Here is a 124,460-nt window from a genome sequence, read left to right as displayed (position 1 = left end):
ACACAAGGCCAATAAGGTTAATGTAAGAGGCACCTAATGAGGTGTGTTTAGCTGTTCTGTGAAGGGGGTCTCCTACGTGTGCTTTAGTCTAGGCGGGAGTCCAAAGAGCCTCCTGATAAAAATAATCTTCCCCTACTCCTGTGTCTCATAGGCTACATCTACACGTGCCCCAAACTTCGAAATGGCCATGCAAATGGCCATTTCAAAGTTTACTAATGAAGCGCTGAAATGCATATTCAGCGCTTCATTAGCATGCGGGCGGCAGCCGCGCTTCGAAATTGACGCTCCTTGCCGCTGCGCGGCGCGTCCAGACGTGGCTCCTTTTCGAAAGGACGCCGCCTACTTCGAAGTCATGGGCTCATGGGAATAAGGGGACTTCGAAGTAGGCAGCGTCGTTTCGAAAAGGAGCCCTGTCTGGACGCGCCGCGCGGCGGCAAGGAGCATCAATTTCGAAGCGCGGCTGCCGCCCGCATGCTAATGAAGCGCTGAATATGCATTTCAGCGCTTCATTAGTAAACTTCGAAATGGCCATTTGCATGGCCATTTCGAAGTTTGGGGCACGTGTAGACACGGCCATAGAGCTCTGAAAGTCAAGTTCCTGGCATTAGCAAGTTTTTCTGCAATGAGCCCTTTCATTTGGAACAGTTTAGCACAGTCCTACTTTTCTGTATTCCCACAAAAGTTGTGCTACAAAGATGTCTGCAAGAGAGACCTCAGAGAGGTAGACATCGAGCTGGACAACTGGGAAGAACTAGCAGACGACCGCAGCAGATGGAGGCAGGGGTTATACAAGGGCCTTCAGAAGGGCAAGATGAGGATCAGACAGCTAGCAGAGGAGAAGCGAGTGCACGGAAGGCACACTAAAGACTTGCCAGACACCCACCACATCTGCAAGAGATGCAGCAAGGACTGTCACACTCGTGTGGGTGTTCACAGTCACGGTAGAAGCTGTAAATGAAGTCCTCAATTGACACTATAAAGGGCGTGATCCATAGTCTATGCAGACTGAAGGATGCCTACTATACTATACTATACTACTATGTTAACAACTATCAACTATCTCTGCATTTCATATAAACATAGCTGGTGTTGGGTCACAAATTGATTACAGCTAACAAAATACCACTCCACCTGTTGAATATCTTACAAACCCAAGGAAAGTAGGAGAAAACTTCACATAGACACACCCACAGAGTCTCCCCACTTTCAACTAGCTGTAAGGGACGAGTTCCTTCAGATCATGCTTATGCTTTCACCAATCTCCATGTCATATATTAATTTAGATTCCAGTGCAGAAGTTCTGCATTACCCCCTTTGGCATAAGAGAGAGACTCTGTTTCTTCCTGTATCTGGTATGATGGCAGTAGACTGTGCTTCCCACTGTAACTCCTGGCTCCTCTGTGTTGTTTTTGTTTTAGTTGTTAAATCAGGAACACAGAACTCCTTTCTGGAAGGAAAAAATACTTTCCAATGATTAGTTTTACCATATGTTCTGTTTTCCTATTTACTAACAGAATTTCTTTCATAATCCTCAGTTTACCTGTTTAGAGACCCCTTGTTACTCATCTGTTAAGTCAAATGACAGTGAATTAAAAGAATCTTTAAGTGGGTCGCTATTTCATCCATTACAAAATCCATCTGTAATAATAAGCACTTATCAATTCCCAAGTTTTGTTTGTACTTTAGATACTTCTTAGTTTGAGTGGTCTTTTTTCTTGGATTCCTGGGTTCCCACACAATTGGAGGCATCAGCAGTAATGAGGTACAGTTTACTATTCAAAATATCATGATATTCCTGAATACAGATCACTCACAGGTTCAGAGGCAGATACCACTCTGGGCCTTAGAATTCAAACACTCTTTGTTAATATAAAGATTGTGATGGAATAGTTATGCAAATTAATTTAATATACAAGCAAAAGAGGACTAAAAGGTGATTATTTACTAAAACTTCCCAGTTTTCACTGGAGTGAGGCACCGCCACAGCACCGTTTCCTTCACAATCTTTTCAGGGAATTCCAAGAATTTAACAACTGTGATAAGGGAATAGGTGTAGGTAGGACGTAGATGGTCCCACATTAGGCATAGGTGAGTCCAAAGGAGCATGTTAATAGTTCACCAGTTCCACAAAGTATCCAGAAAAGGTAGTTGTAGCGATCCTGCCAGTGAGCAAGGAGGCTGCTGGGGTTATTAGCCTACAGCACAGGATCACCACACAGCCCTGATCTTCCAGGGGTCCATAAGGTTTCTCGGTAGTCTCTGCCTCCTTACCCATGGAATACAAACCTCATTCCCCAATACAGTGATCAAGGATGAACTCTGCAAATGGATCCTCATGGAGGTTTCCTGCCTTTTATCCCTTTCTGTGAATTTCACTGCCAGCGGGAGTGATGCGACCTGAAAAAAATTGAGCTTACACATTGCTATACATTCAAGTTGCTCCTCTCTGAGGCCAGGATGCACAGCCAGTTAGAGAATGGGAAGCATTCTACTTTGCAAAGGGAAGGAAGACCCATATATCAGCATATAGGAATTTGCCATCCAAGTCCCTTCAGTTATGCTACATTTACACGACTGATTTGCATGTTATGCTGCATCCCATTTCTGTAGTGCTGCAAGTGACTTTGTAGAAGAGGATGCAGAGAAAACTCCTCAAGAAACAAGATTTTTCCTCTCTCCCCTTGATCCCCCCACTCACCTCATGGGAGGTTACTTAGGCTTCTTTTCCTTGTTTAACTTCCTTCTGCATTCAAGTGAAATGGTGCAGTATTCTTCACATCAACTTCTGCAGGTATTTCAATACTTATGCCCATGTTCCCTTATATCAAGTGCCCAGCCAGAGAAAACTAGACACTATACTTGCCCTTTCCATCTATTTTTGTCTTAAAAGTTGCCATTTAAGTCAATTTCAGATCTTAGAGCAATCATCAGTGTAGAAAACTTAAAATTAACTAAAACTTATTTCCAAATTCCTTTACCTGCTTGACCCTTTGGCAACTAATATTTGTCATATGTCTCTATGATCAAACTTCCTGCTTTACCTGCCTGCATAACAATCTTATATAGTACTAAAAAAGTCATTTCCTCACTGTGAATGTTCAAAGGTTTTCAACTTTATTTAGTTAGTAAATAAAGATACCATAATGGACTTTTCAGAACGTGGGCTATATCTGTGACAATTATTGAGGAAATAGGAATTTGAAGAGCCCATGCCTCGCATTCTATTTGGTTGCCTGTGGTAACCCTGTAAACATCAGTGAAATGTCAGATCTATAATGATGATATTGGAATTTCAAGGGAAAGCATCTTCATTTAGCTGAGACTAGATCAATCATGAATTCAACTAATCTGTCATTACCACTTTTACACTGTGGTATATTTTGGCTATTCAGGGACAACTATCCACACAGGTAATCCTGTTGAAATCAATAGGCACTACTTCTTCTTTGAGTGCTGTCCCTGTGGGTGCTCAATGGTAGGTGTGGGGCTTCCTCAGCACCACAGCATAGAGACTTTTCCATAGCATTATTGAATGGGTATGCACATGTGCTGTCCCAGTGCACACTATTCATGCTACTAGGTAGCACGTGCAGCCCCACTGTCTCCTCAGTTGCTTCTTTACTACCCTTGGCTACACACAAGGCACAGTCTCTCTCCTCTCCCCTCAGAACTGTAGATAGGATTTAGGTTCTTGTTTCTTATATTTATGTAGGGAATGTGGCAGAAGGAACGCAGTGCTGCTGAAGGCTGGGAGGAGTGTGTCTCCCAGTGATCATTTGCATGAGAATGCAAAGGTGTGCATGTGTGATACCTTTTCAGGCAAAGCCTAATGGGTAGCAAGTAAGCCATGAGATTTGGTCTATTGTAAACATGTAGTTGTAAAATCACAATTTAAGCTGACCCTTAATGCGGGAGTTGTGAGAGCTCAACAATGCTCTGGGTTGTTGAGGGGGACAGGGCAGTCACCTTAGCTGTGTAAGACGTTGATTACACAGGGCTCCCTGGTTTAAAGCATTGTGAAAAAAGAGGGAAGGGACACTGGTTGAGCCAGCTTGCTGAGTACCGTGGCCCTGCCTATGCCTTGACCATAAAGCTATAAGCCTGGCTTGATTAACTCTCCCCACCTGTTCAAAGATAGAGCTGGATACTAGGGTGTTTGTGAAACCCCATATGAAAGATACTAGGAGCTGAAATCACAGAGTGGCAGCTGAGGCCATGCAGAGCTGAAATCACAGGGTTCTGCCTTAGAGCAGTCCCAAGCAGTTGGGTTGGGAGTGACGATAGTGGGTAGGAGCGACAGTGACCAGTGGGCAGCCAGTAGGAGCAGCGGTGGATGATGGTGACTGGCAGGCTGTGGCAGGTGGCTGGTGGCAGCAAGGGGAGGCTGCAGACAAGTGGACAGCTAGTACTGCCCTGGTGATGTATCTGTGGGCTTTGGGTTTGGGACTGCACTGCAGAAGGTACACCCTGTAACTGTGTGTGGGGTAAAGGGCCAAGAGCCCCAGCAAGAGACTGGGTTCTACTGCATATGGGGATGGTATCTGGGTGAAGGGGGTTTGTCTCTTCTTTGCTTAGATATACTGCATCTGTCACCGTAACCTTGGGGTAGGTTATGGTCATTAAACAAGCCATTTCTATCTCAGACTCTGTGCTTGCGAGCCAGGGGGGAGAACCACCTTACAGGCACCCAGTACGGGGGTGAAATTGTCCCAGGCCACTGGGTGGGGGCTCGAGCCAGTTGGTTGTATCGTTGACAGGAAAACCCCACAAGAGTTGAACCCGGCCCTTCTGGCAGGCATCTGGCATTAATAGAAGGGTTACATAAGTTGTTTATGGGTAGTTACTACAATTATATCTAGAGAAAAAAAAGGAAAAGAAAGGAGGAGAAGCAGGGACTTCTCTCCCATCGTCAGTTTCATTTTTCCCCTAGTCAGTTTCCTGATTTGCTGGTTTGAAAAAAAAAGAAAAATGGAAGAAAGAAACAGACTGAAAATACAAGAGCTGTAAGCTAAACAGTACTGAGGAAGAACATGGCACTTGTAAGAGTCAAAAAATGTTTGAAATGCTAGGACCCCAGGCCTGCTTCTGATGGGCACTCTGAATGCATCCATTGCCTTGGAGAGGCACGCATCCCAGCGCTCTGACTGTAAAAGCCTAACAACCAGAGCAAGATTGAAAATGCTCCTCTTTGATAAAGCTCTGCGGCCGCATTCAGAGCCACTCTCTGTAGGAAACATCCCTTCTGTCAGGAACAACAAAAGAAGTCTTGAGGCATCTCATAGACTAACAAATATTTTGGAGCATAAGCTTTAATGGGCAAAGACCCGCTTCATCAGATGCATGAGTTGGGGGGTTTTCAAACCAACCCTCACCCACTCATGCATCTGATGAAGCAGGTCTTTGTCCACAAAAGCTTATGCTCCAAAATGTCTGTTAGTCTATAAGGTGCCATAAGACTTCTTGTTGTTCTTGAAGCTACAGACTAACACGGCTACCTCTCTGATACTTGTCATCTTCTGTCAGGGATGCTCCATCCTTGCTGCTGGGGACTCAGTCCCAGTCAAAACCATCCCCCATATGCTCCTTACCTAGAGTGAACATGGGGGACAAGCCAGGCATTCAAGCTAAGCCCAAGCCCATTGCTTTCTCAAAATATAAATGCCGCTCTGTTTAAAAGCAGCTTCAATGCACATGGCTCTGGCTTCTCCTGAAGCAGCACCACAGCCGTTAACAGCATTAGCAGACTCAGTGGGAGCTGCCATGCCACCCATGCAGCAGGCACCAGTAGAGTCACAACTGGTACCAGTGCCTGAATGTTTGTTGCTGCATTCCCTCCCAGCACTGGGAGAACAGACGCTTACTGCTCAGCAGAAGCAAACAGGCTTCCTCCAGGGAACCATAGCCCTAGCTCTTTAGTCAATTCACCACGGGGGCATTACACCATATCCCCCAGCCCTTCCTTCCACAGACACAATGTGGATAAATTTGTATTTACTGCACATCACCGAGGTACTGCCATTCACCTCCTTATTATGAATCTGCACAATACAGGGACCTACAGACAGATGGTCAATTTCATAAAGCCTTTTTGTCACCACAGTTGTTTGAGCTGAAAGTTTTGTTCTCCTTTATTTTTTTTAAATTTTAGGCTTAACAATGTAGCAGTGGAAGGTAGCATATTAACGCATGTAATATTTCATTGATTTTATTGATTATGTTCTTTAATTGAATATATGTCTCTTTGTTTTAGAGTTTAGTGAGTTTAGTAGGTAAAGAGACAGAGTTTTGGTATTATGTCTACGTTAGTAAGATTACAGGGTAATGTTCAAGGCTGAAGCCTTAATTGTTTGATTTACAATGCCTTGCACTCCGCTTTTCTCTGAGAGTCCTTATAAGAATTGTCTACGTGTGAAAATGGTATGTCTGTGTTGAGATAAAGGTGCAAAGGTTATCCCCAGAGTCAGATGGCCAAGAAAGGAGGGGCAAAGCGTGGGTGAGACAGACTTCACGATGTCAAAGAAGGACAATCAGTGTGCACCCCGGTCAAGAAGTGATTGGATTGGCAGACTGATGACTTGAAAGCATAAAGCAGGCACCCCTAAAGACAATCGATTACAGGATGAGCCTTTCGGAGATGTTTTGAGAATGATTGGTATTGAAAAGATAACACACCGGTCACAGACTGAGACAGCAAACCTCAATGGAGAAAAGGATTATAAAAGCAGGGTGCTTTGCCCTGGGACTTTGGGTTCGTCTTGCCTCCAACTCCAGGAGAGCATCGGATCATGACTGACAAGTCCCTGCTCCCCCTCTGTGATCAATCTAGCTGGCCACTAGATTGATCCAGGCTCTGGATTGGTAACTATAACATTGTTTGGCGGGACTATGTGCATGGTGTGTGTATGTGTGTGTGACTGAAAAGCATATGCTACTGTTATATTCTCAATAAATGCAGCACACTGCCTTTTCCCCTATAAAAGATCTTGTGTGCTTCATTTAAAGCATAACACATTCTGCTAGACTGAACAGATATTTTGATTGTAGAAGCACCTTTTCTTCATGTGAATTGTCCCTGAGTGCTAACCAAGCAGCACACTGCCCTTATGACCATCATTATTACTCTCACAAATTGTGTTATTCCAGGTCCCAATTACAACCATCACCTTGCCGCTATATCAGTCCCACTAAAGGCCATTCACAAACACACTCCAATGTTCAACAACATCAGTCATCTCCTGTTTTACCAATCTCTGTCCACAGTATGAGAGGGAGGGAAAGGTGTGCTACACACCTGTTGGATGATACTGAATTACAGTTTCCCCTGGATTTGCCACCAGCTGATTCAACCACCTTCCACAGGGACGCTCTTCCACCCTTTTGCCAGGCTTCTCCTGATGATCTGAAGCAGTACCAGGAGCGTGGCAATCAATCAAGAGATCATATTGACAGAAATACCTGAGAAACAACACACACTTTTAAAGAATTTACAACCCCCACTACTGCTAGAGTCACCCTACCCCTACATGAGGTTATATTTGAGGCAGTGGATGACGTCTGGAAAAACCCTGCCACAGCCACACCCACCAACAAGCGGGTAGGGAGAAAATACTTTGTTTTATTTCAGAACCCACAACCTAACTCCTTAATTATAGACACTGCCAATCATAGAGAAGACTTCATTATACACAAACACTCTTGATGATAAGGAGCACAAGTGCCTAGAATTATTGAGTAGGAAGGTATACTCATCTGCTATCCTCCAAGTGCATAAGCCAACTACTCAGCTCTGCTAGACAATCATGATTTTGATAATTATTCTATGCTCTCTGAATTAATGCCTTACCTGCCAGAGGGCAAACGATCCATCCTGAAATCTATAGTTCAGGAAGGCAACAATGCAACAAAAACATCATTGTGTACCTGGGGGATGTAATCTTCCCTGTTCCAGAAAAGAAGACGCACCACATACCAATGGTACAAAGATTAATCATTTATGAGACATTTCTACAAACCATATCAGTACAGTGCCAACAAACTAATAAGAGTGCAGAAACACAAAGCTCCAAGCATCTGCTCTGCCTTTCCACCGGCCTTGAAGCAGCAGGTTTGAAGTTTGGATTGTGGGCTCATCGAAGCTCCCAAACTTACCAGTGCACAGCGATCAGATATTTCACCACTGCCTATTTCCCTTTGACCATGAGTGGACGTGGATACCACGGACAGATGGGTGTTAGGCATACACTGTCCCTCTACTCTCCATCCCCCCAAAATCCCCACCTTCACCCGTCCCTCTTCAGGGACCCCTCTCACGAGAGCTTACCGTGGCTCAAAGTGCTACACCTCTTGCAAATTGGAGCCATAGAAGAAGTTCCAAAACAGTACCAGTGGAAGGGGTTTTACTCAAACTACTTTCTAACACAGAAGAAATCAGGGCGCTGGAGACCCATCCTAGACCTACAGCAATTGAACAAATACATTTGCAAGCAGTGATTCAAGATATCCTGCTATAATTCCTGCACTGGACAAGGGATACTGATTTGCAGCCCTCACCCACCAAGATGCTTATTTCCGTATCGCTATTCACCCTGCTCACAGACGGTTTCTGCACTTCTCTCTCGGAGCACAGCACTACGAATATAGAGTCCTGCCATTTGGGCTTTCAACTGCCCCCAAGGTATTCACCAAGGTTCTGGCCCCAGTAGCTGTGCACCTCAGATGGGAAGACATTACCATATTCCCATATCTCGATGACTGCCTCCTTCGAGGACCAGCTCAAGACGTTATCAGAGCCAGGATCCAGTCCATGAAACATCTTCTACAACCTCTGGGATTCCTGATAAACATAGTCAAGTCAACTTTGGAACCCACTACATGCATCGAATACACAGGAGCATGGCTCAATTCCACAAATGCTCAAGCTTATCTTCCTGTACAGTAAACCCTTGAGTCACGCAGGAGGTTGCATTCCTGCAACCCCTGTGTAACTCAAATTTTCAAGCAAGTTGAAGCAAGATGGGAACCTGGGCTTGCAGGAGCCAGGAAACTGACCAGGCCACAAGAGCTGCGTCTACACGTGCACGCTACTTCGAAGTAGCGGCACCAACTTCGACGTTAGGCGGCGAGACGTCGAAGTCGCTAACCTCATGAGGAGATAGGAATAGCGCCCTACTTCGACGTTCAACGTCGAAGTAGGGACCGTGTAGACGATCCGCGTCCCGCAACGTCGAAATTGCTGGGTCCTCCATGGTGGCCATCAGCTGGGGGGTTGAGAGATGCTCTCTCTCCAGCCCCTGCGGGGCTCTATGGTCACCGTGGGCAGCAGCCCTTAGCCCAGGGCTTCTGGCTGCTTCTGCGGCAGCTGGGGATCTATGCTGCAGGCACAGGGTCTGCAACCAGTTGTCAGCTCTGTGGATCTTGTGTTGTTTAGTGCAACTGTGTCTGGGAGGGGCCCTTTAAGGGAGCAGCTGGCTGTTGAGTCCGCCCTGTGACCCTGTCTGCAGCTGTGCCTGGCATCCCTATTTCGATGTGTGCTGCTTTGACGTGTAGACGTTCCCTCGCTGCGCCTATTTCGATGTTGGGCTGAGCAACGTCGAAGTTGAACATCGACGTTGCCGGCCCTGGAGGATGTGTAGACGTTATTCATCGAAATAGACTATTTCGATGTTGGCTGCACGTGTAGACGTAGCCAAGATCTGGTCAGTTTCCTGGCTCCCAAAGTAGTGGGGAGCTGGAGACCAGGGAGCAGCCTGGTTTCCATCTCCCTGCTGCTTGCAGGACCTGGGAGTTTCCTGGCTGGCTTCTGGTTCCCCTCCCTTTGCAGAGCTGGGAAACTGACTAGGGCAGCAGCCCTGGTTAGTTTCCTGTCTCTAGCCAGTGGAGGGGAGCTGGGAACCAGGGGCAGCCTGGTTCCCGGCTCCCCTCCACTCCTTGGAGCTAGGAGACTGGACATGGCTGCCGCCTGGTTCCTGGCTACCCACCACTCCAGCAGGAAACCGTTCCTGTCAGGGGCGCAGCCAAGAGTTAGGGACATAAGCCCACTTTCCCTGCTTGTGTCAGGGATGGCAGCCTGACTCTTGGCTGCTGCCCCTGACAGGAGCAGCCGCTGCCCCTTACAGGATCATGAAATCACTCTTGTAATGGGTGGCAGTTGTGTTAACCCGAGACGTGCAACTTGGTTGCACATATCTTGAGGGTTTACTGTACAGCGCCACAAGGCTATAAAGGACTTGATATCAGAGCTTACCATCAGCCCCACAGTTCCTATGCTTTCATGCGTTCACCTCCGCAGCCACCACATATGTTGTCCGCAATGCTCAGCTACATTTCTGCTGACTGCAGCATTGGCTGGCATCAGTGTATGTCCCAGGCAGATGTCATCACAGGTGAGTATTGGTACCTCGAAAGGTAACTGATTCCTTATGCTGGCGGACCCAAGAACTGAATGCTCTGGTGGGGGTCCTGTTCCCAGTCCCGTTCCAACCAACCTATTAAGTTAGAACTGATGCATCACTTCTTGGGGAGCACATTGCCAACAACATCATGTTCAGGGTCAGTGGTCCAGAGATGAGCAGAGTTTGCATTTCCACCTCTTAGAACTATGTACTGTTTTCAGTGTCTGCAAACATTTTGTACCACTCATCCAAAACAAGACCATCCAGATCCTCACAAACAACATCACAACGCTGTTCTATATCAATTGACAGGGAGGAACCCGATCACGGTCCCTCTGTGCAAGGACCATAAAGCTGTGGAATTGCTGTATTAGTCACAACATCGTCCTCATGACATCGTACCTGCCAGGCATGAGCAACACACTTGCAGATGCTATTGTGTAAATAATGCTCATATATGGTATATTTCCCCAGAATTGAAAATTAAACAGTGTCATATGCTGGAGAAAAATGTGACATGATCATTGTTTCAAAAATTGTGGACAATATGCAGCAATTTAAGGAGCATTATTTAAGAGAGTGAAAAGTGTCTACTTAAACAAATAGTCAGTTTCTCTGAAAAATTCTTTGAATGGGGATGAGCCGTATATGGCAATCTCAGAGCAGTGAGTTTAAGAAAGACTAAGACGTAAGACAGAGAAAAAATAGGGAGGAGGAAGGGGAAACCATATTTCCAGTATGGGCTCTTACTAAACATTTGTAAATAGGCAGGAATAAGATAGTTAAAAGGTGGTTTGAGAGAGGGCTCTCCACTTTACAAAGAGAAACCTCACATAAATGCACATACAGAAGCAAAGTCTGATGTTTGTACTTAGTTTTATATTGTCTGCACTTAGCCAGTTCTCTTATTCAATTGTACAGCTAACTATTCAGTAAGGCTGTGTTAAGCTCTATGTATGATTGGTGCGAGCTAGAGGTTTCCAGGAGCCTGAGCACACATCTACACTGGGACTTTGTGCAGTTAATAATTTTTCAAAGCAACTTGCTTCTTCAGTGCAGGTTTAGTTGTTTTTAAAGAAAATCAGCCTGTGCATGCTCAAGGGTCCTTTATAGAGAATGATGTCCTGTAAGGCTTTATGACAACGTCACTGAGTCACAGAGGATAAAGCAACACCAACCAGCCAATACAACCATCCCTTTCTGGTCTCTGAAGCAGCACAGGCTGCACCGTTTGGACTTCAGCCTGTGCAGGAGGTAAGGGGCAGGATGGAGTTCCTTGGAACCACTCAGACAGCCACCTATTGTGGCCCCAAGAAGAGCTACTTATTCCCTGAACCAGTCTCCACCAGCACTACTCAGGACAGTTACCAGTCTTACTACCTACCAGGTTACCGCTACCTCAACTCATGGCGGCCCAGCCTGTTTTACAGAGTGTCTGCAGTTCCCACCCACTCTGATGAGCAGGGGAATATGCAACTCCCTGCCCCTTTACGGCCACCCACTATACTGCCCTCAGTGCGATCTGCCTTATATGCTCGCTACTCCCCCCACGACTGGTATAGGGCAAACACAGTTCACTTCAAAGGCTCAGAATCCTGCCAACACTGGGCTGGCCGTCTGAATGCTGATTCCTTGCGGCTGATGCAAGATAAAGACCAGCTGACCCAGCAAACACAGGACAAGAGTGGAAGGAGCCTAGGACAGAGATTGTCTGACATTGATTTTTGGAGGTCGGAGCTGACCTATGAGCTAGAGCATCTACTGACAGAAACTCATGCCCTAGAAGCATCCAAGAAACGCCTGGAGTGTGCTGCTGATGAGGCACAAAGGCCACTGAAGGTGAGTTAGAGATAGCTACTGCTCTCTAAAGTACTATAGGGCCAGGCAAATAAATGGAGATCTAGCTTAATATGTAATGCGTTGGTATGTCAAAGCCTAGCTCTTATTTTACAAAACCACAGCTTAGAGATTGCATTTTGAAGTTCAGATGTCTTAGTGCAAGTTAGTTTCAATAGAAACGTTGCAATACCCTGGATTTACTTTGCTGTTTGGGAATGGATGTTAGCAAAAACTGAAAACGTAAGTCTAGAGTTATAATTTATAAAAACTTGTGGAATATTATGTATGAAAGTTATTTCTATCAAAGAAACTTGGATAAAAGTACAAACGAAAAATCAAAATTCAGGCTCATGGCTTCAGGTCCAGATCTAATGTATTTCAGCTTCTGATTTCAGTGGAAGTTAGGAGCCTAAACATTTTAACAATCTAAGACTTAGTCACCCACATTAGAACATAAGAACATAAGAATGGCCATACTGGGTCAGACCAAAGGTCCATCCAGCCCAGCATCCCATCTGCCACCGGTGGCCAATGCCAGGTGCCCCAGAGAAGGAGAACAGAAGACAATGATCAAGTGATTTATCTCCTGCCATCCGTCTCCTGCCCTTGTACTGAAGGCTAGGGCACCATACTTTATCCCTGGCTAATAGCCATTTATGGACCTAACCTGCAAAAATTTATCGAGCTCGTTTTTAAACCCTAATAGACTCCTGGCCTTCACAGCCTCCTCCGGCAAGGAGTTCCACAGGTTGACTGTGCGCTGTGTGAAGAAAAATTTCCTTTGATTAGTTTTGAACCTACTACCCATCAATTTCATTTGGTGTCCCCTAGTTCTTGTATTATGGGAAAAGGTAAATAATTTTTCTATATTCACTTTCTCCACACCATTCATGATTTTATATACCTCTATCATATTGCCCCTCAATCGCCTCTTTTCCAAACTGAAAAGTCCCAGTCTCTCTAGCCTCTCCCCAGATGGGACCCATTCCAAGCCCCTAATCATCTTAGTCGCCCTTTTCTGAACCTTTTCTAATGCCAATATATCTTTTTTGAGGTGAGGAGACCACATCTGCACACAGTACTCAAGATGTGGGCGTACCATAGTTTTATATAGGGGAAGTATGATATCTTTTGTCTTATTATCGATCCCTTTTTTAATAATTCCTAACATCCTATTTGCTTTACTAACTGCTGCTGCACACTGCGTGGATGTCTTCAGAGAACTATTCAGTTAGCTTCACTAGCTTGACAAAGACTGTCCGTACACTATGCAATATTGCTTAACAAAACTCTTCCCATGAACAGAAGGTTAATACTATTTCATTTGTTAGTTGTTTAAGAGAAGTGAACGCTGCATGTATAGTAGAGATGAGCCTGGAAATTGTTTAGACCCTAATCTCATCTTCCTATTTAGCTGTCCTGCATATGTACAGATCATTCTTTTTGTAGTAAATAGGTTTGACCTGAAGGTTTCATATGGCCCAGTGTAGAAGAAATTGTAGATGCAATGCTTGGATTCAGATTCTAGTTACTCCAAATCTCAGACATGTTGATGTATAGCGATTCGTTCTGGTCCATCAAGTCATTATGCAGCTGATAGCTAGGCAAAATTATGACTGCAGTTTGCCCTTAGAAATTAAGCACCAACGGGGATAAGTATGAATCACAATCATGCATCCATTATATGCAATGCAATTACCCCCAAGTATGAAGTACAATTCTGTTCCATCTTTATTAGGCCATTGTTGCCAATCTCTTCATCAGTCCCTTGACCACTAAATTGAAGTTCCTGTGCATAGAGCAATACTGAATTCAATATAAATTTTACTCTGGCTTGCTTGCAGGTAGCCTTGGAATGCTTATATAATCGTGAGAAACGTATGGGGATTGACTTAGTACATGATGATGTGGAAAAGAACCTCATACAAGTAAGTAAAAACCCTGGAGACCTGAGAGTTGGGCTGGACATGGGGGGGGGGGTTCATGGGCTATAACAGCAAAGAAAAAATAGGGAATAGGCAGAGCTGGGAGGCAAAAGGAAATCAGTATCTTAGATGCCTATATACAAATGCAAGAAATGTGGGTAATAATTAGGAAGAACTTGAAGTCCTAATAAATAAACACAACCATGACACAACTGGTATTACAGAGACTTGGTAGGATAATACACATGGTTGGAATATTGGTGTAGAAGGTTACAACTTACTCAAAAAGGAAAGCCAGGGTAAACAGGGATGGGGTATTGCCTTATATATTAAAAATGTATACACTTGGACTGAGGTGGAGATGGATACAGGAGACAAAGATGTTGAGAGTCTCTGGGTTAGGTTAAAAGGAGTAAAAAACAAGGGTCATAATAGGGGTCTACTACAGACCACCTAGCTAGGTAGAAGAGATTCATGAGGCTTTTTCTAAACAACTAATAAAAACATACAAAACACAGGTGATGGGGGACTTCAACTATCCTGACGTGTGTTAGGAAACAAGCACAGTAAGGCACAGACTATCCAGAAAGTTCTTGGACTGATTGGATGACAATTTTTTATTTCAGAAGGTGAAAAAATCTACTGGAGGGGAAGCAGTTCTAGATCTGATTTTGACAAATAAGGAGGAACTTGTTGAGAATTTGAAAATGGATGGTAGCTTGGGAGAAAGTGACCATGAAATCATAGAGCTCATGATTCTAAGAAATAGTGAAAGAGAGGACAGCAAAATAGAGACAGGGATTTCAGGAAAGCAAATTTTGGTAAACTCAGAGAACTCGTAGGTAAGGTCCCATGGGAAGCAAGACTGAGAGAAGAAACAACTGAAGAAAGTTGGCAGTTTTTTAAAGGGACATTATTAAGAACCCAAAAGCAAGCTATACTATAGCACAGGAAAGAGAGGAAGTACGGTAAAGTACAGTAAAAGACTACCATGAGATCTTGCAGGATCTCCAAATCAAAAAGGAGTCATATAAAAAGTAGAAATTAGAGCAAAGGGGAAACATTCCCTCAAGGCTGGAGTGCAGTGGGAAAGCATCTGACCAATGTGTTTGAGCAGCCAGACACTCCTGCTATCAAGGTGGCCCATAGGGAGGCCCTGAGGAACCAGTCTGACAATGAGGAACACTGAGATTATTTTGGAACTTTTTGTTATGTGGGCTTGGATGGGTGACACTCTTCTCCTTGTCCCCCTGGCTCTCTGCTACACTGAAAGTTGACAAAAATAAAAGGCAGCACACCCTCAAGACTAGAGAGTTCAGAATTGCAACCTACACCATGTTTCAAATAGTAACAGATTTGTTAGAGTTTGTGTTTTTGAAGCCACTTGTACTTCAGCCTTGCTGTGATTACACCTTTGAAAGAAAGCTATAATAGTATTCCTGAACAGTTTTCCCCCTGAAACAAGATTTTTCTGAAGCTTGACTCCAGGGTAACATAATTTTTTTTTCTGCTGGGAATGAGAGTGAAAAATTAGGGAGTGTACGTTAATGGTCTAAAGCTCAGGACTGACTTGTCCCCAGAGTGCTTAAGTCAAGCAGAATTGGCTGCTATGGGTGGCCCTATCTACAGATGTGCTTAATATTATATAAAAGCCTTTAATGTTGGTTGTGTCAGTGTTAAAATACAGCTTTGTAGCCCAGAGGAAGAGGTAATCAGAAGTTAAATGCTCCCTCTTTTGACTGGTGAACAGTAATATCATATCTAAGGCTGAAAGGACATTTGTCACTTCCTAATGGCAGTTAGATGTGATGTGTATGTATCTATTCTTCACAATATTTAAGTTTACCTTAATTTGCTTCAATGTATGTAAATTAATCATAGCATTGACAGTTGGACATTTAATTATAGGAGGTTGATCTGTTCAAATCTTGTCAAGAAAGAATGAGAAAACTAGCAGAAAGAATTGATCAGCAGTTGGGGTAAGTGTTTGCTTTTAAACCCCACGTAAAAGAAAAGAGAACCAAATCCCATATTCACAGTATTTTATAAGCACCAAAATGTAATAAGGTACTGAAGCGAACTGGCTAACTTTTCTCTGGCTATTTGCTGAAAAACACAGTTTTGAGTCAACCACAACTGTTTGTGAATTGAAGTTGAATTAGGTGAGTAGCTTTGGTGAAAGGGAAAAATAAACCCCAATTTTCTCCAAAAGCTGAAATATTTCATTTCAAAGTTCAGTTCAGTAATTTTAGATGTTTCTAGTTATATTTAACTAACAAACCAAATAGGCAATAAAACAAAACAATGCATTTTGTTTCAAACAAAACACTTTGTAAGTTTTTTTGTTTTTGTTTTTATTTCTGAAACTAAACCAAACTTTTTTTTGTGGATTTGAAATACATTTTTGAGTTTGGGTTTGACTATCAAATAGAAAAATCAGTTGTTTGTCCTGTTTTAGTGCTAAGTACCCTCAACTCCCAACTCCCATTCTTAATCAGAGTGGAATGCTTAGCATCTTGCAAGATCAAGCCCTACTATCTGAAATAAAAGACCTTTGATATTAGAGGATCTATCATCAGTTCTGTGTGGTGTGCATTAGTTTTCAGAATTCTGAAAACTGGTATAATAATTCCAACTCCTGTATCATATACAGTAGCTGCATGTGAGGAGAAATGTGTTTTGAATCTAAATCATGTGTTTTTAAGACCTACGTTTCCTGGATGTGATAAGTCAGTATTTACAAGAGCAGTGATCTTTAATTGCACAGTAAAGCAGAATCAGAGACCAGCGGGTCTCATACTGTGGCTTGGGACCCCAAAGTGGCCACAGCCCCATTTTAAGGAGGACACTACAGCTACATCTACACGTGTATGCTACATCGAAACAGCTTATTTCGATGTAGCGAAATCGAAATAAGCTATTTCAATGAATAGCATCTACACATCCTGCAGGGCTGGTGCCGTCGATGTTAAACGTCGACGTTGGGCAGCACCACATCGAAGTAGACACTGCGGGGGAGCGTCTACACACCAAAGTGGCCCACATCAAAATAAGGGTGCCAGGAACAGCTGCAGACAGGGTCACAGGTTGGACTAGCACTTCCTGGGCAACAGCAAGCCACTCCCTTAAAGGGCCTCTCCCAGACACACTTGCACTAAACAGCACAAGATCCACAGAGCCGACAACTGGTTGCAGACCCTGTGCATGCAGCATGGATCCCCAGCTGCAGCAATGGCAGCCAGAAGCCCTGGGCTAAGGGCTGCTGCACACGGTGACCATAGAGCCCTGCAGGGGCTGGTGAGAGCATCTCTCAACCCCTCAGCTGATGGCCACCATGGCGGACCCCGCTATTTCGATGTTGCGGGACACGGATCGTCTACACGTGCCCTACTTCGATGTTCAATGTCCTGATGGGGATAGCGACTTCGACGTCCCGCCGCCTTATGTCGATTTCAACTGTGAAATAGCGCTCGCCAGGTGTAGACGTGGTGGGTGCTATTTCAAAGTTGGTGTGGCTACTTCGAAGTGGCCGGCACGTGTAGACGTGGCTTACAACTGACTTATGCTTTCTGGGACTTTGGCTTTGGATGGTTCAGGCTTCAGCCCCTTCCCCCTGCCCCTGGAGTCGTGTAATAATTTTTGTTGTTAGAAGGAGGTTGCTGTGCAGTGAAGTTTGAGAACCCCTGAACCAGAGAGATTTTTGGCCTATACAAGTATCAACACTTGTAGCAGTGGGGCTGTATATTGTGCTCACTACAGCTGTGGTAGGTTGAAGGGGAAATAGACAGACATTTGAAAATACAGCAAACCCTCAAGTTAACGGACTTTGATTTAATGGATTTCAAAAATAACAGACGCTGTCTGACAAGCCCACCACCCCAAATAAATGCTAGCGACTCACAAGAGCTGCTGGAGCTGGAACCACCAGAGCTGCCCCAGCTGGGGCCACCGTGGCCGGAGGAGCCTCCTCCAGCTGGGTGGGTACCCAGACCAGACAGCTGGCAGGCATCCTGCCAGCCAGGGCCCTGAGCAGAGGCATGCCCACTCCAGGGAAATTTATTTTCCACGGGAGTGCCCAGCCTTGGTGGGTGATAAGCTGCTCATGGCAGGAGAGCCCAGAGGCTCTGCTTTGTAAACAGTACAAAGAGCCTGCTGCCCAGCTCTCTCTCCCAAGCCCTCTGCATTCCTCCCAGGTGTTGAATGGAGCGAGCGCTCCCTAGTGCACTTTGCAAGGTGTCTCCAGTCCCTCAGATTTGGATTTAACAGACATTCAGCATTAACGGACACCCTTCCTCACCATTAGCCTGTTAAATTGAGGGTTTACTGTATAGCAAGTTTCAATGGAAGACCTCATGCGTAAAATGCAATTTTACACTGGGATTTTCAAAGACATGTAAGGGAATTAGGCTTCCAATTCCTATTGGAGGTGAGACCTCTGAAAATCCAGTCTTAAGGGAAACTTAAAGGAAAAATTGAATCTAAAAAGAGTGAAATGTGCAGAAATCCTGGTAAAGGACTGATCTTACTTCCTTGCTTACAGCTATGTGAAATGAACGTACAGGTATATGAGACCAACCAAGGATTAACTATTCAATTATTTACTAACAAGTGTAGGGAAGAAAACAGACATCCCACTAGGGCTTAGTTATGAAAGAGGCATGAATGCATTTTGTATGTTAGGAGGTCGTTATACAGAGCAAATAGCGTCAGGCCTGGAGGGCATGGATGGTAGATATGCATTGAGCTGAAAGTCTGAAGAAGAATGTTACTCAGTTTTCACATCCATGTTCAGCCTGAAATCCTTTGTTAATTAAAAGGAAAAGAGTAATTCTTATGACTAATTAAATGATGCAAACATGGCTCATGTGCCACACTCAGGCCCAATGACACGACATGGGAGCAGGCAAAGCAGCCAATTGCCCAGAGGTCCAGTTATTCAGAATGGCCCAGGGATCCTAACAGCTGCTGCTGCCCATAAATCACCGCCAGAATGCCACACAGTACATGCCGGGTCACGCTGTGGGCTGTGGGTGTGAAGTGTGGTGCACTTCAGGTAGCATTGAGGACTAGCTGCTTCCAGCCCCACCCGTTATGACCAAGGCCACGCCCCTTCTGGAATCACAGAGCCTCCCCTCTTTACCCCTACCTGGGTAAGCAAAGCTATATAAACACATCGATTTTATAATTAACACTCCTGTCAATGGCACAATTATGTGTGTTGAGTTGAGGAGCAGGTCTGCCACTCGCTGCAACACCTACAATGATTTTATGTTTAATACCGGTCAAATAAAAGCAAAGCTTATGTTTTGGTGGCATAAATTCTGCTCACGTCTATTGGCCGTGAGTTTTAATAGTAACAGAGAGGTAGCCGTGTTAGTCTGTACTCCAACAACATTTCTGCTGCTTTGTTTTGTGATTTTTAAGTTAGCTTCACTACAATTTTGCGACCAAATATGGAAGATTTCTTCAGTTGACAAGTATTGATAGAAGACATATTGCTCAGTTTAAATGCCAACATACTAGAAACTGCTGACTACTGAGAAAAATAGGGTCTTGATCTTTCTGTATCCATCTTGCCCACTGAAGTGAAAGGACTAAATGTTCCCCTCTGTGGAAGAAGTAAAAGGAAGAGAAATTATTCCAAAAGAAAGCAGAGACGGAGCCATGTATTTCCTTGTGGGCAGGCTGAACAGTAACATTAGAAAGGCTGGGCATGGCTTTCTACCCACCCCAAACTTGACTGGCTTTACGTCAATCTGACTTCAAAATCTGCAGGGTTGGGAGAGCTGAACTCTGTACTGGTCTTTCCATTCTGCCTCCCATCCACAGCAAAACAGTTCGCTCAGGCATTCCCGTTGCATGTCTCCTACTTTTTCCTCTCCAAGACAGGAAGATAGAAGCTACAAAAGCTAATTTGTCATGCCAGCTATGGGTCATTGGTACAGGTGCATGATGCATAAAATAGCCAATTTTTATGTCCAGATGGGAATAACAGAGGTAAAATGGTGGTGGTAGTGGGGGTGGGGAAAGAGGAGAAGGTCCTTCATAGATCTGGTTAAAAGATGATAAAGAGTGTAGGAATAAATGGTCATTTTAACCATGGAGATAGGTAAATAGAGGGATCTCTCAGGAGTCTGTATTGGGACCATTGCTCTTCAACATATTTATAAATGATCTGGAAAAAGTGGTGAACAGTGAGGTAGCAAAGTTTGCAAATGATACAAAATGACTGGAGCATGGCCGGGGAAGGGTAAAAGTTGTTCAGGAAGGACAAGCAGGGGAGAAGAGGAGAAGTAGTTGTGCTGTATATAAGAGAACAGTATGGTTGCTCAGAGCTCCAGCATATGGAGGGAGAAATGCCGGTTGAGAGTCTTTGGGTTAAGCTTAGAGGCGGAAGCAACAGAGGTGATATTGTAGCTGGTATCTGCTATAGACCACCAGATCAGATGGATGAGGTAGACAAGGTTTTCTTCAGACAATTAAGAGAAGTGTCCATATCACAAACCCAGGTTCTCATGCAGGACTTTAATCACCCTGACATCTGCTGGAAGACCAATACAGCAGCACAAAGACAATCCAGGAAGTTTTTGGAGAATGTTGGGGATAACTTCCTGGTACCAGTGCTGAAGGAAATGACCAGTGGCCATTCACAGTTTGACCTACTGTTCATTAACAGGGAGGAAAAATAAGGACAGATAGAAGTGGGTGGCAACCTGGGCTGCAGCAATCATGAGATGCTAGATTTCAGGATCCTGACAAAAGGAAGAATGGTGACTAGTAAAATTCAGACCCTGGATTTCAGGAGAGCAGACTTTGACTCCCTCAGAGATCTGATGGGTAGGATCCCCTGGGAAGCTAATATGCTTGGGAAAGGAGTCCAGGAGGACTGGCAATATTTTAAAGAAACCTTATTGAAGTCACAGGAACAAACTGTCCCAAAGTGCAGTAAGAAAAACAAATATGGTAGGCAACCAGCTTGGCTTACTAGAGAAATCCTTGTTGAACTTACACTCTAAAAGTACACATGTGTAACCCTTCTGTTAACGCCAGATGCCTGCCAGAAGGGCGGGGTTCAACTCTTGTGGGGTTTTCCTATCAAGGGTACAACCAACCGGCTCGAGCCCCCACCCAGTGGCCTGGGACAATTTCATCCCCGTGCTGGGTGCCTGTAAGGCGGTTCTCCCCCCCTTGCAAGCACAGAGTCTGAGATAGAAATGGCTTGTTTAATGACCATAACCTACCCCAAGGTTACAGCAACAGATGCAGTATATCTCAGCAAAGAAGAGACAAACCCCCTTCACCCAGATACCATCCCCATATGCAGTAGAACCCAGTCTCTTGCTGGGGCTCTTGGCCCTTTTCCACACACAGTTACAGGGTGTACCCTCTGCGGTGCAGTCCCAAACTCAAAGCCCGCAGATACATCACCAGGGCAATACTAGCTGTCCACTTGTCTGTAGCCTCCCCTTGCTGTCACCAGCCATCTGCCAGTCACCATTGTCCACCGCTGCTCCTACCAGCTGCCTGCCGTTGTCTACCCCTGCCTCCGCCACCAACTGCTCCTACCGGCCTCCCGCCATTCACCACCACTCCTACCAGCCATCGCCGCCGCTCCTATCAGCTGCCTGCTGGTCCTGCTGTTGTCCACCAGTCCTAACCCCACTGCTTGGGACTGCCCTAAGGCAGAACCCAGTGATTTCAGCTCTGTGTGGTCTCAGCTGCCACTCTGTGATTTCAGCTCTTGATATCTCTAGTGTGGGGTTTCACAAACACCCTAGTAGCCAGCTCTATCTTTTAACAGGTGGGGAGGGTTAATCTAGCCAGGCTTATGGCTATATGACAAGGCATAGGCAGAGCCAAGGCACACAGCAAGCTGTCTTAACTAAAACCCCTCCCCTTCTTCCTCACAATGCTTTAAACCAGGGAGCCCTGTGTAATCAATGTCTTACACAGCTAAGGCGACTGCCCTGTCCCCCACAACAACCCAGAGCATTGGTGAGATCTCACAACTCCCACATTAAGTGTCAGCTTAAATTGTTTATTTTACAACTACATGTTTACAATAGACCAAATCTCATGGCTTACTTGCTACCCATTAGGCTTCGCCTGAAAAGGTATCACACCTGCAGCCCTTTGCATTCTCATGCAGATGACCTCTGGGAGACTCATTCCTCCCAGCCTTCAGCAGCACTGCATTCCTTCTGCCACATTCCCTACACATGTAAGAAGTGAAAACTTGGATGGATTACCAAGGAGGAGTATAAATATATTGCTCGGGAGTGGAGGGGGCACCAAATTAAATTAATGGGTAGCAGGTTTAAAACTAATAAAAGAAAGTTCTTTTCCACACTGTTAGCCGATGGCCAAGGATGTTTGGTGAGGTGCCAGCTATGCCTGTTTTATACCATATGACTTTAACTGCTAGGACTCACTGTCCCTTCACGGTGGGCAGCCCGGACTAGGCTGATGGATGCCCCAAGGTCCTAAACACCCATGACTTTAACTTCTAGAGCTCAGAGCCCATTTGCAGTGGGCAGTCAACACTGACTGACAGGTGCCCCAATGGCAGCACTAAGAGCCTTTCCACACCTGTGACTTTAACCACTAGGACTCACTGTCCCTTTGCGGTGGGCAGTCAGGATTGACTGACAGGTGCCCCAAGAGTTTGCCCCGTGGAGGCGGCACAACTCAACGCTAGGCTGTTAGTACTCTCACCTAATGGCTGGGCTTTATAGCCAAAACGGTTGAGGTTCTTTAATTGTGTTGGCTGCTTTACAGTAACCCAGGGAAACAAGTCAGGCTTATGCACAAACGGTTACCAACATTTATTAAACTAGATCCTAATCATGTGGTTACAAAATTGCTAGTGCCTACTTATTTAAATGTATAGATGTTACACACACAAACAAGTTACAAAACTGAAGCCACGATCCCAAAGAAAGAAAACAAAGTATAGAGCTCTATTTCAAAATATGTGTACACTAAAGATAGGAGATCAGGTGTGGGCGCTTCTTACCCTCCTTGCATCTCTCGATTCCAGCGGTGCCAAGCCAGGATCGGTCACTCAATTCCGCAGAAAGACGAATAAGGGACAAGGCTTAGGGACCCTTTTAGCTGCAGAAGCCTTGGGAGGCTGTCACTTATCCGACCAGCAGATAGATAGTGAAAAGCACTCAAAAATCATGGTGCTGTAGGTCCCATACTTATACCTCTGTACTCCTTTATTCTCTTTCTCCTTTCTTATGCCAAATTGGGGCTGGTCTGTCTGGGTGACGCCAGATCTCGCAAGAGTAGTTTACACTTGCAAGGGAGAGAAACAATAAGTTTCGATTACTGGACATTACTTTTATTAGGGTAAATATCTTTCCCGTCTGGAATGTAAGTGTGTGTGCATCATCTCATCAGTAGGGGCTAAGAGCCATGTCTGTCACAGCTCCTCTGCCTGCTGTGAGCCTAATCGTTGTATATGTTCCCAGAGGCACATTGTAGCAGCACACCTGTGCTTTCTCGCAGCTTCAAAGGCTGTGCTGGAATTTACGTTAAGTGCCCTGTTGTTTTGGCTCCCTTGTTTTCCCAGCAATGCTGGTCTGAGAGGGGGCTGGCTGTCTGGCTACGCACACAGCACACAGTCAGCCTGTGGAACTCCTTGCCAGAGGAGGCTGTGAAGGCTAGGACTACAAGAGAGTTCAAAGAAGAGCTAGATAAATTCATGGAGGTTAGGTCCATAAAAGGCTATTAGCCGGGAGTAGGAATGGTGTGCCTGGCCTCTGTTTGTCAGAGGCTGGAGATGGATGGCAGGACACAAGTCACTTGATCATCGTCTTTGGTCCACACCCTCTAGGGCACCTGGCACTGGCCACTGTCAGCAGACGGGATGCTGGTCTAGATGGACCTATGGTCTGACCCAGTAATGAACAGTCTTATGTTCTTATGGCAGTAATCAGGAAGGCAAAAGCACAATTGGAACTGCAGCTAGCAAGGAATATGAAGGTTTCTATAGGCATGTTAACAATAAGAGGGTGACGAGGGAGGGCATGGAGTCCTTACTAGATGAGGGAGGTAACCTTATGACAGATGATATGGGAAAAGCTGAAGTACTCAATGCTTTTTTGCCTCTGTCTTCCCATACAAGGTTAGCTCCAGATTACTGCACTAGGCAGTGCTGAGGAAGGAGGTGGGCAGCCCTTGGTGGGGAAAGAAAAGGTTAAGAACTATTTAGAAAACCTAGATGTACACAAATCCATGGGTTTGGATTTAATGTATCCAAAGGTACTGAGGGAATTGACAAATGTCATTTCAGAGCCTTTGGCTATTATCTTTGAAAACTTGTGGAGATCAGAAGAGGTCCCAAAGATGGAAAAAGGCAAATATAGTACCCATCTCTAAAAAAGAAAAGAACAAGAAGCCAGGGACCATAGACTCATCTCAGTCCCCAGAAAAATCATGGAGGACATCTTCAAGGAATCCATTTTGAAGCATTTGGAAGAGGGGAAAGTGATCGGGAATAGTCAACGAAGAGCAAGTCATGCCTGACCAATCTGATTAGCTTCTATTGGCTACGTCTACACTAGCCAAAAGCTTCTAAATGGCCATGCAAATGGCCATTTGGAAGTTTACTAATGAAGCACTGAAATACATATTCAGCGCCTCATTAGCATGCGGGTGGCTGCGGCACTGCAAAATTGACACGGGTCACTGCCACGCGGCTCGTCCAGACGGGGCTCCTTTTCGAAAGGACCCCAGCTACTTCGAAGTCCCCTTTTTCCTATCTGCTCATAGGAATAAGGGGATTTCGAAGTAGCCGGGGTCCTTTTGAAAAGGAGCCCCATCTGGACAAGCCACGCGGGAGCGAGCTGCGTCAATTTCGAAGTGCTGCGGCCGCCCGCATGCTAATGAGGCGCTGAATATGTATTTCAGCACTTCATTAGTAAACTTCAAAATGGCTGTTTGCATGGCAATTTCAAAGTTTTTGGCTAGTGTAGATATGGCCATTGTGATAAAACTGGCTTTATGGATATGGCAAAGTTAATGGATATAACATACCTTGAGTTTTGCAAAGCTTTTGACAGAGTCTCATACAACATTCTTGCCTGCAAGTTAAGGAAGTATGAATTGGATAAATGGACTGTGAGGTGGATAGACAGTTGGGCCCAACAAGTAGTGATCAATGTCTGGATGTCTGGTTGGTGGTCATTTTCAAGTGGAGTGCCCCAAAGATTTGTTCTAGGGCCAGTATTGTTCAACATCAGTATCAATGATTTAGATGAGGGAATGGATTGCACCCTCAGCAAATTTGCAGATGACACTAAGCTGGGGGGACAGGGAGGTACATTGGAAGGTAGGGATAGGGGTCAGAGTGATGTAGATAAGTTGGTGGATTGGGCCCAAAAAATCTAATGAGGTTCAACAAGGACAAGTGCAGAGTCTTGCATTTGGATGGAAGAATCCCAAGTATTGCTACAGGTTGGGGACCAACGGGCAAAGCAGCAGTTCTGCAGAAAAGGACCTCGGGATTATAAGGGATGAGAAGTTGGGCATGAGCCAACAGTGTGCTCTGGTAGCCAAGAAAGCTAATGGTATACTGGGGTGAGTTAGTAAGAGCATTGCTAGGAGATCTAGGGATGTGATTATTCCCCTTATTTGTCACTGGTGAGGCTGCATCCAGAGTTTTGTGTCCAATTCTGGCCCCCCCCTGTAACAGAAAAGATATAGACATACCGGACAGCATCTAGCGGACTTCAATAAAAATGATTGTAAGCGACCAGGGAGCTTTGTGACCGGGTGCTTGCGAACAGGGTGAGTACTAACAGGAGGGAGTTTTGAGAGGCTCTCCTGGAGGAGGAGAAGGAAGGAGCAAACTAAAGCACCTTGGGATAAGTGGCTGCTTGTGTTTTGGGGTTCTGGGCTTGAGTGTGTTTGTTTGTTTGGAGTTTGGAGTGCTGAGCTGAGTGTTTGTTTGAAAGGCCGTGTGCTCAGGCAGGCACTTGGAAGCTGTGAGTCTTGATTAGGTTTGAATCGAAACACCGTGTGCTGATTGGCTGAGCTGTAGGCAGAGGGAGGAGCTATCAGGGAGGCCGAGCACTTAAACCCCGCCAGTGAGCAACCAGGGAGCTTTGCGACCGGGTGCTTGCGAACCAGGTGAGTGCTAACAGGAGGGAGTTTTGAGAGGGGAGTTTAGAGGGAGAGCTTGGATGGAGCCAGTGGCTTCTATTGCCCTTAAACTTAAATCCTTTATAACAACCTCTATCTGAAACATTTAAACCCTCATATATAATTAGAGTAGGAAATGGAGGCAGAAGCCCAGCAGCAGAGTGGGGGCTATCCTGTTTATTGTGTTGAGTGCAATATGTATGACTACCTACCCTGTGGGCGGGTGGAGTATGTGTGCGCTCGATGCAAGGAGCTCCTGGCCCTCAGATACCGAGCATGTGCTTTGGAGGCCAGGGTGGCTGAACTGGAGGAGCTAAGGAAGGCAGAGGTGTTTGTTGATGAGACTTTCCGGGACATAGTAGGGCTGTCCCACCTCCAATCTGACAGTCCTGATGCTGTTACGGAGGATGAAAGGCTCAGGGAAGGAGAGCAGTCAATGGGAGCAGAGGGAAACCATCCCATAGTTGGGACCCTCCTTCCAGAGGGTGCTATTGTATCCTCTCGCGCCGAGGATACTTCTCCGGGGGAGGGAGCGCCAGCTGTTAGGAAGAAGCAGGTTTTAGTAGTGGGGGATTCGATCATTAGAAATATAGATAGTTGGGTTTGTGATGACCGGGAGAACCGTATGGTGATTTGCCTGCCTGGTGAGAAGGTTGCAGATCTCTCGAGGCATCTAGACAGACTTATGGGCAGTGCTGGGGAGGAGCTGGAGGTCGTGGTACATGTCGGTACCAATGACATAGGGAAGGGTAGAAGAGATGTTCTGGAGGCCAAATTTAGGTTACTAGGAAAGAGACTGAAATCCAGAACATCTATGGTGGCATTCTCTGAAATGCTTCCAGTTCCACGCGCTGAGGCCAGATAGACAGGCAGCACTTCAGAGACTCAATGCGTGGATGAGACGATGGTGTAGGGAAGAGGGGTTTAGATTTATTAGGAACTGGGGACACTTTTGGGGTAGGGGGAGCCTATACAGGAATGATGGGCTCCACCTAAATCAAGGTGGATCCAGACTGCTGGCATTAAACATTAAAAAGGTCGTAGAGCAGTTTTTAAACTAAGAGGTGGGGGAAAGCCGATTGGTGCGGGGGAGCACCTGGATCGGATGGAGACTTCTCTTACACGAGGCTCCATAGATAGGGATTCCCTAGAAGTTAGTCAGATAGGGAATGTGGGAAATAATATATGGGCAAGATCAGATGTGAAACAATCGCATATAAAAAAATCCAACGCGTCTGTGAAAGGCGGACATATAAATAGTGGTAGTTTTTTAAAAGTGCTTTTACACAAATGCTAGGAGTCTGTCTAATAAACTGGGTGAACTGGAGTACCTCATATCAAAGGAGGAAGTTGACATAATAGGCATCACAGAAACATGGTGGAATGAGGACAATCAGTGGGACACTATCATACCGGGATATAAATTATATCGGAAAGACAGAACAGGTCGTGCGGGTGGCGGAGTGGTACTATATGTGAAGGATAATATAGAATCAAATGAAGCAAAAATCCTAAAGGAATCAAAATGTTCCATAGAATCATTATGGATAACAATTCATTCCTCTAATATGAATATGGCATTAGGAATATATTACCGACCACCTAACCAGGACAGTGATAGTGATGCTGAAATGTTAAGGGAGATTAGAGAAGCTATCAAAATAAAAAATACAGTAATAATAAGAGATTTCAATTATCCCCATATTGATTGGGTACATGTCACCTCAGGACGGGATTCAGAGATTAAATTTCTTGATGCCTTAAATGACTTCTTGGAGCAGCTAGTACAGCAACCCACAAGGGGAGAGTCAATTCTCGATCTAGTCCTGACTGGAACGCAGGATCTGGTCCAAGAGGCAACTGTTACTGGACTGCTTGGAAATAGTGACCACAATATAAAAACTTTTAATATTCCTGTGTTGGGAAGAACACCGCAGCAGTCAAACACTACGGCATTTAATTTCAAAAAGGGGAATTACACTAAAATGAGGAAGCTAGTTAAACAGAAACTAAAAGGTAGAGTAACTAAACTAAAATCCCTGGAAGCTGCATGGAAACTGTTTAAAGACACCATACTAGAGGCCCAACTTAAATGTATACCCCAAATAAAAAAACACAGTAAGAGACCTAACAAAGAACCACCGTGGCTTAACAGCCATGTTAAAAAGGCAGTGAGAGAGAAAAGGGCAGCTTTTAAAAAGTGGAAGTCAAATCCTAGTGAGGAAAATAGAAAGGAACACAAACACTCCCAAATTAAGTGTCATAGGCTGCGTCTACACGTGCACGCTTCTTCAAAGTAGCGGCACCAACTTCGAAATAGCGCCCGTCACGTCTACACGCGTCGGGCGCTATTTTGAAGTTAACTTCGACGTTAGGCGGCGAGACTTCGAAGTCGCTAACCTCATGAGGAGATAGGAATAGCGCCCTACTTCGACGTTCAACGTCGAAGTAGGGACCGTGTAGACGATCCGCGTCCTGCAACGTCGAAATTGCTGGGTCCTCCATGGTGGCCATCAGCTTGGGGGTTGAGAGATGCTCTCTCTCCAGCCCCTGCGGGGCTCTATGGTCACCGTGGGCAGCAGCCCTTAGCCCAGGGCTTCTGGCTGCTTCTGCGGCAGCTGGGGATCTATGCTGCAGGCACAGGGTCTGCAACCAGTTGTCAGCTCTGTGTATCTTGTGTTGTTTAGTGCAACTGTGTCTGGGAGGGGCCCTTTAAGGGAGCGGCTGGCTGTTGAGTCCGCCCTGTGACCCTGTCTGCAGCTGTGCCTGGCATCCCTATTTCGATGTGTGCTACTTTGACGTGTAGACGTTCCCTCGCTGTGCCTATTTCGATGTTGGGCTGAGCAACGTCGAAGTTGAACATCGACGTTGCCGGCCCTGGAGGACGTGTAGACGTTATTCATCGAAATAGACTATTTCGATGTCGAAACATCGAAATAAGCGATTTCGATGTTGGCTGCACGTGTAGACGTAGCCATAATGTGGTAAGAAAAGCCAAAAAAGATTTTGAGGAACAGCTAGCCAAAAATTCAAAAAATGATAGTAAAATGTTTTTTAAATACATTAGAAGCAGGAAGCCTGCTAAAAAAGCAGTGGGGCCCTTGGACGATAAAGATATAAAAGGAGTGATCAAGGAAGACAGTGCCATTGTGGAGCGATTAAATGATTTCTTTGCTTCAGTCTTCACGGCTGAGGATGTTACAGAGGTTCCTAAATCTGAGCCAGCCTTTTTAGGTGACAAATCTGAGGAACTCTCCCAGATTGAAGTGACATTAGAGGAGGTTTTGGAGTTAATTGATAAGCTGAATACTAACAAGTCTCCAGGACCAGACGGTATTCACCCAAGGGTTCTGAAAGAACTCAAATGTGAAATTGCGGAGTTATTAACAGTGGTTTGTAACCTATCCTTTAAATCCGCTTCGGTACCCAATGACTGGAAGACGGCCAATATAACGCCAATATTTAAAAAAGGCTCTAGAGGAGACCCTGGCAATTATAGACCGATAAGTCTAACATCAGTACCAGGCAAATTAGTAGAAACAATAGTAAAGAATAAAATTGCAAGGCACGTAGAAGAGCACAAATTGTTGGGCAAAAGTCAGCATGGTTTCTGCAGAGGGAAGTCGCGTCTAACTAATCTATTAGAATTCTTTGAAGGGGTTAATAAACATGCGGACAAGGGGCACCCAGTGGACATAATATACCTAGATTTTCAGAAAGCCTTTGACACGGTCCCACACCAAAGGCTTTTATGTAAATTAGGTGGTCACGGGATAGGAGGAAAGATCCTTTCATGGATCGGGCATTGGTTAAAAGACAGAAAACAAAGGGTTGGAATCAATGGTAAATTTTCACAATGGAGGGGGGTAACTAGTGGTGTTCCCCAGGGGTCAGTCCTGGGACCGATCCTGCTCAACTTGTTCATCAATGATCTAGAAAATGAGGTAAGCAGTGAGGTGGCAAAGTTTGCAGATGACACTAAGTTGTTCAGGACAGTCAAAACCAAAAGGGATTGTGAAGAACTACAAAAAGATCTCGGCAAACTGAGTGATTGGGCAGCAAAATGGCAAATGAAATTTAATGTGGGTAAGTGTAAGGTAATGCACATTGGAAAAAATAACCCAAATTACACGTACAAATTTAGCTACGACAGATCAGGAAAGGGATCTTGGAGTTATAGTGGATAGTTCTCTGAAGACATCCACGCAGTGTGCAGCGGCAGTTAGTACAGCAAATAGGATGTTAGGAATTATTAAAAAAGGGATAGATAATCGCCGTGTCTACACGTGCACGCTACTTCGAAGTAGCGGCACTAACTTCGAAATAGCGCCCGTCACGGCTACACGTGTTGGGCACTATTTCGATGTTAACATCGACGTTAAGCGGCGAGACGTCGAAGCCGCTAACCCCATGAGGGGATAGGAATAGCGCCCTACTTCAACGTTCAACGTTGAAGTAGGGACCGTGTAGTCGTTGCGTGTCCCGCAACATCGAAATTGCAGGGTCCTCCATGGTGGCCATCAGCTGAGGAGTTGAGAGACGCTCTCTCTCCAGCCCCTGTGGGGCTCTGTGGTCACCGTGTGCAGCAGCCCTTAGCCCAGGGCTTCTGGCTGCTGCTGCTGCAGCTGGGGATCCATGCTGCATGCACGGGGTCTGCAACCAGTTGTTGGCTCTGTGGATCTTATGTTGTTTAGTGCAACTGTGTCTGGGAGGGGCTCTTTAAGGGAGCGGCTTGCTGTTGAGTCCGCCCTGTGACCCTGTCTGCAGCTGTTCCTGGCACCCTTATTTCGATGTGTGCTACTGTGGCGTGTAGACGTTCCCTCGCAGCGCCTATTTCGATGTGGTGCTGCGCAACGTCGATGTTGAACGTCGACGTTGCCGGCCCTGGAGGATGTGTAGACGTTATTCATCGAAATAGCCTATTTCGATGTAGCGTTCACGTGTAGACGTAGCCAATAAGACAAAAGATATCATACTTCCCCTATATAAAACTATGATACGCCCACATCTTGAGTACTGTGTGCAGATGTGGTCTCTTCACTTCAAAAAAGATATATTGGCATTAGAAAAGGTTCAGAAAAGGCGACTAAGATGATTAGGGGCTTGGAACGGGTCCCATGTGGGGAGAGGCTAGAGAGACTGGGACTTTTCAGTCTGGAAAAGAGGCGATTGAGGGGCGATATGATAGAGGTATATAAAATCATGAATGGTGTGGAGAAAGTGAATATAGAAAAATTATTTACCTTTTCCCATGATACAAGAACTAGGGGACACCAAATGAAATTGATGGGTAGTAGGTTCAAAACTAATAAAAGGAAATTTTTCTTCACACAGCGCACAGCCAACCTGTGGAACTCCTTGCCGGAGGAGGCTGTGAAGGCCAGGAGTCTATTAGGGTTTAAAAAAGAGCTCGATAAATTTTTGCAGGTTAGGTCCATAAATGGCTATTAGCCAGGGGTAAAGTATGGTGCCCTAGCCTTCAGTACAAGGGCAGGAGATGGATGGCAGGAGATAAATCACTTGATCGTTGTCTTCTGTTCTCCTTCTCTGGGGCACCTGGCATTGGCCACTGTCAGCAGACGGGATGCTGGGCTGGATGGACCTTTGGTCTGACCCAGTATGGCCATTCTTATGTTCTGATGTTCTTATGATTAGGGGGCTGGAGCACATGATTTATGAGGAGAGGCTGAAGGATTTGGGCTTCACTAAGCCTACTGAAGAGAGAGAGAGGATATGATATTAGCCTTCAACTAACTGAAGCAGGGTTCCAAAGAGGATGTCGAGCAGCTATTCTGTGTGTTGACAGATAATGGAACAAAGAGCAGTGGTCTCAAGTTGCAGTGGGGGAGGTCTAGGTTAAATATTAGAAAAAACTATTTTACGAGGAGGGTGGTGAAACACTGGATTGGGTTACCTAGGAAGATGGTAGAATCTCTTTCCCTATAGGTCTTTAAGTCCTGGGCTGAAAAAGCCCGAGCTGAGATTGGTCTTGCTTTCATCAGTGGGTTGAAGTCAATGACTTCTTGAGGTCTCTTCCAGCCCTGTGATTCTATGAGTCTATGACATGATAACAGCTTTCAAGTACCTAAAAGGTCATCACAAAGAGGAGAAAGAAAAATTATTCTCCTTGATCTCTGTTGATAGAAAAGAAGCAATGGGCTTACATTGCAGCAAGGGAGGTTCCTAACTTCCTAACTGTTGGGGTGGTTAAGCACTGAAATAAATTGTCTAGGGAGGCTCTGGAATCTTCATCACTGGAGGTATTTAAGAGTAGGTTAGACAAACATCTGTGAGGAGTTATCTAGATGATGCTCGGCCCTGCCACGAGTGCAGGGAAATGGACTCAATGACCTCTCAAGGTCCCTTGGAGTTCTAGTAGACTATTATTCTGTGAATAATATGATAGAGGTCTATAAAATCATGAATGATGTGGGAAAAGTGAATGAGGAAGTGTTATTTAGTCCTTCATATAACACAAGAGCCAGGGTTGACACAATGAAATTCATAGGCAGCAGATCAGAAACAAACACAAGAAAGCACTTCACACAATCCACAGTCAATTTGTGGAGCTCGTTGCCAAGAGATGTTTGAAGGTGAAAGGTTTAACTGGGTTCAAGGAAGTAAATTCATGGAGGATAGATAGGCCCATCAGTGACTATTAGCCAGGATGGTTCATGACACAACTACTTGCTCTTTCTGGGTGTCCCTAAGCTCCTGAGTCCCAGCTTCTGGAAGTCAATGGCAGGGGATGGATCAGTTGAAAATGGTCCTGTTCTGTTCATTCCCAGTGTAGCATCTGGCACTGGCCATTATTGGAAGATAGGATACTGGGTTAGATACGCCATTGGTCTGATCCAGTGTGGCCATTCTTGTGGGGGAAAGAATGTACCATATCCACCACTTCTCTAGCATGCTGTCTACCCGAATTGTTAGTGCAATAATCTCCTGCTGTCCTTGCCACCTGCAGAGGCCAATAGGCTCTGGTGGGCAGAAGTCAGGCTATACAGGACTGAAGTGAAAGGAAGCTGTCTATCTGTAAGCAGTGCCAAAGTAAATGTGCTGATTGAAGATGGATTATATTTTAAAGTAAGAACTTGCTCTTTGCAGCATCAACAGAGATGCACAGCACGCACTAGAGAGGGATCTTTCTGACAAAAACTCAGCACGTTTTATTGATGAGAAGTGTTATAACTTGAGGAACACATCGGACAGCATCAGCTTTTACCATGGAGTGGAAAAAATAGATGGAACGTAAGTAGGAATAATTATAATGCTCTTTATACCTTGGGTGCTATCACCCCATGTCCTGTGCATGACTTACTGTGTATCAGTGTCTCTTCTTTCAGAAATGATATAGAAAGGAAAAGAAGTGGCTTTTTCCTCAAGCTTTTACTTTTTTTCTTGGTAGTCCCTCAGTTATTCCCTACCTTTTACCTATTCCTGGACAGGAGGGAGGTGCAGGAACAGGTTAAAGGTGGGTTGTGGGGGTCGGAGGGAGGGTGCAGGAGTGGATTGGGGCTGAGGATCGGGTGGGAGGTAAGGTGCAAAGTGGGCTGGGGGTAGTGGTAGAGGGGGATTTAGGGACAAGCTGAGAGTGTGGGTTAGGGTGGGAGGGAGGGTACAGGAGTAAGGTGAGCATGGGGGGTCTGTGTGGGAGGCAGAGAAGGTGCAGGAACATGCTGAGGCCGGCGGCTGGGCAAGAGTGGAGGTGTAGGAGCAGGGTGGGGAGGAGGGGTCTGGGCACAATGAGGGGGCAGGAGCAGGATGAGGTGCTGGGTGGGAGAGAGGGTACTGGAACAGGTTGAGACTGGGGGTCTGCAGGAGGGCATTCAAGAGCAGAGTGGGGGTCTAGGTGGGGGAGCTGGGTAAGAAGGAGGTGCAGGAGCAGGGTAGGGGTAAGGGTCTGGGCAGGAGAAAGAGTGCAGGAGTGGACTGAGGCACCTGGGCAGTGGTGGGCAATTATCTCCACGCACCACTACTGATTCCTCTTCCTGGCTGGGGGAAAAGGAGTGTGCAGAAGCACTCCTTGGGGAGGCTTCTCTTCCACTGCTCCCAAGCAGTGCCTTTGCTGTGCTGATTCCCCGGAATTCCAGCCAATCAGAGGGGTAGGGATAGCCTTAGCTGGGAGAGGAGGAGGAGGAGGAGTGGAGGCATGTAGAGCTGCTTCCTGCCCTGGCCAGGCAGAGTCCATGGGCTGGATTTGGTCCCATCTTGCCTGCGTATGGCCCACAAGGCTTGGGCCTCTACAACCCCACCTGCTACAGGCTGGATGTTGGGGAGGGGAGCTGCAGCGTCTGGGACCGGATCGAGGCAAGCCACAGTCTGGATCCAGACCAAAAGTCTGTTGCTCCCCACCCCAGTCTGCAAACTGGAGTAGTTCAGTGTAGACGCTACCTACACCAAAGGGAGGGTTTCTCCCCAGGTGTAATTAATGCAATTCTGGAGAAGTGGTAGTTTGGTTGATGGAAGAATTGTTCTGAGACTCTAGCACCATCTGCACTGAGAGTTAAGTTGGTTTAACCATACCACTCCAGGTGCAGGGGGAAGGACTTTTCACACCCTGAGTGAAATTGCTGCGTCAGCCTAGCTTTTCTGAGTGTTGATCATGCTAGAACTGGATCCAGCTCCCTCTGCAGTTCATCAACAGCCTTCATTCATCCAGCAGAGGGGAAATTAAATACTTACCAAAAATCAGCCGTACCTGCTAGAGCAGGGCTCCCAAACTTCTCGAAATCATGCCTCCCTTTTGATTTTTAAGAAACCCTTATCCCCCAACCTCTGCTTTACCATCACCCAACCCCCCTTTCACAAAAAATTCAATTAATAATTTAAAATAAACATTGATAGAAAAATGTTAATTAAAATTAAAAATAAGCACAAATAGTTTTTTTTGGCCCTTGCAGGTGCCTGTTGCAACCCCAGCTGGCCAGCTGCCTGAGCCCCATGCTAGCTGCCCATGCTAGCCACCTGCTTGCCTGAGACCTACACTGCCAGAGACCCGAGCCCCACGCTGCCGGGATCAGCCACCCACTCCAGCCATGGGCCAGCCACCCAAGCTGTCTGCCCAAGCTTCACACTGCCAGGGCCAGACGCCCACCCACCAGCCCAAGTCCCTTGCTGCTGGAGCTAGCTGCTCAAGCCCTGTGTTGCTAAGGCCAGCCACACACCTGCCAGCCTGAGCCACCCGAGCCCCGCAATTCTGGGGCCAGCCACCCACCTGCCAGCCTCAGCTGCCTGAGCCCTGCAACGTCAGAGCCAGCTGCCCAAGCCCTGCAAGTCCCACAAGCCAGCCAGCCGCCCAAGCCCCGCAAGCTCCACGAACTACCCACCCCAGCCTTTCCACTCTCACAAAGCCAGGCAGCACCTGCTCCCCACTCTTACTCTATCTCCACCCCCCTCTCTTGAACCAAGCACCCTCAGTACCCTACCAAACCCCATCCTCCTCCCCCTCAACCCACACTCACCTTTGCATGTGGGTCTTCACTGGCTGCCTGCTTTTTATAGCAGCTGTGCCGGGTCATCCATGTAAAATGGCAGGGGCTGAGAGCTGGAAGCAAATGCTGGCTCTTTCTCTTGGTGGGGGGAACGATCGGGGAGGCTGGGTCACCTCGTGCCCCTCCTGGAATGTCTTCATGCCTCCCCAGGGCAGCACGCCTTGCCGTTTGGGAAACCATGCACTAGAGTTTGCTGGCAAGGACCTTTTGAAACCAGACCTGTCTGTGTAGTGTAAACCTGCCCTTAGACATAATCAAGAGAACTGCACCAGCATCTTCCTCAAAAACTACAGGAATAAAATAACTTCCGGCAATAGAGGGCAGTGTTCACTGTGCTAAAGGCATGTTAGCTGCGTGGTAGCCATCACTTTGCAATGCAGCATTATTTGTCATGGTACATCTACTTCGTACTGGTGAACAACAGGCAGCACCCAGCCTGCTGCAGCCAGGCAGAGCCCTTGGGCTGGATCTAGTCCCATCTTGCCTGACTCCAGCCTGCAGCCTTTGCTCTGAACCATCTGTGTGCACTCCCTCCTTTTTCATGTAGAAATAGGAGAAATGGCATTAGTAGTGCTACATCTGCTGATGTCGGCTTATCGGGGCTGAAACAAGGTGGTGAGAAAATCTCTTTTACTGGATCAACATCCATGGGTGAGAGAGGGCGTATTTACTTACATAGTGCTTTTCATAAGGGATCATGCTTACTTTTGAAATGCAGGCAACTCTGGGGTGGAATGTGGAAATCATTCCACTGGCTCTCACCATACTACACACATTGGGAACTGGAGGCGAATAAGAGTATCTTAGTAACTGAGGTAAAAACAGTGCAACATGTAAGTGTTATACTCTTGTGAGCGTATGGCCATTTTTTTCTTACACCCACCCACATTACCCACAGTAATGCCTTTTCCATTAACATGTGATCAAAATCACACCAGGTTCTAGCATATCTGTTTCATTCATGAGCATAGCAGGAGTGCTCTACCTGGACCATTCAGCACAGTCCCCCAGATAAATTACAGGCTGGGGAAATAGTGGTATGAACCAAGTAAGTGATTCAGTCAAGAACGAGGCTTTCAACGAACATTGTTTTTAATTCTGTCAGAACACAAAAAAAGGAGGAAGTGCACCCGGATGATCCAGGTCAGTACCTGTAGACAGACTTGGCTGAGACCAGCATGATTTTGACCTTTTTAAGCATGGTGATTTATGCATAATATTGTGATATCATATGGCATGACTGAAGCTTTTCAGAGCAACCGTCTAAATAAAAGTGCCGCATTTGGGTGATCTAGTTTTCAAGAACAAGAGTTGCCAAGTTCCCAGGCTTAGGAAAGTCATTATTTCAAGTGTGAGAGAAACCCCAAAGAAAACCATAAAATAGCCACTGAAAAGGCAAAAATTGACAGGATTATCTTTTCTTCCCCACAGCTATTAACATTAGCCCTAGTTGTCAGCTAAACCATGTTTTTCTTTTCTAGCAATAGTGACTAGTTCTTCAAGAGGTTAGATTCAAACCTATCTTTAGAGAGAGGGCTGGAGGAAGTTAGATCTGAACTGAGACAGGAGCTTGACTTGGCAGTTCAGTTTAGTCATTACAGTCTTTGTTCATTTATTTAGAAAATGTCAGTGTATTTGTTTTGACAGAGATAAGATCTCCACAGTGCATTCAAAATGTACTAAACTAACGCAAAGGAAGGCAGTGGTGTGGCCTTTATAACACTGTCACATCCAGGCTAACTTTTATCATTATACCTTTTGATATCTGTAGTTCCACTGTTACTGAGCAGTTAGCAAGATGAGTTGCAATTCTACAGCAGTGTTAGTGGTCCAACTTTCCAGCTTTTCTGCCTTGTCAGTACCTTATTTTCCTTTTTCAGTTTTCTTTAATTAAAGTTAAAATAACAGTTTGCATCTGTAAATGGTCAGAGAAACTCAGTTGGAACTACATTCCTTTGGTATATTCGGTTCTGATGATACACAAACACTTTGTGAATTTGTCAATTTAATCATAATTTCATTTCATAAGAAAACCTGGGGGAAAAAGTTCCACTTCTAACAATGTTGAAATGTCACATGTTCACCATCACAGAATGAAACATTTCAGTCTTATTTTAAAATATTTTACTTTGTATTTTAAAATTTAGTATTGTATTATAATTAATACAAAATAAAAATGAATGAAATATTTCATTTCTTTTGAAATGATGTTTTGATCAGCCTGAAGCTAGTTTTTGTGCAGAATTTTCCTGCATGGTGAATTTTGAAATTTTTCTCAAATCCTTTCTGAAAGAGAACTTTCATCCTCCACACAGCTCTATTTGCAGCACACATAGCTTGCAAAGGGCTTAGACTGTAAATTTAAATTCATATCCACACAGACTTGGAGTTTGGTGTTGTCTAAATCTGAGATAACTGTGCCATGAAGCCACTGAGAACTCCATGCCAGTGCCAAGCCTGGATGAAGGAGGAGGGTTGGTCAGATGTGTGTCGATGCGCAGACCGTCAAACAACAATACGAATGAAATCTGATGCCAGTACAACCAAATGTTAAAAGATGCTGGCTCGGACATTGCCTGGATAAACAAACCAATTGAGCGATTGGGGCTGGGTCCATAAGTTGGTTACTGAAAGAAAATTACACCTAACACATATTTTCTCCGTTGGAACATCTGAACACTGTGGGCAACTGGAAATTAGAGCTGCTTCGAAAGGAAATGGAGAGATATCGATGTGATATACTTGGACTGGCAGAGATTCATTGGATGGGATCAGGAGAGATATGCGGTTGCAAAGTCATTTGGTCAGGAAATGAAACGAAGCATGAAGCAGGAGTTGGATTCCTTCTTAGCAGAACAGCTAGAAGAGCATTATTAGGTTACAAACCGGTGAGTACAAGAATGATGGTTGTGTGATTCGAAGCAAAACCGTTTAACATCTCAGTCATTCAGGTGTATGCACCCACGTCGGACCGTACGGAGGAAGAGATTGAGCTATTTTATAAAGACTTGACAAAGACGGTGGAGGAGATACCGAAGAAAGATGTGTTGATCATCGAAGGACATTGGAATGAGCAGGTTGGAACAGATACTGAAGGTTGGGAGAGAGTCATGGGAAGGTTTGGATATGGAGAAAGAAACAAACAAGGTGAACAACGGTTAGAGTTTGCTACAGAGCATGGGATGGTGATTTGCAACATGAGATTCCAACAAAAGGACTGTAGGAAGTGGACATGGTGATCGAATAACAGGAAGTCCAAGAATATGATAGATATGATTTTGATAAGAAGAAGATGGATAACATCAGTACAGTAGTGCCAAACTTTCCAAGGAGCAGATATAGACTCAGATCACAGTCTAGTGATCGCAAACATCAAGATAAAACTCAAAAGAAAACGTAAGACACAGTTTAAGAAAAGAAGAGATGTGCGAGGCTATGTGAGGAAGAAACAGGGAATGCATACAGAACAGCGCTCGAAGAGAAGATTAAGAATATCACCACAGAGAAAGACCTAGATAAGAGAGTCACAGGGATAGCCATCACTATAGAAGAGGCAATTGAGCAGACTGTTCCAGAAGAAGAAAAGATCAATAAGAAGTGGACTACCCAGAAGACGCTGAAGTTGGTTCAAGAGAAAAGAGCGTTGAAGATCAGAAGAGATGTTTCTGCGATGGCAGAACAGCAAAATAGGATGAAATGCAATGAGGTAAGGAAAGCAGCCAGAAAGGATAAGGAGAAATGGTTAGAGGTGCAATATGAAGATATCGAGAGGTATTACGGCGAAGGTAAGACCAGGGAGGTGTATAAGACAATTAGGAATATTAATAGGAAATGGCAACCGAAGCAGATGGCGATCAAAGATGAGAAGAATTGAAAGAGATATTTCCCCTGAGCACTGAGAGCAAGACAGATATTTCAAAGGAGGAAGTAGAAAAAGCAGTGAAATGACTAAAGAACAACAAGAGCCCTGGAAATGATAAGATCACAGGAGAGATGATCCAATATGGTGGAAAAAGCATGATTCAGGAAATACACCGACTATGTAATGTAGCATGGAAAGAAGGGAAGGCACCTGAGGAATGGACAAGATCTGTGCTAGTGACAATACCCAAGAAAGGAAGTACATTGGAGTGCAAGAACTACACAACGATTGCCCTAACGAGTCATCTAGGTAAGTTGCTGATGATGATACTGACTGAAAGATTAAGATCACAGATAGAAGAACATATAGCAGATGAGCAAGCGGGGTTCAGAAAAAGATAGAAGTACCATACAGCGGATATTGGTGCTAAGACTGATAGCAGAGAAAGCTCGACGAAAGAACAAAAACGTATACGCTCGCTTCGTCGATTTTCAAAAGGCATTTGACGGTATAGATCAGAAAGTGACTTGGACGGTGTTGGAGTCATATGGAGTGGATAGCAGACTAATATGGTTGTTGAAAGATATCAATGATAATGCGGAGGCAGAGGTGAGAACATGTGGGGAGTTGGGAAGTTGGTTTAAAACAAGTAGAGGTACAAGACAAGGAGATCCAATATCGCCAGGTAACTTCATCACACACCTGGAGAGAGCAATGGACAAGATCAAGGAAGAGGTAGAAGGGATATCTGTGCACAGGAAAAGAATTAACAACTTGAGGTTCGCAGAAGATATAGTTATCATTGAGGAAGATGAGGAGAAGCTAGCAAAAACGGTGCAGGTGTTAAACGAAGAAGGGAAGTGGTACGGACTGATTACGAACATCATTAAAACAAAACAATGGTATTTGGAGATAAGAAAATAGGAAGGAAGGTCAGTGCGGGTGGTATTGAACTGGAAAATGTAGAAAAGTTCACATATCTGGGGAGCAACATAACATATGATCTAGACTGTACGAAGGAAATAGCAACTAGAATAGCGAAAGCAAGAGCGAGTTTGAAGGCAATGGATAAGATCTGGAAAACCAAAGCAATTAATTTAAGAATGAAGCTGGGCATCTTGAAAACATGTGTATTCACCAGCATGTTGTACGGATGTGAGACATGGGTGATAACGAAAGATTCAAAAAGAAGAATATTGGCGTTCAAAAGGAGTTGTTATAGAAAGATTCTGAGAATAGGATGGATGCAGAAGTTCACCAGTGAAGAATTATATAGAAAGATACAGCCGAAAGAGAACCTGCTGCAGAAGGTTATAAAACAGAAGCTACAACTATTTGGACATATTTGCAGAATGAACAACAAATGAAAATCAAGACCCTAGTATTTGGCATAATGGATGGTTCGAACAGGAGAGGCAGACCCCACAGAGAATGGATAGACAATGTAGTAGATTGGTGCAAAGCTAGTCTACAGAAACTAAGCCACTCTGCACTGGATAGGGAAAGACGGAAAGAAATACTGAGAGAGGCATCAGACACCAACGGGAGCTGAGCCTGTTACTGATGATGATGATGAACTCTGAGATTTTGTTTTCTCTGCATAATGTGAGTTTCTCATCGATATTATTACATTTATCCTCAACATCCTTTTGAGTTAGACAAGTGATGCTCTAGCTATAAGCAGATTCTTCAAATTCGTGAGCAGAAGTCTTACCCACATACATGATCGAGTCTGGTTTGATGGTTGCTAAGTTGTCCCCTTATGGCAAATCAAAGTGCAGGGGGAAATAAGTGAGTTGACAAAGACCACACAGAAAGTCTGAGGCAGAGGCAGAAATTATACCAATTTCTTCTTAATGCTGGTTCAGGGCCTTAAGCACAATACTCTTTTTCCTCCTCCAATCCCATCTGTGTCTAGCAATCACAGATTAGCACAGCTGTGTAAGCAAATCTGGTGCCCTATTGTGCCAGAAAAAAGCTGGTTGGGTTGATGTGTAGATGGGGCTGCATAGATCCACATTGCTTTGGTTTGATTTCATGTCAAAACACCACGGCCATCTTCAAAATCTGGTTCAGACAACACCAAACTGAGTCTTTATGGATCTGAATCTGAATTTGCCCTATGCAGTCATTCACTTCTCTCTCCTTCCCAACAACCCATGGAGTCCCCTGATTTACATGTCAGGCTGAGTCATATAATGCCTGACTCCTGTGTCCAAACGTGACTCAAAACTCTTTGCACTGCTTGCAGCAGTACTCCAGTTATGGTGAGGCACTAGTCAGCACAATGACTCAGGGAACTAATGTGAGAGATCAGAAACACTGTTATAAAGGGGGATAAGTCAGCAGAAACTCCATGGCTATGTCTACGCTACAATAGTGTCTAGTGTAGACATAGCAAATGAGTGAAGAAGAAGTTGGAGGTTACATTACTGGTGCATAACCAGCGGTACTCCAGGAGCAAAGTCTCTTACATACCAGGCCTTGAGGAGGTGAGTGGCCTGCTTCACTCACACACAACACCAACAGGCAACCAGGAAACACTGAAATACAAATTACCAGTTGTTTTACTAAAATGTAGTCTCTAAAACTGTGCTTCCTAATCACCAAGGGGCAGGGTGGAAGAAGGGAAGGAAAGACCCTGTATTTTGTCACTATTCCGAGATACGTAATGGAATGGTGGCTGGAGGAAACAAAATCAGATTCCTTGTGTTGGAGTTGGACAAAACATGCCAAGTTCCAACTCAGATACGTCAGGCATAACCTCTCTACACTTGTTCAAGAGCAAGATAGGCGTATAGTGTTGACATATGTGCCTGATGTTGAAAAATTATTTTGTATTTAAGTATGTGGAAGAAATTACGTAAGAACAGGTCATTCTCTGAAAAGCAAAACAAACAAACAAAAAAACATGGCTTGGTGATGAAGTTTGCCTGTCTCACAAATGTTGGCTGGAAAAGGAAGATTTGTCTGGGCCATTATTGTAAATTGCTTAATTTCCTGAAAGTTGGATAAATTTTACATTTCCCATCCCCCGGCCTGAGCTGTAGGAACACTGTAGAAGCAATAGTTCTTTTGCAAGTTTGTTCAAAGTTCAAAACTTTGAACGCTGGCTTCTGTGTGGAGTAATACAATCATGAAATGAACCCCCAAGTCATTAGTGGTTTGCAGCTGTGGTAATTGAATGTAGACCTAAATTTGGATGACAACTTTATCCTTTTCCTCTCACTTCAAATTGTTTTCTTCCAGCGTTTCAGTTCCTGAGACATGGGCAAAGTTCAGTGATGACAATATCAGGCACTCTCAGAATGCACGGGCCAACTCCACCCATCTTCGTGAAGAAACAGAGAACACGCTGGACAATGTATCTGAGGAAATGTGGAAGCAATTTACCGATACCAACTTGGCCTTTACCAATCGCATTGCTGAAACAGCTGATATAAAGAACAAACTACAAACACACCTGGCTAAGGTAAGCAAATGACTACAAGTATTAGGTGTTAGAAACTACAATGCATCTTATTTGGGCAGAAGGAATCAGAGTTTTCACTTGTGAGTTGAAAACTCAACTAAAAGCACCTTTGTTGGCACATTACCAAACAGCTTTACTCATGTTCTCCAAATGCGATCCCACATTGCAATGAGAGCTATTAGAAGAGCTCATGCAGCTTTTCATATAGCAGCAAAATAAGGTTTTACTGCGCCACAGAGCCATAATATAAAATGTGTGTTGGAAGATCACCGTGATGCTTATTGTTTATAAACAAAGCTGAAATGTCACAGAGGAAGAAGGAGGAGGAGAGAGATGTTTGACTTAACCACTGTCTCTTTTTTGCTAGGGTGACGTTAATTAAAACATCACAAACAAATGCAAATGTTTTACAATAGGGTTGCCAACTTTATTGACTGAACAAAAATGAGTACCATGGTTCTGAGGCCCCATCCCACACATTCCATTCCCCTTCCCTCTGCTGCTCATTCTCCCCCAACCTCACTCACTTGCTCATTTTCTTTGTGCTGGGAAGGGCCATAAGAACAGCCACACTGGATCAGACCAAAGGCCCATTTCCCAGCATCCTGTCTTCTGACTGTGGCCAATGGCAGGTGCCCCAGAGGGACTGAACAGAACAGGTAATCATCAAGTGATCCCAGTCATGTCATCCATTTCCAGCCTCTGACAAACAAGCAAACATCCCTGCCCATCGTGGCTAAAAGCCATGGATGACTGAATCCTCCATGAATGTATCTATTTTTTAAACCCCATTGGCTACGTCTACACGTGTAGTGACATCAAAATAGGCTATTTCGATGAATAATGTCTACACGTCCTCCAGGGTTGGTGCTGTCGACGTTCAACATCGACGTTGGGCAGCACCACATCGAAGTAGGCACTGCGGGGGAGCGTCTATACGCCAAAGTAGCACACATCAAAATAAGTGTTCCAGGAACAGATGCAGACAGGGTCACAGGGCGGACTAGCACTTCCGGGGCAACAGCTAGCCGCTCCCTTAAAGGGCCCCTCCCAGACACACGCAGCCTGCACAGCACATGGTTTCAAGAGCCATAAGCACGCAGACCTCGGGCGACGCAGTTATGGACCCCCAGCAGCAGCAGCAGCAGCAGCAGCAGCAGCAGGAGCCAGAGGTCCACCCAGCCGCCCCTGTAGGAGCAGTACTTGCCCTGCTCAATGCCATGCAGGAGGCAGGTGATCACATTCTAGCCACAGAAGAGGAGCTGCCCCCAGGGGAGGAGGAAGCAACCCCAGACCCTGCAGCCCCCCGCCCCCCCTCCCCCCGCCGCCGGCTGTGGAGCTACCCCACGAGCACCGACTGGTGGGAGCGGCTGGTGCTCGGAGAGTGGGGCGACGACCGCTGGCTCCAGAACTTTCGCATGAGCCGGCAGACATTTCTGGAGCTCTGCCAGTGGCTCACCCCCACACTGAGGCACCAGGACACCGCCATGCGGCGTGCCCTCAGTGTCGAGAAATGGGTCGGCATCGCTGTCTGGAAGCTGGCCACTCCAGACAGCTACCAATCCATGGGCCAGCAATTTGGCGTTGGCAAGGCCACCATCGGGGCTGTCCTCATGGAGGTAAGAGGACCCACGGGGAGAGGGGGAGGCAGCCCTGGGAGGGGAGGGGAGCCCTGGCAGGGGAGGGGAGGGGAGCCCTGGGGAGGGGAGGGGAGGGGAGCCCTGGGGGGGGAGGGCCAGACACACCCTGCACACCCTTCCTCATTGGTGCTCTCCCATGTCCTTCCCCTGCAGGTTGTCCGCACCATCAACACCCTGCTCCTCCACAGGCTCGTGCAGCTTGGGGACCTGCATGCCGCCATCGCGGGGTTTCCCACCCTGGGCTTCCCAAATTGCTTCGGGGCTCTGGATGGGACCCATATCCCCATCCGTGCCCCGGAGCACAGTGGAGGACACTTCTTGAACAGGCAGGGCCACCATTCAGTGGTCCTCCAGGCCTTGGTGGACAGCCGGGGCCGCTTCCTGGACATTTATGTTGGGTGGCCTGGCAGCACCCACGACGCCCGGGTATTCCGGAATTCGGGCCTGTGCCACCGGCTGGAGGCGGGGACCTACATCCCCCAGCAGAAGATCCCTGTGGGGGACACCACGATGCCCCTCTTCATCGTCGCAGACGTGGCGTACCCCCTCCGGCCCTGGCTCATGCACCCTTACATGGGCCATCTGTCAGCCAGCCAGGAGCGCTTCAACATGCGCCTGAACCATGCGTGCCAGGTGGTTGAGTGCACATTTGGCTACCTCAAAGGGCGCTGGAGGTGTCTCCTCACCCGCCTTGATGAGGGCCCCACCAACATACCCCAGATTGTGGGCACGTGCAGTGCCCTCCACAACCTGGTGGAGAGCAAGGGGGAGGCCTTCTTTCAGGGCTGGGCTGTGGAGGCTGGCAGGGCCGACATGCACCTACACGCTGCCCCCAGTCGCCAGGTGGACCCCGAGGGGATCCGGGTCAGGGAGGCCCTGCGGGCCCATTTCGACAAGGCCATGGGGTGAACGCTGGCAGGCCCCCCACTGCACCCCCCCATCCTCCACAACACTCCCTGCCCCTACGCCCACACCACAGAGCACCCAAGAGCATCCCCCCCAACTTTTCTTGCAAATAAAAATAGACCTGTTGTTCGTGAAACCATCAAACGTTGAATTCTTATTATTATTATATTATTTACAATAAACATAAATATTATATATATTATAATGATGATAAGCAAAAAAAAGGGGAAGACAAGGAAGGGGAGAACTATTTACATGGGGGGGCAGGTATCATAACATCATAACAGGGGTCTAATACAAACTATATACAAAACACAAGTAAAAGGGGATATGTACAAAGGGGGAGAGGGGGCCATGTCCTGGGCCCCGCACCCCCTAATGTCCAGCGCTGGGGGTGGGCGGCCGCAACCCGCGCCTCGGCCTCAGCCCTGGCCGGGGCTGGCTGGGGGCTGGGTGGACCGGCAGATATGGCTGGAGGGTGTCAGTAGGCCCCAGGTCCCCCTCGGCAGATGGCCCCTTGGTGGCGGACAGCGGTGGGACGGCGTGTGGAGCAGCGGGCGGAGCAGCGGGTGGAGCAGCGGGTGGAGCAGGCAAGGCGGGCAGAGCGGCGGCCAGCGTGGCATGGGGGGGGCCAGGTAGTCCGCAATGCGCTCAAATGTGCACATAAAGGCCCCCCATGCCTCCTGGCGCCAGGCCAGAGCCCGCTCCTGCAGATGGAGCCACCACTCCTCCACCCACAGGCACTGCTCTGAGACCTCCAGCTGCCACCGGAGGATCACCAGCAGCTGGGGGTCCGTCGCCGTCCTCGGATGGTGCTGGGTCCGCCGTCGTCCCCGCCCTGGGGCTGGTCGGTGCTGCACCGAGGGGCTGGCCTGGAGTGATGGCACCGGTGGGCTCTCCGGGACCACTGACACCTCGCCGGTGCTCTCCGGTCCCTCCGATGGTGCAGCTGCGGAACACAGGGGAGAAGACGAGTGGAGACAGCCGTTAGTGTGGGCCCCGAGCTGTGGCCCTTGTCCCCCCACCCCTCTGCTGCTGGTTCCCCATTCCCGTCCCTGGGAGATGCTGCTGCTGATGATGGGTGTCCCACCCCTCCCCTCGGGGGACCCTAGGTTCCGCTCCCCCCATCCCCAGGGATGGGGCATTTCACTGTCGTGCTGGCGGGGCAGGGGCTGATGCACTCTTCTGAGGGACATGCCACTGCTGTCCTTGGGGCCATGGTCATCTGGGCATGTGGAGGGCCCTGGTCATGTCTGTTGCCCCCACCCCTCAACCCTGGGGGTGTGCACCGGGGGGTACATACCTGACAGTCCGCTCCCACGGTTAGGGAAAACCCGGTGGGCAGACGCCCTGCTGGACCTCCAGGACGGCGGGACGATCCGGAGCCCCCCATCGCTGGAGGAGGATCCCCCCTCCTCCTCCTCCTCCGGTGTCCCAGGGGTGGGCTCTTGGGGGGGGCCCCTGGGGTGCGGGGCTTGCCTCTGGGGCAGACTCCGCCTCCGGGGCCTGCTGGGGCTCGTCGGCCGAGGTGTCAAGAGTGGCCGGAGGGGAGGAGGTGTGCCAGAGACCCAGGATGGCCCTGAGCTCCCTGTAAAAGGGGTAAGTGACGGGGGGCGGCCCCAGATCGGCTGGCTGCATCCTGGGCCCGGGCGTAACCCTGCCGCAGCTCCTTAACCTTACTCCTGACATGGTCAGGAGTGCAGGCAGGGTGACCCCGGGCGGCCAGGCCCTCGGCCAGCCGAGCGAACGCATCCGTGTTCTGCCTCTTGCTCCCCATTACCTGGAGCACCTCCTCCTCGCTCCAGAGCCCCAGCAGGTCCCGGATCTCGGCCTCCATCCAGGAGGGGCCCCGCTGCCTCTTCCCCAGCTGGCTGCCAGCCTGGGAGCCCTGGCTCCCCTTGGGGGCAGTGCCCTGGGGACACTTGGGGAGCTGGCTGGCTGCTATCGCTGCGGGGGGGGTGTCTCTGGGCTGCTGTGAGACATGCAGGCTGGCCACGTGGCTCTGCCGCCGCCTGCATGCTCTCTCAGCTTCCTGCACAGGAAGGCAGGGGACGGGAACCTTTAAGGGGCCACTGCACGTGGCGACCATCGAGCTCAGGGGCTGCAGAGAGCGTCTCTCAACCCCTCAGCTGATGGCCGCCATGGCAGACCCCGCTATTTCGATGTTGCGGGACGCGCATCGGCTACACGTGCCCTACTTCGACGTTGAACGTTGAAGTAGGGCGCTATTCCCATCTCCTCATGGGGATAGTGACTTTGACGTCTCGCCGCCTTACTTCGATGTCAACTTCGAAATAGCGCCTGCCACGTGTAGTCGTGGCGGGTGCTATTTTGAAGTTGGCGCGGCTACTTCGAAGTAGCCGGCACGTGTAGACGCGGCTATTATAATCTTGGCCTTCACAACTTACTCTTCAAAGAGTTCCCCGGGTTGACTATGTTCAGTTGAAAACTGTCCACCTGGCCACCCTATTTTAGGACCTTAGGGATTTCAAAGTTCTGGCAAAGTATGTATTTTTTAACTGCTTTCATGTTGTTAATTTTTTTGCTTTGTTGTTTCTTACGGTGTGTTAACCTTAGAGATAAACCAAGCAGAATTACTAAAAATCTTACAAACAGCAACAGATGTTTCAATTTTGGAAGAAGAGGGAGATTTTAATATTGCATTTTTATTTTCAAATAACAAGAGATGTTAAAATAACACAGAACATTTATTTTAATTTAAGCATTTTTAAATTTTCATTAAGAATTTTCATTAAACTAGTTCAGGGAAAACTGAGAATTCTATACAGGCAAAACCAGTGTCCAGGTGCACATTTTAACTCAGTAGATTTTATCCATTTTATACCTGCAACTAGTAAACTACAGGGAGGAAGATTATGGATGAGAGACCATGGTAAGCCCACTAACCAGCAGATTTCCTTATCCTAAAGACCTTTCTGCACTTACAATTCCCATTGACAGGGAGATGACCAATGCAATGATTGTGAGAGCAACCCATTTTTATTTGCTTAGAGATTTCACTACTGGCTTGCAGAAGCTCTTCCATGGCTTTAGCCCAGTCTCATTTGCTCCAGACTTTTGTGTCTTTTACATTGGCAAGAATTATTTAATCTTTCACTCTTTCATTCATAATTTAGCACCCAAGTGAATATTTAAGAGAGTAATAATTCCTAATTAAAAGAGACTTCTTTGAATTTTGCAAAAAAAGAATATAATAACTAGCTGAGAAGTTTCATTTTTCTGTTCAGAATTTTTGGTTGCTTTCTTTGGAAACAGTAATTAAATCTGCATTATTGTTTAGGGTGAAACTTCCAAAGGAACTGAAAGTAGTTTGTAAATTGTAGCTGCAAAAACACAAACTTGCATTACATATGCCAAACAAACTGGGTAGGGGCTTTCCTTTCTTCTAAAGGATGGTTTAGATTCATTATGTCCAACATGCTAACCACTAAGCACATGTGGCTATTTGGCCAATTAAAGGTGGGTATTTGGCTTGAACGCTTTTTCCAGTGGCCCATGTCCTCTCCCAGATGAGGAAGAGTGTCTTTTTCCAAAAGGTACTTTCAGAAAAAAAAATGTGTAGATGCCTTTTCTTCGAAAGCGCAGTCCTCATCGTGCTGGATTTTCTGATCCCTGCCCTGTTCTTTTGAGAGAATGGGGGCTGTGTGGATGCTCTCTACTGAAAGAGCAGATCATTTTTTCAATGTGTTTTTTTGTGTGTGGACGCGCTCTTTCGAAAGAAGTTTTTTAGGACATGATCTTCCAGAAGAACTTTTTTTGAATGATTGCTATAGTGTAGACATAGTTCATGGGTTTAGATGGTACTTGGTCCTGCTATGAGGGCTGGGAGCTGAACTTGATGACCTCTAGAGCTCCTTTCCAGTTCCAATCCCATTCCAGGAACTTCCCATTTTTCTGGCACAACCAAACCCTGACCTTGCTTTAAGTTTGGATAAGGGGAAGCTGCAAGTCAAATTTGGTGATCCTATCTCTTACTGTTTAGGAGGATTTCTTGAACAGACAGACTCATGGACAGATGGAGTGACTCAGAGTGAAAAATATCCATAGAAGTGTAAAGTGCCTCATATGATAACTTTGTGAAGGGGTTCACTTGTGACTTTGAAGCCTCTTGCCAAGTACCAAAGGAATAGCTCTGCTTGTCAGAATGCCTTTCTGTGACAGAGTCTCACTGGTATCAGTCTTGTTCCAAGACCCACATCAATCCCAAGGCCACAGTATCCTCTTCAAGACACAGACCTCCATCTGTGCTGCATTCTGTGCCTCCTCCCACCTGCCTTCTTGGAAGGGAAGGGGTGGTCTGGAAACCATTTCTGAATCCAAAGTATTTTTTGTCTTTGTAAAGTGGTAGGATCTCCTCCAGACAAATAACTGCGCAGTCAGGCTCTCACAAGCTACGTCTACACGAGAGTGCATTTTCAAAAGGTATCTTTCAAAAATGAGGAATTCAAAGATGGCCTTTCAAAGATAGCGCCCACACATGAGCCGTGGCTGGCACCGTCGATTCATCCTTTCAAAAGGGCTATCTGTTCTTTCGAAAGAGAGCATCTACACTGTTCCAAGCTCTCTTTCGAAAGAAAGGGCCAGGAAACACTGCGGGTGAGGTTGCATGGCAGACAAGCCCATCTGGGGCCGCAGCCAAACTCTCCTTCAAAGGGCTCCCTCCAACACCCTTGCCTTGCACAGCATCAGGTCTGTGGAGCTGCTATAAGCCCTGCAGATGCAGTGCCCAGAGGGCTACTCATTGAGCAGCAGTAGATGGAGATCCTGCTGGCTTCCGCTAGCAGCATGGTTGCCTGCTGGCCACAGCAGTGGCAGCCGCCCTGCACCTCCTGTTGGAGCTACCCCCCGCACCACCGCCCCCCGGCACAGCCATAGACACCGCAGACCTGTGGCTCCTCCAGCACCTCCCCCACAGCTGCTCCACCGACTCTGGAGCTACACCAACAGCTCTGAGTGGTGGGAGCACCTGGTCATAGGGGAGTGGGATGATGACCAGTGGCCCTGACATTTCTGGATGGGACAGCAGACCTTTCTGGAGCTGTGCCAGTGGCTGTCCCCCTCCCTGAGACACCAGGACACCCAGATGCAGCACACCTTCCCCATTGAGAAGAGGGTCGCGATAGCTGCTTGGAAGCTGGTAACTTACTGCTTTTCAGTTCATGAATTTGTTCTAAACACTCTTGCGCTGATGTGCCAATGTGGGACAATAAGGTAGGTCTGTGAAAGTTGACAGTGGTTCTGAACTTTCTGTTTCCTCCCAAAAGAACACTGAGTTTGTGCATTTAAGATCCAAAGTCTGGGGAAATACTGGCTTCCTTTAGCATTCTGATTAGCTTCCTGTTCTAGAATACCCATTTCTACAATGAACAGACCTGCACACAATATTGCAAGTGAGACCTCACTCTAAAAGTAATTTAATCTAGCTGTGCAAAAAAGATTTTTCCCCCAGTTTTTCTTACAACAAGCCCTCTTCCAAAAATTTTGCCAGGAACCTGCCCATCAATGGCACTGTCTCCATATCTTGCATCCATAAGGTAAACTATATCGTGCTCACAGTAGTGACTATCCATCAACTCATATGTATTTGAAAGTATTTGTTCTTCTTTGAGTGTCCCCGTGGATGCTCCACAATAGGTGACGGGCTTGCCCGGCGCCGCAGATCGGATCTTCCAAGCAGTTTCTGCTGGACCGCGCATGCGCCGGCGCGCGCCGCTCCCTTGCGCGCTCCTGGCCATGTGCGCGATCCGGTCCCCGCCAGTTCCTCTTAACCGCCGTCGGCTGCAGACGGAATCCGACTAGGCTAAGGCCAAATAGCGTATTCAACGACTTTATCTGTTTTTCTTTCAAAGTTTTTCAGATACTTAGGCTACTACGAGTTAGCCGGTTGTTATTTTGCAAAAAAAAAAAAAAAAAGAACAAACAACAACAAACAAACTACGAGCGGGACAGCTTCAGCCAGTCCCAGTAACAAACGCTGGAGGCCAGGAGCTACGGCCATCAGCCCTCCTGCTGAGGCAGGCCATCGGACGGGGAAAACAGCACAAAGAAGGTGCTAAGTACCCACTTAAAAAAACTCAAAGACTCACCAACAATGTCCTCTTCAGGCTTTAAAAAATGTGAGTCCTGCCGAGAGGCGATGCCAGTGTCCGATGGGCACAGTCTATGCATAAGGTGCCTGGGGGAGTCCCATGTGGCACAGAAATGCGCCTTCTGTGCTAAATTAACAACCAGAGCACGGAGAGACAAGGAGATGTGCATTAAAATGCTGCTTCTTGATAAGGCCCTCCAGCCAGACGTGCCGGAGCGGCCGCAGCAGGAGGGACCCTCCGGGGCCCTTAAAAGGAAAGCTGCCTCCCTCACTCCATCAGCGCAGAAACGGAGGAAAGTCTCTCCAGCCCGATCCCTGCCGGCAGCAACAGTGAGCGGGACGGGAGGAGCACGCAGCCCCCAGCCGCAGCAACAGCTGATTGGCGGCGGCACGGAGAGCCACATGCAAACGGCTCAGCCTCCGATGATCAGCCAGCCGCCCCGCACCGCAGGCAGGGCGGCGGCTAAACAAGCGCCAGTACCGGCGGCACCGCAGGCAGCGGCACTGACCCCGACGGAACCGGCGGTGCAGAGCGCGCAGGCACGTAGCCTGCAGGCACAGAAGGACACCGCACGTGCGGCACCGCCTTCGAGCGTGCCTAGCACGGTGCCGATGGGGCCGGGATCCCCCGTGCATCAGGGGGCGGAGTCACCTCCTCCAGGGAGGGGGAAGGCTGCACACAAGAGGAGGCATTGCAGCCCCTCTCCGGACAGGGCTGTGGAGCTGCTTTCTCACAGCCCTCCGCTTACGTTGCAGACTCCAACCAGAAGGCAGGGGTACCCCCTAACCTACCCGGAGCCCCCTTCTCCATTTTTACAACCAGCCTCGCCATGGCTGGCACCACCTTCACCCTTCCTGGGGTTTGAACCACTGGACTATTATGCGAAGTCGCTCTCTCCAGTGTCTCGACGATCTCCCTCCCCCAGACGCAGAGGGTACACACCAAGGGAGTGGTCTAGGTCACCCTCCCAAGAACAGTGCCTATACTGCCATGGTCGCCCCTACCACACGGGGCATACACACCATCGGCAATCTACTGGGGAAAGATCCCCACAACCTATCTCGTACCCCCGAGGGCAATCGCGACCGGGGACAGAGACTCAAGCATCTCAAGGGGGACTGGTCATGGAACCCCGAGATTTTCCCTCGCAAACCTCTAGCGAGAGGGTGTACCATCACCAGCAGGAACCGGAAGGGTCCAGAGAGATGTACCCCAGCGGTTCCTCCCTCTCTTCCCCAGACGAGGCTACGGCCCTGGGGGACGTCCATCCTACGGACGATCTCAAACAGTTTCAGGAGCTGTTTAAGAGGGTGGCCTTCACGCAAGGCATCCAGACAGCAGAGGTGCAAGAGAAACACCATAAGCTCCTCAAAAATTTGAGACCTCCGGCCTCTTCCAGAGTAGCAATACCGCTTGATGAAGCGATCTTAGAGTCCGCCACTACGATATGGCAGACCCCTGCAACTATTCCGCCTGTCCAAAAGAAAGCGGATAAGAAATACTTCATGCCGGCGAAGGGCATGGAGTTCCTGTTTAGCCACCCACAGCCAAACTCCCTGGTGGTGGAGTCCTTGCAACAAAGATCAAAAACATCTCAATTTAAAACAGGGGGAATGGACAAAGATGCCAAGAAGCTAGAGCTGTTCGGCAGAAAGGTCTACTCCTCCTCCACTTTATCGTTGTGAATGGCAAATTACACAGCGCACTTAGCGAACCATAATTTTGACAACTATTCCAGGTTAACTTCCCTCATGGACTCGCTTCCAGAGGACAAAAAGCCGGTCCTCAAGGCCATAGTTCAAGAAGGCTACGCGGCTGCGAGGATGGGAGTTCAGATTGCTTTGGACGTTGCGGACACAGCAGCACGTTCCACAGCAACCGCAGTGCTGATGCGAAGGGAGTCCTGGCTCCAGACCTCGGGTATACCGAGGGATCTGCAGGCGAAGATAGTTGACCTTCCCTTCGACTCGCAGAAGCTGTTTGCTGAATCAACTGACTCGGTCCTTCATTCCAGTAAAGATTCAAGAGCCACACTCAGGACCCTGGGGATTTACACCCCTCCATACACAAAGAAAAGGTACTACCCTCAGCAAAGGCGGTACCAGTACCAGCAACAGCGCCCCCAGTATTACAGGGGTTACGAGCAAGGGCGACATCAACAGCACCAGCAGTACAGAACTCCCAGGCGACGCTCACAACAGAGCCATGCGTCCTCGGGGCGGGGCCAAAGGCCACAAGTTTGACATACAGATCCAGGGCTGCGCCATCACTACCATCGCACAAGGTCATCTGAAGCAGCTGTTTCACCATCGCCTCCGACCATTCTACGACCAGTGGCAAAGGATCACCACAGACAAATGGGTGCTGGAGATCATAGCCACGGGGTATGCCATCCCCTTCCAGTCGCTCCCACCGTCACAACCTCCACCCAAGCCCCACCTCCAGGAGGCCTCCCAGGTAGCGAGGCTCAGGCAGGAGGTGGACCATCTCATGCTCATAGGGGCGGTGGAAAGAGTGCCGGAGCGACTGCACGGGAAAGGGTTCTACTCCAGGTATTTCCTCACGGAGAAAAAGACAGGAGGCTGGAGGCCCATCTTAGACCTTTGCGGCCTCAACAGGTACCTGCGCAAGCAACGTTTTCGGATGACCACGATCGCCTCCATTCTTACAGCTCTGGACGATGGAGACTGGTTCGCAGCCCTCGATTTACAAGACGCGTACTTCCACATAACCATCCATCCGGCTCACCGGCGATTCCTCCGGTTCATGGTAGGCAACGAACACTTCCAATACAAGGTCCTACCGTTTGGCCTCTCCTCGGCCCCCAGAGTCTTCACCAAGACCTTGGCAGTGGTGTCAGCCTACCTGCACAGACAGGGGGTATTTATTTTCCCGTATCTGGACGACTGCCTGCTCAAAGGGGCCTCGAAAGGGGAGGTTCTGCGCATGATATGCGTCACAGCAAACACGTTCTCCTCACTTGGCCTGGTTATCAATCTGGCAAAATCACAAATAGACCCCACACAGGACATAGAGTTCATAGGGGCTCGCATAAACTCGGTTGCAGCGAGAGTATACCTACCAGAGGCTCGCTTTCGAGCCATCGGTTCCCTCGTGCAAGTCATCACCTTCAGCCCTACGGTGCCGGTCTTGACGTGCCTGCAGCTGCTGGGCCACATGGCAGCGGCGACGTTTGTAGTGCAGAACGCCAGGTTACACATGCGCAGCATGCAGCACTGGCTGGCGAGTGTATACAAACCGGCAGTACACACCGTTCACAGGGTGGTGTCGCCCACAGCCGGGGTGCGCCAATCCCTGCAATGGTGGGTAAACCCCAGGAACTTGCTAACAGGGGTACCCTTCCACCAGCCGCAAATATCGGTTTTTCTCACTACAGATGCCTCCCTCATAGGGTGGGGAGCGCACATGGGCGAAGAGGTGACTCAAGGACTGTGGTCACCCACGGAACAGTCACTACACATCAACGTACTGGAGCTCAGAGCAGTGTTCAACGCCTGCAAACACTTTCGAGACCACATACAAGGCAAAGTCGTCGGGATCAGTACAGACAATACCTCCACCATGTTTTATATAAACAGGCAAGGAGGAGCTTGATCCCGTGCCTTATGCGCGGAAGCAATCCGCTTATGGAACTGGTGCATCGCCCACGATATAATCTTGAAAGCCTCATACTTGCTGGGTGCGCACAACGTGAAGGCAGACCAGCTGAGCAGGCGTTTTGCGCTCACACACGAGTGGCAGATCCGTCCCGATCTGCTACGGTCGATTTTCCACGCATGGGGTTTTCCCCAAATAGATCTGTTTGCCACTCAGCACAACAAGCAGTGCCCACGATTCTGCTCCAGGGCAGGACTGGGATGGGGGTCCCTGGGGGACGCGTTCATGATCCCGTGGGGGGGCCCCCTGCTTTATGCGTTTCCTCCCACAGTGCTGATCCACAAAGTTTTGCAAAAAGCCAGGAGGGACAGGGCCCGGATGATCCTGATAGTCCCAACGTGGGATCGCCAACAATGGTTCCCCCTACTCCTGCGCATGTCGGACCGTCCACCGATGCCTCTTCCGGTGGCGCCGGATCTGCTCACGCAAGCCCAGGGGTCCATAGTGCATCCGCACCCCCACAGCCTGCGACTGCAAGCGTGGTTAATCCATGGCTCAGCTCCCTAGAGAGCACATGCACAATGGCAGTACAACATATCCTAGAAAGTAGCAGGAGGACTTCCACTAGGAAGACCTACAAACAAAAATGGACTCGCTTCACAGCTTGGTGCTCTACCAAGCAGCTGGCCCCCCTTTCGGTGCCTATACCTACAATACTAGAGTATTTACTGGACCTCAAGAGAGGAGGACTCTCGCTATCCTTGTTAAAGGTCCACCTTGCCGCCATCTCGGCGTTCAGACATGAGGAGGAAGGGCACACGGTGTTCGCCCACCCTATGGTTACCAGGTTCCTCAAAGGGTTGATAAACCTCTACCCCCCTCGGAAACCGATTCCACCTTCGTGGAACTTGGACCTGGTGCTTACCACACTGATGGGACCACCGTTCGAGCCCTTGGCCACGGTTCCCCTCCGCCTCCTTACAATTAAGACGACCTTTCTTCTCGCAATTACGTCAGCTCGTAGGGTGAGCGAGCTCACGGCAGTCATGGCAACGCCACCCTGCACTGTTTTTTCCAAGGAGGCGGTAACCATACGGCTGCATCCAGCCTTTGTCCCCAAAGTTTCTTCCGAGTTTCACATCAACGAACCTATTGTTCTACCCTCGTTTTATCCAAAACCTCATAACTCCAACGAAGAGGCGCGCCTACACCTCCTGGACGTGAGGAGGGCGCTAGCCTTCTACGTAGACAGGACCAAGTCCTTCCGGAAAACGGATAGACTCCTAGTCTCCCTCGCTCCCAAATCGAAAGGAGAGGGTCTCTCCTCGCAGAGAATCTCAAAGCACATTGTATCCTGCATAAAAATGTGCTACGAGCTCAGAAAGACTCCTTTATCGGCCACTCCCAGGGCTCATTCCACCAGGGCGGTGGCAGCATCAACAGCCTTTTTCAAGGGCGTTGTGTTAAAAGACATTTGCAGAGCAGCGACCTGGTCATCCTACGACACCTTCGCCAAACATTACGCCCTTCACAGGGTATTCCAAGAGGATACCCGTCTCTCTGCAGCGGTCCTCTCGGGGACAAGCTGCACATAATCCGATTACCCACCTCCTATCTTGGGTTACTGCTGGGTAGTCACCTATTGTGGAGCACCCACGGGGACACTCGAAGAAGAAAGAGAAGTTACTCACCGTAGTAACGGTGGTTCTTCGAGATGTGTCCCCGTGGGTGCTCCACTACCCACCCATCCTCCCCGCTTCGGATCTCTGTTAGTGTTTTGCAGGGGCACCCGAGGCGGTTGGTCGAGGAACTGGCGGGGACCGGATCGCGCACATGGCCAGGAGCGCGCAAGGGAGCAGCGCGCGCCGGCGCATGCGCGGTCCAGCAGAAACTGCTTGGAAGATCCGATCTGCGGCGCCAGGCAAGCCCGTCACCTATTGTGGAGCACCCACGGGGACACATCTCGAAGAACCACCGTTACTACGGTGAGTAACTTCTCTGTCTCCTACCAGTACTTCTGCTGTATTACTATGCATGCCAGTGTCTTACTAAAGAGGAAGTGAGAAGACGATCATGCCATATAATTAAAAGATTTTGACTAAAACCCAACTCCTTATCCCATGGCAGTCAGTTATGTCATCAACATCAGCCCAGGTAAGATCAGATGATCGGTTACTAGCTCTCTTCATTCTCACATAGCTCAGTTAAACTCAGTTCCTCCCAACAGACTTTACAAAGTTTACCTTTAATCGATTTCAAAATCCTTAAGGCTGTAACATCAATGAAGGCATCTAAGAATGTGTCATTGTGCATTCTGGAAAACTGATTTTGTGGATTTGATAAGGCTGTCCAAAGAGCACAGAGAAAAAAAAATCTACTGGCACAGTCCTTGCCTCTTTTCTGTGTTACTTTAGTTTGGCAGGATAAAGTGCTTTCAATTTCTAGTTATCAGACACTACACAAGAAGAAAAGAATCCATTCTTTGTTCAATTGCAGGATATATCAACTGTCCCTCCACATTTCTGACTATAAAAAACTGAACTAATTTGCATTGAATCAGGGAAATGAGAGAGGAATTTGCAGATGTCTTAGCAAAGATCTGTTTTTGTGTTGTTGGAGACTTGGTTATTTGCCCAAACCCTAACAATAGTCAGGATCCAAATTCAGATCAAACATCCTAGACAGTCTGAGGGAAGTCTCATAAAAACACTTGGGGTGCATCTACACTAGGAACTAACTTTGAAGTTAGGCACTACATCAAAGTAGCCAGCAGAGAATCTACACACATTTTTTTCCCCCTTACTTTGAAGTTAATTTTGAAGTAAGGAGCTTAACTTTGCAGTCCTTACTCCATTCCCAAGAATGGAGTCGTGCCCTACTTTGAAGTTTAATTTCGAATTAGGGTGTGTGTAGATGCTCTACGTCATGAAATTGCTTACGTCAAAGTTGTACAACTTTGAGGTAAGCAACTTCGAAGTTATTTTTGTAGTGTAGACACAAGAAGGTATAGGTTAGGAAGTCCCGCTTTCCTTCTTACATTCTGGCCATGTCTTCACTTTGTAAAAACTTCGAAATGGCCATGCTCATGGCCAGATCAAAGAATACTAATGAGGTGCTGAAATGCATATTCAGCGCCTCATTAGCATGCCAGCGGCTGCAGCACTTTGAAATTGCCGTGTTTCACTGCTGCACAGCACGTCTACACCAGAGTCATTTTTGAAAGGACCCCACCAACTTCAAAATCCCCTTATTCCTGCTTTTCCATGCAAATCAGCTACAGAAAGACCCTTGTTGGCTTATGGGTATTAGCCTCACCTGGCACCTTCTACAAAAGAAGCAGTGGGAAAAAGCAGTTGGGTCACATAGAGCAAAACTCCTGTGGATGGTAATGTATGGTCCACTTCCCAGAAAGTCAATGGTGAAGGACAAGGTGACAGGAAACAGCCACTGAGAGGCTACGTCTACACTTAGTAAAAACTTCAAATTGGCCACACTGATGGCCAGATTGAAGAATACTAATGAGGTGCTGAAATGCATATTCAGCACCTCATTAGCATGCCAACAGCCACGGCACTTCGAAATTGCCATGTTTTGCTGCCGCATGGCACGTCTACACCAGGGTCCTTTTTGAAAGGACTCCACCAACTTCAAAATCCCCTTATTCTTACTCAATGTTTTTTTTTGGCCTCAGTCGTCACAGACAAGGACAGCTCCCACACTACAGTGATACACAGTGCAGTATGGGAAAGTGGAGGGCAGCTATTGGTGGGGAAGGAACGAGTTATGAGTTTTCTAGAAAAATTAGATGTACACAAATACATGGGTCTAGATTTAATGCACCCAAGGGTACTGAGAGAATTGGCAGACATCATTGCTGAGCCTTCGTCCATTATCTTTGAAGACTCTTGGAGATGGGGAAAGATCTCAGATGACTGGAAAAAGGCAAACGTAGTGCCCATCCTTAAAAAAGGAAAGAAAGACAATCCAGGGAACTATAGAGCAATCAGCCTTACTTCAATCCCTGGGAAAATAATGGAGGAGATCCTCAAAAAATCCATTTTGGAGCACTTGGAAGAGGGGGACGTGATCAAGAGTAGTCAACATGGATTCGCCAAGGACAAGTCCTGCCTGACCAATCTGATTAGCTTCTATGACGAGGTAACAGTCTCTGTGGATATGAAGAAGTCAGTGGATATAATATACCTTGACTTCAGCAAAGCTTTTGATACCACAACATTCTCGCCCATAAGTTAAGGAAGTATGGACTGGATCCATGGACTATAAGATGGATAGAAAGCTGGCTTGATGTTTGGGTCCAACGGGTAGTGGTCAATGGCTCAATATCTGGATGGCAGTCAGTTTCAAGCGGAGTACCACAAGGCTCGGTTCTGGGGCTGGAGTTGTTCAACATCTTTATTAATGACCTGAATGAGGGACTGGATTGCACCCTCAGCAAGTTTGCAGCCAACACCAAGCTAGGGGGAGAGGTAGATAGGATCCAGAGTGACCTGAACAAATTGGAGGACTGAACCAAAAGAAATCTGATGTGGTTCAACAAGGAGAAGTGTAGAGTCTTGCATTTGGGATGAAAGAATCCCAAGCATTGTTATAGGCTGGGGACTGACTAGCTAAGCAGCAGAACAGCGGAAAGGTGCCTCGGAGTTATGGTGGATGAAAGGGTGGATATGAGTAAACAGTGCGCCCTTGTAGCAACGAAGGCTAACAGCACATTAGGGTGCATTAAGAGGAGCATTTCGAGCAGATCTAGAGAGGTGGTTGTTCCCCTCTGTTGGGAACTGGTGAGGCCACATCTGGAATATTGTGTCCAGTTTTGGGCCCCCCAAAATAAAAAAGGATGTGGATGTGCTGGAGCAGGTTCAGCAGAGAGCAACAAAAATGATTGAGGGGCTGGAGCACATGACCTATGAGAAGAGGCTGAGGGATTTGGGCTTGTTTAATTTACAGAAGAGAAGCTTGAGCAGTGATTTAATGGCAGCCTTCAGCTTCCTGAAGGGGATCTCTAAAGTGGATGGAGAGAAACTGTTCTCAGTCTTGATAGACGGAAGAACATGGAGCAATGGTCTGAAGTTACAGAAGGAGAGGGGTAGGTTGGATATTAGGAAAAACTACTTCGCCAGGAGGGTGGTGAAGCACTGGAATGCGTTGCCTAGACAAGTGGTGAATTCTCCATCCCTTGAGGTTCTTAAGTCCCATCTTGACAAGGTCCTGGCTAGGATGACTTAGTTGGGGTTGATCCTACTTGAATCATGGGGCTAGACTGGATGACCATGGGCTCATGGGCTCATGGGAATAAGGGGACTTCGAAGTAGGCGGCGTCCTTTCGAAAAGGAACCCCGTCTGGACGCGCCACGCGGCGGCAAGGAGCGTCAATTTCGAAGCACGGCTGCCGCCCGCATGCTAATGAAGCGCTGAATATGCATTTCAGCGCTTCATTAGTGAACTTCGAAATGGCCATTTGCATGGCCATTTCGAAGTTTGGGGCACGTGTAGACACAGCCTTGCAGTCCTATGATTCTGTGAAGTCCAACAGAGTAGGTTGAGCAGAATGTTAGACTAGATGGTCACAATGATCCTTTCTGGCCTTAAAGTCTGTGAAGTTCCTCTGGTGCTCTAGAAACTGCTGCAGGAAGCAGGTCTGTACATGGGATGTAAATGACCTTTTTTCGGGATTTCATAATAGATATCACCCATGAAAAAATAAGAATACAGTATGTGTCTCAGCCCACTTAGGACATCTAGTTCAAACTGGATTCTATAGTGCCCCAGGACCAGAATGTGAAGCTCGTGAGCTGAAAAGATAGACAAAGGAATATAGCATAGTGTCCTCAGGATGTAATTTTCTCCGTTCCTCATTATGAGAGAGTCTGTCCAGTTTTAGCCGTAACGACACTGTGCCAGATTCTGAGAGAATCCCAATTTAGAACTGGGGAAAAAATATATCCACTATTCATTTCTCTGAGATCTAAGTAACATGAATAGAAAATAAATTTGATGAGGTACAACAAGGAGTCCTGCACTTGGGAAGGAAGAATCCCAAGCACTGTTACAGGCTGGGGACTGACTAGCTAAGTAGCAGGGCAGCAGAAGAGGACCTGGGGATTACAGTGGATGAGAGGCTGGATATAAGTCAACAGTGTGCCCTTGTTGCCAAGAAAGGGAACAGCATATTGGGGTGCATTAGGAGAAGTATTTCCAGCAGATTTAGAGAAGTTATTATTCCCATCTACTCGTCACTGGTGAGGCCACATCTGGAGTATGATGTACAGTTCTGGGTCCCCGGTATAGAAAGGATGTGGACACATTGGAAAGGGTTCAGCGGAGGGCAATGAAAATGTTTAGGGGTCTGGACACATAACCTATGAGGAGAAGCTGAGAAATTTGGGCTTATTTAGTTTGCAGAAGAGAAGACTGAGGGGTGATGTGATAGCAGCCTTCCATTTCCTGAGAGAGGGCTCTAAAGAGGATGAAGAGTGACTGTTTTCAGTGGTGATGGATGGCAGAACAAGGAACAATGGTCTGAAATTATAGAGGGAGAGGTGTACCTTGGATATTAGGAATAATTATTTCACCAGGGCTACGTCTACACGTGAAGCCTACATCGAAATAGCTTATTTCGATGTTGCGACATCGAAATAGGCTATTTCGATGAATAACATCTACACGTCCTCCAGGGCTGGCAACGTCGATGTTCAACTTCGACGTTGCTCAGCCCAACATCGAAATAGGTGCAGCGAGGGAACGTCTACACGTCAAAGTAGCACACATTGAAATAGGGATGCCAGACACAGCTGCAGACAGGGTCAACGGGCGGACTAGCGCTTCCGGGGCAACAGCTAGCCACTCCCTTAAAGGGCCCCTCCCACATACATTTAGCCTGCACAGCACGCGGTCTGAGGAGCTATAGGCACACAGACCCCGGGCGCCGCAGTCATGGACCCCCAGCAGCAGCAGCAGCAGCAGCTAGAGGTCCACCCAGCCCTCCCGGCAGGAGCAGGGCTTGCCCTGGCCCATGCCATGTGGGAGGCAGCTGAGTACCTTCTTGCCCCAGGGGAGGAGATGCCCCCAGGGCAGCAGGGCTCAACCCCTACCCCTGCAGCACCCCGCTCCACCCCCCGCCTCACACGCCGGCGGCTGTGGAGCTACCCCACCAGCACCGACTGGTGGGAGTGGCTGGTGCTTGGGGAGTGAGACGACGACCACTGGCTCAGGAACTTCAGGATGAGCCGGCAGACTTTCCTAGAGCTGTGCCAGTGGCTCACCCCTGCACTCAGGCACCGGGACACTGCCATGCGGCATGCCCTCCCTGTGGAGAAACGGGTCGGCATCGCTGTCTGGAAGCTGGCCACTCCGGACAGCTACCGATCCGTGGGCCAGCAGTTTGGTGTCGGAAAGGCCACCGTCGGGGCTATCCTCATGGAGGTAAGAGAACCCACAGGGGGAGGCCAGGCCAGGGCAGGGCAGGGGGGCCAGGGCAGGGCAGGGCAGGCCAGGGCAGGGGAGGGGGGCCAGGGAAGGGCAGGGCAGGGGAGCCAGGGCAGGGCAGGGCCACGCACACCCTGCTCACCCCTCATTGGGGCTGTCCCATGTGCTTTCTCTGCAGGCCGTGCGTGCCATCAACGCCATGCTCCTGCACAGGCTCGTGAGGCTGGGGGACCCACATGCCACTGTTGCCGCCTTTGCCACCCTGGGCTTCCCCAACTGCTTCGGGGCTCTGGATGGGACTCACATCCCCATCCGCGCCCCGCATCACAGTGGAGGACGATACCTCAATCAGAAGGGCTACCATTCTGTCGTCCTGCAGGCCTTGGTGGACAGCCGGGGACGTTTCCAGGACATTTACGTGGGCTGGCCTGGCAGCACCCACGACGCCCGGGTTTTTCGGAACTCGGGCCTGTGCCGCCGGCTGGAGGCGGGGACCTACATCCCCCAGCGGGAGATCCCTCTGGGGGACACCACCATGCCCTTCTGCGTCATCACAGATGCGGCATACCCCCTCCGGCCGTGGTTCATGCACCCCTACACGGGCCATCTCTCCGCTAGCCAGGAGCGCTTCAACGAGCGCCTGAACCGTGCACGCCAGGTGGTGGAGCGCTCATTTGGCCGCCTCAAGGGACGCTGGCGATGTCTCCTGACCTGCTTGGATGCGGGCCCCAACAACATCCCCCAGATTGTGGGTGCCTGCTGCGCCCTGCACAACCTCGTGGAGAGCAAGGGGGAGACCTTTCTGCAGGGCTGGGCCGCGGAGGCCGGCAGGGCACACGTCCAGCCACCTGCTGCCCCCAGTCGGCAGGTGGACCCCGAGGGGACCCGGGTCTGGGAGGCCCTGCGGGCCCACTTCGACCAACAGGCCGCGGGGTGAACTCTGCCCAGGCCCCCTACTGCCCGCCCCTTCCTCCCCCACACTCCTGCCCCAACGCCCACACCATGGAGCACCCCACCGCCCCCCGCTCCCACTTGTCCTGGACAAATGACAGCACGAACTTGTGGCTGAACGTAAACTTTTTTTTTGGTCTTTCAGAACCTTTTGTTTTTTGTATGTAAATAAATAAATATGTGAAACACAAACCAAAAAGTAGGGACAAATGTTCAACAAAAGCAAGATGTGCACAAATAAAACAATACAACAACAAAGCAAACAAGTGTGCGCCATCAACAAAAAAGAAAACCAGGGAGGAGAACGGGGAGAACTATTTACATGGGGGGGACGGGGCAAACGGGGGCACCAAAAAAAACCAGTCCAACTATATACAACAAGGGGGGGCCACGTCCCAGGCCCCTTGCCCCTAGAGCCCAGCACTGGGCGTGCCCGGCCAGGAGCCCCGCCGTGCCTGCAGTCTGGTCCGCGGCTGGGTGGGAGCGGGCTGGACCGGAAGGTATCGGTGCCGGCGAGTCTCAGGTGGCTTCAGGGGTCCCTCGGCGCTCTGGCCCTCGCGGGTGGGTGGTGGGGCGACGGCGGACGGCCCAGCGACGGCCGGAGCAGCTGGTGGTGGGGCTGCAGGAGCGGGCACGGCGGGCGATGGCTCGGCCGGCGCGGCATGGGGGGCCAGGTACTCAACCAGTCGGTTAAATATCTGCATATAGGCCCCCCATGCCTCCTGGCACCAGGCCAGCGCCCGCTCCTGCAGCTGGAGGTGCTGCTCCGAGACCTCCAGCTGCCGGCGGAGGATGGCCAGCAGCTGGGGGTCCGTCGCCGTCGCCGGTAGTAGGCGCGGGGTCCGCCGTCTTGCCCTCCGCGGGGCCGGTTGTTCCTCAGCCGAGGGGCTGCCCTGGAGCGATGGTCCCAGAGGGCTCTCCGGGACAACTGAGGCCTTGCCGGCGCTCTCTTCCGGTCCTTCGGATGGTGCAGGTGCAGGTGCAGGACAGGAGAGGAGGGGGGAAAGAAGAATGGAGACAGGCGTTAGTGTGGGCCCCGAGCCGTGGCCTCTGTCCCCCCGGCCCTGTGCTGCAGGTTCCCCATCCCCGTCCCCGGGAGATGCTGCTGTGATGGATGGGGTTCAGGGGTCCCCCTGCCCTGCACCCCGTCCCCTGGTGGGAGCGACTCTCACTTCACCCCGCAGGGTCTGAGAGCAGGAGAGGTTTCTTAGGCCACAGATGGCCAGTTTCTGGCAGGAGTGACAGCACCAGCTGTTGGAAGAGACAGTCCTTCCAACCCGTCGTGGGGAGAAGACCCCAAGGGGGGCCCCTCTGGGATGCAGCTTTCCCCCTCCTCTGGCTGGCTGCCTACCAGCTCTCCCTTCCCCTAGCCTCTACCTGTGGCCCTCGCCCTCGCCCCCCAATTCCAAGCCAGCTCGGCTCCTCCCTCTTGTTTGTTCAGGGCAGAGGTGTCACCTGCCAGCTGTAGCGCCAGGATCCTCCTTTGGCCCTGGGAGCTCTTCGGCTCTTGTGGCTCATATGTAGCCTGAGTCTCCCTTTGGCACTCCCCCCACTCCATCACATGCTGCTGCTGCGGGGTGTCCCACCCCCTCTGCCCAGGGGCCCCTCGAGGTTCCGCTCCCCCCTGGCCCGGAGATGGGGCATGGCACTGTCATGCAGGGTGGGGGGGCAGGGGCTGATGGCTGCAGTGCTGTGAGGGCCATGGCCCTGGTGTCCTTGGGGCCATGGCCATGTGAGCGTGTGGGGGGCCCTGGACACATCTCTGTTACCCCCGCCCCTCAAGCCCAGGGGTGTCCACCAGAGAGGGGTACCTACCTGTGGGTCCGCTCCCACGGTCCGGAGATCCCCGGGTGTCGGAGGCCCTGCTGCTGCTGCTCTGGGATGGCAGGAGGAGGATCTTCAGGCTGGATTCTGCGGAGGAGGAGCCCCCCTCCTCCTCCTCCTCCTCCTCCTCCTGCCGCGATGTCCCGGGGATGGCCTCCGGGGGGGGCCCCCGGGGTGCGGGGCTTGCCTCCAGGGCGGACTCCGGCTGCAGGGCCTGCTGGGCCTCATCAGCCGAGGTGTCAAGGGTGGCCGGAGGGGAGGAGGTGTGCCGGGAGCCCAGGATGTCCCTGAGCTCCCTGTAAAAGGGGCAAGTGACGGGGGCAGCCCCAGATCAGCTGGCCGCATCCCGGGCCCAGGCATAACCCTGCCGCAGCTCCTTCACCTTACTCCTCACATGATCCGGAGTGCGGGCAGGGTGACCCCGGGCAGCCAGGCCCTCGGCCAGCCGAGCGAACGCATCCGCGTTCCACCTCTTGCTCCCCATTACCTGGAGCACCTCCTCCTCGCTCCAGAGCCCCAGCAGGTCCCGCAGCTCGGCCTCCGTCCAGAAGGGGCCCCGCTGCCGCTTCCCAGCCTGGCTGGCCCTCTGGCTGGGCTGGCTGCCCTGGCTCCCCTTGGGGGGGGTCCCCTGGGGGCACTGGGGGGGCTGCTGGCTCGCCATTGCAGCTGTGTGGGGGGCTGAGGGCTGTGCAGGCTCGCCGCGTGTGCAGGCTGCAGCCTGCACGTTGCCTCAGCTTCCTGCAGAGTCAGGGAGGGGGAGGGGACCTTTAAGGGGCCGCTCCACGCGGCCACCAGTGAGCTGAGGGGCTGGAGAGAGCGTCTCTCAACCCCCCAGCTGATGGCCGCCATGGAGGACCCGGCAATTTCAACGTTGCGGGACGCGGATCGTCTACACTGTCCCTACTTCGACGTTGAACGTCGAAGTAGGGCGCTATTCCTATCTCCTCATGGGGTTAGCGACTTCGACTTCTCGCCGCCTAACGTCGAAGTTAACTTCGAAATAGTGCCCGACGCATGTAGCCGCGACGGGCGCTATTTCGAAGTTAGTGCCGCTACTTCGAAGTAGCGTGCACATGTAGACACAGCTCAGGAGGGCAGTGAAGCACTGGAATGCATTACTGAGACAGGTGCGGAATCTCCATCCCTAGAGGTTTTTAAGTCTCGGCTTGACGTAGTCATGGCTGGGATGAGTTGGTTGGGGATGATCCTGCTTTACTCTGGGGGCTGGACTAGATGACCTCCTGATGTCCTGTCCAGCACTAGAATTCTATGATTCCATGAATAGTTTACCTTGGCTTCACTCTCCCAGTAAACAATGACAGGGAAGGAAGTTTATATGTTGGAGGTTCCTATTAGTCACTGTGGGAAGCAGTCATACCAGGCAGCAAGTGACATGTTTATATAGTCCAGTTGTATGCTGTACTTAAGCAGTGATTACTTCACACTTGCAACAGTTTCAGGAGTGTTTGCATTTCCAAAGGTAAAACACAACCCCACACTTCCCTCAACAGTGTCCTTTTGTCACTCATCTGGACCTGTATCTAGAATAAATTATAAAATCAGTCATGATTGGTAAATTACTGAAAAAAATAAGTACCGTAACTGCAGTTGGTAAGCCACAAGTCAAAGTATCAGTTCAAGCTAGATTGTGTGTCTCAGCCATATCCATTCCTTAGTCTGCACACAACAAATTATAACTCATGTGAATAGACTGACTGAGATCCTTGAGAACTTTGGTGACTAAAGTTTTACTGGGCCAATCCTCTATCTTTTCCAGTTTTAAAACTCAGCATAGGGCACCAGTAGTAGTACAGAACTTGATGCTGGACAGCAAACTGCTTTTTTACTTGACCATTTTTACTTTATATAACTGCAAAAATCATTTACAACTAGAAGAGCTGATTTTACTTTAAAACAAACAAGTGCTGGTTTATCAGGACCACATTTTGGAGACCACTGGAGACCACAAATAAAAAGCAATTTCAGAAAGAGTATCTAGCTTATTTATTGAGATTGTGCCACTAACTGTTTCCGCTGTGCCCTTCCCGTCAAACAGAAAATATTGCATTAAACACAAAGTCAGCTACAGAAGTAAGCTTAATAAATCATAACTTCAGTTGGATTCAGTGGATTTTAGCCACTCCCCCGCAACTTGTTTCAATAAGATTTTCCATACACCACCCCCAAAGATAAATAACTTATTTTTTTGACAAAGTTGAAGGTTTTCTTCCTTTCTTAGCAACAATAGCACATGCCTACATGGTGGCTAGAAAGAAAAGCAAATACTTTTTATATTCTTATGCCTCCATTCCTTATTGAGGAGACTAAAGGGGATGCACTCCTTCTCTTGTGGTTCCAGATCAGTGCCTCACACCCCCCTACCTCTTTTTATCATCATCCAATACCCTTTTTAACAAAAAATTCAATTTGTAATTTAAAATAAACACAAAAACTTGATATGAGAAGCAGTCGCATGGCCCCACAATACTCTAATATATTTATGGCTGAGGTTTGTCCCACGAAAGCTCACCACCCAATAAATTATTTTATTAGTCTTTAAAGTGCGACAGGATGGCTGTTTTGTTTTAATAGAGTAGAGACTAACATGGCTACCTCTCTGTCACTATTAAAACTTGGTGAGGGGGGGAAATGCATGTGAAAATTGACCTGCACTTACACAGACGAGCACATACAGTGGGTAGTAGAAAGTTGGGATGGGGGTCAGGGTGGAGAGCAGGCATAAGACTCATTCCCCACAAAGGATTACACACCACTGACCCTTGGTTATGCACATGGGCCATTTCCAGCCTTCATATCTCAGGCTCTGACAGCTTTTCACAGCCATTCCTAGTAGCTATACAAACAGTTTTATTCTTCAATATTGGAACTAGTTTAAAAGTCTCAGGTGATTAGTGAATTGTGAAGTGCTTGAGAAAGTGCTTGAGAAAATTGCTAACATGGTGAATTCAGACTTGTTCAGAAAAAAATGTTTAAAGGAGGAATTATACATTTTTGTCCAGAAATAGAAACATATTATGTTGACAGACACCTAAAGGTGAAAAGTAAGTCACTTCCCCTATTTTAGCTACCTTGTGGGGGAGTTCGAAGTTCTCTCATGGGAACAATTAATCTTATGGTACCAGAGAAACTACTGCTACTACTGGTATGAGTAGAACCACAATGTTTCTGTGTGTGGGGCAGAAGAAAGAGAGCAGCCCACGGAGGAGAACCGTGCCCTGCCACCATTCTCTGGGGCAGAACTCTACAGGAAAGCACATCAAGTCGGAGAAGGGGGGAAGGGGAAGTTGGCAGTGTGGCCAGAGAAACCACTGTGAAGTGAAACAGTGGTCTGACATTGCCATGCCGACAAGGTTTGGTATGAATCTCAATGATTTGGTTGGCAATGGAACATGAATGCTCCTTACACACTCAGGGTATACGTGCCCTGTATTCTCAGGTGTGATTGCAACCTAACTGTGCTAGGACCACTTAAAAATAGTGTAAATGCAGCAGCAGATCGGGGCCCCTGACTTAAAAGCAGTTGTGTGGGCATTGTGGTTCTGGTGGAAACTCAGGTTAGCCACCTTTGCTGAATTGTAAGGGGTTGGGTGGGCTTGAGCCTTGCTGCATGAGTGTATCTGGACAGACTGTGAGGGTCACTCTCAGCAGCAATGTAGCCAAAGAGGGACTCTGCTAAGCTGCTGTGTGAAGTCAAATTGGATTGACCTGCCTGTCCACCAAGTAAAGCTTTGCTAGTGCGGTGGTGGAGATGAAGATGTTCTATCTCCTACTCTGGTGTCACATTATTGTGCATTATTGTGCAAGAAATCTGTAACTCGTCTCAGGGCACCTTTAGAGACACTCCACAATGGCTTTGGAGGGGAATCCTTGCAGACTGGCATGAACAGACCCGAGGGCTTTAGAAGGCAGTGAGGAAACCCCAGCCTCCACACCAGAGAGCGCACATCCGCCTCCAACCACAGCCTGCAGCTCCTCCCAGTCTTGGGTCTCCAGCACTAGTGAATCCACCCTCCTCCCTACCAACGTGCCAAAACAGCTAGGGCTCCCTCCATCCTTCCCTCCCCTCAGCCACCAGCAGAGCCTCCCACTGGCACCATGCCAGGCACATCTACAACCATGCACATTTCGAGAGGCAGGGGCTACTGCTGCTGGTGCAAAATTTTGAGGAAGAAGTGGCTTCTGGAAGGAGGGTTTCCTTCTGCAAGATCTGTGCAGCCACAAATGTATCTTCGAGTCCGGAAGAACTTCTTCTGGATGCCGAATCACATGCCCATATCCTAATGAGGTGCAGGAAATTTAAATCCACACCTCATTAGCTTCTTCCAGACGGCTCATTACCATGCAACTGCCAGAAGGGGCAGCACGTGTAGACATAGCCTAAATGTATTAGCAGTTCTTGTGTAACACAGATTAAGTCTGGTTGTGAACAACCAGTTTTATTATTTGAGAAATATTTTTTTCAAAATTAACAGGAGGAAAAATTCCAAACATTATGAAAAGAATAAGACTGGTCTCCAAGAGTGCATTACCTTAATTTGTGTATTTAATAAATAAATGAAAAATAAAATAACCTGCAGTTTTAAATCAACTAAATTCCTTACTTCCTATGCATATCAACAATTCTTTTGAAGGACAACCTTTTTTACAGTGGTGTTTCAAATGAGTTGTTTTCCTTGATTAACGTACTGAGATACTGCTGTTATACCTCATTCAGTACAACTGGATTGTTTTCAGAATTTAATATAAGTTTGAGCTGGCATTCATGTTCCTTAAAATGTAAAGAGTTATTGTTATGTGGTCTGTTTAAATACTTCTGCCAGTTAATTTTCCTGTTGACAGATATTTTTCCCTTTAAAGACTTCAGAGAAGTTCTAATCCTCATGTTAAGGTACAGATGAGTCTTATTTTGTTTTTAAATGTACTGTTTATAATCGCATAGAGTCTTTTGTGTTCTATGCAAAAATCAGTTTGCATAATTGAGCTATAAGTAAAATGATTAGGGTTGTGCATGTGCTTTTTGGCATTCTGACAGCTCAAAGACTGCTCTAGTTTTGAACTCCAAAGATGTATCCTATTTCCTTCAGCCCAGTTAGTTTTACTGTGAAGCTTTCTATGCAACGTTTTGCAATGCTCCAGAGTGCCACCTTCCCCACACACACAATGTGCCTAATCTTGTGTAATGTTGCATATGGAGGAGAAAAAATTGTTCCAGACTCCACTTTGATCAGTTGTTGTTCTACAGTAGCAGTTCTCAGACTATGAGCTAGGACTCCAAAGTGAGTTGTGACCCCATTTATTGGGGCTTAGACTTACTGGGGCCTCGGGCCTTACTAAAGCCTGAACCCACCACTCAGGGTCAAAGCTGAAGGCAGCAGGTATCAGGTCTCAGACTATGGGCCCCCCTGCCTGGAACTGAAGACATGGGGCAGGGCTCAGGCAAGCTCGGGCTTTGGTCCCTGCTCCTGGGCATGTGTAATAACGTGTTATCAGAAGGGGTTCATGGTTTGAGAAGTAGGAAATCTGATAACTATCATACCTATTCAAGCCCCTTTTCAGTCCAGCTGAAGTCTTCGATTCCATGACATGCCTGGCAAAGAACTCTATAGGCTGATGATATACTGTGTGCAGGAGCATTGTAATTATATGTTTTAAATATACCTGCCTTTTACTTTCTTTACGGACTGCTGAACTCTACCTTTTCACTGCTCTTAACTCAAGCAAATTAAACAAAACTTTAAAAGCCAGAAAACAAAAAGTGACCTGAAGCTGAAAAGAGATCACCCAACCAAACCAAACCATGGCCATCCTGCAGGTTTTTTGACCCTAAAATAGAAGCGACAGAGGTACCAGGAAATCTCTTCCAGAACAACAAGAAGTCCTGTGGCACCTTACAGACTAGCAGATATTTTGGAGCATAAGTTTTCATGGGCAAAGACCCACTTCACCAGATTCATGAGTGGGAGGGGGGATGGTTTCAGAGGGGTATTTAAAGAATGGGGTCCCAGTAAAAGGGAGGGCCAGAGCTGACAAAGGTCTATTCAGCCAGGGTGGAAAAGGCCCATTATCAGTAGTACATATGAAGAGAGGATAAAACAGGTGAGAGCTCTCAAATCTGGAGACCCTCTTAAATCAACAGTCTTCCACACAAACCTCCACATGGCTGGACTTTTCTAAATCAAGACAGGAGGTTTACAATACCCATTTCTCTTCTCTACAGAAGAAAAAGGACTGGAAACTATCTAAACTCCTACTTTCCACATGGGGCTACAATAGTGTTACCCTTAAGTCACCTAGCAATATTGTCAACCTATCCAACTACACACTCAGCCCAACAGAAGAATCTGCCGTTTCTCGAGGACTCTCTTTCTGTTCCACAACCCCCACAAACTTGATACAGTTCTGTGGTGATCTGGAAGCCTACTTTCACCGTCTCTGACTCGAGGAATACTTCCAACATGACACGGAACAGCGCACTGACTCACAGACCCTCCCACCTACAGTACAAGAAAAAGACTTCCTCATGGACTTCCCTGATGACCGAAATGACAAACTGGACCTATACGTAGAATGCTTCCACCGACTTGCACAGGCAAAAATTGTGGAAAAGCAGCATCGCTTACCCCATAACCTCAGCCGTGCAGAACACAATGCTATCAACAGCCTCAGAAACAACTCTGAGGCTACGTCTACACGTGCACCCAACTTCAAAATAGCTTATTTCGATGTTGCGACATCGAAATAGGCTATTTCGATGAATAACGTCTACACGTCCTCCAGGGCTGGCAACGTCGATGTTCAACTTCGACGTTGCTCAGCCCAACATCGAAATAGGCACAGCGAGGGAACGTCTACACGCCAAAGTAGCACACATCGAAATAAGGGAGCCAGGCACAGCTGCAGACAGGGTCACGGGGCGGACTCAACAGCAAGTCGCTCCCTTAAAGGGCCCCTCCCAGACACACTTTCATTAAACAGTGCAAGATACACAGAGCCAACAACTAGTTGCAGACCCTGTATATGCAGCACGGACCCCCAGCTGCAGCAGCAGCAGCCAGAAGCCCTGGGCTAAGGGCTGCTGCCCACGGTGACCACAGAGCCCCGCAAGGGCTGGAGAGAGAGTATCTCTCAACCCCCCAGCTGATGGCCGCCATGGAGGACCCCGCTATTTCGATGTTGCGGGACGCGGATCGTCTACACGTCCCTACTTCGATGTTGAACGTCGAAGTAGGGCGCTATTCCCATCCCCTCATGGGGTTAGCGACTTCGACGTCTCGCCGCCTAACGTCGATTTCAACTTCGAAATAGCGCCCGACGCGTGTAGACGTGACGGGCGCTATTTCGAAGTTAGTGCCGCTACTTCGAAGTAGCGTGCACGTGTAGACGCAGCCTGACACTGTCATCCAAGAGGCTGACAAGGGAGGTGCTGTTGTCATCATTAATAGGACAGACTACCAAAAGGAGGCTGCCAGGCAACTGTCCAATACCACATTCTACAAGCCTCTGTCCAAGGATCCTACTGAGGAATACACAAACTACAGCATCTGCTCAAGACTCTCCCTATAAATACACAGGAATAAAGTTACACAGACACACCCCCTGAGCCCAGACCAGGTTTATTCTACCTGCTACCCAAGATCCATAAACCTGGGAATCCCGGAAGCCCCATCATCTCAGGCATTGGCACCCTCACCGTGGGATTGTCTGGATATGTGGACTCTCTATTTATACCCTATGCTACCAGCAACCCCAGCTTTCTTCAAGATACCACTGACTTCCTTGGGAAACTACAATCCATTGGTGACCTTCCTGAAAAAACACCACCCTGGCCATCATGGATGTAGAGGCCTTTTACACCAATATCTCACGTGAAGATGAACTCCAAGCTGTTAGAAACATTATCCCTGATGAGATTGTGGCACAAATGGTGGCAGAGCTTTGTGACTTTGTCCTCACCCACAACTATTTCAGATTTGAGGACAATTTATACCTTCAGATCAGTGGCACTGCTATGGGCACCTGCATGGCCCCACAGTATGCCAACATTTTTATGGCTGACCTGGAACAACGCTTCCTCAGTTCTCGTCCCCTAGCACCCCTTCTGTACCTGCGCTACATTGATGACATCTTCATTATCTGGACCCATGGGAGGGAGGCTCTTGAAGAGTTCCAGTGGGATTTCAACAGTTTCTGCCCCACCATAAACCTTAGCCTGGACCAGTCCACACAAGAGATTCACTTCCTGGACACTACTGTGCAGATATGCGATGGTCATCTAAATACCACCCTATGCCAGAAACCCATGGACTGCTATGCTTATCTACATGCCTCCAGCTTTCATCCAGGGCATACTACATGATCCATTGTTTACAGCCAGTGTGGCAGGGCCAGGGTGAAGGAAGCCTAAACAAGCAGATGGGCCTGTAGGGCAATCAGAGGCAGCTGGGTGGGAGACCTAATTAAAGTCAGATGGTCCCAATGACTGGGCCAGTGAGAGGCCTTTAAAACCCTCCACAGGGGCAAGGGCAGGGGGAGAGAGTGAGAGGAGAGCAGGGAGAGCGAGGATGAGAGGAGAACAGAGAGAGAACAGGTTTGAGAGGAGCAGAGGAGAACAACAGGGACACCGGAGATCACAGAGAGAGCGGGAGCTTCTACAAGATCAAGAGAGAAGGCCCGGGACTGCTACAGCCTGGAGAAGGTACCAGTGGGAGTCATCTGGGGAAGTGGCCCAGGGAGGAGATTTGCTATGCCAAGGACCAAGGGAGTCAGCTCCTCCCACTGGCAGCTGCACAGGGTCCCTGGGCCGGAAACTGGCAGGAGTGGGTGGGGGCTGGGTTACCCCCCAGACCACCCCTCGTCCCAGCAAGGGCAACAGGGCCCTAAATGGGTCCTAGTGGACTGGTCAGAGGACAGAGGCACAGGAATTGGACTGACTTTGTCACACCAGGCACTAAGGTACAACCATATTTGCTCTGATCCCTCAGACAGAGACAAACATCTACAAGACCATTACCAAGCTTTCCTCAAACTACAATACCCACCTAAGGAAGTGAAGAAACAGCTTGACAGAGCCAGACATGTACCCAGAAGCTAGCTGGTACAAGACAGGCCTTGCAAAGAAAACAAGAGAACACCACTGGCCATCACATACAGCCCCCAGCTAAAGCCTCTCCAGAGCACCATCAGTCACCTGCAACCCATCCTGGACAATGATCCTTTACTCTCACAGACCTTGGAGGCAGGCCGGTCCTTGTCTACGGACAGCCTGCCAACCTTAAACAAATCCTCACCAGCCACTATAGATCACAAAACAGTAGCTCTAAGCCTGGTACCAATCCCTGCAACAAACCCCACTGCCAAATCCGCTCACTATCTACACCAGTGATATAATCACAGGACCTACATCAACCATACCATCAAGGGCTTCTTTACCTGCCATCATGTGCCAGCATTATCCCACTGCAATTTACATTGGCCAAACTGGACAGTCTCTACATAAAAGAATAAATGGACATAAATCAGACATCAGGAACGGTAATGTACAGAAGCCTGTGGGGGAGCACTTCAATTTCCCTGGACACTCAGTAGCAGATTTAAGGGTGGCAGTCCTGAAACAAAGAAATTTCAAAAATCAAATGGAGAGAGAAATCTCTGAGCTACAATTTATTTGCAAATTTGACTCCATTAACCAAGGATTAAATAGAGACTGGGAGTGGCTCACATCTTACAAAGAAGCTTCTCTGCCCTAGATGTTAATATCTCCACATTAGACTGACAATGGGCCATACCCACCCTGTCTTATCTGATCTGTTCTTTCCTCTCTTCATACAGACTACTGGTAATGGGCCTTTTCCACCCTGACCAATTAGACCTTGTCAGCTCCGGCCCTGCCTTTTACTGGGACCACACTCTTTAAATACCCCTCTGAAACCACCACCCCCAACTCATGCATCTGATGAAGTGGGTCTTTGCCCACGAAAGCTTATGCTCCAAAATATCTGTTAGTCTATAAGGTGCCACAGGACTTCTTGTTGTTCTCGAAGATACAGACTAACACGGCTGCCTCTCTGATGGAAGTGTCTTAGGAACGTTTCTATTTCTAGGCTACGTCTACACGTGAAGCCTACATCGAAATAGCTTATTTCAATGTAGCAACATCGAAATAGGCTATTTTGATGAATAACGTCTACACGTCCTCCAGGGCTGGCAACGTCGATGTTCAACTTCGACGTTGCGCAGCACCACATCGAAATAGGCGCTGCGAGGGAACGTCTACACGCCAAAGTAGCACACATCGAAATAAGGGTGCCAGGCACAGCTGCAGACAGGGTCACAGGGTGGACTCAACAGCAAGCCGCTCCCTTAAAGGGCCCCTCCCAGACACAGTTGCACTAAACAACACAAGATACACAGAGCCGACAACTGGTTGCAGACCCTGTGCCTGCAGCATGGATCCCCAGCTGCCGCAGCAGCAGCCAGAAGCCCTGGGCTAAGGGCTGCTGCCCACGGTGACCATAGAGCCCCGCAGGGGCTGGAGAGACAACGTCTCTCAACCCCTCAGCTGATGGCCGCCATGGCAGACCCCACTATTTCGAAGTTGCGGGACGCGCAACGACTACACGGTCCCTACTTTGACGTTGAACGTTGAAGTAGGGCGCTATCCCCATCTCCTGATGAGGATAGCGACTTCGACGTCTGGCTGCCTAACGTCGAAGTTAACTTCGAAATAGCGCCCGACACGTGTAGCCGTGACGGGCGCTATTTCGAAATTAGTGCCGCTACTTCGAAGTAGCGTGCACGAGTAGACACGGCTCTAATCAGTTTTACATAGAGGATGGCATTCAGATCTTAGCAACTTCATAAAACCTTAAGATATACACGGATTAAAAGATTTTGGGCTAAATTAATCCAGTTTTGACTTAATCAATTTAAACAAATACAGTGCTCATATATTGCAACACTAATTGTGAAGTCAGCCATAATCATACCAGTCACTCAGGGAAATGAACTAAGTAGCAAGAAATAATTTTGATCAGACTACAAGGCAAACTCTCAAAAACCAGAGGAAATTACAACACCGGGGCACAATGCTGCAGCTAGCTTGTTTTGTACCTTACAGTGTCCAGCTCCTAGGCAGTTAGCAAAAAACCACAGAAACAAGGTCTTTTAGAGCTGAGGATTGAATATAACATTTTAAAAATCTGTATGTTGTGTGTAATCGCTATGTTATTCTGATCACACCATGAAGTATGAGCAAAATTTCAGCAGCTCTTGTCCCCAGTAATATTGAATCTGGCAAATAACAGCCACGGCCCTGGTGAGGTGCAAGTGAGCAGGAGTTTATACAAACCCTGAGGAATGCCGCAGCTCGAAATTCTAATTATTTTCTGTATGAGAAGGGTGTCTGATGGCTGGCTGCTGAAACCAGTCTCTGGTTAGACTTTCACAGGAGCACACAGTTCAGGATTTATTGTTTTGCTTTTTGCCTTTGGAGGTCCTCCAGAAATGATGTGCATTGGTGCAACCCTGTCTGGTGATTCTCCCCACCAATCCGGTTATACATTATAGATTATTTGAATGATTCAGTCCAATGTGTAGCCAGCATATGTAATTATAAGCAATTTGTATAGAGTTTCTACCATGGGTTGGAGATGATTATAAGCAATTTGTATAGAGTTTCTACCATGGGTTGGAGATGATTATAAGCAATTTGTATAGAGTTTCTACCATGGGTTGGAGATGATTACCCTCGGGCATTTTTCGTTGTATGTTCTATATGACAGTGTTTTCAAAGAATTTGAGGCCTTTACCAGGAACACAGAATAAGTCTGTTAGAAACATAATCAGTCAAAGTTCAAAGATGGCTCTGTGCCTGAAGTTTGTATTGTGAGTTTACAGGCAGGTTCAAATAATATTTTTTCAGTGACTGAATCGGGAGTGAATTCTTTGCTCAATGGCGTTCAACTGCTTCCTTGACTGTGTACAATATGATTTCAGATTATTTTCACTTACGTAAACAATACATAGGAGCATTTACTGAAGCCATATAGCATAAGGACTGATTTGGAGTTATTGTATGTATTCAAAGGGGATTTATAGGTGAACACATAAAACTGAGAAATATTTCAGTGATTTACTTGTATAATAAAATTCTCATAACTCCTTGAATATTTCTAGTAACTACTACTGTATAAAGACAGACACTATAAAAAGAGACACTTCCCAAAGAGAGCCACAAATTACCTTTCTCAAATTTTGAAAGTTTGGTTACTGAAAGAGTGAATATCTCACAAGCTCCACTTACCTTGAGTGAATACTAAACATGAAAAGGGATTTTCTTGTACTCATTATTTTATATTCCTTATGAGGAGAAAACCAAAAATGCATTATTTCAATACATATAAGAGAACAAGATAATCCCATGCTTCTCATGTTATGAAGGGAGCAAATTCATATTCACTGCCTGTACAGGAAGCTGTATGGCCCATGCATATGTGGTGTTGTAGTTTGTTTCATTAACCCTATAGCTGTCGCTCACAGCACCTCTAGTCCAACAATGTGATTCTTGGAAAAAAGTATCAACTAGGGGCTCCTTGCTGACAGGCAGAGAGATGGAAAAAGTGCAGTAGTCACAGTGCTTCTATAGAAAACAGTAGAGAACTTGGAGGGAAAAGCACAATTTGCAGGAGGTCCCAGTAAGTCAGTCTGTGTGGACATGGCTAGGACGTTAGCAGTTACAGCACCTCTGTATCTGTCTGAGTAAAAAGTCACTTTTGGTTTTACAAGCATGAAGTCATCACCTGCGAATATCCAGAACCTGGTATATAAAACAAACCATCATAACTAACTGTAGATGTGTATTAGGGTTCACACCCTCTGGGACAGGGGAAGGCCACAACACCTCACTCCATAGGGTGGTCCTGGGCTAGGGCAAGTGGAATCAATATAGGGCTCATGCTCTTCTCAATGGGGCTGAGCAGCCAGTGAGTGAGCTGCCCTGGTTTGGGACAGGCTAGCAGTTAGTGCAGGGCTCAGCTCTTTTAGCAGGGCTGAGCAGACAGTCAGTGCAGCTCCAGAGCAGAAGCAGAAGGGGCAGAGGGACACAGGCTCACCCACTCCACTGTGTCCCAGCTTATGGCCCTAACAGCAGCTGCCACCAGCTTCCGGTCAGTGGGGATCCAGGCTGCAACACTGACGTGCTGAGGAAGAGCTGGCCCTGAGCTACTTCCTACTTCCGCCTCCATTAGTTCCTGAGTCCATTCAGGGTTGTCAGGCAGGTCTGCATCTTCCAAGTAGCAAGCGAGCAGCAGGTCTGCAGACTTGGGCAGTTCTATATCTCTAGGTAGTGGACAAGCGGCAGGTGCAGAGATTCAGGCAGTTCTGTGTCCTTTGGGCAGCAGGCAAGTGGTTGCTGTTCTGTGTACTCCGGGTATTGAGCCAGTGGCAAGCCACGAGGCTCAGGCAGTTAGGGACGCCCCTGGTAGTGGACAACTGCTGGTTCAGAGGTCTGGACGCTTCTAGGCCCTTCAGGTAGCGAGCAGGTGGCAGGTCAGAATGCTTCTCCAGAGTTGTGTCAGGGTGGCTGGCTAACAGGTCTGGCCAGTCTGCAGGTCCGGCTCAGTCTGTTTGGCCCCTGCTCTCAGGAACCAGGCCTTAGGACCCTGATTTGCTCCAAGCCACCCTTATAATGAGCTCCGTGCTCCACCTGTGGCTCCACCCAAGAAGGTTTCAGGAAGACTTCTCTGCTTCCGGGGCCAAGGGTACAACACCTTGCTACACTAACATAGATATGTAATCCATAAGATAATGCTAGCAACCTTCAGAACTCCGTCTTCCTCCATGGCTTACAGCTGGCATTGGAAGCCAATAGGAAGTATGGCTGTGATCCAAGTGATATGGCCTGTGCTGTCTTGATGTCATCTTGGGCTCTGTGTAGAGCAGTGGTTCCCAACTTTTTTTCATTTGTGGACCCCTACAACAGGTGAAATGCTGTTAACTAAGTTTTCTTTACCCATCTGGAGATCTGTTTCACAGTGGGTGGCATTAGGATGTGGTCTTCTTCTTAACAGCCTGATATGCTACTATTGTGCTGAAATGTAGATGGAATGTGAGTATGTGACTTGTAGCTTCACAGTTAATGGCTGCTGCTCTTTAGTCTGGCTGCAGACAAGCTATAGGCCTCTCAGAATGTCTGGAGAAACCATATGGGTTATACTGTTACAGCTGCCCTGTAGTCTGTGTGCAACATTGCCCATAGTCGATAATATTGGGCTCTGCTCTGTCCCTTCCACATCATAAAATGTGTTGTGTCTTTAATAGAATACTTCTCCCAAGCTAGAGGAAAGTGGACACAGCTTCTAGGTTACAGCAGAGGCCACGCTTTGCTACCTGCAAGTAGGCCAGTGGTACCGCGCTGGTCACCTTTGGGCATATCCTCCCCACCATCTCCCTGCTCCTCCACTACCTCACAGGTGCTCATATAGACTAAATCCATTCAGCGAAGAAGAGGCTGCCTGATTCCCCTCAGTGGCCTCCTGCGTCCTTTCCCTCAGGAACAGTAGCCATGACAGATGTGCTGCTTTTCCTCCCCACCTTGGGGCTGCACAAGGGCTTTACGTGTCACACTGTTTCATCTCATCACTTTACACCTTTCTCTCAGTCTAAGCCTACCATACTAACCTCCGAACTGATTTTGCCTCCTGTGGCAATGCTTGCTGCCTCGCCTTACTCGCTAGCCAAGTGATTCTTGGATCACTTTCTGATTCATGGTCTTGCTCTATGAGCAAACAGGCCGCAGCACAGTGGCACCGTTCACTTTTACCATGGGACAAATACATTTCAAACACCCTTCCCCCCCAGTGAGCTGTTTTCACACAGTCAGGGAGTGGTGCCTGTTCTATTCTGGGCCACTTCAATTGCTCAGGAAACTAGGTAGGAACCACTTGCTCAGCTAACCTGAACCCTCAAACTCACTTGTGGGACAAACAAGGAAGGGGCAGTTAGTTAGAGCAGGATGAAAAGGTGCGATGGTGGCATGCCTGGCTGGGGGTCAAACTGAGAATGCACAAGTCCTCCATTCCATTTTAAGCAGACACCCAGGAACCACCCAGCAGTTAAATAATTAGTTCTGAATACATTGCTGCCTGATATTTCATGTGCTAAGGAGACTTGGGCCAGATTTTTTATTTATATCACATGCACTTTATTTTATTCAAAAATACTTGGAATAAATTGTAGTACTCACAAAGGTGAGATTAATATGCTGGACCAAGGTCACCCTCAAGTGTACTTCTGCTGGAGGCAAAGGAATTGCACCACGGCCCCGTGGCAAAGCATGGAAAGAGCTACTGTAGAGAGAAGCTGCAGTACAAACACAGGAAGGGAGTATCCTGGTAAGCAGTGGCTGACTTCCAGCAGTAGGGCATGTTTCTTTCCCTCACATTCCTGTTACTCTCTTGTAGGCTAAAGTAATATTTTGGTTTGCAGGAACCAAGATATTACTATTTAAAGGGTGATTTTAGTCGCCTGAGTACTAAGAGGCTTTGTAAGATCTCACCCACAAACATCTGCTAACATTGGGAACTACTCAAATTCTATCTTCTGAACAACAATAATAGATCAGAAACCAACCCTTCTGGATCTATTGCATTTGCTAAATGAGCAGAACAAGGATGGGATTTGGTGCCGAATGAATTGCAACCCACTTAACTTCATTAGCTCTCTGATTTTTTTCCTGAGGAGTTAAAATGAACGATATGTAACTGGTAGTACTGTATCACTCGCTGGGTCTACACATGAGCGCCCTTTCGAAAGGGCAAAAATCAAAGTTCAGTGGTCAAAATAGCAGCCGTCAAAAGGGAGCACCCACCGCCATTTTTCAGATCAGCATTTCGATCTGCTCTTTTGAAGTGCTGCCGCAGGTCTTCCGAAAGAAAGCAGCCACATGGCTCCAAGCCCTCTTTCGAAAGAAGGGAGGCAGGAAACGCTGCAGACGGGGTCCCGTGGCCAACAAGCCCTTCTGGGGCCACAGCCAGTCACCTCCTTTAAAGGGCCCCCTCCCTTTACTCTCCCCTCCGCACAAGCCAAGTGCTGCCCAGCCTGTTCCAGCCCGGCAGAGCCCACTTGTGCCCACCATGGAGGCCCAGCGACAGCTCCTGCAGGAGGACGCCTTCATCATGGACGCCCTGCTAACAGTGCTGTGCACCATTGCCGCAGCTGCACCCTAGCTCATCGGTTGTCGGGGCAGTCCCCCTGGGGCCATGGGGCTCCCCCACCCAGGGCACCACCAGGCACCCCACCCCCGGCTGCCCCAACACCTCTGGACCCACCCCAGCAGCAGCGACTGGTGAGAGCGCTTGGTGCTAGGGGAGTGGGGCAAGGAAAGGTGGCTGTGGAACTTCTGCATGTTGAGGCAGACCTTTGATGAGATCTGCCACTGGCTCGCCCCTGCACTCTGGCACCACAACGCCTGCATGCGGCCAGCCCTCACCCTGGAGAAACGGGTTGCTGGCCACCCCGGACTCCTACCACTCCTTGGGACAGCAGTTCGGGGTGGGCAAGGCCACCGTTGGTGCTGTACTTATGGAGGTAAGGTGGGACCAGGTGGGTTGAGGGGAGGAGGCAAGGGGAACCCTCCGCTGCAAGGGGCCAGAGGGGATGGTGGGGGGGCAAGGGGCTGGACGGGGTGGGGGCTAGATGAGAGGGGGCAGGAGGATGGATGGGGTGGGAGCTGGGTGGGAGGGGGACAGAATGGGCCCAAGGTTGGGGGAGACTGCCACCACACCCGCACTAGAGCTCCTTCCCCCGCCCCCCCGCAGGTCATCAGAGTCATCAATGGGATGCTGCTCCATAGGGTCATCTGCTTGGGGGATCTGGACAACACTGTCGCCAACTTCCAGGACCTGGGCTTTCCAAACTGCATCGGTGCTTTGGATGGCACGCACATCCCTATCCACGCCATGCCACATAGCACCGGCCAGTACATGAACAGGAAGGGCTACCATTTGATGGTGCTCTAGGCCCTGGTGGATGCGAGGGGCCGATTCACCGACATTTATGTGGGCTGGGCCGGCCGCACCCACGATGCCCTTGTCTTCTGGAACTCCGACATCTATTGGCGCACGGAGGCCAGCACCTTCATCCCCCAGCAGGAGATCCCAGTGGTGGAGGATGTCACCATGCCATTCTGCATGGTGGCAGATGCGGCATACCCCCTGCAGCCGTGGCTCATGAGGCCATACACAGGACACCTCGACCCCACCTGGGAGGCATTCAATCAGCACCTCAACCACACCTGCAATGTCATGGAGTGGGCCTTCGGGTGCCTAAAGGGGCGGTGGAGGTGCCTCTATACACGGCTGGAGGTCGGGGTCCCCAATGTGCTCCAGGTGGTGGGCACCTGTTGCGTCCTCCATGATGTTGTGGAGGGAAAGGGGGATGCCTATGTCCCTGGGGGGGCCCTCCAGCCATCACCGGCTATGAGCAGCTGGGCACTGCCCCCATCCACCAGGCCCGCTGGGATAGCCACTGCATGTGGGGACCCTCAGGCAGGCCTTTGCCGACGGCCACCTCTGACCCACATGCATACCCACATCCCACACACATCCGCCACCCACCATCCCCACCACCCCCACCCCCATCAGCACCGCACCCGCACATCCACCATCCACCACTCCCTGAGAAGCACAGCACAGAGTGGTGAACAATAAAAGAAACTTTTATCTATACTATTTTCGTTGTTAACTATGTACAGGGGGTGGGAACCTAACTTGGAGGAGGGCGAGGGAACCTAACTTTGAGTGGGGCGAGGCACTCGTTCCAGTGCACGAGTGGTGAGCTTCAAGTCCTGTCGACCCCTGGAGTCTCTGCTTCCCTGGGTGTGGGGTCGCCAGTGGGGAGCAGAGGGTGTGGGTAGGTAGCACCAGCAGATATTGCTCGCAAGTGGGTCTGGTGGGGGCAGAGGGTGCGGGCTCAGTGGGGCAGGGGGGCAGGCTCGGTGGGGGGAGCTGCCGGGGCACCAGGAGGTGGGCAATGGTGGCCATATGGTCCTGGAGGGTGTGGCCAGTGTCCTCCAAGGTGGTCAGCAGCCTCTACCAGGCTGCCCTCCTCCACACCATGTCGGCCTGGGTGAGCCTCAGGTGCTGCTCGGCCACCTAGGCCTGGCACTGGCTGTCTGGGTCCTCCTCGGCCCGGCAGGGGGCCCTCCAGCCACGGCCCTGACAGCATGCTGCCTGGGGTGGTGTCCGGGCACCTCCGAGGGCTGCGGGGAGACTCTTGGGGATGAGGGACGGCACAGGACTCTCCCAGCCCACGGATGGTGCGGCTGTGTGGAGAGGAGGACAGCATGTCAGTAAAGTGCCCTCGACAGAGGGGACCAGGCTGTGGCCTACCCACGCGAGTCCACCCCATGGGGCCCCCGCCCCCTAAAGGACACTGACCTCCCCCAAGGGGCACCACCCTCCCCCCCTGCCACTGGCTGGGCCTCTTGGCCTGGCGGTGCATCCAGGGGTCTTTCATGCATGTGACACTTCCCAGAGGGTGGCGTGCAGGCCTCAGGTTCTGTCTGAAACCTGACTGGCCGCCACCTCTGTGTGGCTTGTGGCACTGTCCACTGAGGGCATGTGCTGGGCATCGCTGATGCACCACCGCAGGGTGCCACATCCCATGTGGGGGCTTGCCTGTATACAGCCCGGGACCACCAGTCCTGTGTGTGGGTGACTAACCATTGTGTCGCCCCCCACCCTGTGGAGTAGGTGTACGCCTCTCCCTGTACGTACCGCAGGGTCCCTTGGCGATGTCCAGGGATGTCCAGCTCCCAGTTGTCTGGCTGGAGGAGCGGGAGGGGATGCCAATGGTGAGGTCCCCCTCTTCACTTGACCACTCCATGGTCCCCTCGCCCTCCTGTGTCCCCAGTCCAGGCTGCTTCTCCTCCTCCTCTGGCTACAGCTCCTCGCCTGAGGTGTCCAGGAACACTGGTGGTGGGGAGCTCTCCTGGGGCCCCAGGATGTCCTGGAGCTCCTGGTAGTAGGGGCATGTCGTTGGAGCTGCCTCGAAGCAGCCAGCCTGGTCCCTGTCCCAGGCATAGCCCTGCCACAGCTCCTTGACCTTGGAGCATACCTGTTCCGCAGTACGCTCCAGGTGGCTCCTGGTGTGGAGGCCCTGAGCCAGGCGGGCGAAGGTGGTGGCATTGTGCCAATTCACCCCCATCTGGTGCGGGACCTCCTCATCCTTCCAGAGGCCAAGGAGGTCCTGCAGCTCCCGCTCCATCCCAGATGGGGCCCTTTTTTTTTCTCTGCCTGGGAGCCCTGCAGGAGCTCGGACGGGGGTCCATGGGACTCACGGGGGGGCTGGCTGCTGGCCATGCTGCGGTGCTGGAGCGTGAGTCTGGAGCACATGCAGAGGCTGCTCCTAGCACACCCTCAGCTTCCTGCCACAGGTTTCCTGCATTTGTGCAGCTTTAAGGCAGCCGAATGCAGGGACCATAGAACAAGCAGCCCTGCGCTCCAGCTGACCAGTGCCATGGCAGACCCGTATTTCGAAAAAGCAGACTGTGGAGCGTCTACACGTGTCCTCTTTCAATTTAGTATTTCGAAAGGGGGCGATCTTTCTGATACGGGATCAGGGTTCGGATTTTGAAGTCTGCACCCCGTTCTTTCGATTTTCTTTTGAAAGACAGGTTTACATGTGTGGATGCTCCTCCCACTCTTTCGAAAAAGGGCCATCTATTTCGATTTTTTGTGCATGTGTAGACACATCTACTATGTTTTTCTTTTGTGGAATAGCTGGGTATAGAACTTTGTGATGTAAGGATTTACAAAATTACTTATATGGTGATTACTGAAGTACAAAAGCAAAGACTAAAATAGCAGGAGAGCAACTCTCAGTCTCACTACCTTTCATTACAATGTGCATTCTCCTAGTCATAGAATTAAAGTGTTTTACAATAGGGAAAAACCTGTAACTCTTTGCAAAAAGAGCCTCCTTAGGTATCAAAGAATCCATGCCTATCAGTTTTTTGCCTGTTCCCAAACTTGCACCATTTTAAACTAAATTGGTTTAAAGAACAAACTCTTAAGCTAAATCATGTAAATTGCTCAAAATGAGCCACACATGGGGTTGCACTGATGTAACTAGGCCAGTTTCTAACCTGTACAATTAATCAATACAACTCGTGTAGGTAAGGCTCAAGTGGCTTATTTTAGGTTAGCTTGACCTGACTTTGTCTGTTCTAAACATAAAAGTTTCATCAGTTTAACAGAGAGGTGTTTTAAAAAAATATTTGATTAAACTCATGCAAATCTTAGAGTGGCCAAAGCAGTTTATAACTTATATTGATCTGTACTGAACCTGCATAAGCAAGCTATTGATATACAGATTCCCAGATACAAGGTTTTTAAAGTTTTCAGAAACTTAGGTCTATACTGAAAATTTCCTTTATATCCCCATATCATACCTATTACATCAGTTGCTAGTTCTTATATCAGCATATATGGCAATGCTGATATAAGAACGAGCATCTGATGTGATAGGTATGATACAGGGATATAAAGGAAATTTTCAATACAGATAGTGCTCCCAAAGGTTATGAAGGTTAGAAGTAAGGAAATCAATGTAAGCTTGGAATGAAAATGTGTATAAGCATCTTATGAGGTTCATCAGGGACAAGTATAGACTCTTGTACTTAGGATGTAAGAATCCCATGTACTGCTACAGGCTGGGAACCACCTGACTAGGAAGCAGTTGTGCAGAGAAGGACCTGGGAATTGTACTAGATGAGAAGCTGAATATGAGTCAACAATGTGCCCATATTGCCACAAAGGCTAACATCATATTGGGCTGCATTAGTTGGAGCATTGCTGGCAGAATTGAGGAAAGTGATCATTCCCCTCTCTTCAGCACTGGTGAGGCCACATCTAATAGAATCATAGAATTCTAGGGCTGGAAGGGACCTCAGGAGGTCATCTAGTCCAGCCCCCCACCTAAAGTAGGATCAACCGCAACTAAATCATCCCAACCAGGACCATGTCAAGCCTTAAAAACCTCTGGGGATGGAGATTCCACCACCACTCTAGGTAATGCATTCCAGCGCTTCACCATCCTCCTGGTGAAGTAGATTTTCCTAATGTCCAACCTATACCTCTCCCTAAATAACTTCAGCCCATTGCTCCTGGTTCTGCCAGCTGTCCCCACTGAGAACAGTCTCTCTCAATCGTCTTTCAAGCCCTCTTTCAGGAAGTTGAAGGCTGCTATCAAATCACCCCTCACTCTTCTTTTCTGAAAACTAAATAAGGCCAAATCTCTCAGCCTCTCATCATAAGTCGTGTGCTCCAACCTCTTAATAGTTTTTGTTGCCCTCCGCTGAACCTTCTCCAATGCGTCCACATCCTTTCAATACTGGGGGGCTGAGAACTAGATGCAGTACCCCAGATGTGGCCACGCCAGTGCTGAGTAGAGGGGAATAATAACTTCTCTAAATCTGTGGGAAATGCTTCTCCTGATGGCCCCCAATATGCCCTTAGCTTTTTGGCTACAAGGGCACATCGTAACTCATGTCCAGCCTCTCATCCACTATAAACCCCAAGTCCTTTTCCACTGTACTGCAGTTTAGCCAGTCGGTCCCCAGCTTGTAACAGTTCTTGGGATTCTTCCATCCCAAGTGCAGGACTCTGCACTTCTCCTTGTTGACCTCATCAGATTTCTTTTGGCCCAACCCTCCAGTTTGTCTAGGTCACTCTGGAACCTGCCCCTACCTTCCAATATATCTACCTGACCCCCTAGCTTAGTGTCATCTGCAAATTTGCTGACAGTGTAATCCAGGCTATCAATAAAGATGTTGAACAGTAGAGCCCGTCTTTGGGGTACTCCACTTCAAGCCGATCACCAACCTGACGTTCAGCCATTGACCACGACCTGTTGGGCCCATCCATCACACCAGTTTTCTATCCACCTTACAGTCCATGCATCCAATCCATACTTCCTTAATTTATGGGCAAGAATATTGTAAGAGACTGTATCAAAAGCTTTGCTAAAGTCAGGGCATATCACATCCTTTGATGTTCCCATGTCCACAGAGCCAGTTACCTCATCATAGAAGCTAATCAGATTGGTTAGGCATGTCTTGCCCTTGGTAAATCCATGTTGACTACTCTTGATCACTTTCCCCTCCTCCATGTGCTTCAAAATGGATTCCTTGAAGATCGCCTCCATGATTTTTCTGGGGACTGAGCTGAGGCTGATTAATCTATAGTTCCCCGAATTGTCCTTCTTTCTATTTTAAAGAGGGGCACAAAATGTGCCTTTTTCCAGTCATCCGGGATCTCTCCTGACCTCCATGAGTTTTCAAAGATAATGGAATATGGTGTCCAGTTTTGGGCCTTCCAGTATAGAAAGGATGTGGACAAACTGTAGAGTCCAGCTGAGGGCAACAAAATTGATTAGGGGCTGGAGCACATGACTTATGAGCAGAAGCTGAAGGAATTGGGTTATTTTAATCATTGGAAGAGAAGAATGAGGGGAAATTTGATCGCAACCTTCAACTACTTGAAGGGGCGCTTCCAAAGTGGTTGGATAGAGGCTGGGTTCAGTGGTGACAGATGACAGAACAATGAGAAATTGTCTCAAGTTGCAGTGGGGAGAGGTCTAATTTGGATATTAGGAGAAACTATTTCATTAGGAGGGTAGTGAAGCAGTGGAATGGGTTGCCTAGAGAGGTAGGTGGAATCTTCATCAGAGGCTTTTAAGTTGAGCCCTGGTGGGAATGATTTAGTTGGGGTTGGTTCTGTTTCAAGTCAGGCATTGGACTAGGTAATCTCATGAGGTTTTTTTCCAACCCAGATTTTCTATGATTCTAACATTTCCACTGCTCAAGCTGCACTTTCTGATGTGAGAGCATATAGGATAAGGCACAAAAGTGGAATTAATTCCTGTAAATCCATAACCCATGACACTAATGAAGGCCTCTTTGAAACTGGTTTCATACAGTATGACAATGTTTGAAATTGCTTGCCAGAAAAGCTCTGTGTTTCACTTCTGCACATTCAGGAGAGGGGTAGGGAGCCAGTCAATGGAAATTACTCTTCATTTTGTTTAGAAAACTCCTACTCTCCAACTGGAAGGAGATTACATGTTTGCATATAGATTTACCAGATTGCTCTGGTGTTGCCAGAACTGTCCATAATAAATGATATAGAGATAGAATTGTTGGGGTTCCCATTTGACTATTCTGTGTGTTTGTTCTCATGTACCCATCAGAGGAAGTGGCACTCACTATCATCAGTACCAAACCAACACAATTTGGAACAAAAGAGAGTTGGCTGCTTTAATTTAGGGGATTTATTACTGATTAATGACAAAGTGACATTAGCAAATAGTCCTAATCGGAAGTTACACATTTTAAAAATAAAACATAACCCTGAAGAGATGACTAGCCTTGTCGTTTCCAGCAGCAACTTTCACTGTGGTAGAGATCAAGTTCAAAGGGAAATGTGGATTCTGAGGGGCTTCTCTCTTACTGACGGGCATTGGTCCTGCAGTCAGTGAGGCAATATGGTGTTGGCCCTAGGGGGGAAAAAGGACAATGCAGAACCCAATATCCTATTTAACAGCTATTGAACATTTTTATCTCTGCCCCAGAGGAAAAGAAAATCGTTACTGGTAAAGTTTGCAAATGGCTCAAAAACTGGGGGAGTGGTAAATAATGATGGGACCATGTCTCTGATATGTTGCAATCTGGATGACTGGGTAAGCTAGGTGCCAGCAAACAATATGTATTTTAATACAGCTAAAAGCAAATGAATCTAGAGGGACTGACAGACTTGCCTGGCCCCTGGTCAAGGTAGGGGGGGTGGCTTCATGCTCCCGGAAGTGGTGGGGCCTTGAACAGAAAAGGGGAGCTGGAGCTATCCCAGACTGCCTACACAGAAAAGGGTAAAGCATTCTGGAGCAGGGAATCCGATCTGTTGTTGATTATTCCTTTTAGAAACAGTGAAAAAGAGTGTCCATAGCTGATGGAAGTTGCTGCCCAGATGTTGGACTAACTGAGCTGCTCGTGTGTAGCTGAGCACAAACGTTTATTAGAGAGCAAAGCTGGGAAGAATAGTAGTACAGAAATCCAGTTAAGTATATGGTGAGACCAATAAAAATGTTCTATTTGGTTTTATTCAGACACTTCAAGAAATTTTCCAGACAGAAAATACAATCATGCTGCTGGAGAGAGCTATAATGGCAAAGGAATATCCCCTGAAAGTAGCTCAGACCCGCCTGGAGGGACGAACAAGACGACCCAATGTGGAACTTTGCCGTGACATACCTCAGTTTAAGTAAGTGCATGCCGCATTTCACCCATCTCCCAGCTGGTAGCAGTGAGGATGAATCTGAAATGGATTCATGGAATCATAGAATCACAGCTGAAAGAGACCTAAAGAAGCCATTGAGTCCAGCCACCTGCTCGAAGCAGGACCAAACCCATCAGATCAGCCCTGCCAGGGCTCTGTTGAGGCGAGACTTACACACCTCCAGGGATAGAGACTCCACTTCTTCCCTGGGTAGAACATTCCAATGCTTCACCACCCTCCTAGTGAAAAAGTTTTTCCTAATGTTCAACCTGGACCTTTCCAACCACAACTTGAGACCATTGTTCCATGTTCTGCCATCTGTGACCACTGTGAACAGCCTCTCTCCAGCATCTTTGCAGCCTCCCTTCAGTAAGTTGAAGGCTGTTATCAAGTCCCCCCTCAGGCTTCTCTTTTGCAGACTAAACAGACCCAATTCCCTCAGCCTTTCTTCAAAAGTCATGTGCTCCAGCTTCCTAATTATTTTGGTCGCCCTCCGCTGGACCCTCTCCAGTGTATCCACATCCTTCCTATAATTGGGGGCCCAGAACTGGACGCAGTACTCCAGATGCGGGCTCACCAAAGCCAAATAAAGAGGAATAATCACTTCTCTGGATCTACTGGCAACGCTCCTCTTGATGCAACCTAATATGCCATTAGCTTTCTTGGCCACAACAGCACACTGTTGACTCATGTCCAGCTTCTTGTCCACTACAACTTCCAGGTCCTTTTCTACAAAACTACTACCGAACCAGTCGGACCCCAGCCTGTAACAATGCTTGGGATTCTTCCGACCCAAGTGCTGGACTCTGCACTTGTCCTTATTGAACCTCACCAGATTTCTTGCAGCCCAGTCTTCCAATGTGTCTAAGTCAATCTGGACCCTGTCCCTACCCTCCAGCGTATCTACCTCTCCCCCTAGCTTAGTGTCATCCGCAAACTTGCTGAGGGTGCAATCCAACCCCTCATCCAGGTCATTGATAAATATGTTGAACAGAACTGGACCCAGAACTGAACCTTGGGGCACTCCACTAGAAACCTACCGCTATCCCGACATTGAGCCATTGATGACTACCTGCTGGGCCCGACCTTCTAGCCTGCTTTCTATCTATCTTACTGTCCATTTGTCCAATCCACATTCCTTTAACTTGCTGACAAGAATATTGTGGGAGACCATATCAAAAGCTTTGCTAAAGTCAAGATAAATCACGTCCATTAATTTTCCCCTATCCACAGAGCCAGTTATCTCATCATAAAACTAATCGGATTGGTCAGGCATGATTTGCTTTTCGTGAATCCATGATGACTATTCCTGATCACTCTCCCCTCCTCCAAGTTCCTCAAAATGACTTCTTTGAGGAGCCCCTCCTTGATTTTTCCAGGGAATGATGTAAGACTGACTGGCTTATAGTTCCCTGGATCATCCTTCTTCCCTTTTTTAAAGATGGGCACTACATTTGCCTTTTTCCAGTCATCTGGGATCTCTCCCAATCTCCACGACTTTTCAAAGACAACGGCCAAGGGCTCGTCAACAACATATGCCAACTCCCTCAGAACCTTTGGATGAATTAGGTCCAGGCCCATCGATTTATGTACATATAGCTTTTTTAGATAGCTCCTAACCTGTTCTATCCCCACCAAAGTCTGTCCACCTTCATCCCACAATGCATCACTTATCCCTCATCCAGTAGGGGCCCCACACCCTCTCTGATCACCTTCTCCTTGTTAACATGCCTATAGAAACTTTTCTTGTTATCCTTCGCATTCTTTGCGAGTTGCAATTCCAGTTGCACTTTTGCCTTCCTGATAACGGCCCTACATTCTCGAGCTATACATTTATATCCCTCCCTAAACATCTGTCCCAATTTCCACTGTTTGTAAGCTCCCTTTTTGTGCCCGAGTTTTCCAAGGATTTCCCCATTAAGCCAGTCTGGCCTCCTACCACATTTACTTCTCTTGCTGCACATCAGGACAGTTTCTTTCTGTACCTTCAATAGGGCTTCCTTAAAATACTGCCAGTTTTCGTGGACTCCTTTTCCCTTCATGGTAGCATCCCAGGGGATTCTGCCCATCAGGTTCCTGAAGGAGTCAAAGTCTGCTTTTCTGAAGTCCAAGGTTTGTAATTTGCTGCTCTCTTTCCTTCCTTTGGTCAGGATCCTGAAGTCTACCATCTCATGATCACTGCTTCCCAGCTTGTCACCCACCTCTACCTTCCCTATTAGTTCCCCCCTGTTTGTAAGCAGCAGGTTGAGCTGCGCAAGACCTCTGATCAGGTCCTTCAGCACTTGTACCAAGAAGTGATCCCCAACATTCCCCAGAAATTTCCTGGACTGCTTGTGTACTGCTGTATTGGTCTCCCAACAGATGTCAGGGTAATTGAAGTCCCCCACGATAACGAGAGCCCATGATCTGGAAGCTTCTCTCAGTTGTCTAAAAAGAGCCTCATCTACCTCATCATCCTGATTTAGAGGCCTGTAGCAGACACCAACCACCACATCTCCGATACTGCCTACATCACTAAGCTTGACCCATAGATTCTCAACAGGCTTTTCTCCCTCTATGTACTGGAGTTCCAAGCAATCATAGTGCTCTCTTACATACAGTGCAACTCCTCCTCCTTTTCTCCCTTGCCTGTTCTTCCTGAACAGTTTATACCCTTTTGTGGCAGTGCTCCAGTCATGCGAGTCATCCCACCAAGTCTCTGTTATTCCAATCAAGTCATAATTCTTGGACTGAGCCACAGCTTCTAATTGCTCCTGCTTGTTACCCAGGCTTCTGGCACTGGTGTACAAACACCTTAGATAACCAGTCAATCTCCCCGCCCTCGCTACTTGAACCCAGGGTCCACTTTTGTTGTACATTCCTCTTTGCATTTCTTCCTGGCCTCCACGTTCCTTTCTACCCACAAGGTTTTGGTCACGTTCCTCCAGCAATCCTAGTTTAAAGCTCTCCTCACTAAGTTTGCAAGCCTACTTGCAAAAATGCTCCTTTATCTCTTGGTTAGGTGGACCCCATCTCTTCCCAGTAATCCTTGTGCCTGGAACAGCATCCCATGATCAAAGAATCCAAAGCCCTCTCTCCGACACCACCTGTGTGACCAAGCATTTACTTCCACAATTCGATGGTCCCTACCTAGCACTTTCCCTTCAACAGGAAAGATGGATGAAAACACCACTTGCACTCCAAATTCTTTGACCCTTCTTCCCTGTGCAACATAATCTGCACTAACTTGCTCAAGGTCATTCTTGGCCGTATCATTAGTTCCCACATGCAGAAGTAGGAAGGGGTAGTATTCTGAAGGCTTGAGCAGTTCTGTAAGGCTCTCAGTCACATCCTGAATTTGAGCTCCTGGTAAACAGCACACCTCACAAGATTGCAGGTCTGGCTGGCAGATGGATGGTTCAGTCCCTTTTAGGATTAATCTGGACTATTGCAACGATTGCAGAGTACGCAAAGAAAGAAGTTGCACAGTAGAATGATGTTGGTTACATAATAAGAAGTAATTAATAGTAAGACCTAGAAGGAGGAGGTATAATCCAGACCACCTTCTCCATGTCCTTTAAATCAGCATTCCACAAAGTGTGGTCTGCCGCCCAGTACTGGTCCTTGGAAAAAATCTACTGGCCTTTAGAAAATATACAAATTATTACTATGCACTATTATTATTGTGAATAAATAATAAGCAGTGAACATTTATTCATTTTTCATTTTTTTAATATGCATTTATAATTTTGGGATGCAAAAAAAGGTACTGAAAAAAACCAGGTCCCAATTATATGAAGTTTGGGAAACCCTGCTTTAAATGATTCCTTAAACACACACCCTCAAAATTTGCTGATGAAAGTCTAGTAGAGACAAATATTTGTTAACCCGCACCTGCCCTCCAAAATCCTGCAGCTCTAAGACTGACCCCTCCCCCACCAGGCTTTGTGCAGCTGAATGGCCTGGCTTGCTTAAATTCCAACAGAAGCTTTTTGGAGAGGGGCCACTTCACCCTTTGTGCATGAGGCATGCTGTTTGATTGTCCACAATTACAATTATGGCTCCTGACTCAAGCACTCAAGCCCCACAGAAAAAAATCAGTGGGATGTAAGCAAACAGACTTTTATAGGACATTTGTAAACAATCAGGCTCGGGTTCCCCAGAAACGAGGCTGCACCCAGAAGGCGAGTGCTATATTTGGTTTATTGAAAGCGTGACACCCGCGACGGGAGCCCCGGAAATGCCGCAGTCACCACTGGGGGAAAACCCGACGCGTCGGAGCTTCACTCGGGGGAGAGGCGCTGTAACAGGCCTCCTAACACTAACTAATTAAGCTGAAACTCATTTACATAAGATTACTTAAAATTGCCTATGCACTACCTTACTATTTCTTGTGGCCTACTGCCAGCGTAGCCTTGAAGTTTTGGCAATCGTACTTTGTTTTGCAGCTGTTCGCCTTGGCAGGATTACTTGTTATGCAGCTTTTCACCTTGCACACACTGGTCTGTTTGGAATTCTCCTGAGGGTTCACAGAGGGGTCGGACTGCACTCTTTACCGTTACAATGTCTTCTCGCACCCTACAACATTTATGATTTTCAAATGTTGGAGAAGGATAGCTCAGTGATTTAAGCATTGGCCTGTTAAGCCCACTGTTGTGAGCTCAGTCCTTGAGAGGGCAATTTAGGGATCTGGGGCAAATAGATTAAAAAGGGGGTGGTGCTTGGCCCTGCCAAGAGGGCAGGGGACTGGACTTGGTAACCTCCTGAGGTCCCTTCCAGCTCTATGAGATGTGTATCATTAGCTGTGTCTACACGTGCACGCTACTTCGAAGTAGCGGCACTAACTTCGAAATAGCGCCCGTCGCGGCTACACGCATCGGGCGCTATTTCGAAGTTAACTTCGACGTTAGGCGGCAAGACGTCGAAGTCGCTAACCTCATGAGGGGATCGGCATAGCGCCCTACTTCGACGTTCAACGTCGAAGTAGGGAACGTGTAGATGATCCGCGTCCCGCAACGTTGAAATTGCCGGGTCCTCCATGGCGGCCATCAGCTGGGGGGTTGAGAGATGCTCTCTCCCCAGCCCCTGCGGGGCTCTATGGTCACCGTGGGCAGCAGCCCTTAGCCCAGGGCTTCTGGCTGCTGCTGCGGCAGCTGGGGATCCATGCTGCAGGCACAGGGTCTGCAACCAGTTGTCGGCTCTGTGTATCTTGTGTTGTTTAGTGCAACTGTGTCTGGGAGGGGCCCTTTAAGGGAGCGGCTTGCTGTTGAGTCCGCCCTGTGACCCTGTCTGCAGCTGTGCCTGGCACCCTTATTTCGATGTGTGCTACTTTGGTGTGTAGACGTTCCCTCGCAGCGCCTATTTCGATGTGGTGCCGCGCAACGTCGAAGTTGAACATCGACGTTGCCAGCCCTGGAGGACGTGTAGACGTTATTCATCGAAATAGCCTATTTCGATGTTGCTACATCGAAATAAGCTATTTCGATGTTGGCTTCACGTGTAGACGTAGCCATTATGTGTGTATCATGTGCTTAACTGCTTTGCTGAATTAGGCCAAACTGTGACAAATGTGCAAACTCAGAGGGCAAAATTCAGAAGTGAGGCAAAGCCAGATCATTTCAAAGCTCCTTCATCTTGGTCATAGATTAAAACCCACACACTGTTTGAACTGGCAGACCCACCTACAGCAATTTAGGCCTGGTCTATACACAGGTTTAATACCAGTACAATTATTTTAGTTAAGCATGTGGATTTTTAACTAAAAACAACAACAAAATGCTGACACCAACTGTGCCTACTGGATGCAATTATGGTATGAAGGTGACGTAACTTTATAGCTTACTCCACTTCCACAGTATAAGATGCACAAATAGAAACACTTCCATAATTATACAATTGTGTTCACCTAGGTGGGCTGTGACCCTATGCTGACATAGTTAGCAATACGGCCTCAGACACATCCAAAAACTTACCTGAAGAAGCTTTTTAGCTTCTATCATGATTTCACTGTACGCATAGTGAAGTTGTATTTATTGAATTTCATGCATGGTTACAAGATCACAAAAGATGCATTAAAACCATGGCAGTGCTGGTGGGTTCTGATGAAATGAGCTGAGCTGAACAGAAAAAGACTCAAACTCAACACAAATTCCATGTAATTCTGAAGATTATAAAATGTTCAACAGCTTTGCTGGGGGCGGTTCACTGGGTTTACTATTCATATGTTCAACTTGCAACCTGCTTTTTAGATTTTTCCCAGAGCTATTTCTGAAGCTAACGTGAGTTCTGGTCCTCTAGTAATTCAGTTCCTGGATGGTGGAAGCACCGCAAAGAGATCAGCTAGCCCACATACTACTTTGTTTTTAGCTTAATAAATCTTTCAGGCTGCATCTACACTATGAGATAAATTCAATTTTAAGGCAGTTATCTCGATATTAAAACATCACTAGCTACATTCTAAATATCATTAGCTCAATTTAGGGAGCACTAATATCAATGTAATATCAAGATCATGATATCGTCGGAACCAGATGGGTGTAGCACCAAGTTTGAATTTCAAATTTTGAATAAAGGCCAGTGTGGAAGCACCATGTCTTTAAATCAAATTTATTAGCCTCCAGAAGTGTCCTGTATGTATTCCACAAAGCTACGCAGTTACCCGCCATGTACGGCTGCTTCCTTCTCCACTGCTCTGCATCCAGGTGCACAGAAAGAAGGTCACAGGAAGGTTGAGAATTTTAGATTAAATTGGAATTCATCAGCACCCGGGTGTACAAATATAAAGGGCACCCACAGTGGAACAATTCTTTTACTGCATCGGCAGCATCACACTGCATGAGCAGCGATTGCATTGGTAGTCATTTCCTACAATCATGAGCCCTCAGGGTAGTGATCTGCCTAGTAGTTCTCAGGCTCTGAAGAGGACTTCAGGATGGACTCATCAGGAGATTGTGGATCTTTTTGCAGTTTTGGGAGGCAACTCAGTGGCGAGGAGACTTTGGGTGGCCAAGTGAAATGTGGTAATCTATGGTCACTTGTCGCACAGGATGACTGCCAGAGGTTACTCCCAGGACTCTACACAATGCAAGGTGAAGGTGAAAGAACTCTGGCAGGCCTGTCACAGAGTCCTGAAAGCCAACTAGTGGTCAGGGTCATATCCACAGACCTACCACTGTTATGAACAGTTGCAAGAGCTTATTGGAGGTGACCCCCACCACGGAGGCCAGTATTAATTACGACACTTGTGGAGGGCTGGTCTGGAGTCTGGGGTGATCCAAGAGTAGCTGTGGGCCCAGGAGGAAGAGGCCAATGGAGAGGAGAAAGAGGGCTGTTCTTCCCAACAGCCCAGATCTCTTCACCATCGAGCTCAAACAGGTCCCCTCTATGCTGGTCCCTTCTACACTGGTCCCCAAGCCCCTGGGACAAAGCTGTTCTGTGACTATTTTTTTCCAAATGCTAGAAGCAGGTTTCTGGCAGATGTGGGTATGGGTACAGGTTTTCTATGGATCTGTGCCCCTCAGAACAGTATGTTAATATTTCTGGGGATGGAGCGCTTCTCCTTTTTGGAGATCCCCTCAAAGACCTCATCCAGGCACTCTTGTATATTTGAGCAGGCCTCACTTACTGCAGCTTCCATGGTAGCACATTTTGCCATGCCAGGCAAGCAGATAGCAGTCTGGTGTCATGGCACAACGCAGCATTTTGGTTAATTTTCTAAGCTTCTGGTCACACAGGATAAGCAGGTGTTCTTTGTCAATATCTGTTAGTTTTAGGAGGGTGATTGTCTTCTTTGGCAACCTAAAGAAGCATGGGAATTTGGATCTTATTTTTTTCCCATGCTTTCTCCCCTTTTACATTTCCCGGGAACACATTGCTGCACTACATGGCTGACAGGCGCTCCATTTCTTAACACCACCCCATAGCATGGGTTGCAGGCTCTCCAGGCCTTCTCCCCTCCCATGTCCCTTTCCCCTGGGCATTTCTTTTTATTTTACAGGGCTCCCTCCCCACCCAGACATCCATGTGGCTAGAATCAAACCCTTCCCCCTCACCATGCAGCTGCTGGGCTCTGCGGACCCTGCTACCACAAACCAACATGTGCAGCACAGACAGCTTCCCTTGCTTCGCAGCCCTCCCTCTTCCCCTGAAAAATGGACAACAGCTTACCATGTCCACAACCAAATGTTCTGGATAAATGACGGTAAATGATGGATCGTGGAATGCATGCTTCGAATCCCACCGTTAATACGCCTTAAGTAACCTTGCAAAATGAAACTTTCCCTGATAGGAGAGACAGAGATCCATTAATTCCATGGGGAAGTGCTTTATGTGAATTGTATCTCAGTTTTGAGCTACACTTTCCAGCTGCCATCCCCAGCATGGGAGATAGCGTGACAAAGTGAAAAAGGTGCAAGCAGGATCTCATCCTGCAGCACATGGAGAGGTCTGAGGCAGAAACCAGTAAGATGACAAGGGACACAGCTCAGTGGCAGTAAAGTACAGCTCAATGGCAGCAGACCACAGCCAAATGGCTGTATCACCACGGACCCCACTATAAATCTGCCCACTGCTTCTGAAGCGTTAAAATTGTCCTCATTCTTGTTTTGCTGCATTTCAGAGCGGGGGCCAGCACATCACACAGTTCCATAAAAGTAGTCTTGCGCTTGCAAAAGTTCTGCACCCATTCTGATTGTCCCAGGACTCCAAAACAATGTGGTCCCACAAGTGTGTGCTGGTCTCGTGAGTCCAAAACCACCACTGCACTGTCATCACTGGATTCAGGGCAGCCAGCATATGAGAGTTCTCGGACCGCAGTTGAAAGATTACCTCTTCAAAACCATCATCATCATCATCCTGAACTATCAATGTGCTTTTTAATAGAAAGCAAAATTGCGCGACAGTCTGAAAAGTTGCCACAATGGTGTGTGGAGTGACTTGACACATTTGGGGATCCATGCTTGCACCAGTACTGTGCCAGACAAAACACCTCAGGAAATAGCACAGGCTCCGGTTCATTTTCGCACAGTTACTGGGTGCTCTGAATTCTGGGACAGTGCTTTGTATTCTGGGATTCTGACATGAAACGTCCACAAGCAACTGGGCCTAAGACACTGTGGGATAGGTACCCACAATGCATTGCTCATGCAGTCAAACTTGGATAAGGCAAAGGGGATGTGTAATCTTGACACAGAGAAGGAGTGGGGCAAATTTCCAGACGGTTTGTGGACACTTAAATTTGAATTGATAAGAACGAGGTTAAAAAATCTAATTTATTAAATTAATTTACCCCATAGTGTAGACAGTGCAGCCTCAGACAAAGACTGTCATCATCACATGCATAGGTGACTGGTGCCTGTACGGGGAGGAGAGGGGCAGGAAGGGCCACCCAGAGGAATATGGAGGAAGCATGAGGGTGAACACTATGTAGCAATTACAATTTTGGAAGGAGTACGGCTGGGGGCTGCACCTCCCACGCACTACCTCGAGTCACTTATGATCACATACACAAGTCTCTTGAGGACAGTTGCACTAGACAGGGTCAGGGTGTTCATCCCTTCAGGCATCAATGGAAAGTTTGACAGCAGAGTGTGGCCGCGTCTACACGTGCACTCTGCTTCGAAGTAGCGGCGCCAACTTCGAAATAGCGCCCGTCACGGCTACACGTGTTGGGCGCTATTTCGAAGTTGAAATCGACATTAGGCTACGAGACGTCGAAGTCGCTAACCCCATGAGAGGATGGGAATAGCGCCCTACTTCGAAGTTGAACATCTAAGTAGGGCACGTGTAGCCGATCCGCGTCCCGCAACATCGAAATAGCGGGGTCCGCCATGGCAGCCATCAGTTGAGGGGTTGAGAGATGCTCTCTCTCCAGCCCCTGCGGGGCTCTATGGTCACCGTGTGCAGCAGCCCTTAGCTCAGGGCTTCTGGCTGCTGCTGCTGCAGCTGGGGATCCATGCTGCATGCAAAGGGTCTGCAACCAGTTGTCGGCTCTGTGGATTTTGTGTTGTTTAGTGCAACTGTGTCTGGGAGGGGCCCTTTAAGGGAGCGGCTTGCTGTTGAGTCCGCCCTGTGATCCTGTCTGCAGCTGTGCCTGGCACCCTTATTTCGATGTGTGCTACTTTGGCATGTAGACGTTCCCTCGCAGCGCCTATTTCGATGTGGTGCTGCCCAGCGTCGAAGTTGAACTTCGACGTTGCCAGCCCTGGAGGACGTGTAGACGTTATTCATTGAAATAAGCTATTTCGATGTAGCGTGCACGTGTAGACGTAGCCTGTGCTGGGGTGTTTTGGTCCATCCTGGTGACATGGACACTGATACTTTTTGATCTAACAAGTGATTGAAAGAAATCCAATCTCTGTGAGATTATGGTATTTCACACATGGGCAAAGGGTTTTATGGTCAAGATTTGGCGCTGAGAGGGCATACTGAATGCCTCTAGCCACTTCCAGTCTGACTGTACAAGGATCAAAATAACAACACAGGCTGCGCCCACAAGTTTGATAAATAGTAATTCTGGCTAAGCAGAAAGGCACTTTGTGACCATAACAATTGTCCTAGGGAAAATGTACCCCATGCTAGGCCAGCAACCAAAAGGTCGTTACAGGCACAATCAACCACTGCTGATTGGTAGCTCACTCCTGCAGGCCGGATAAAAGATCTGGAAAGCAAGTGGCAGGTAGCTACCAGAGCAGTGAGCTCTGGCTGGTAAGCACTGAAGAGCTGCCCAAAGACACCAGCCCAGGAGGGGGACAAACTGACCGATAGGCAGGAGAGCCTGCAGAGACCCAGGGGCAGTAAGAAAGAAACTGTTAGAGTCAAGGGACCGTGACCCTGCCCTAAACTGGAACCCAGCGGAGTGGAGCTCCCTTCCATGCCACTGATGGACTTGGGAGACACAAAGGGGTTTTCAGATTCCTAAGCTCTGAGAACAGACTGACATCTCTGATGGGTTATGTGAGCCCCGTGGCTGTGCCACACTTGTTCAGAGAGGATGCTGTTGCACTGATGCGCCACTTCACATGAGAAATGGCCTCCATGCAGCAAGAGCTATTCCAAAAACATCTAGTTTTCTGTGACTGAACTCTATCTGTAGTCTAGGCTGATGAGCCTGCCTGCGCACTCCATGATCCCCATCATTGTGGGATCTGATGGCCATGGTCTGAGGTTCAGGACCTTGGTCTTCTGCCATGAAGCATTAGCCTCATAGTGGAGACAGTACTGTGGGACCTTGGAGGGTGGAGCAGAAATTATCAAGGAACACTTCTTGACCAACCTGGATTCCAACAGCTGTAGGTGCAAGTTCTAATATCCAGCTGCTAGCTGTACAGATTGGTACTGGGATGAAGATGCTTCCCTGTAGTGCACCTGAGGTCATGTAGAAATGTGACAAAAGTTGACAGCAAATATGCACTCACATTGTACTTGTGTGAAGCACAGCAGATTTAGAAAGCTGGCTCCTTTCATGGCAAGCCAACATGCTGAGCTATCAATTGACTTAAAAGCTGCTTTGATTTTGGCATATGCCGCGTGGAGCAGCAGGAAGAGGGGTTGAATTCTCAGTGCAGCTCAGCCAGAAGCTGGAGAATCAGACAGTGTCCATTCATGTTTGTTAAGGGATGACTGCACCCTGTTAAGCAGAACATGAGCAAAGACCTTTCTAGGGCATGGCAACCATGAGATCAGTCTGTAAATGTCACTTTCAGTGTTAGATCCACTGCCCTTCAGATGGTGTCATTCTAATCTGTGTGTACTTTGTCAGTTGCAGACTCTTTTAAAAACAGTTGATGGAACCAGCCTGCATTGGCCTGTTCTTAGAAGTGTGGGCAACAAAGTGTCAGAAGAATTCCAAGGCATCTTTGAGTTAACTTGTCTGAAACACCCATTGCTCCAGCCATGTTTCCATTTTGTAGCTTTTGTATGACTTTTCTCTTCTTCGAGTGTCTACAGCTGTGTGGGTTGCCAGGTCACCTAGCTCCAGAGAGCTATTGCCAGATCTGGATTCAGCATGCTTTCAGAAATGTGTTTTCCATTTGCACCAGCTCTTGTCTGTTGATGAGCAGGGAGAGCCATCTGCTTTCATGGTGGAGATGTTAAAAGGTTGTCCCTGGCTGACAGACTCTGTAGGCAGGATGCTGACTCATGTACTTTAGGCAGTCTCTGGCTTTGTCATCCATTTATGTTCTCAGATGTCTCCCTTTTCACATGCTTCTGCCCACCTCCTTTTTTATTCTAATGGGTCAGGCCTCCTCTGAAAGCCAACATTTCTTTCCTGGTCATTGGAAGCACATTTCCCAATGGCGGCATGTAGTATCACATGTGAAGACTGTGGAAGGAAAAAAAGGAAAATATATAAATGTTGAGGCACCTGGGAACCCAAACCTATCGCTAGTCTTTTGGTCATGTATTAGAAAGTTATGCTTTGTGTTTGGTGCAGAAGTAGGAAAGGAGATGGGCAACTGTCATGGGCTTTCTGAAGAGAGAGAAATCAGGAAGCACTGTATGACTCTTGAGTCTGTTCTCTTGTCCATAGCCAGTTTAAATAGAAGGGATTCCAATTAGGGAGACGGTAATGGGAAACTCACCCCAGCCCAAATTCAAGGTGTTTGATACATTCAGATAAATACCCAAATATTTAAATGTTTCCCCAAAGTATATCTGAGCTATCCACCTCATGTGGGTCTGCAAGAAATTCCCAGTGTTCTCCCCACCTCCCCCACCCTTTGCTAAAGAAGCAACTCTTACAGTATTTCATCACTTCAGCCTCTGGCCTCAATCCAAGTCAGTAGCAGTATGAACACATGCAGGAAATATTCCCAACCCTCCATGAAAGGCTCAGATACAGGTTGTTAGTTTGAGAAATAATTGCAGGGTTGCAAGTCACTCCCCAGCCCTTGTTCACACAAATACCCGAATCCAAGTGAAGTCCTTATTCAGGCAGGCAAAACTCCGAGTTAGGGTTTTACTGGAGCTCCCATCTTGCTAATTTGAAACCATTTACTGTTTGTTTCCCTGCTTGAAGGATTTATGCTCCAGGAATAATTTGTATTAGTTATTTCTCTCATATGCTTAAGCACAAGGATAATTCAACCTGCAAGCTCAACTGCAATAGCTAGGGCAAGAAAATACCCATTGAAATACCACTTAAAGCTGTAAATGTTATCTGAGTTTGCTGTTTATTTGGAAAGAAATGCTCATATTGGCACTGTGCCTCTAACTCAGAATGCTGCCAATAGTACAGCTGAAGGAATTAGATAGACTACTAATTAATAGAGGGAGGTTAGCTTTGCTGTGCATTTACTGCAGCCACTGTGAATACTGTTATGTCATAAATTAGGTGGACCCTGGAAAAATGATGTTTATTATTTTACTGAGCAAGAAAACAGAAATGTGCTTTGAGCAATTGACATAATTGACTGATGAACTCTCTCTAAAACTGAACTTTTTCAATAACATCCAGCTGAAATACCTCAGAACAATGACATCCCTGGAAAAGCTGCATCAACAGTGGGTAGTGTGGGAGGGAAAAAGTTATTCTCAGAAACTGTGTCAAGGCATATTGTCTCAGAGGGGCAGTTGTGTTGATCTGCAGCATCACAAAAAACAAGCAGTCCTGTAGCACCTTAAAGACTAACATTTTTATTTATTAGGTAATGAGCTTTTGTGGGTAAAACCCACTTCCTCAAGCTGTTGGTATAGTGGCTCTCCTTCTACCAGGTGCTAAGAAGTAGAAGTGTTTTCACACTTGCTCAGTCCAACACAAAGCTGCTTCTTAAGACTTCAATCCCCTAAAAGTCCTGCAGCTAAAGCACGGCCACCCACCACTCTGAAGTACAGACCACAGGGAATGTTCGTTAAGCATTTGGTAACTTGCCTCCTCTTCCTTTTTCAGACTCGTCAATGAAGTATTTACTATTGATGACACACTACAGACCCTGAAGCTGCGCCTGCGAGAGGCCCAGGATACTCTTCAGCTGTTGGTCCTTAACAAAGCACGACTGGAGCATGACCTTTCTGTGAAGGCCAATTCCCTCTTCATTGACAAGAAGTGCATGGACATGCGCAAAACCTTCCCCAGCACCCCACGGCTTGTTGGCTACACTTGAAGTGGCACAAGTCCATCCACACCTTGTCAGTGTTTGACATAAATGGTTGCAAATCATGAAGGAAATATTTTTCATTTAGTTGTTTTCCAAAAGCACAACCCAACAGAAATAAACATAGCAAAATCAAACCTGTCACCACTCTTTCCTTACAGCAATGCATTCACAGGAACTGTAGTCAGTCCATGCTTTGGGATAAGAAATTCTTTTGGACAGAAGTGGACCAATTTGAAAACAAAAAATAAAAAAAATCTGTGCGTAATTTTATTGGTGGTGGAAGGTGCTGCTAGTCGCCATGTCTAGGAGTATAGTGATGTGAACATCAGTCAGTTGAGAATTGTGTGGCATCATGAACCATGCTGGATTCACACCAGCTGCAGAACAGCTGGCCAGCAATGACCCTATGTCACTGCTCATGCAGGCTGGCTTGACATTTATTTTGGGGAATATTTCTGACCTGAGTTGTATAGATGCTCAGTCCAGAGTCCTGAATCTGAAATTGTTCACTGCAAGATGACAACCAACAGATTCTGTCTAAGCCTAATTTTGAAATTTTGTTTCTTGTACATGTAGATATGAAGAAAATGTGTTAATACAAACTGCATTCAATTGATGCATCACTATCTGTCTGAGTCTGCAGGTAGCATAAATATTCAGAAACATGAATTCTCCATATTCAGCTGACAATGTCAACTCCAAAATAAAACATATTAAATGTCAGTATTGCCTCTCTACTGATGATCCTTTGGGGCACAAATAGGCAGTTAACCCAGACTCTTAGCTAGGTCTTAGTCTTAATCCCCCTGAAGTCCACATAGAAAATCTCTAATGTGGATTTGGAGGTGCTGCTTCGGGGAGCTGGTGATATAGGTGGGAACCAGGCTCTTTAACTCTGGAGCCTGCCTATTTTGGCTACGTCTACACTAGAAGCATCTGTCGACAGAAGTGAAGCTAAGTTTACAGTTATGAAAAACTTTGAAATGGCCATGCTAATGGCCAAAGCGAAGGATACTAATGCCCTGCAAACTCAAAATCTAATAGGCATAAAGGGATTTCGAAATGTGTGGGGGGTCCTTTTGAAAAGAACTCCGGTGTAGCTGAGCCACATGTAATCGAAATGCAGCACTTTTGAAGTACCACGGCTGGCAGCATGCTAATGAGGTTCTGAATATTCGTTTCAGCGTCTCATTAGTATCTTCTGATTTAGCCATTAGCATGGCCATTTCAAAATTTTGGCCAAGTGTGGCCACAGCCTTAGGCTACACCTACACTTACAAAAAACTTCGAAATCAGCTGATAGGAATAAGGGAATTTTGATGTTGGCAGGATCCTTTCTAAATGGAACCCTGTGTAGACGAGCTGCAGGCAAGTGAACTGTGGCACTTTCAAAGTGCTGTGGCTGGCGGCATGCTATTCATTTCAGTGCCTCATTAGTGTTCTTCAATTTGGCCATTAGCATTGCCATTTTGAAGTTTTTTTGTAAGTGTAGACATGGCCTTAGGGTGAGTCTACACTACAGCTCTGTTTCGACAGAACGTCTTTCAAACAAGAAAGATGGACATTCAAAACGGAGCATCCACACACACCAGCGGGGACCGAAGGTTCCATCTGTTATTTCAAACGGCCTCAGGCACACTTTCGAAAGAGAGCATCCACACACCCCGGGGCGCTCTTTGGAAAGAACAGGGGCAGGAAGCAGCATGGGCAGTGTTGCATGGTGGATGAGCCCTTCTAGGGCACTGTCCACCGTCCCTTTAAAGGGCCCCCCCACATGCCTCAGTCTGCACATGCCAAGGGCCAGAAACATGTTGCCAGGCATGTCGGGAGAGTGAGCAGGGGAGGCATCCCTGGCCCCCATGGACCCCGAGCAGCATCCCCCTCCATTGCGGCTGTGGCCAGTGCACTGGCTGCAGTCCTGGCTGCTGTGCTCCAGCACCTCCAGGTGGCCACCCCAACAGCCAATGTCCTAGAAGCCATCCTCAGGGCACAACGTCCCCAGCTGGTCCCCTGGGTCATCTGCCGCCTGTGGAGTTTCCCCACAAGAAGCGACTGGTGGGACCAGCTGGTGCTGGAGGACTGGGGCAATGACTGGCAGCTACAGACCTTCAGGATGACCAAGGGGACATTCCTAGAGCTGTGCTACTGGCTTGGTCCAGCCCTCCAGCACCGGGACACCCGCCTGAGGCTGGCACTCCCCCTGCAGGAAAGGGTGGCCATCGCCCTGTGGAAGCTGGTGACCCCGAGGTTACCAATCCATCAGCCACCAGTTTGGGGTGGGCAAGGCCACTGTCAGGGCCATCCTTGGTGAGGTAAGCCTTGCCCAGGTCACCCTAGACCACATGTGGAGGGCAGGGGGGCACCTTGGCAAGTGGCACCATCAGAAAATGGGGGCGGTCAGCCCTCACTAGGGACAAGGGTGGGGATGGGGATGGGCTGGCACACGAGGGTCGGGGAGGGGACAGGCAGGCACACTGGGGACAAGGGTGGGGATGGGGACGGGGATGAGCAGGCAAGCCACATCCCATCCCATGTTCACGAGCACACCCCCTATGCCCTTCAGGTTGTCTCAGGCATAAACAAGGTGCTCCTAAGGCAGCTGGTCTGCGTCGGGGACCTGGACAGCGCCATCCAGGGCTTTGAGGAGCTGGGCTTCCCAAACTGCTTTGGGACCCTGGATGGCACCCACATTGCCATCCAGGCCCCGGAGCACAGCCACGGGGCCTATGTGAATTGCAAGGGCTACCACTTGCTCATCGACACCAATGGCTGGTTTCAGGATATCTGTGTGGGCTGGTCCAGCCACGCCCATGGTGTAAGTGTCCTCCAGAACTCGAAACTGGGACGTCACATGGCTGAGGGGACCTTCATCTGCCGGTGGGAGCTCCCCATCAGGGACACTACGATGCTGCCCTACATCATGGTGGATGCAGCCTACCCCCTGCAGGCCTGGCTGATGCGGCCATACCCGCCAAGCCAGGACCTTTTTAATGAGCTGCTGAACTGGGCCCGGAACATGGTGGAATGGGTGTTTGGCCACCTCAAGGGGCATTTTAGATACCAGCACATCAGGCTGGAGGTGGGCCTGTGGTGGTTGGGGCCTGCTGCACCCTGCATAACCTGGTGGAGGCCAAACATGAGCCCTACATGCAGGGGTGGGCTTCCAAGGCAGGGCACAGGTATGAACAGCCTTCCGCTGCCCTGTGCCACCAGGCACAGCAGGACGGGCTCCGGATATGGGAGGCCCTGTGCCATGCCTTTGAGCGGGGGCCACGGTGACCCCCCCCATCCTGTGCACACACACACACACATGCATGCATGTACCACCCATGCCCTGCACATACACCCACACCCTGCACACACAGAGGACACAGAGTAAAGCACAACAACATACTACAGAACAAACCCATGAGCCTCCATTTTTGGGGAACTGTATACATGGGGGAGCAACCCAGGGGCCGGGGGGGACTATATACAGGCAGGTGGGGGGAGTATGACCAGGAGGCTGGGGGAACCCTGTCGAGAGGTGTAGTGGTCCCAGGTGGGCACCCTGGAGGCCCCGAGGGGTCAGGTTCAGGGTTGCGGCCTTACCTCTCAATGGGGCTCCACAGCCAGGATCCTGCACCCACCCCTTCCTCCCCATGTCCAGGGGCTCCGCTGGGGCTGGGCTGGTGCTGGCGACATGGGGAGGTAGGGGCGTGGCTCACGTGCAGTCTCCGCAACTGCGCCAGGCTCAGCACAGGGAAGGGCGGTGGGGCTCTGCCTCCACCTGGCCAACTCCGGCCAGGAGCATGTGGACCAGGCGCACAAGGCTGACCAGGAGGGAGGTGGGGTGGGAGCAGAGCCTCGAGATCAGGCTCCTTGGGGGCTGCCATGGCAGGGGAGCAGGGGGATGGGGGACTGGGGTGGGGAGAAGCCTCAAGGGGGAAGGGGAGGGGATGTGTGAGCAACCGGGGGCTGGGGGGGCTGGGTGCAAGAGTGGCCCATGAAGGGAGCGGAAGCTGGGACCAGGTGGCCAACCACGGCCTGGGTGAGGGAGTCCAGATTGGCCACCACCCGGTCCCGTGCCTGCCACTCCATAGCGAGTCACTTCTGTATGACACCCATCAGCTCCCGCAGGGCAGCTGTGTAGGCCGCATCCCCTGTCTCCTCCTCCCCAGCCTGGTGTTGCCGGCAGAGGGACCAGTGGCAGCCCCGCACTGTCCCCTTCAGGGCCTGGGTGGCTCCCCATCACCCTCAATGATGGGGCTCCCCAGGCCCGTCACAGGACTGGTCCAGCTGTCAGAGCTGTGGAGAGGAATGGGCCATTAGTCCCGGAAAGGGACCGCTTGTACCCACCCCCCCATCCTCCCCACCTCATCCCAGAGGCCCTGCAGGAACCACACTGGGGTTCCCTTTCTGGGTTGTGGGAACGCTGGCTCTCCTCCACCTCCCTCGGTCCTTCCACGGCCTGGGGGCCCATGGTGCTGTCCAGGCTGTAGGGTGCTGGGTATGACACGTCAGCCCTGTGATGCCAGGACAGCGGGGCTGTCTGGCCTGCCCATGTCTTGGGACCGACTGCTCTGTGGGTGGGCTGTGGCCACCCTCGGCAGGACTGTGCACTCCGCTCCCCCAGCCCCGTGGCCACCGGTGTGCACGGCACATATCTGAGGGTCACTCCAGGAACTCGGGTGAGGTGCTGTAAAAGAGGGCCAGGCTGGATGGGCCTTCGATGACGAGGGCCCCCTGGCTCGATCTCCTGTAATCACTGCCGGCCAGGATCCTGGATGAGCACCTGCGGGTGGCTGGTAGTCCGGGGCAGTCCTCCCCCTCGGTTCCCGTCTTCTCCGGCTCCGGCTCCGGCTCCGGCTCCGGCTCCGGCTCCGGCTCCGGCTCCATTGGGGGGTCCACTGTGCCCATCAGCACAGCCTGGGGTCCCTCCTCCTTGCGCCTAAGGAGGTGGTCCAGTTGTTTAAAGTAGTGGCAGCTGGTGGTTGCTGCCCCTGACCGCCCAGCTGTGTCCCGGGCCTGGAAGTAGCTGGAGCTCCTTCACTTTGGACCTCAGCTGGTCTGGGGTCCAGGTGGGGTGACCCTGGCCAGTGAGGCCCTTTGTGAGGCCCTCAAATGCCGTGTTCCATAGCAGGACCTCCTCATCTGCCCAGAGGGCAAGGAGGTCCTGCAGTTAAGCATCAGTCCTGGAGGGGACCTGGCGCTTTGGGGGCTGGCTCCCCTCCTGGGAGTGACTCCCCGGCTTCCTTGGGGGGCCCCTGGGGTGGGCGAGGGGGCCAGGGGCTCTGGCCATGGTGCCGAGGAGGGCTCTGGGCTGGCTGGAGCGTTGCCCTTGATCGCTGGCTGGGCAGCAGCACGTGCTCCCTGCTTCCTGCACCCTCTCAGCTTCCTGCCTGGGGGTTTCTGGGAGCTTGTGTCCTTAAACACATCCAGATGCAAGAGGCATAGAACTCCGCTTATGCTGTGAGTGGCGCCACCACCTGCCAGCTGATCACGGCCATGGAGGACTCTCGCTTTCCAAAGAGTGGGCCGCGGAGAGTCTACACTTGCTTTCTGTCGAAATATTCTTTTGAAGGAGGGCGCTCTTCCCCAGCTCAGGAACAGAGGACCGACTCTGAAAGAATGGAGGACTTCGTTCGAAGTTAATTTTGAAAGAGCACCATGTGAGCGTAGATGTTCTGTGGGTTCGTTTGAAAGAACTCAGTCTTTGATCTGAATTTCAAATGCACTTGCTAGTGTAGACGCACCCTTACCCTGTGTCTACATGTGCCCCTTCCTTTTGAAAGGGGCATGTTAATGAGCGGGTTCGAAAGATGCTAATGAGGCGCTGCAATGAATATGCAGCACCTCATTAGCATAATGGTGGCCATGGCAATTCGAAAGTGTGGCTTTTCAAATCGCACATTGCCCGTGGAGACAGGACCCTCCAAAAGGGCCTCCCCAATTTTTGTAAGCCCTTCTTTCTATCTGGTGAGCGGAAGAAGGGTTTTCGAAAACCAGGGGAGGGGATTCTTTCAGAAGGTCCCGTCTCCATGGGCAGCACGTGATTTGAAAAGCCACACTTTCAAATTGCCGTGGCTGCCATTACGCTAATGAGGGGCTGCATACTCATTGCAGCGCCTCATTAGCATCTTTCGAACTCACTCATTAACATGCCCCTTTCAAAAGGAAGGGGTACGTGTAGACCCAGCCTTACTGTTGACAGAGAAATTTCAACAGAACCTCTGCCAACAGATTGCTGTTATACGGCTGGGACTACTCTAGAGAGAAGGAGTCTTCTGTCAGCATAACTCAGGGAGCGTCTACACACTTAAAGCATTCTGTTGACAAAGTCTCGACAGAACTCTGCATTTTCTTTGACAGTATTAATGACCACGCTCAGCGTTGTGTTCCTGTTCTCCATGTCCCCCTCCTTTCCATGTTAAGGAAAACAGTCACTTTCTCCTTTTCTGGGCATAGCCAAACCCTCACCTTGCTTTAAATTAGGATAAGAGGAAGCTGAACATCAAGGAGCTGCCCGAGTTCTTATGGTTTAGGAAGTTCTTGAGCAAATGGACTCACAGGAGCACAGACAGACTATATATACAATTCATTTTACTTTGTGCCAAAGTCAAATTTGGGACCAAAGGCAGAGTTGAAATGTAACCCTTCTGTTAACGCCAGATGCCTGCCAGAAGGGCCAGGTTCAACTCTTGTGGGGTTTTCCTATCAAGGATACAACCAACCGGCTCGAGCCCCCACCCAGTGGCCTGGGACAAGTTCACCCCCGTGCTGGGTGCCTGTAAGGCGGTTCTCCCCCACCCTCGCAAGCACAGAGTGTGAGATAGAAATGGCTTGTTTAATGACCGTAACGTACACCAAGGTTACAGCGACAGATGCAGTATATCTCAGCACAGAAGAGACAAAACCCCTTTTACCCAGATACCATCCCCTTATGCAGTAGAACCCAGTCTCTTGCTGGGGCTCTTGGCCCTTTTCCACACACAGTTACAGGGTGTACCCTCTGCGGTGCAGTCCCAAACTCAAAGCCCACAGATACATCACCAGGGCAGTACTAGCTGTGCACTTGTCTGTAGCCTCCCCTTGCTGTCACCAGCCGTCTGCCAGTCACCATCATCCACAGCTGCTCCTACCGGCCGCCCGCCACTCGCTGTCATCTGCCACTGCTCCTACCAGCCGCCCGCTGGTCGCCATTGTCTACTGCCACCACCGCTCCTACCGGCCACCCGCTGGTCCTGCTGTTGTCCGCCAGTCTTAACCCCACTGCTTGGGACTGCCATAAGGCAGAACCCAGCGATTGCAGCTCTGTGTAGCCTCAGCTACTACTCTGTGATTTCAGCTCTTGGTATCTCTAGTGTGGGGCTTCCACAAACACCCTAGTACCCAGCTCTATCTTTCAACAGGTGGGGAGGGCTAGTCAAGCCAGGCTTATAGCTATATGGCTAAGGCATAGGCAGGACCAAGGCACTCAGCAAGCTGGCTCAACCAGTACCCCTCCCCTCCTCTCTCACAATGCTTTAAACCAGGGAGCCCTGTGTAATCAATGTCTTACACAGCTAAGGCGACTGCCCTGTCCCCCACAACAACCCAGAGCATTGGTGAGATCTCACAACTCCCGCATTAAGTGTCAGCTTAAATTGTGATTTTACAACTACATGTTTACAATAGACCAAATCTTATGGCTTACTTGCTACCCATTAGGCTTTGCCTGAAAAGGTATCACACATGCACACCTTTTGCATTCTCATGCAGATGACCTCTGGGAGACTCATTCCTCCCAGCCTTCAGCAGCACTGCATTCCTTCTGCCACATTCCCTACAGAAAGATCATTGTATAAATCTGCTATGGCACATTATCCCCTTTACTATGATCCCCTGTATTGTGCCCTAAGCTCTGTCCTTAGTCTAATAAATGCATTAAGTAACAGGGTTAAGGCAGTATAGCCTGAGAGTAGCATGGCTGAGATAGGAATTTTGAAGTTTAATGCTGATTGTAACTCGTAAGTGGCTTATCCAAAGTCACACAAAGTCCACCTCAGTTTCCTGAAATAAAAATATAATTACCTCTGTCAGACTGCCATTGTGGAAAAGGTGCCTGACTAGAAAACTGCATCCAGTGGGTTCACCTCAATCCATTTGAAATCCAACAGTAAACTTTGCAACATGGAATATTCAGACTCTAATGGAAAACCCAGACAGTAAGCAACCCAAAAGACGCATGGTAATTATCGCCCACAAGCTGCAACAGTTCAACATCACTATCGCTATTCTGGCAGAACACGTAGACCAGAAGAAGGAGAGCTAAGGGAAGAAGGCAGATGGTACACATTTTTCTGGAAAAGAACCCCAAAGGAAGAAAAACAAATTCATGGAGTAGGATTTGCCATCAAAAACAAACTGACAAAAATTCTATCTGAAGTCCCTGTCTGCATCAATGAGCATCTTATGACTCTCCACTTGAAACTTGCCAAAAAGCCACAGGCAACTGTCATCAGTGCTTATGCACCAACTCTAGATGCTGAAGATAATGTGAAGGAGAAGTTCTACACCTAACTGGGCACAGTCCTGAAAGACATACCCAGAGAAGACAAGCTTATTCTCTTGGGGGATTTCAATGCCAGGGTCAGAAGAGACATGGCTGTCTGGCAGACTACCATTGGGAAAGAAGGAGTCGGCAACAGCAACTCTAATGGAGTGTTCCTCCTTGCAAAATGTGTGGAACATGAGCTAGTCATCTGTGCCACCAGAAAAACAAATTTAAGACCTCATGGCAACATCCTCAGTTGAAGCACTGGCACCTCGTAGATTATTTCGTTGTCCATGCTCGGGGTCGGTTTGATGTCCTTCTCACATATGCAATGACTAGTGCTGACTGCTGAACTGGTCACCACCTTTTCTGATCCATAATGGCAATTAGGATTCAGACCAAATGGAGAAGTCAGAGGAACAGATTTGACAAAAGAAAAATCTACAAGGCCTGAAGAACCCTACCAGCCAAAGTGAATTCCTGATAGTGCTCCAAAGGAAGCTGCCAACAGTACGCCCTGAAGATGAACAAGAACACTGGTGTCATTTGAAAAATACCATTATTGGAGGTTATGGAGAAACAGACTAGGAAGTATCAAAACTGGTTTGATGAAAACAATGTGCAAATTGAATGCTTGACTGAGGCAAAAAGGAAAACCTTTAGGGCTTGGCAAAGTGCCATAAATTGCACAATGAGGAGAGAAGTGCATGCCAAGGTCAAGGCAGAAGTGCAATGTAAAACAAGGACTCTGAAAAACCAGTGGTGGACTGAGAAGGCACAAGAACTCCAGCATCTCACAGACATCACAGATACAAGAGGTTTCTTCAATGCCACCAAAGCTGTTTATGGACCAAGAAACCATAGAATCATTTCTCTGAGATTAAAGGATTGTATTGAGCTCCTGAAAGACAATGAAGCCATAGGGCAGAAGCTAATGTGTATAATAGGGATTGTTAGTAGGGCTCAGGCCTGAGAACAGATGATACCCAACTCCAGAAAGACAATGGAGCCGTCGCTTCTCACTGGAGGGAGCACTGTACTGAGCTCTTGAACTGCCCCTCCACCGTGGTCCTAGAATCTCTTGGCTAAATCCCTCAGCAACTGCCCAGAGATGATCTTGCAACACTTCCTACCCTGAGTGAGATCCAAGCTGCCATCAAAGCAATGAAGTGCAACAAGGCTACTGTACTAGATGGAGTCCCTGCCGAAGTCTTCAAAGAAGGTGGGACAGAGCTCCACAAGCAGCTCCACGTCTTGAGTCTCAAGATCTGGGATAGGGATCAGATGCCACAAGATTTCAGAGACACACTGATTGTTAGTCTGTTCAAGAAGGGTGACAAGTCGGAATGCGGAAACTATCGTGGCATCTCCCTCTTGGCAACAGCAGAGAAAATCTAAACTTGAATCCTTACACACCAACTGCTGCCACTTTCAGAAGAAATTCTCCCAGTATCCCATAGAACCACAGAATCATAGAATTCCAGGGCTGGAAGGCTACGTCTACACGTGAAGCCAACATCGAAATAGCTTATTTCGACGTAGCAACATCGAAATAGGCTATTTCGATGAATAACGTCTACACGTCCTCCAGGGCTGGCAACGTCGATGTTCAACTTCAATGTTGCGCGGCACCACATTGAAATAGGCGCTGCGAGGGAACGTCTACACGCCAAAGTAGCACACATCGAAATAAGGGTGCCAGGAACAGCTGCAGACAGGGTCACAGGGCGGACTTAACAGCAAGCCGCTCCCTTAAAGGGCCCCTTCCAGACACAGTTGCACTAAACAACACAAGATACACAGAGCCGACAACTGGTTGCAGACCCCGTGCCTGCAGCATGGATCCCCAGCTGCCACAGCAGCAGCCAGAAGCCCTGGGCTAAGGGCTGCTGCCCACGGTGACCATAGATCCCCGCAGGGGCTGGAGAGAGAGCATCTCTCAACCCCCCAGCTGATGGCTGCCATGGAGGACCCAGCAATTTCGACGTTGCGGGACGCGGATCGTCTACACGGTCCCTACTTCGACGTTGAACGTCGAAGTAGGGCGCTATTCCGATCCCCTCATGAGGTTAGCGACTTCGACGTCTCGCCGCCTAACATCGAAGTTAACTTCGAAATAGCGCCCGACGCGTGTAGCCGCGACGGGCGCTATTTCGAAGTTAGTGCCGCTACTTCGAAGTAGCGTGCACGTGTAGACACAGCTGAAGTGACCTCAGGAGGTCATCTAGTCCAGCCCCCTGCCTAAAGCAGGATCAACCCCGACTAAATCATCCCATACATGACTATGTCAAGCTGAGACTTAAAAACTTCTGGGGATGTAGATTCTACCACCTGTCTCAGTAACACACTCCAGTGCTTCACCACCCTCCTGGTGAAATAGTTTTTCCTAATATCCAACCTACACCTCTACCTATCTAACTTCAGACCTTTGCTCCTTGTTCTGCTATTTGTCACCACTAAGAACAGTCTCTCTCCGTCCTCCCTAGAGCCCCTCTTCAGGAAGTTGAAGGCCGCCATCAAATTGCCCCTCAGTCTTCTCTTCTGCAAACTAAATAAGCCCAAATCTCTCAGCCGCTCATCATAGGTCATGTGCTCCAGCCCCTTAATAATTTTCATTGCCCTCTGCTGAACCCACTTCAGTGTGTCCACATCTTTTCTATACTGGGGGGTCCAGAACTGGACGCAATACTCCAGATGCGGCCTCACCAGTGCCGAGTAGAGGGAAATAATAACTTCTCCAGGTCTGCTGGAAGTGCTTCTCATAATGCTCCCCAACATGCCCTTAGTCTTTTTAGCTACAAGGGCCCACTGTTGACTCATATCCAGCCTCCCATCCACTTTAACCCCCAAGTCCTTTTCTGCTGCACTGCTACTTAACCAGTCAGTCCCCAGTCCTTAGCAGTGCTTGGGATTCTTCCATCCCAAGTTCAGGACTCTGCATTGTTCCTTGTTGAACCTCATCAAATTTCTTTTGGCCCAACTCTCCAATTTGTCTAGGCCACTCTGGCCCCTATCCCACCCTCCCATGTATCTACCTGACCCCTAGCTTAGCGTCATTTGCAAATTTGCTGAGGGTGCAATCCATCCCCTCCTCCAGATCATTAATAAAGATGCTGAACAGCACTGGCCCTAGAACTGATCCTTGGGGCACTCCACTTGAAACTGACTACCAACCAGACATTGAGCCATTGACCACTACTCATTGGGCCCATGTCGCTTCCGACCATTCTGAGGAACAGCAGACCTGATCTTCACTGCCCAGCAACTGCAAGAAAAATGTTGTGAACACAACCAAACCTTATATATAAGTTTCCTTCACCTGACCAAAGCATCGACTCAGTCAGTCCTAGCACCCTGTGGACCATCCTCTTGAAGATTGGCTGCCTGAAAAAAATTAATTGGCATTTTAAGGCTGCTTCATGACAACAGGACTGCCACAGTATTGAGCAACAGTGGATCCCAAAGTGACCCCTTTAAGGTCAAAACAGTAATCGAGCAAGGCTGCATCATTGTCCAATCACTGTTCTGCATCTTCATTCCCATGACCCTTCATCTTATTGATGATAAGCTTCCAGATGGTGTGAAGATTGTCTATAGAATGAATCAGAAGCTTTTCAATCTCCTCTGTCACGGAGCTCCACTATGCGGATGACAATATTGTTGTTGCTCTTTCTCCCACAGCCCTTCAGACCATCATAAGTGCCTTTGCTGAAGCATATGAGAATCCTGACCCTACGCTGAGCATCAAAAAGACCGAGGTGTTCCACCAACCTTCACTGATGGGACAGTTTCATGCTCATCCTATTGATGTCAATGGAGAACTGCTGGAAAATGCAGAGAACTTCCCATCCCTTGGAAGTCATCTTCCTGCTAAAGTTGACATTGATGCAGAAATCGAGCATTGTCTGAGTCATGCAAGCTTTGCTTTTGCCCATCTGAGACAAAGAGTCTTTGAGAACTGGGACATCTATCCCAAGATAAAGCTCCATGTATACTGTGCAGTGGTTGTTGCAATGATACTATATGCATGTGAAACCTGGACAACATACAAGCATCATTTGAAGGCACTTGAACAATATCATCAACACTGCCTCAGAAGAATCCTAAATATCTTTTGGGAGGAGAAGAACATGAACACTAGCATCCTGGAAGAGTTAGACATTACCAGCATTGAAGCCATTATCGTTCATCAGCAACTTTGCTGGACTGCTCACATGGTTCAGATGTCTGATCAGCACCTCCCAAAGCAGATTCTGGTTTCTGAATTGGAGGAAGGACAGACAAGTGTTGGGGGCTAGTGGAACTGATATAAGGACACGCTGACAGCACACATGAAAAACTGTAGCATTGGTGTTGACACCTGGGAGAACCTTGCCTTGCTCAGTGGAGAATGGAAATCTGTGAGGTCCTGCCACAGTGCAGACAAGAACAGGTGGAGAAGAAGAAAAGAGTATCAAAAACTGCCTGTGCCCCTCCAACAGCTATCAACACCTGCCTCTTCTGTGATTAGATCTGATCAGCCATCAATGGACTTACAAATAGGAGGATAACATGAAGACATCCTACTCGTTATTGAGTGACTGCTAAGAAAGAAGAAGGAGAACTTATTTTCAGAATGATCTTCACAAGTTTCTTTTTTCCACACACACCCCCCCGCCAAATTCTGGGCCTTACCCCCTTTGAGAAATAGCGTAATGAAATGTTGCTATCTCTGTACATCACAGAGATTGTGGAGGACAAGTGCACTAGGACAGCAAAGAATTATTATGAAATATGTCAAAATATGAGTCTGGGAGAAGAAAGTCCTTTAACTCAGTCCACAGGAAAAATGTATCCTGAGCAGCATCAACACAGTTCTCCACTACCTCACTCATTCCTCCACCCTGAGCTGGAGTGAGTCTCTAGCTATAAGGGCATCACATTCAGTTCTGTGGTTACCCAGCCTGTGGTACTCCTTCCAACACAACCAAGTGGGATGCCAATTAATTCCAGATGTGATGTAGAAACTAGTTATGTAAAACAGATCCAGTTCCTAATGGATGACTAGATGTTTATTCCTGGCTTTTGAAGAACACCTCAGATACAACTGAATCAATGTTAAAACTATGTAGCTTTTTAACCTTTTAACGTCTCTGCTAATGAACCAAATTTTGCTGTCACTTACATTCATGAAACTACAGACTTTAGCAAGTACATCAATTATGTTTTCACAAATGAAGTTTAATGGCCAGATACGGAGCTGTTGCTCAGAATATGAGATCTGGTTTATAACCACTTGGCTAACACAAACAAGACTAAAACCTGTACCTGCTTGTGTCAAACTATTAAATAATTTTAGTTTCAAGCAAGATATTTTATTTAAATTATCTAACCACACAACTCCTTACAATGTATGGACTCAGTATTAGCATAAAGTATGAAAACAAAGGATTTAATGACTTTATTAATGACCCCCTCAGTGCTGGGCCGCAGGATGAATAGTTTAAGATGAAGAGAATCGTATTCTGACAACCATAGCAGCATCTTGGCTTTTCTGTTATTTCCAGTCTAGACCAACACTTAAGCTTGCAGCAGCCTCGGATATAAATTTAGCCCACCACTAATCTGATGCACACTAAAGCTATGTCTAGATTGCCACGAACCTTTGGCAAAAGATATGCAAATTGCACAGCACATTTGCATATCTCCTGCCAACAGTTCTGTTGGGCGAGGCTTTTCCAACATTTGACCCATCCACACCGGGCCAAATGTCAGAAAAACCCCCTTTGTCGAGACATCCCTTCTTCCTTGTGGAATGAGGCATATAAGGATGTCAACAGAATGCTCTCAACTGGCAGATCTCTTCCAAGAGGTCTGGAGTCCGGAGATACACTCTATCGACAAAACTTCTGTTGACAGAAGCCTGCAGTCTAGACACAGCCTCAGAGGGTTCACTTGCTGAGATACCGGCTGCTCCCCCCGCCTCTGGAGCTACCCCAGCAGCTCTGAGTGGTGGGAGCAGCTGGTCACGCGGGAATGGGATGACTACATGTGGCTGTGGAACTTCCACATGCGCCAGCAGACCTTCCTGGAGCTCTGCCAGTGGCTCACCCCTGCACTGAGGCACCAGGACACCCGGATGCGATGCGCCCTCCCCGTCGAGAGGAGGGTCACAATAGCCGTCTGGAAGCTGGTCACTCCAGACAGCTATAGCTCCATGGGACACCAGTTTGGAGTGGGAAAGGCCACGGTCGGGGCCATCATCATGGACGTAAGGAGGCCCGGGCATGCAGCCATTGGGGGGTGGGGGGGCTGTTGTGGGATTGGGGAGGGAGGGGTGCTGGGGAGTGAGGGGCTGGGTGGCGGGGGTACCCAGCAAGGTGCCCGGGAGGGAATCTGGGGGGAAGGCCCTGGGGCACTCTGCACACCCTCATGGGCGCCTGTGTTCCCTCCCCACAGGTGGCCCATGTGCTCAGTGCCATGCTTCTCCAGAGGGTCATCCAACTCGGGGACCTGGATGCAGCCATCACTGGATTCGCCGCCATGGGGTTCCCGACCTGCTTTGGGGCCCTGGATGGGACCCACATCCCCATCCGCTCCCCAGACCACAGTGGAGGAAGATACATAAACCACAGGGGCTACCACTCAATGGTCCTGCAGGCCATGGTGGACAGTCTGGGCTGCCTCCAGGACATGTATGTGGGCTGGCCTGGCTGCACACATGATGCCTGTGTTTTTAGGAACTTGGGCCTGTGCTACTGACTGGAGGCGGGGACCTACATCCCCCAGAGAGAGATCCCTCCACCTTGTGGCGGACATGGCCTACACCCTGCAGCCCTGGCTCCTGTGCCCATACACTGGCCACCTCAACGCCAGCCTGGAGCACTTCAACGCCCGCCTGAACCACACCCACCAGGTGGGGAAAGGACCTTCGGCCATCTGAAAGGCCGCTGGCGGTGTCTTCTTGCCCAACTGGATGTCAGCCTCCAGAACAACCCCCAGGTTGTGGGCGCGTGCTGCACGCTCCACAACATTGTCGAGAGCAAGGGGGAGGCTTTCGTCCAGGGGTGGGCGGTCAACGCTGGCATGGGCTTACCCCAGCCGGCCACTGCACCCAGCCACCAGACCCACCATGAGGGGGTATGGGTCCGCGAGGCCCTGTGGGCCCACTTCGATCAGGGAGACCCCTGAGCACCTCCCTGGCCTTCCCCAGAGGACCCCTCCCAACACAGCCCGCACACCACCCCCAACACACACATGCCACCCCCGCAACAAGCACACGCCTCCAGTTATTTGGAAAATAAAGCCTTTTTTTTAAAAAAAAACTGCTAACTTTGTTTTGTGCACAACAGAAACTGCAACCAATATACAAAAGGGGACAACTATATACATGGGGACAATTATAGACATGGGGGCCCAGCGGACGGCTCAGCTATTGGCCCATCAGTCTGGGGTGGGGGTAGAGGGGCGCGACCCCCGGTAGGTACAGCTCGTGACCCCCACCCATGTCCCCGGTGCCTGGTGTGGCTGGCTGGGGGCTGGGAGGACTGGCAAGTACGGCCGGGATGCCTCCACTGGCTGGTCTTCAGCCCCAGTGGCCTCTGGTCCTGGGGAACGTGCAGGCGGCATGGCAGGTGGAGCAGCAGGTGGGGCAGCAAGCAGTGAGGCAGGCGGTGAGCCAGGTGGGGCAGCAGGCGGTGCAGCAGAGGGGGCATTGGGTGGAGCGGCAGGGAGGGCAGCCCGGGGGTCAGTGGGGAGTGGGAGCCGGGCAACAGCCTCCTGGATCGACCCGGCTATGTCCTGGAAGACCCCCATGAAGTCCTCCCACGCTGTCCACTGCCAGGTGGACTCCTCCCAGTTGAAGCAGAGTCGCTTCTCCGCCACCTCCATCTGCCGCCAGAGAGCTGCCAGGAGCTGGGGATCCACAGGGGCCATCTCAAGGGTCCGGCGGTGGCGGGACCATCCCGCTGTACTTGGGGGTGTCTCCAGGCACTGGTGGTGGCTGACCTCTGGTGGGCTGTTGGGGACAATAGAGGGTGCCTGACTACCGGGGGCATTGGGTGGTGCAGCTGCAGAGAGGGAGAGAGGGAGGGGAAGGCTGTTAGTACCATGCCCTGGCCCATGGCCCGTTTTCCCCACCCCCGCCTTGGGAGCTGGGTTTCCATCCCTGTCGGTGGGTGTGATGTCCCTGTTGGGTTAAGGCACAGTGCTGTCCATGGGTACGAGTGCTGAGGGGCGCCGATTGCTGGGCCACCGTTCTGGGACCGTGCTGTGGTTGGGCGGCTGTGGGTTGGGGTCCGCTGGGGGTGTGGGAGGCTCCCGGTCATGTCTGGTGCCCCTGCCCATGGCCCGTGGGTGTGTGCCCTGTGGGGTACGTACCTGACCATCCATTGCCGTGGTCGCGGGAAGCCCGCTGGGTGGACGCCTGGCTGGTGCTCTGGTAGGGGAGGTCTATGAGAAGCCCCACCTCCTCACTGCTGGACCCCTCCTCCACTGTCCCGAGGGGGGGCTCCTCAGGTGGGCCCTGGGGTGTGGGGCTGGCCTCTGGGCCGGACTCCGGCTCCAAGGCCTGCTGGGGCTTATCGGGCGTGTTGTCAATGGTGGCCAGGGGCAGGGAGGAGGTGTCCCGGGGGCCCAGGGTGGCCCTGAGCTCCCTGTTATAGGGGCAAGCAGCAGGGTCAGCACCAGACTGGCTGGCCAAGTCCTGTGCTCCGGCATACCCCAGCCGCAACTCCTTCACCTTACTCCGAACATGATCTGGAGTGCAGGAAGGGTGACCCTGGGCAGCCAGGCCCTCGGACAGTCGGGCGAATGTTTCTGCATTCCGCCACTTGCTCCCCATCAAGTGGAGCACCTCCTCCTCACCCCAGAGCCTCAGCAGGTCTCGGATCCCCGCCTCTGTTTGACTGCCGGGGGTGCCTGGGTCAGTGCCTGTAGAGGGTGTGCAGGGCTAGCACATGCGTGTGCTGCTGCCTGCACACTCTCAGCTTCCTGCCACAGGAAATCCAGGTCTGTGGTGCTTTAAAGGATGCTGCGCACGGGGACCATGAAGCCCTGCAGGGGCTGGACAGAGCATCTCAGCCCCTCAGCTGATGGCCGCCATGGAGGACCCTGCTATTTCAAAGTAGCGGGATGCGGATCGTCTACACACACCCTACTTCGATGTTCAACGTCGAAGTTGGGTGTTATTCCCATGGGAATAGCGATTTCGACGTCTCACCCCTAGCGTCGATTTCATTGTTGAAATAGCACACGGCGAGTGTAGACACGACGGGTGCTATTTCAACATTGAGCCAGCTACTTCGAAGTAGCCGGGTAGCGTAGACACACCCTTGGTGATAATCCTAATTGTCATTGTGGATTGAATAAGGTGGTGATCAGTTCAGCAGTCATCAGCACTGTGAGAGAGAAAGACCTCATGTGTGAGGAAAACATCAAGCCAACCCCAAGTGTGGACTGCGACATAGTCTATGAGGTGCCAGTGCTTCAGTCAAAGATGGTACCATGAGGTCTTAAATTTGTTATTCTGGTAGAAGAGGGTGTTTGTGATGACAAGCTTGTGCTCTGCACATTTTGTAAGTAGTAGCACTTCATTGGAGTTGCGGTTGCCAACTTCTTCTTTTCCAATGGTAGTCTGTCAGAAAGCCATGTCTTCTTTGACCCTGGCATTGAAATCCCCAAGAAAATAATCTTTGGGGATGTAATTCAAGACTGTGTCCATTTAGGTGTAGAACTTTTCCTTCACCTCTACTTTTGGTGTCTAGAGTTAGTGCACAAGCACTCACAACAGTTGCCTGTTGGCTTTCGGCAAGCTTCAAGTGGAGAGTCATGGGACACCAACTGATGTCAACAGGGACTTCAGATAGGAGCTTGGCTAGTTAGTTCTTGATTGCAAATCCTACTCCATGAATTTGCTTTTCTTTCTTTGGGGTTTCATTCCAGAAAAAAAAGTGTACTCTCCACCTTCTTCTCTTAGCTGTCCTTCTGGACTATGCATTTCTGCCAGTGCAGCCATATTGATTCTGAAACATTTCAGCTTGCAGGTGACATTTGCCATGCATCTTTAGCGTCAGCTGCCATCTGGGTTGTACATTAGAGTCTGAATATTCCACTTCCAAAGTTTACCATTCAATTTTTACCACATAGAGGTGAGCCCACTGGCCATGGTTATCCATTCAGGGGGATTGAAGTGCACTATGTTTAAGGCACCTTTTCTAGACCCCTCCCAATTTGGGGTGATCAGAGTGGATCCTAAATAGGGATGCTCAGTCATGGATGCAGCAACTGGACCATTCTACCACCTTGGTCTTCAAAACAGTATGACTCACTCATACATCCACCGCCTGTGTGGTGGTCCATGACTACAAGCATCCAGATTCACAATTCTGATCCCATGACCATTTGCGGTAGGGCTTAAGTTTAGGAGAGTAGTATGCTGAGGAAGACACCTGTGTATGGCTTCTTTTAATATGCAGGGGACTTGACAGATAGAAGGCTCAAGTCCAATGGTATGAGATCCACGAAAATTGGTACTTTGCTGTCTGCTGCAGACTTCGTCCACCTTCACAACTGTTGTAGCATTACCCTTGCTATCCTCCACCTGTTCTGCTGCTGAGGACTTTTAGGATCGTTCTTCATCTGGACCTTCACCCTTGACCTTGCCACCATAGGTGATACTGCTGGGAGTATGAGATGACAAGGTGATGATCCAGAGAGGAGGAATAATTCAAATACCTAGTTATCTAAGCACTAGTTCACAACCTACTATTACTACAGCCTGTTCTTTTGCCCTTAAATCAGGTGACTGAAAAAAATTGTCATTGTGATGTGTACTGATTCAACTGTATGTGAATTGTTACTCTTCACTGGAATACAACACATATGGTCATATTAAAAGCCACACAAACCAACCCTAAAATGAATCCACTGATTGGCAATCTTAGCAAAGAAGCAAGAAAACGGAACTACATTTCTCCCCTGGCAGTGTGTTTTTTCAGGTCAAGGTCCTAACACACATTGGTGGAAGACTGCATTTAATGGGTGATTCTTCTACTACAAACCCACAACTACATGATCTTCTGAGTATGTACCACTGCTTCCTGTTGTATAGCATTGATGTGCACAATTACAAAACATCTTAGCCACCAGTAGCATGGTGCTAACATGCTGACTATATGAATGATAGCAAGGGTGAAAGAATAACCCAAAAGATCCTCCTTCCTTAGCACATAAATTAACCTGTAACTCGTGGGCGCTGGGAAGAAACTCACCCTCTGTTCAATGACTAGAAGAATAAGGTGTCTCCAGTTGAAATGCTGTGTTAGAAATACATTTCCAGAACTAAAAAATAACCTTCCCAACTTTTATTTAGGGCTAATTCCTAAACTCAAAAAAAAAAACAGAATTAAAATTCACTTTGCATAGGGGAGGGTTTCCATAGGAAAACAATTTTGGATTTTGCAGTCTATGGTAATCATAATCATCATATTTTACAGACAAAATTTAGAATTGGGGTAATGAGGCATGATCAAAATGATGAGGTTAATAAAAATGCTAATTTTTAATGCCATCATAGTTTCCTTTCAGTGAAAGAAGGCAATACAAATATTAAGGCAGGCAATATAGTGCTATTTCCTATCTTGTCTTTCACAAGGATTTCAGATGACTCTATTAAGTATTACAGGCAGGCTACATCTACACTAGCATTCCCCTTTTGAAAAAGGCAAAACTGACACTCTTTCAAAAGAGCAGATCACTCTTTTGATTCACTTTTTTGTGTGTGGACGTACTCTTTCAAAAGAAGTTCTTTCGAAAGATCTCTGTAGCATAGATGTAACCAATAGCTACGTCTACACGTGAAGCCTACATCGAAATAGGCTATTTCGATGAATAACGTCTACACGTCCTCCAGGGCTC

At 48.6% G+C, this 124,460-nt stretch overlaps 1 protein-coding gene across 1 annotated transcript; it reads left to right on the top strand.

Moving 5' to 3' along the window:
• Window positions 1-11,657: 11,657 nt before the first annotated feature.
• TEKT5 (tektin 5) lies at window positions 11,658-104,678 on the top strand. The gene is made up of 7 exons (XM_075011039.1): window positions 11,658-12,230; window positions 14,075-14,158; window positions 16,064-16,134; window positions 33,413-33,556; window positions 42,911-43,133; window positions 89,806-89,960; window positions 103,843-104,678. Exons 1-7 carry the CDS (start codon window positions 11,658-11,660, stop codon window positions 104,054-104,056), a joined length of 1,464 nt encoding a protein of 487 aa, XP_074867140.1. The 3' UTR covers window positions 104,057-104,678.
• Window positions 104,679-124,460: the final 19,782 nt, after the last annotated feature.

The sequence above is a fragment of the Carettochelys insculpta genome, chromosome 16 (genome assembly GCF_033958435.1).
Source record: "Carettochelys insculpta isolate YL-2023 chromosome 16, ASM3395843v1, whole genome shotgun sequence".
Lineage (NCBI taxonomy): Eukaryota > Metazoa > Chordata > Testudines > Carettochelyidae > Carettochelys > Carettochelys insculpta.
The sequence above is the reverse complement of the archived record's forward strand: the minus strand, read 5'-3'. Positions and strand labels throughout refer to the sequence as shown.

What these genes read in the sequence shown, in the direction of transcription:
- TEKT5 (XM_075011039.1), top strand. Translation starts at nt 11,658, where the DNA reads ATGGAGTTCCTTGGAACCACTCAGACAGCCACCTATTGTGGCCCCAAG. An exon ending in TGGAAAAGAACCTCATACAA is followed by an intron (nt 14,159 to 16,063) that starts GTAAGTAAAAAC and finishes ATTTAATTATAG; the next exon opens with GAGGTTGATCTGTTCAAATC. An exon ending in TACAAACACACCTGGCTAAG is followed by an intron (nt 43,134 to 89,805) that starts GTAAGCAAATGA and finishes GGTTTTATTCAG; the next exon opens with ACACTTCAAGAAATTTTCCA.